The 141,759-nt window shown below is 37.2% G+C and overlaps 4 protein-coding genes across 5 annotated transcripts; 1 reads left to right on the top strand and 3 right to left on the bottom strand.

Annotated features, from left to right (window-relative positions):
- Positions 1-38,485: 38,485 nt before the first annotated feature.
- On the bottom strand, positions 38,486-46,631 carry LOC311080799 (H-2 class I histocompatibility antigen, Q10 alpha chain-like). Its single transcript, XM_084110937.1, has 6 exons — positions 46,512-46,631; positions 40,702-40,974; positions 40,338-40,613; positions 38,981-39,265; positions 38,765-38,830; positions 38,486-38,665 (listed from the first exon to the last, which is right to left on the bottom strand). The coding sequence occupies exons 1-6, from the start codon at positions 46,603-46,605 to the stop codon at positions 38,574-38,576; spliced, it is 1,086 nt and encodes a 361-aa protein (XP_083967063.1). The 5' UTR covers positions 46,606-46,631; the 3' UTR covers positions 38,486-38,573.
- Positions 46,632-51,635: 5,004 nt separating this feature from the next.
- LOC311077416 (GTPase IMAP family member 8-like) lies at positions 51,636-71,358 on the top strand. 2 transcript variants are annotated; one of them, XM_084105871.1, is made up of 6 exons: positions 51,636-51,779; positions 52,242-52,283; positions 52,588-53,322; positions 55,122-55,163; positions 55,276-55,950; positions 68,390-71,358. In XM_084105871.1, exons 1-6 carry the CDS (start codon positions 51,776-51,778, stop codon positions 70,336-70,338), a joined length of 3,447 nt encoding a protein of 1,148 aa, XP_083961997.1. In that variant the 5' UTR covers positions 51,636-51,775; the 3' UTR covers positions 70,339-71,358. The 2 variants fall into 2 exon arrangements, with proteins under 2 accessions (XP_083961997.1, XP_083961998.1); XM_084105872.1 differs by lacking the exon at positions 52,242-52,283 and having other exon boundaries at positions 51,735-51,779.
- Positions 71,359-80,597: 9,239 nt separating this feature from the next.
- LOC311081467 (uncharacterized protein) lies at positions 80,598-103,915 on the bottom strand (the record flags this gene model as incomplete). Its single annotated transcript, XM_084112004.1, has 6 exons — positions 103,861-103,915; positions 97,744-98,169; positions 96,806-96,847; positions 93,849-94,571; positions 83,692-84,345; positions 80,598-81,070 (listed from the first exon to the last, which is right to left on the bottom strand). The coding sequence occupies exons 2-6, from the start codon at positions 97,973-97,975 to the stop codon at positions 80,598-80,600; spliced, it is 2,124 nt and encodes a 707-aa protein (XP_083968130.1). The 5' UTR covers positions 97,976-98,169; positions 103,861-103,915.
- A 22,468-nt stretch (positions 103,916-126,383) lies between these two features.
- Positions 126,384-140,932, bottom strand: LOC311078499 (GTPase IMAP family member 8-like). The gene is made up of 7 exons (XM_084107319.1): positions 140,908-140,932; positions 140,386-140,415; positions 138,581-138,598; positions 135,851-136,585; positions 135,209-135,250; positions 134,411-135,079; positions 126,384-128,063 (listed from the first exon to the last, which is right to left on the bottom strand). Exons 1-7 carry the CDS (start codon positions 140,915-140,917, stop codon positions 127,105-127,107), a joined length of 2,463 nt encoding a protein of 820 aa, XP_083963445.1. The 5' UTR covers positions 140,918-140,932; the 3' UTR covers positions 126,384-127,104.
- Between the last annotated feature and the right edge of the window lie 827 nt (positions 140,933-141,759).

Raw genomic sequence — 141,759 nt, 5'->3', positions numbered from 1 at the left:
ACGTATATATGCCTTTACAGCAAAAACATTTGCTGTACCATTATTATAAAAATAACATTACTTTTAGTTTGTATGTACTTTAAATGAAAGTACAAAACTAGTATGACTTTAATAGTGTCAGGAGACATTTTTATCTTTAAAATAATAATTTAAAGGGGGGGTACAATGGTGTTTCATGTATTCAGAGTTGTTTACAGTGTTAAAGAGATGGATTCTCATGCTTAACATGGCTAAAGTTTAAAAAAAATATTTTGGACGAATAACGGAGAATTTCTGTGCCGAAAATCTTACTTCCGGGTTGGTACAAGTTTTGGCTGATTTTTTTCGATCGTGGATCTGATGACGTAGACCAGAGTGGAACTCCTTATATAAGCATTTCTGTGCGTTCACACCGCCGGCGGCAAGAGCGTCAAAGTGGCCGGAAGCCATTCATTTTCAATGAGAGCCGGCGGCGAGCTCCGGCGAGGGCGGCGCGGCGCGTCTTGGACGGCGAGAGGAGTTGAAATCAAGTCAACTTTATGGTAATAAGCTATGACGCGGTTCGGCGGCAACCAGCGGCAACCAATCGGAATGTAGGAGAGAAGCCAAGATGGCGACCGAGTAAGTCTGTTACTGCTGAGCTCCTGGTTTTTGAAGAAAAACTGCATTCATCTATAATCGGACTATCTCTTATGACTTTGAGATCGATCTAATGTCACCGCCTGAGAAGAAAAGAATGCACAAGAACAAGAAGAACCTCATACCTGATACACAGCCAAATAACACTCTGATAGCATCGTGTCACGATTATGATAGAACTATGTCGACAGTTGAGGTATCCATGTCGGAGGATCACTTTCCCGGGCTACCTGTGACTCCATGTGATTCCCCAGCGGCAAAGAAGGCTCTCTATAGTGCAAAACACGAGCCCACATCCCAAGACAACGTCGTCATTACCCTTTCCCAGCTTATTAAGGAGCAGGCTGACTCCATAAAAATTCTGGTGAGTGAAAACTCCAAAAAAATTGATGGAAACGCACTGAAAATTGAAGGGCTGAAGAAAAAAGTGGACTTTATTTGCAGTGAAGTTAAAGAAGCCCAGCAGAGAGTTAAAAATGTTGATGGCCGCCTAAAAGAGGAAGAAAAAAAAGTGGCGGCGCTTTTAACTCGCGTGTCTGAAATGGAGACTTACTCAAGAAGGTGGAACTTGAAGGTCTATGGAGTGGCCGAAAACTCTGGAGAAAACGTGAAGGAAAAGGTTACAGAGCTTTGTCGGAGTATTCTGCCAGATGACAAATTGACGCCAGCGATCGACGTTGCCCATCGCATTGGGAAACTTACACCAGCCAGCTCTCGGCCGAGAGCCATCATCATCAGATTCTCCCAGAGATCCTACAGAGATGCTCTATGGAAAGCGGCAAAAAATCACCCCGTCATACGTGATAACAAACTCCGTTTTGTTGAAGATCTCCCGCAACCTGTCAAGGAGGCTAGGCTGAAGTTGTGGCCTTTGGTGAATAAGGCGCGTAGTGAAGGTAAATCGGCTTATTTTGTGGGAGCACGGGCTTTTATCGATGGTAAGGAAATCACTTGAAGATCTGTGCTGACATTTGCCCGAAATCTCCGGAATAATGCTCTTGTTTTTTCTTTTTTACTACCTTGTTCTGAAGCCTGATCCTTAGGTTTAATTTTTGAGGATCGTTTGGTATGCAGCTTATATGTTCCCTGAAAGATCACACTTACTGACCAGCAACGTAAAAGATTTTTTTTTTACCTTTTTTTCTATATAAACTTGTTGGTCTTCTTTCTATTGATGGGACGCAAAAATATGGTCTTAAATATCCACCATATAACTTTTTTTTATTTTTGTATGTGCAACTGGTGCTCAGTATAACATTGTTTGTTATTTGTTCCGTTGTAATTAAACCATAAGCCTTTTCTGTTCGTAAAATTTCATTGTCTATAGTGTCTTTAAACGCCAGGGGATTAAGAAATATAACTAAACGTAAAGCGTTATTTTTATTTGTTAAACAGTTGAACACAGATCTCTCATTTTGTCAGGAATCTCACTCAAACTCAAATGACGAACATTTTTGGAGATCTCAGTGGGGGAACGAGTTATGGTTTTCTCACTGTTCAGAAAGATCAGCTGGAGTTTTAACATTGAAGCATAAGTATAATGGTGACATTTTGCACACAGATACTGATCCAAAAGGGCATTTTATCTGCCAAGTGGTTGATTATAACAAGATTGTTTTAATCACTTTCAACATTTACGGGTATAATTCTAATTTAGAAAACATCCAATTATTTGCTAATATAGAAAATATACTCAAGTATTGGCTAACAAAATTTCCAAACGCTCACATTTTACCTGGAGGAGACTTTAATGTTTCTCTAAACTCTGAGATTGACAGATGGCCACCTGCACGTGATAATAATAGAAATGCATACTTTAAGCTTTTTATGGACAGGTTTGATTTAGTTGACATATGGAGAGTTAAATTCCCAGATGATATTTCGTTTACCTGGAGTAACAAAGACAACACTAGACTTTCTCGCATAGACTTCTGGTTAGTAAAAAGTATTAAAGAGCAGGATATCTCTGTTAACATTCTTCCCTGTCCATTAAGTGATCATAAAGCAGTATTAATTTCTTAAAAAAAAAAATCAGATAATGTTTACAAAGCCAATTACTGGAAAATAAATAATTCTCTTCTTAAAGTGGAGGAGGCTAAACAGAAAATCCCACAGTTGATTAAACTTTTTTTCAACAAGGCTGTGGTGGAAAATTCTTTCAGTCTTAATTGGGAGTTATTTAAATATGAATCAGCAAAATACTTTAGGAAGCATGGTAGTAATCTTGCTAAAAGTAGAAAATTGGAAGAACAGAGATTTATCACAGGCATTTCGGTAATGTCTCAAATTTCACCAGACGTCTTAACAGAGGAAGATAAATTAGAAATTCTTAATTTACAAGAGAGCCTGGATAATATATATAAAAAGAAGGCAGAAGGAGCTTTTATAAGGTCTCGGCAACGGTGGTTAGAAGAAGGGGAACGAAATTCTGCATACTTTTTTCAAATTGGAAAAGTATCGCGCAAAAAGTAATACTATTAATGAATTAAAAATTGGCAACTCTATAAGTGATGATCAACATGTAATATCTGATTTTTGTTCCTCGTTTTATAAAAAGCTATATACATCAGAATATGCTGACGTTGATTCTTCGATATTCCTTAATTCTCTTCATAATACTCCTAAGCTCGACAACTCAGAAAGGGATTTTTGTGACCTCCCTTTATCCCTGGCAGAAGTCACTCAGTGTTTAGAACTGTTAAAAGACAACAAATCACCTGGGACAGATGGCCTATCATCTGAGTTCTATAAATTGTTTTCCCAGCAGATGGCGCCCTTCTTACTGCAGGTGTTTAATGAAAGTATATTAGCCAAAACCTTACCATGGAGCATGACTCAAGGTTTGATTACTTTACTCCCTAAACCACGCAAAGATTTACTTTACATTGATAATTGGCGTCCAATCAGCCTTTTGAACAATGATTACAAAATTTTGGCCTTTATATTTGCTAGAAGAATAAAAAAAGTATTAGATTCTATAATTGATGGAACACAATCAGGTTTTATGCCTAAGAGGCATATCTCCAACAACATTAGATTAGTTTTAGATGTAATTGACTATTCGTATTTAATTTCAGATGACAGCTTCATTTTTTTCCTAGACTTTTTTAAGGCCTTTGATACTGTCGAACATCATTTTCTTTTTCATTCACTCAAGAAGTTTGGCTTTGGGGATTTCTTTTGTGATGCAATCAAAACTTTATATAGTAATGCAAATGGCTCAATTAAGCTTAAAAATGGGTCTTCTCACAGATTTGAAATCAGACGTGGAATTCGTCAGGGACGCCCCATTTCTCCCTATCTTTTTTTACTTGCAGCCCAACTTTTGTGTGATCATATTAAAAATAGTAAATTGCAGGGCATTTCCATTGCTGAGAAAACAATTATTATTAGTCAGCTGGCAGATGACACAACACTGTTTTTAAAAGACAGCTCCCAGGTTTCTCTTGCTATTGACATAATAGAAGCCTTCAGTAAAGCCTCTGGTCTCCGCCTAAACCTTAAAAAATGTGAATTACTGCCTCTTAAAGACTGTGATGTTGAGTTAATTGCTAATATTCCTGTGAAAAACTCTATTAATTACTTAGGTATTGTGATTGATAAAAATGAATCCCAAAGAAGCAAGAATAATCTCGCTCCCATTGTTGAAAAAATGAAGAAGAAATTTAACATGTGGCTATTACGTGATTTATCTTTGAAAGGCAGGATTTTACTCTCAAGGCAGAAGGAATATCAAGGGTAACATACGCTGCTCTTTCTTTATGCATAGATCAACCAATGTGTAAAACCATAGATAAAATCCTTTATGACTTTGTTTGGAAGAATCGTAATCATTATCTGAAAAAGTCTGTTTTAATGAATGAGTACAGTAAAGGTGGCCTTAGTTTTCTTGACTTTACTACGTTAAATTACACTTTCAAAATTAAATGGATTAAGCGGTACTTAGAGTGAATTTTATTCCCCATTATATCTTCTCTTCAGTTGGTGGACTTCAGTTCCTGTTGGTATGCACTTATAATATTGAAAAAATTCCTCTTAAACTTTCTTCGTTTCATAAACAAATGCTACTGTCTTGGTCAATAATTTACAAGCACAACTTCACTCCTCATAGGTTTTATATTTGGAACAACAGACATATTTTGTATAAAAACAAATACTTGTTCTTTCAAAGGTGGTATGACAATAATATTTTGCTTGTAAATCAATTATTCAATCAGCATGGTCAACTCTTTAACTACAGTGAATTTCTTCATCACTTTGGAATACCTATTTCACCTAAGGACTTCTCTATCGTTTTCGATGCAATACCTTCAGCTGTCATATCACTTTTTAAAGGTGTTAATGGACTTGTTGTTCCCCCTAAACTGGTGAATGTAAAGGAAACAGCTGTTGGAAATATCTGTTTTTCACTGCCACCTAAAAGTATGAATAAGGCAGTTCGTCAACTTTTTCTACAGGATTTTAGGAGTGCACCCGCTGCTGTACCTTATTGGTCATCATTTGTTGGAGAGATTTGTTGGGAAAAAGTTTGGCTTTTGCCTCACAAGTTTTTTTTTAACCAACAAAGTTAAAGAGATCTCATTCAAAATGCTTCACAGGTTTTACCCCACTAACTTTTACCTGAAAAAATGAAAAAAGACTTGGATATCAGCTGTACTTTCTGTGAAGAACTAAACGAAACACTGGTCCATTTATTTTGGTCTTGACCACATACCAAAAAACTTTGGAGCAAAGTGGTTCAATTTATTGTTGTCCATATTTACCCTCAATTTGCACTGAGGTGGGAAAATTTTTTGTTTGGTTTCACTAAACATGATAAAAATTTATGTTCAGAGTATTATGTGATAAATTTGCTTATTATTTTAACCAAATTTTATTTGCACAAGTCAAAATTCTTAAAAAAGAAACCAAGCTTTCTGGAGCTTGCTGCTAATATTAAGAACTATGTTCTCTCAATATCTGAGTGTACAAACAAAAAAGCTGTTAGATCTTATGACCTCTGTAAGCTTTACAAGATATTTATTTAATAATTAATTATTATTATTTTTTTCTTTCTTTGCTTTCTTTACGTTATACTTTGTTTTTGATAACCCCCTGGCCTAATTGTGATTTGTCTATAGACTTTTTTTGATGTACAGAAGATGTTGTTTCCTCCTGTATGTCCTATTTTTGAATATAAATAAATAAATATAAAAAAAAAATATATAAAAAAAAAACAAAACAATCGGAATGTAGAAGTCATCCGCCTGAGAGGAAAAAAATCACGCATTCTAATCTACGTCAGAGCGTCCCCGAATCTTTCTACGGCGTCGGTGGCAGGGCGGCGAGAGCGGTGTGAACGTACAGTTTCTCACGGAAAAGCTCGCCCGCGCACACGTCGACCAGAGGAGAGCGAGACCGCGGTGCGCACATCAACAGGAAATCATCAGCAGCGCAGCATAGGATTTGTTCAAGAATGTCTCTTCAAAGTGTGTTTTTGGATGTGAGGAAAAGCTTACCGTGTTCAGCTTCCCAAAGAACCCAGCGTTACAGGAACAGTGGATGCAGTTTGTTTTTCCGGGGCAAAAACGGAGTTGTGTAGCCTAAGACTGTTTGTTCCCTGCATTTCGACGATGATTGTTTTATAAACAAAGCCCAGATCGACGTATTTGCAGATCGTCTAATGCTTAAGGATCGAGCAGTCACAATGATAAAGGTTCGCGGTCGCAGGCGGTGAGTAAAACTGCTTCAAATGTCTCTGTGTGTTGTTGTTAGCTATCAGCACGTCTTCGCCCACACGGCACGCCTCCAGACGCTCGTTTTTTTTCCGGAAAGACTCGGTACAGCCTATCTTTCTTTTATAAATATAATAAAACTAAAGACTTTTTGGAGATATGAAGGATGCAATACTATTCTATAGGTACTCAAGATTAACAGGAGATTGAGTGAAAATGAGCATTTCACTCCCCCTTTAATTTGTTTTTTAATGATTTTTAAAAAGTCGCGGTGGTGATGACGTCATGTAACCCGCGCCATACAGAAGGTTTCGAAGGTAACGTACTTTTGAATGTATTCTCAATATCATTATTGCTATTTTTACAGTGAAAGAAATGTATTTGGTCTTGTATATTTGTTTGTTGGCCAAAAGTGATTAGGTTTATGGCTCGCTTTTATGCGGATCAGGAAGCTTTCGCGTCCAATTGTAAAGACCTTATGGCACGCCCCATTCCTTTCCGACCTTATGGCACGCCCATTGCTCCAGCCTGCAGTTACCTCTACTTGTCTAACACAGGCTTCTAGCTGCTTTATTCTAAATAAGCACAAGATGGCGCTGTTCTCGACACTCTCGAAGCTTTGAATCTTTTCCCGGAACAGTTAGGGGAAAGCTTCAGTGATTCATGAGGCTTCATTTCCCCATCCCTGAAAGCAATATTCATTAGGGAAGTCATCCCTGATTGGTCTGATGACCTACCCCAACCCCACCCCTAAACCTACCCGCCATTGGGGGTCTGATGACCTACCCCTAACCCCGCCCTAAACCTACCCGTCACTGGGGTTAAGACCAATCAGGGATGACTTCCCTAATGAATATTCATGAGTCTTCCCCTACCTGGGAAAAAAAATATCGCGCCCTGAAATGGACCGTCTGCTCTCTGCCTGTATGAATCAAGCGTGTAGTTTACAGCATCGATTCATTCAAAAAACCCTGCCCATAAACGCGCTCTCGCTGGTGGACAGAAGCTAGAAATGCACTATTGTATGGGACTCTGTAATGTGGAAGTATACTGGACATTCTTGCTAAAATAAGCTTGTGTAAATAATCTCCCCCCAACATGTTTTAGATATTTTTCAGAAGTTGTTAAATCCACGTGTCGTGTTAAATTTGACAGACATCTCAAGCAGTTAAAGCTGTCAAACAAAGCAGTCAAATCTTATTTTATATTGATATTATAATTTATAGCTTTGCATGATCATAAATTTGCATAACAGTTTTTTTACATCACTGTGACTGACACTTTAACAATTCACTTTACAGTGATTGTACATGTATATTAAAACACTTTTTAAGCCAGTGTCAACTGGCAATTTTTAATTGCAATACAACTTTTGTTGAATTTACATTATTTGGTTTCTGATTATAACAGTGCAGATATTTTATCTAATAAACTTTTTTTATTTCTGGGGGCCCTTTGCACAGTTAAAACAAGGTGTGAAAAATAACAGCAAATATGTTCATAGAATATTCATGCTGAAAATCATGAATATTTTGATTTACACTCATGCAAGCTCTACCACAGGTGATGAATGACGTGTGCTAAAAACAGTCAAATTAATTTAAATTAAATTTATTTAAAACAAAATTAATGGTAAAGCAATGAGTAAATGAAAAAATAATTTTTATTTTACCAGAGCGGTCACACAAATTGCCCACATAGGTAATTCTCATATAGTGCCATGTGCTGTTCCTTTTTTTCTGCTCTTTAGGACAGCCTTCAGCTTCACTCAGCCTGTTCTGTGATGTCTCGTTCCATCCCATCCAATCACATGTTAATCATTTTCTTTGAACACTGATGAAAATGCATGAGATGATGGTGATGAGTGTGTTGTAGATCTGGAATAATTGCTCTTTGAAGTCTTTGAGTACGATGTTGCCACATATACGAAACACTGCCTCTAGCAGCTATTCACCGATTCCAGGTGTCTGGCCTATATGTCTCCATCATTTGAAAAGGAAGCCTTATAGCCGCTTTAAGGTCATGTGAGTGTGGTTGTATAGCCCTTGTAAGCCCGTTTGACTGAGCCATGAACATCACGTTATAGTTTAATAATGAGATCTTAGGCGGTCTGAGAAGGTTTTCATTGTGGAAGAACTCATTTATAAACATCTGGTTTAAACCTGTGCAGTGAATTGGGGTAAATTATGCTAAAGATGTTAGAATACTATTACAACTGATTAAGCCAAATAGATAATCAGCAAAACTGACCTCAATAAAAGTCCATTTGCTTACAAATTAACTATCACACATTTTACAAATACCTGGATGAATGCAAACCCTCACAAATCTGTTGTCGTTATTGAATGCCATAAAAAAAAATTCAGGAACGGAAAAGACATTTTGTGGACTGCCGAAGCATCAAGTGCTGAAAACATGGTCTACAGTCCATATCTCCGATCTGATTTAAAAGCCAACAGTTTAACAGAGACTATTATTAACATGTTAATGACAGCTCTCATATCTAATCACTCTGCAGCTGTAGAGCGGTGATTGTAAAGTGGACGCGTCTCGCTCATTCTATTTCCTAGGTGTTTTGATCTCAGTCGTATGTGTAGACAGATAACAAGTGAAACAGAAAAAACAAGTAATAAAAACTCAGTGAGTGTTTTAGCGCAATTTTCTGACGTCATGGGATCACAACACTAAGAGATAGTAAATCTTTTTATGTTTTTTTTTTTTTTTTTGTGTGCGTTCCCGAGATTAGACCTTCCTTAACATAATGCCGAAAACCCGAAGTCTCTAGGTGGTCTGGTTGAGGAGGAGATAGAAGTGCAAGATTGGTGCGCACAGACAGAACAGAAATCATGAGTTAACAATCGCAATTTTGTCCGTTGGAAAATTGCGCTAAAAACAATAGATTGAAAACATGGAAATAGTCCCAATATAAATATGGGACAAACTAACCTGCATAGAGGCAAAAGAGTGTCAACTGATCACTCCCTAACATAAGAGTAAAGGGAACGTGCATTTTTAACTGGATGAATTGAGCTTTTCATTTTAATAATGTACCAAAACCAACTTGTTACTTAAAACAGAATATCTTTTTTTTTTTTTTTTTTTTTTTTTTTGGAAATAGTGTACACTCTAGAGACATGCCATAATGTGTAATGCTGTCATCTTGTGGTCACATAGTGTTATGGTCAAAACGATGCATGCCCTTGGACTGACCATCACAAAATATAGAGAAAATGTACAGTTTTACTATTAAAAGCCTACTCTGCAAAAAAAAAAAAAAAAAAAATGTTATATAACTTAAAATGTGCTTGTATTTAAATGAAATGATTTTGTTATATTTATAGGTGAATAAATATCTTAAATATATATGTTTTTTTTAACATTAAAATACTTTCTCCAATCCCAGTTTGATGTGTAGACTTAAGTAAGCCATTTGTAGCTTCTTGAAATTAGAAATTGTGGTGGTTTTAAATTAAACATGTTCTGCAAGAAAGCTTGTTTTATTGGCACAATCTAATGGGTGAATTTGAGTGATTTTGAATATTGTGATATACTTATTTTTGATGGGAGAGAGAAAGAAAAAGTTATGTGAAATATCCTTATATCCAACAGATTTTTACCATTATCTGTCTTTATTCATGATCCCTTCAGAATTACACAAAACAATAAATGCATGTCATGTCGTCTGTTGTTCATATTTTCTTTTGATATTATGTTTGATGTTGATGACACATTTGACATATCTGAGAATTTATGTTAAACACATCATCAACATTCGCATACCCCCAAAGCCATATTAAAATATATATTATCCAAGACAGATATTACACCCAATATTTGGGAAAAAAATCACATTAAAAGAGTAATTTTTATTTAGTCTTACTGCTTTAGGTAATTTTTTAATACATCAGCAATGTTTGAACAGATTTTTCAGAGAAACCACAACAAAATATAATAATAATAATAATAATAATAATAATAAACTTTATTTTATATAGCGCCTTTAAAAAGCATCTCAAAGCGCTTCACAAAACATAAAACCTACAATAGAACAAACAATGCAAAAATAAAACAATGAAATATATAATAAATAACAATAATATAGCAATTTTAAACAGTTATATAAAAGCTACCCTAAACAAATAAGTTTTCAGGGAAGATTTAAAAACACTAAGAGATTCAGCTTGCCTAATCTCCACAGGCAAGGAATTCCAAAGTTTTGGAGCATTCACGGAAAAGGCCCTATCACCCATGGATTTAAGTCTAGTATTCGGGACAATTAAAAGGCCAGTTTCCGAGGAGCGAAGCTCACGTACTGGTGTGTATGGGGTTAGAAGTTCAGTAATATAAAGAGGTGTCAGACCATGCAAGGCCTTATAAGTAAGCATCAGAATTTTAAAATCAACACGGAATCTGATAGGCAGCCAGTGTAAGGATTCCAGTACAGGAGTAATGTGATCCCCAGTTCTGTTACCCGATAGAATTCGAGCAGCTGCATTCTGTACTAACTGTAATTTGTTAAGGGTAGCTTTTGAGACCCCGGCCAGCAAGGCATTACAGTAATCAATTCTAGAGAATACAAAGATGTTAATTAGCTTTTCTGCCACAGGAAGTGATAACATGGGACGCAATTTGGCTATATTTTTTAGATGAAAAAATGATGTCTTAACAGTACTCTGGACATGAGGAACAAATGTTAGGTTACTATCAAATATTACTCCCAAGTTTTTTAATTTTGTTTGAAATTGAAGTGTAGAACCTTCTACACTTAAAGCTGGAGACTCAGCCTTACGTAGCTGGTGGGGCGAGCCAGCAAGCATTACTTCCGTCTTGTCACTGTTCAGACATAAAAAATTACTAGACATCCATTCTTTTATCTCAGAAATACATAGAGAAAGATAGGACACAGCCACATTAACGTCAGGTTTTGAATGTATATAAACCTGTGTGTCATCTGCATAAAAGTGAAAACTGAGACCAAGTGATCTTAAAAGTTGACCCAGAGGATAAAGGTATATGTTAAAAAGTATAGGACCCAAGATAGAACCTTGAGGAACACCAGATTGCACTACACCAATAACAGACCTACAACCACCCATAGCAACAAACTGCTTTCTATCAGAAAAATAGGACTTAAACCAGCTTAGTGCAGTATCAGAAACACCAAAAACAGACTCTAACCGAGCGAGTAAAACATTATGATCAACAGTGTCGAAAGCGGCACTAAGATCAAGAAGAATTAAAATAGAGAGACAGCCAGAATCCGAAGCAATTAGCAAGTCATTAGTGACCCTAACTAATGCGGTTTCAGTGCTGTGGAGTCTCCGGAATCCTGATTGGAGGGGCTCAAAAAGATTATTTGCAGTTAGATGAGAATGCAATTGAGTAGCGACAATTCGCTCTAAAATTTTGGCAAGAAAGGGGAGATTCGAAATTGGACGAAAATTATGTAAATTATCAATGTTTGTGTCTTTTTTTTTAGGTACAGGGGTCAAAGCAGCAATTTTAAAAGGTGCCGGCACCACACCAGTGCACAGAGAATCATTCATAATATTCAGTACAACAGGACATAAGGTAGCAAAACATGATTGGAACAGACAAGTTGGCACAGGATCAATTATGGAAGTGGCAGCTTTCATTTTTGAAACCTCATTACAAAGTGATTGAGAGTCCAATGTTGAAAAATGTGTAAGAAGGGTGCCGGAAAATTCAGTAATGATCTTGTGAGGAAGAGATGAAGGCAGAGCAGAGATAATACATTTACGGAGGTTATCAATCTTGGAGCTGAAAAAAGCAAGAAACTTATTACAGAGATGAGTCGAAGCTGGAGCAGTTGAATAACTGTTACATTTGAGTAGATTGTTAATAGAATTAAACAACTGTCTTGGGTTATTCTGATTGTTGTCAATTATCTGTGCAAAATAAGCAGACTTGGCCGATGAAATTTGGAGCTTATATTCAAGTAAATGATCCTTCCAGGCCTGATAAAAGACAGTCAGGCCAGACAAACGCCACCTGCGCTCCATTGAACGACAAGATGCCTTCATAGCACGCAGATTCTCATTATACCAGGGAGAGGAACGACCAAAAGAAACCAGTCGTGATTTCAAAGGAGCAAATAAGTCCAGGCCAGATGAGAGAACAGAATTTAACATGAGAACTTTGTCCTCCAATGCATCAGATGACGAAAACACACTCAAGGAGGAACCAATAAAGTCAGAGAAATCAGAGGGTTCAATCGATCTCCATTTACGATAGTTAAGGATGCGAGAGGAGATAGTGTTTATGTCAGGCAGTTCCATATTAAAAACAATAGACAGATGATCAGACAGCCCTAAGTCAGAGGTGTACAGCTGTGAGACAAATGAGCCGTTTGAAATCACCAAGTCAAGAGTATGGCCTTTATTGTGCGTAGGACAGTCCACGAGCTGGTTCAAATCAAAGCACTCCAATAACAATATAAACTCTTTTGTTGTTGTAGAATATTTTTTGTCCATATGGATGTTAAAGTCCCCCAAAATTAAAGTTCTCTCAAATTTGAGGCATAGCAAGGACAACAAATCTGCAAATTCAGATAAAAAGTCTTTATTGTTCTTAGGAGGCCTGTAGACTGTAGCTATGGCAGTGGAAGTGGCTCAAAACAAGACATTCAAATGAGTTAAACTGTGGGACAGCCACAGGACTCATATTGATTTGGTTATTATATAGTACAATAATACCCCCACCTCTGCCAGAGGAACGCGGGAGATCAAATAAACCATATCCAGCAGGAGTAAGTTCATTAAAAAGAAAACCATCAGACTCTTTGTGCCAGGTTTCCGTTAAACACACAAGATCCAGTTTCCGTTCTGTAATAATGTCAGATAGTATCAACGCCTTGTTGTTGACAGATCGTGTATTGAAGAGCGCCGAATTCAACAGACGGGGAGTCGATGAAGCCAGGGAAGCCACCTCGCGCTTAGGAAACGACAAGTTGTTGAAATTAATCCCTCTAGGCCTACACAACAGCATTTGAGATTTGCGGAGAAATGCAGGATAAATAACAGATGATGAGGAAAAACTACGCCTTGAAGAGCGATGTACATAGCGCGTCGGTCGCAATATTCCAACATGACTGCATAGCGCGTGCGTGTCATTCGCCAAATAAAAGTTACCCTTAAGGTTCGACAGTTGGCGAGCAGGGTACCTTAGGGCCATGTTGGGGAAGTCCACACCAGCCGGGACCTCACAGTTGTGCAAATCCTGAGAGGGACAGCAGAAGAGGCGATTCCAGCGAAGAACAGTCGACAATAAAAACAGTAATCCAAGGACTGAAGCGTGATTCCACATCATAAAGTCGTAATCCAACGGGTGAAGCGTAATTGCTCTTTACGATTTAATAGGCTTTCTTCGTATACTCCAAAACTCTTAGTAAATGCTCATCAATAACAATAAAATAATAAAAACAAACAAACGGGAGAAAGGAGCGGCAGCCAAGACGCGCCAGCGTACCCTCAAAAATATGAGTAATAAAGGCTAAGAAAACAAAGGTGCACCAATGCCCAACATTTAAAATGATCCAGTGTGTTATTTACTTGTAAATATGATTTCTTTACATCCTTTGAGTGCAACAAAACTTCTTCCTTCTAAAACACTAAAGCCTGCTTATGGCATATTCTAATCATAAAACAGATTTGTCAGAAGAAAGAGCCTGCTCTTGAAAAGCTTGTTTAGAGGACACAATGAGCAGCACAAATGCTTGTTCAAACATCATTGTTTTCAGTGCATGAAAGTAAAAAAAAAAAAAGTACTGAATTATGAATTGCAGTATTTCTCACATAGTTATAAAGTTATTAAATGTCTCATGTAATCATCCAGTTAATTATGAATAAAATAAAGTTTTCATATATCAAGGTAAACACAAATGCAGCCCTCTGAAACATGTCAGTTAATGTAAAATGAATTCTGCACTTAGAAAGCAGAACAAACGTAACTAAGCTTTGGATAGTGACATGCTGTAAATGTGGTACAGTACATGTGGTTGGTTATTATGTGGTCCAGTTGTTGCAGATATAGATGCATCAGATGGATTAAGGCTTGGCTGTTGTCTTGCCTGGTTCCTTCCAGCCACCAAAAGCTTTCTCCAGGTAGAGGGCGGTGGCCAAAGAGAGACGGTCCTGTAATTTACCTGTCACAATCTGTACGCTCCGGGAAGGCGGCCCATTAATGCCACGACACACCAAGCCGACGATCGGCTGAGCATCTCTTAGCTCAGTTTTTGCAGTATGTCAACACTGTTGGCAGCTTTTTTAGTCTGCAGCTAAATATAATGAACTGAATAACAGGCTAGTATAGGTAAAAGTCACATTTTATACTAAAATAAATTTTCTGAAGTAGCGACTTAAGAACATGGCAGCTGCGCAGATTGATTTTTAAACTGCAATCGCAGTTTACTATTATATTTCTAATTGTGGTATTGTAATTTAAGGGAAGAAATTAAATAATACAGACATAATTGAAATGCGGGACACTGATTACGTCTTGCTGGATGCGGGACAAAGCTCCCAATTTCGGCTGCTCTAATTTTACATCATCTTACCAAAGAATTCAAATGTGCAAATATTTTCATAACGACATGGCTGTCTGAATGAAGAAAGTGACCATCATTACTCATATTCAAAATAGTAAGAAAGTGCTGCTTTGTTCACGGTTTTTAGATCCACAGTTCTAGTTAAGGTTTCTCATTTTGAATTATGAAAATAGACACCTGTCACCTACTGATATAGAGTGTAATTTCCTCTCACACAGGCATAGAACGTTCCTACTACTTGGCCAAGCACAGCTTTAAACCTGGACACATGCGAGGTGATGCCACAGTTAGCTTCCGTTGTGGCTAGTTCTTTGATGTTGGTTTGGTGTGTCGCGGCCTTAATAAGTAGATTAAAACCAACAACACTTACCGGTGTAAGAGAAGTTGAAGGACGTAAAAACTGGGTGGTGGTGTTTTGGGGCAATCTGTGGATGAGAGGGGTACAGCAGCACTCCATCTGTGCCTAGTAACTTCTCCAGCTCCTGCTGCAGACTTTCCTTCTGCTGTATAATGAATGAAGATGGATGGGAACTCTGGAATAGTTCAACTAATGCCAGACCTGAGAAAGAGAGACAGAAAGGGACACCATTATCATATGCATTCATCTTCAGATACACTAAATAGTCTCAAAAGCACACGTCTTTGGATACTTTTGGGAACACTCATCACAAGAAGACTTGCTAGCACTGATTTGCATCAGAATTTGTGAGACATGGAGCGAAAGAGGAATTCAAAGTTAAAAGTGCACAAGCTTATTTGCTGTCACACACCTATTGCTGCTATAGTGTGAGAAGAAAACCCCAGAAACCACTTGAACAGCTCCCAGACTGGCCAGACCTTCTTCCCGCCTTTACTCATTAGCTCCGAAAATGAGGTGGGAGGCTGAGATGGAAAAAATTGACAAAACCATCTGATAAAAACTACGTTGACAACTAGAACATCATTCATGTTATGCAGTAACGCAAATACAGTATAAAAGTTAATATGCTTGTATTGTAAGAAAGCATGTGAGTGATTCTATAATTGCAGGTACATTTGGTGTCCAAAGTCATTAATCATTAGTTACTCATTGTCATGGATCACAAGCTGAAAATCACAATTTCTTGTCTGAATTAGTCAGTGTATTTATTTTCATCAAGTATCATTGTGTAATCAAAACATTTTATTTTACTTTTCTTTTTGGTAATATTTAATTTATAAACGCCCTAAATAGTAATTTTCCTAATTCTACAACATTAAATTGTTTAAAAACAACTTTTATCTTATAAAAATGCATGTCCATAAATCTTGCGTCAATTCTGTTACTGTACTATACTTTGCCTTTCAATTGGTGGAATTATCTCCCAAGATACAGGAATGATGTCACTTTCCCTCACTGATAAGGTCTGAAGCACTGAAAGGTATGTGTGTTCTCTCTGAGAAAATATTTTAATCTAAAAAGTTCTTACACCAAGAGTTATTTTGTAAAACATCAAAATTGTTACCACAATATCAAAAGGAAACCAGAATATATCACTGATCACACTCCCAGCCAGCACAGCCATGTGGGGCCCAAATGGGTTTGACCTGGGCTATCTAACTGGGGCCCAGCCAGTTTTGCCCCCAGTTTCCATGTAGGCCCCACATGGGTTTGCCCAGATGAAATGAACACTGCTTAGTGTGCACACTACAGGCTGTTTAATGTAACACTTAATCAGTGTTGGAGGTAATGAGATAGTTAATTGATTGAATAATGATTGTGTATTAGTGAAGAACACCTGCTGTTAACAAGCAGAATCACTGAAGGAAAGAGAAACACAAGAACTACTTCCAGCCACAGCCTTGGATGAAATCAACTGAAGATAAAATACATCAAATCTCTCAAGATCTGATTAAACAACTCCACAAACAGCATTACCAGCTTCACTTATTAGTAACCAGACTGACTTTATTTCTGTCAGACGTCTTCAGAAATTCTTATTGAGAATTAACAGAGGTTAAGATGTTGATTATTTATTTGAAAGTAATAGTTTGGTTTGATGTTACCATTATGGCGATCCGTGTGTGCTTTAGTCAGGCTCTTGACTTTTTAACGTTAGTTTTCTCTGGCAGCTGTGTCTGTTTGTTATGGTGAGAACAGCAAGAGAAAATGTAGTCAGATGCTTTAAGCTGATTGATGATAAGAATATAATCATCATCATGTAGTGGCTTAACTCACTGATATTATGTGTGAGGTTTATACAGGTAGTATGTTACTCACTTTTATTGTTATGATTCTGCAGCAAGAGATCCAGCACAGTTTAATCAGAACATCAAATTATTTTTAAAACACCATTTACACATGTTGGACTCCAGCAAGTTCTACTTGCACACAGACATCAAGAATCAGCATATGAATCTCAACAATGGTGACATGCTTCATGGTGCAATGCATTCTGAGTGCATCATACGAAACTTATCCATGCCTCCCAGAATGCATTGCAGATAAGTGATAAGTCAGTGAAAAACACTGCTGATTCGCATCAGTCAGCTGCCGTGCGCTCAACAGAAGAATGAGCCGCTGCCCGCTGCTCCTCTCAGCCATTCACTGAACAGGGTAGACGCAACTAGAGAGAGTGACGGCAGTGAGAACGCAAGAGCTCGCGCTCGCAGGACAGTACTGGCAACATTTGAAGGTTACTGAGGTTTGTCCAAAAAGTAGCTAGATTTGTCGCTAGTCGCTTTTTTGAAAAAATGTCGCCAAAGGGGTCTGAAAAGTCGCTAAAAATAGCTAAGTTGGCAACACTGATCGATCCTTAAGTATCGATACTGACGTGGTATCAAAAAGGATCGAGCCTCACATAAAAATATCGATCCAAATGTGTGTGTTTTTCTACCAGTAATTTTTTATTAATTTAGCACGCAATTCAGTGCGTAAAATAAGCTTCTAAGTAGAAAAATAAGCGAATGTTAGCGGATAATTGTGTAGGATAGAACTTTTTCTCCTAGTCATCTGGATACAAGACGAAACCAATCAATCACAGAGAGCGTTCGATGCTGGTGCTTCACTGAGCTCACAGGCCCAGTGCGTTTGGGAAACGAAGCCTTGCTTAGATGACAGAGAAACAATCGGGAGTTATTTCGCAATAAACAAACCAAAAGTGTACATAACGTTTTTTTTTTTAATGAAATTAATATTTTTATTCAACAAGGATCGATGCATTAAATTGATCAAAAGTGACAGTCAAGGGTTTTACACTGTTAAAAAAAAAATCTACTTCATATAAATTGTTCTTTCAACTTTGTTCATCAAATAATTCTGCATAAAATGTATCATGGTTTCCACAAAAATATGAAACTGTTTTCAACATTGATAATAATAAGAAATGTTTCCTGAGGAGCAAATCAGCATATTAAAATGAAATATCATCATGACTGGAGTAATGATGCCGAAAATTCAGCTTTGATCACATGAATAAATTACAGTTTACTATGGCATAGAAAACAGATAGCCTGTTTTAAACTGTAATATTACAGTTTTTACTGTATTTTTGATCAAATAAATGCAGAAGAGAATTAAAAATCTTACAGACCCCAAACTTTTGAACAGTAGGCTAGTACTATAATTAAGGTAGTTTTGTAAAAGTCACTGACTAATTACAGGCGAGTTGAGAGCACAAATCACAAAATATTTAGGCCTAGTAGTCATGAAAACATATTCAGATTTAGCATATTAATGATGCATTCATCTCATAAATCATGACACACTGCTCTAGCACAGGAAAGTGCATACAAGTTAAAATGCATGCTTTTAAAATGAAAAGTATCGGATCGGTACCGAAATTTGCAGTATCGCCCATCACTACTCACCACTTCAATGTCGTGACTCGTGGCGGGGGAAATTCCATGAGCCTGGTAGAACTCCTTTGCGCATGCTCAGACGATTGACGCTGTTCCCTCTTGCTCTTGCAACATAATATTTTTTGTGCAACGTTAAAAGTTCTGTGAACGCGATTATTTATTTTCTCTTGATGAACATTTTGTAGTACAGTCATGGAAATAATGCAATCATTGACCAAACATATTTTTCTTTTTTGACACAACCATGTTGAGCCAACATGCATTTCCTCATTTGTACAACTTTTTGCATCAATAATTTTTTACAGTGTAGCGTATGACCAGCAGCGTGTGACGCACTCTGCACGGTACCAGTCGTGCCTGACAACAGGACGCTTCAGGTGCTCTAGAAAGAAACCTGAATTTACGCCAGGTGTGGAGAGCATGACATGCGTCCTACTGTAGGTTCGACAGGATCCCCTGCCCAGTGGCCATTGTCGTGTTGTAGAGTGCATTTTTGTAAAACTCTGTGATATCCATAAAAGTCCAAAAAAAACAGGGTAAATATGCACTGACTAGATGGACTCTAATTCTCAGAGACTACAGCGAGATCAGACAGCTAGTCTGGGTAATGGTGCAGTCATGCAGAGCTCATATTCTGCAGTAAGGAGTAAGGACACGACTGAAAGTAATCTGACAGATGGCAGTAGTGCAACCCCTTTGCTGCTGTTAAATCACAGAGAAGGAGAAACTTGCTTTCGTGCCCGGTGAGTGCGCGCGCGAGTGTGTGAGTGCTGCTGACGATCGGTTCGAGGAAGGTTCCGGAAGTTGGGAAGCAGTTTGTTTGATACGATTTCTAATTAATTTGGTGGTTGTGCATAATCTTAATTGTGACTAGTTCTGAATATAGATTGAGAGGATGGAGGAGGGGAGTGAGGATGAAGATGGGATGAGTGGGATTGAGTCAGGGAATTATTTTTCTCAAAGCCAGGGACGTGGTAGAGGCATAGACATAAACTGGACACAGCGACCCCATAGGTTTCAACGGAGACAAGTGAAGTCAATTAGAAGCACTCACTTCCTGATGGTCGAGCGTACTGCGCAGACTCAAACTGAGCTTGACGACGTAGATGTGACGTGAGCAACCCGACTGTCTTCTAGTAGCTGTGCCAAGAGAAATCTGAATAATTCCCTTCCGAAACTTGCAGAGACGGAGAGTGTGATTAGGAGCTGTCCATGAGATAGTAGCAGGAGAAACTTTTGCTAAGTATTCTGATTAATTACTTTGTCATTTTGCCTCCACGTCCTCCCGATTGCCCGCGAGCTTCTCCTCCTGTCCATACGGTAATCTCTCTACTGTGCGACAGAGAGTCGCGTGGTTATGATACAATCATTAGCCTATTTTTACAAAAACTGCATCTACGGGGCCATAGCGTAAGCTACAAGGTAATGGAGCCTTTTATACATTGTCGTGTTTCTTTAGAAATAAATAATGGACAAATGGAGTCTTTAAACGCCTCAGATGTAAAGTTATTCGCAGTCAAAGTAACGCCAAAATGAATGGGAGTCAATGGGATGCTAACAGCAGGTGATGGTCCGCTAGCCAATGGCGGCACCCGGGGAACCTTCAATATTTTATGAAACCCTTCCCCCCTGGGTAGAGGCAGAGGGAGATCTAAGAGAGCACTTGATGAGGAAGAGGTAAGGGATTCAAGAGTTATAAGAAGGAAAATGACAAGAGGACAGATATAAGGTTGTGATTAAATTTAAGGAAGGAAATGAGTTAAATGATGCAAGTCTCTGCGTTAACAAGTGGATTAAAAAAGTCAGTGGGAGAAATAGAGATGGCGAAAATATGAAGTGATGGCAGGTTGTTGATTAAATGTAAGGATTTAGGACAACGAGACAAGGCTATGCGGGTACAATCAATTTGTAAATTGGAAGTGAGTGAAGCGAGACCATTTGGAGAGCATCAGGGAGCGAGGGGTGTAATGTCAGGAATATGCCTCTACCCACCTAATAAATCTAATGCAATATAAATCACTATATTTACTAAAGCCGCACTAAATAATAAAGAGTTATGACTTGAAATGTTTGCTGTATACCACAATCAAAAACAGCTTGAAGTGAATGAAGTCAAAATGTAACTTTTTGTGACTGGCATTGCACATATTGCAGGGCAGTTAACAGATCGGTTTACACAGCATATTGATGTGAAAACTAAACAATACAGAAAGCAGCTCTCATACAAAAAATACTAAATAGGTAACAATGAAATTGCCAATTTTCCATACGTTAGCTTTTAACGAAGAGGGTGGCGTTCGAATTTGGCGCTCAGCCATCATGCGTCTGTTATGTGCGCGACTCTGTTATGTGCGCCCCACAGACTGTCCGCGCACTGCACGTCTGCTTTAGAGTTCCGCCTTTTGCGTTCCGTCAATATTACGTTATTAGGAAAAAACGTCTTTTTTTAGAAAATCGATTTTTGACATTTGTGAATCGATTCAGAATCGTCCACGTCCGCATCGTGATGCATCTAAGAATCGATTTTTCCCCCCACCCCTAGGAATGGGGGCCAATCAGGGGCCAATCAGATTTCAGCAGGGGCCAGGGCCCCTGTGGCCCCGCCTCTAGAACCGCCCCTGCCCCTACTGGAGGTAGAACTAAACCCAAACAATGTTTTTCCTCATGTTTTTCCTATAAGGTCTCCCATATATGAAATGGATTATTGGCTCAAAATATTTTACTGCTAAGATTGTTAAATTAACAGATATTGTTATACACCCAAAAATGTGCTTTGATGGACTTGAAATTGTGACTTTGTTTTCTGTAAATTTTCCAAGGACAGGCAGGGGAGTCTGGGAAGCATATGCAAATTTTCACATTCGTTTTACTTAGGACAGGTGGATCACACAGAATCTTGAATATTTTTTTAATTTTTTTCATCTAGAATGTTGACACTTGCTCATGTATTGATCATTGCTCTGATTTGTCTGCCTCAGAATTAAATTTCTGTTTGAGTTAACTTTTTTTTTACATCTGAAATTGTGTAGAGATGAGGCTCTTGTAGGCAGATGTAACAGCTGGCTCAGCTTGAACCAAGTGAAGCTGTTGTTTGCTTTTAGCGCCACCCTGTGGCTTTGAACAGCAACATTTAGCAAAATTGTCCATGCTTTTTTTTTTTTTTGCAACAGGACGTTGGGATAGGCTACTGAAACCATCAGCAAAGTTCAGTCCATCAGATTTTAAGAGACACAAGGTCTGCAAACAGTTTTACACATTAGATAATAAGGAGAAAATGGAAAGGAAAATAATTTTGCAATATTTTTTTTTTTTTTTTTTTTTTTTTTTTATAGTTCAGTACAGTATGTGTCAAAATAATCAAATAACACTATTGTGTGCAGTTTATTTAGTGCTAAAATCAGGCTGTTGGAAAGAGTTTTTATAATGCTTTGACCTTTTTCCATTTTCCCAGAGAGACAATTTCCAATGAAATAGCATCCCATTAAACAGAAACTAAAGTACAAAAAGCTTCATGTAAATAAATACAGAAAAAAGTATTATATTGCTATTTTAGTTTTGATTTTAGACTTACAGAAATATCACAGAATGACACAGCCTGATTTATTCTTCAATTTTTCCGTTTGCTGAAGTTCTTTTATTTTCCTTTTCTTCCTTTTTTATGTATGCAGTGTCTTATGTTGCCGACGCTCTTTAAGCATCTCTGTGAGCTCCAGAACATGCTTCAGTTTTCTTTCTGTCGACTCATGAAATTCCTCTGCTTGTTTTCTGGCTTCTTCTTGATGTTTCTTCATCATGTCTTTTGTTTCCCTCTCATATTTGGCTTGTAACTCTTTTTTCTGATTCTGAATTTCTCTTTCTTTCTCTTTCAGTATTTCCTTAAATCTCTTTTTAATTGACATATCTGCCTCCTCAAACATGCTGTTAGTGAAGTATCGACCCGCATTAGTTTTCTTCACTTCATCTATCATGTTTAACAGCTGAATCACTTGAGTTTTGTCTCGTTTTTCTATGTTGTTGAAAACCAGGAGTCTGTCTCCACAATCTCTGATCAGTTTCTTCAGTTCTGCAGAGTTACTTCTCTTCATATAATCTCGTATGGACTCATTCCCAAGTTCGTCTCCTCTAGTGAACAGAACGATGCTGAACTGAGCAGCTTTTGGGCCAAATATCTTCTTTATCAGATCCATAGTGTCCATCTTCTCTTTGGTGAATCTTCCCAAACTCAACACAATGACAAACACATGAGGTCCAGGTGCTGACAGAGAAACACATTGCATTATTTCTGCCACCAGTTGATCAGTTTGCAGCGTCGTGTCAAAGAGTCCTGGAGTATCAACAACAGCTACTGATCGACCATCAACTTCACCAACTCCTTTCTTACAAACTGTAGTCACTGAATCTGTGTTTAATTGGCTCTGAAACTCATATTTTCCCAGAATAGTGTTTCCTGTTGCACTCTTTCCACTTCCTGTCATCCCGATCAGCACAATCCTCAGACACTCCTGACCATCTGATTCACATTCAGCACCTGAAAATAGTTGATAGAATACTTGTATTAATATCATGCAGGAGTTTACTGAAAAATTCTCAAATTAATAAAACATCAGTCTCTTGTTGTTTCTGAACCCAAAACATAGAAATCATCACTGATTGTCTTTCAAGTTTTAGCAGTTTTGTCTACATTTGTTATGAAAGCAGATGAATGATTTACTAGTATTTTTGATAATCTAAGAGGCTTCTGGTTCTGGTCTGAATACAGACTCAATAAAGTGATCATTTAAAAATTGTTCATTTATGCTGGTGTCTATTTATTGTATTTGCTGCTATAAACTTAATTTACATGATATTTCAAAAACAGATGTATCCATAGCCACAGAGTGTGTGGGTTTCAAAAACAGCTATAGATATGACAAGGGACTGACAAAACTGAAAGCTATATACAGAGGACACTTGTATTGAATGAATGTACTGCCACAAGGTTGCAAGTGTTGAGATAAGATGGAGCGAGGTCACAAAATCCATGCCAATGTGGAACCAATGACATTGAGTAATAAGGAAAGGATGAAGCTTGACAGAAGGGAGATAACGTTGAACTTTGAAGACCTCCAAACTCAGTGCAAGATGCACATGTTGGACCACATCTTTGGCCATGTTAGACCACCAGTATTTCTGACAAGCAAACTCTAGGGTGTGTGTGCTCCCAGGTTGACCAGTGCCTGGTGTGCAGAACAGCTTCCGATTACTAATATCATAGTTCTGCTGCACTGTAAAATGTAATACGTTGACTTTACTTAGAAAAAGTGAGGAAACCGATTGCCTTAAAATGTCCAAGTAAAGTAGTGTATTAATGTTTAGTTGGCACAACTTAATAACATTTGTATAGAAAACTTGTTAAAGGAGTTGTTCACTTTTAAAATGAAAATTCTGTCATCATATACTCACCCTCATGTTGTTTCAAACCTGTATGAATTTCTTTCTTCTGCTGAACAGAAAAGAAGATATTTAGAAGATTATCAGTAACCAGACAGTTTTTGGGTCCCATTGACTTCCATAGTATATTTTTTTCCTACTATGGAAGTCAATGGGACCCAAAAACTGTCTGGTTACTGATAATCTTCTAAATATCTTCTTTTCTGTTCAGCAGAAGAAAGAAATTCATACAGGTTTGAAACAACATGAGGGTGAGTATATGATGACAGAATTTTCATTTTAAAAGTGAACAACTCCTTTAATCAAGTATACTCAAGCACTCTTGAATCAAAATCATTAGTTGTGTTAACTTCTCATTAGAGTTCACATTACTAGGCAAATATCAGGAAACCGATTGCACTAAAAAAAGCAAGTAAAGTGAAATAGGAATAGTATGTGGTACTGACAAATGCTTAGTTAGTATAGTTCACTTACACAAGAGTTCTAGTAACTAAAAAATAACTGTAGAGAGTACTTGATAATTTACTTTAAATGAAATGTATTTGTCACCATGGTTGTGTTTTGCATGCTGAATGATGAAGTCTGTGTGAGTCAAGCATGATCAATTACAAGATTTTCACAAATATAGAGGGATTATATAAACCCAATTAACTGTTTCAGAAGGTGAGGCATAAATAGTAGCAACAAAATTATAAAAGATCACTAATTGACACAAGTTACATTATACACCATTCATATTTTCTCTCTCACACACAAATATATATATATATATATATATATATATATATATATATATATATATATATATATATATATATATATATATGAGTGTGTGTGTATAGTATTACACAGCAAAATCCCCAGTGTTAAATTAACACTGAAAAGTGTGAATTATATAAACTCTGAGCAGTGTTAAATGAACACTGAAGCAGTGTTAAAGGTAATGAGATAATTAAGTGATTAATTTAGTGATGATTGAGCATTATTGAAGACACCTGATGTTAACAAACAGAATCACTGAAGGAGAAAATCACAAATTGTAAGCCACCATTATGGTGATGGGTGTTTGCTTTAGTTGGGCTCTTGACCATTATATGTTTACTTTAGATTTTGCTTGTCTGCTGTTAGTGAATTATAACAGCCAGATGAACAAAGAAAAAAAAGTGATCTGATGATTATGTTATGGCAATCATCATCATTTGAACTTGATTAGCTTCACTGAACTCATTGAGACCCTTATTTCTGACTTAGATTTATGTTGTTGATCACAGAATAACCGAGATTCTACATATCTAGAATTTTAGATATAGTACAAAGGATTACTGTTTGAAAAAAAAAAAAAAAAAATCTTTCTTTTAGGCACACACAGACATCAAGATCCAGTCTATGCACCTCAACAATGGTGACGAGCAGAATATTCAATTAGGAAAAGGAAATTACTAAGATAATTCAGTTCATAATTTATTCATACTGCAATGCATGATGGGAGCCATTAATGAGTTGTGATTGGTGGAAGCCACTGCAACATGCTTTATTATTGTCACCATTGTTGAGATTCACAGGCTGATTATTGATGTCTGTGTTTCTAAATAAATTTATTTAAAAGTCTTTTGATTAGAACAATGTTTATTAATTATTTTGGATTATATTAAAAATACTGAAAATCATATGTAGAATCACATAGCTGCTGTAATTATCAAGTTAAACCACATTTCTCAATAAGTTTGATTTTTCAGATCACAACATGATTATGTCCAAACATAACCAACACCATCAGATCACATTAGTTTTTTGTTCATCTGACTGTTATAAATCAATAACAGCAGACGAACAAAATCTAAAGTAAACATATAATGGTCTAGAGCCCAACTAAAGCAAACACCCATCACCACAATGGTAACTTACAATTTGTGATTTTCTCCTTCAGTGATTCTGCTTGTTAACATCAGGTGTCTTCAATAATGGTCAATCATAACTCAATGAATCACTTAATTATCTCATTATCTTTAACACTGCTTCAGTGTTCATTTAACACTCTGCTCAGAGTTTATATAATTCACATATGTTTATATATGTTAATTTAACACTGGGGATTTTGCTGTGTACTTCTCTTTCTTTGACACTAAACAACTGATTTATTGTTGCATCACTGCATCAACAGAAAGAGAATCATAATAAAGAAAATATAGTTCCAAGTGCCCAACCAAAGGGATCACTAATCGCCATAAATATAAATATTTTAGGAAAATCAAAATCAATTTATGAAGTCAACTTATGTTATGTTCTCACAAATTTTTCAGTTGTATTGACAATTCAACATTCAAGATTACTTTGGGAAATGAGTGAATGCAAACAAAGACAAATAACTGCAGAAGTGGAGGAAATGAGTGAAAGGTCCATTAAGAATTTCCCTGCCTCAAAAACCACTCTCAAACCAATCAATTAATCTTAACTTGGGTTTTCTGAGTAAATAAAACATAGTATGTGAATAGTACAGATTACTAGATTTTTACAATTAAGTTAAGACATTAAGTAAAATTAACTAAAAAAGTTTTAGTAAGAACCAATGTTGGATTTTACAGTGTGGCTGGAATAAAGTTTCTTGGAGAAGGTGGCACAGGAGTTTTTGGGGACTGCAATAATGCTTGGACAATCCCTATAGTGGAGGCATCCACTCTGGCTTTGTATGGCTTTGCATCCACTTTGGCACACATGGCTTTGTGGGATCTGGGTGTTTGAGGATAGGTGTGTTGATGAAGGAATTTTTGAACTGGCAGAAGGTCTTGGTGGATTATGATGACCAGGAGAGTTCCTTGGGTTTGCTTTTGAGAAGAGAGTTGACAGGAACAAGTCACCTCACTGAAGTAATGTATAAAGTGATGATTTTAAAAAGAAATGAACCATTGAAGCTCTTTTACTATCATAGTTTGTGGTCAAGATAATATCCTCAACCATTGTCATATCCCTCTCTACTCCATCCCACATAGCAACATTGTGCCGGCCCAGATCTGGCCCACATCTGGCACTTCTGGAATGCGGATCTGGCCCACATGCAGCAGAGAATGACGGCCCTTGGGTGGCCCACTCCTGTTTGCCAGATCTGGGCCACAAGCAGGCCATAGCAATGCCACATGTCAGCCAAGGGCAAAGAAATAAACCAGAACTGGACCTTATCTGAGCCACAAAGTCTGTGTATATTAAATATGGAGTCATTTCAGCCTTAATAAGCCTGTTAACAAGCAGAATCACTGAAGGAAAGAAGAGAACAGAAAAAGAGACGAGCAGAAACACAAGAACTACAACTGACTTCAGACACAGCTTTAGATGAAATCCACTGAAGATAAAAGAAGACATTAAATCTGTGAAGATCTCAGCAGAGGAGGATTAAACAACTCCACAAACAGCATTACCAGCTTCACTTATTACTAACCAGACTGACTTTATTTCTGTCAGACGTCTACAAAAGTTTTTATTGAGAATTAACAGAGGTTTAACTCTGTGTTTCATTTGAAGTCACCATAACAGTGATGAGTGCTTCCATTAGTTGGGCTCTTAACTCTTGTTATATCTTTTGTCTTTTTTGGCCGCTGTGACGGTGTGTTTGTCAAGCACATTTGCAGCAGCAAAGAAAGCTAAAGTGAAACAAGATCAGGTGATGATGATTATCTGTTGATGGTTTTATAATCGTCATGAAGTAACCTGTTTGACTGCTGTCTTTGGAATCTAACAATTGTGTTGATCCATTAATATTTTCACATCACAAACCCTGTGTTCCTACAGCATGAGATCTATAATCAATATTATAACAGTCAGTTTAAAGCTTTTAACAAACATGAGATCAAAAAATTAGTTTATGCTGACACACACAGATATCAACAATCAGCGTATGAATCTCAACAATGGTGACAATCACAAATATTTGATAAACCGATCAATTCAGAACATCACTGAAAAAAAATCACAACAAAACAACAGCAAAAAATAAAAGCAAATATTTAGAATTAAACCAAATAATAGGACAATTCAGCTGCATAATTTATTCATGTTGCAATGCATGCTGGGAGTTTTGTACTATGCTGGTACCCAGCATGCATTGCAGTAAGGTACTTTTGATTGTCACCATTGTTGAGATTCATACACTGATTGTTGATGTCTGTGTGTTTCATACGAAACTGGCTTTTTCGTGCTCATGTTTGATAAAATCTTCTAACTGATTGTTATAATATTTCTGGATCTCATGCTGCAGTAACACAGGGTTTGTGATGTGAAAATATTAATGATCAACACAAGTTAAATTCCAAAGACAGCAGTCAAACAGGTTACTTCATGACGATTATAAAACCATCAATCTCGTTTCACTTTAGCTTTCTTTGCTGCTGCAAATGTGTTTAACAAACACACTGCCATAGCAGCCAAAAAAAGACAAGAGATATAACAAGAGTTAAGAGCCCAACTAATGGAAGCACTAACCACTGATATGGTGACTTCAAATGAAACACATTAGAGTTAATCCTCTGTTAATTCTCAATAAAACTTTTGTAGACGTCTGACAGAAATAAAGTCAGTCTGGTTAGTAATAAGTGAAGCTGGTAATGCTGTTTGTGGAGTTGTTTAATCCTCCTCTGCTGAGATCTTCACAGATTTAATGTCTTCTTTTATCTTCAGTGGATTTCATCTAAGGCTGTGTCTGAAGTCAGTTGTAGTTCTTGTGTTTCTGCTCGTCTCTTTTTCTGTTCTCTTCTTTCCTTCAGTGATTCTGCTTGTTAACAGACTTATTAAGGCTGAAATGACTCCATATTTAATATTCACAGACTTTGTGGCTCAGATAAGGTCCAGTTCTGGTTTATTTCTTTGCCCTTGGCTGACATGTGGCATTGCTATGGCCTGCTTGTGGCCCAGATCTGGCAAACAGGACTGGGCCACCCAAGGGCCGTCATTCTCTGCTGCATGTGGGCCAGATCCGCATTCCACAAGTGCCAGATGTGGGCCAGATCTGGGCCGGCACAATGTTGCTATGTGGGATGTGGACTGATCAGGTAGTTGAGATAGGGGAAAGAGGCCCAGTGGAAGGTGCACTTATCTGCCTTGAGAAAGAGGTTGCACTGTTGCAGATAATGCAGGGCATTTTGACATGCTGTAAATGCTCATCAATGGAGGTGGAGTAGGTAAGGAGATTGTCAATGTAAAATACACCAAAATGATGAAGGAATTCCCACAGTAACTTGTACATGTACGCCTGGAAGAAAGAAAGAGAATTTACCAGGCTGCACGTCATCACACGATGTTCAGATATGCCTTTGAGGAAGGGGAGCCCCTGGGAGGAGAGCTGTGGCACAGCACCAAGGCTGATGAGGGGGCAACTAGGAAGCTTTAAAAAAAAAAAAAAAAAAAAAAAAAATTCCTTGAGTAAGGAATGATATTTAGAGGGAATTTCAATGCACTTGTCACTGGAGGAACTCTCAATTGTTGTGCCTTGACAGGGCATGGAGAGGCAGCACCGGTCCATGACAGAAATGGAGACGTTCAACCACTTGAATCACTAGTCAAATCTCCTCCTCCAGACATATGTTGTCATCTGTTCCAACCACCTGGAGCTGGATCTCAGTCTGCAATCTCAGACAAAAGAAGTAGTGGGATGAGCAGGTTTGTTCCACTCCCTTGTAACTACATGGATCTGAAATCACAGGGCCACAGAATGATCACCCTGGTGGAGCCGAGACATCTGCTCACAAGCTTGATCCCTGGTATGATGGAGTCGAATATCTCCCAGAAATAATTCATAAAGGACTCCAGACTTGAGTTGAGGGCTGGTCCATTCAGATATAGGTCACTTTTGTTCATGCTGCACCCCTTGCTTACGGCTGCTATTAATTAATTCACGAGTTCACACTTACAAATAAGTTATATAGAATATAGAATAAATGGTATGCAAATTTGGCGTGCTGTCCAGGGAGAGGGCTCCGAGCTCGGATATTGGGCCCGAACCCAGAGTACACCCCCTCCCCCCGTATTGCTGGCTTAGGAAGCAACCAGGCTAGTGTGAGGAGACGGGGTGGTGGAGGGATGCTGAAAACTGTTGAACCACATTGGTGAGTCAAAAGAGCATACCCTCTATATAATCCAGAAGATCTGGGATCTGTCTTGAGTTATTAGGTTCATATATATAGGTTCTATATATATAGGTCTCCACTCATGCTGATTGGATAGACATGTTGATTACTGATTGCTGACAGCTGGTTGGAATGATGTGATAATTGGATCAATTATTTGAACGTGCTCCTCCTGAACTTTGTTAATAAAACATCATTTCTTATTAAGATGTGTTATTCACAACACAAAAAAATCCACTCACCTTCCGGCTGAACCTTCCCTTGTAGTTCTTTGATTTTATTCTCCATTTCACTAATTTCTCTCTTATGTTGTTCCTCCAGTTCATGTTTGACTCTGTTCTCTTGAGCTTTCATATACGTCTGAGGTGAATATGGTTCAATCTTCATACCCTCTATATAATCCAGAAGATCTGGGATCTGTCTTGAGTTATTAGGTTCATTTAGCCCAATCACTCTGTACTGGCCTCCACAGAGACCGATTAACCTCTGACAATCTGGGCTGGATTTGACAAAATTGGTCACTCTTTTAATAACAACAAGCTCTGTCGTGAAAAGCACCATGAAATGGTCTCTGGAATAAAATATCTTGTGGATCTTCTCTATTTCTGCTCTCTCATCATTATTAAGTGGAGCATCAGGAACAATGAGGAGGAAAACATGAACTCCAGGATCACAGAGAGATACACAGCGGAGAGTCTGACGCATCACTTCCTCCTCTGAGAGCTGATTGACAGCTGGAAGCTCCACCAGACTGATCACACGTCCATGTATCCTCTCCTCTCTCTTCACAAACTCTTCATTGCTCGCTCTCTGATTTATCTTTTTCCCTCGTAAAAGTTTGGACACTGAGACCTTTAACATGCTATCACATCCACACAGCACGATATTCAGCTTCAGTTTTCCATAGAAATTCAGTGACACTGAAAAACATATTAAGAGACATAAGACAAGTCAAGTCAAGTCAAGTCAAGTCATCCTTTCATCCATTTGTATAGTGCTTTTAACAATGTAGATTGTTTCAAAGCAGCTTTACAGAGATAAATGTATAATTTATGGTAACAGATATTGTTTTGGCTTTATAGCGGTTCTTTAATGAAGTTATTGTTCAACTAAAGTTAAATAAGACACAGTTTAAAGGGTTAGTTCACCCAAAAATGAAAATTCTGTCAGTAATTACTCGCCCTCATGTTGTTCCAACCCTGTAAGACTTTTGTTCATCTTCGGAGCACAAATTAAGATATTTTTGTTGAAATCTGAGAGCTGTCTCACTCCTTCCCCAGATAGCAACATTGTTTCAGCCCAGATCCGGCCCACATCTGGCACTTGTGGAATGATGATCTGGCCCACATGCAGCGTGGAATGACGGCACTTGGGTGGCCCGCTCCTGTTTGCCAGATCTGGGCCACAAGCAGGCCATAGCAATGCCACATGTCAGCCAAGAGCAAAGAAATAAACCAGAACTGGACCTTATCTGAGCCACAAACTCTGTGCATATTAAATATGGAGTCATTTCAGCCTTAATAAGTTAACAAGCAGAATCACTGAAGGAAAGAAGAGAACAGAAAAAGAGACGAGCAGAAACACAAGAACTACAACTGACTTCAGACACAGCCTTAGAGGAAATCAACTGAAGAGAAAAGAAGACATTAAATCTGTGAAGATCTCAGCAGAGGAGGATTAAACAACTCCACAAACAGCATTACCAGCTTCACTTATTACTAACCAGACTGACTTTATTTCTGTCAGACGTCTACACAAGTTTTTATTGAGAATTAACAGAGGTTTAACTCTAATGTGTTTCATGTTAAGTCACCATAACAGTGAATAGTGTTTCCATTAGTTGGGCTCTTAACTCTTATTATATCTTTTGTCTTTTTTTGGCGGCTGTGACAGCGTGTTTGTCAAACACATTTGCAGCAGCAAAGAAAGCTAAAGTGAAATGAGATCAGGTGATGATGGTTTCCTGTTGATGGATTTATAATCATCATGAAATAACCTGTTTCACTGATGTCTTTGGAATCTAACAATTATATTGATCCATTAATTTTTTTTCACATCACAAACCCTGTGTTACTGTTTAAAATAGTCCAAGTGACTACAGTGGCTCAACCATAAGTTTATCAAGCAACGAGAATACTTTTTGTGCGAAAAAATAATGACTTTATTCAACTATTCATTTTCTTCAATGTGGGCCCAGAGTGAATTCACGTAGTGTAACAGCGCAGCATCAGAACTTAGGCTCACTATTGGCTGACACTGGTCATGTTCTCAGATTTCATCAAAAATATCTAAATTTGTGTTCTGAAGATGAACAAAAGTCATACGGGGTTAGAGCAACATGAGGGTGAGTAATTACTCACAGAATTTTCATTTTTGGGTGAATTAACCCTTTAAGTTCCTTTAAGTTAAGATTTAGTTCAATCACTTTCAAACAACATATACATATATGTGAATGTGCGTCCTGGTAATCCTTATGCTATGGGGACCAAATAGTGGCAGTAACAGTAATTATTTTTTATTTTTATATATATATTTATTTTTTGTGTGTGTGTGTTGGTTTTTGTTATGTTATCATAAACATATGGGGGGGAGTGTTAAAGTGCAAAAAAAAGTGCAAGATATAAACATACAATTCTTAGAAAACAAGTCAGAATTGACGATTTATTTCTCGCATTTCTGACTTTATAGCAAGTAATTGCAACTTTATATAACGCAATTCTGACTTTATAACACACAATTGTGCCTTTATATCAAGAAATTATGACTTTATAACACAATTGGGACTCTATATGACACAATTCTCACTTTATAACACACAATTACTAGATAAATTAACAATTAACTTTTTATTTTTTTTATTCTGTGGCGGAAACAAGCTTCCATAGAATAATTAGAAAATAATAATAATAATAATAATTTGCATTGCTAAAATGATTCCTTTCATGCTCACTTTGTGATGGGTTCATCCTACGAGTCCACTTACGAAAACTGGAACGTAGACCTTCAGAGGGGAAATATGGATATTATCCATAAGCCACTTGCTACTGTATTGTACTGTATTTTTTTTCTTTTTTCTTTTTTTACAAATTAAACATTAATTATTAATTATTCTTAACTGGAAGCCAATGTTTACCCAGAGGTGGATTGTTTGTTGTGTGGCAAACAGGCCTTAATTCTTCAGGAGTCCTCAGGTTAGGATTTCTGTTTTCCTCCACTGTTGTCTCAATGCCCTCCAGAATTGACTGGTCTCCTTTCCTCTGTAGATGATGGTGTGGTCTTCTGCAGGTCTGCAGTGGATGCTCCAGTGAATCTACAGCATCGGAGTCTTTAATGCTCATGTACTCCTTCTGCACTATTCTCGACTCTTGCTTGGCCACAGAATCTGGAATTGCAGAAACAACATTTCTAGCAGGTGCAATGTATTAACTACTCACAGTGGCATTTGTGATCACCCTCTGTCTGAATTCTCAGTTTTAGTTTTGGATTTATTTTTAGAAAGAAAGAAAGAAAGAAAGAAAGAAGGTCACCTGGCCCCAGTCTGTCATGATTGGTCTACCATGAGCATGTGTCATAAATGTAAAACCCCTTACAATATGTGCTGTGGAGGCTTCCTGCTGTTGGCCTCAAATGAAAGAGAAACTATAAATGCAATATGCAAATCAAATACTCTAATCAATAATTACATATTTCTGGAGACTCAAGTCTTGTTCATATGGTGTTTTATTCAATTCTGAAAGTCATAAACAATCAGGTTATCATTATACACTGCCTAGCCAAAGAAAAAAAAAAAGGTTGCTGTTTGGATTTAAATAAGAAAATACTTGTATTTTTATATACTTTTAAGATTTTATGATTGAATAATTATTGCAGAGATGATCATGTTGCCACATGTTCTTCATGATCTCTGATCCACACTTTAACAATTTTGAGCCAAAGAAAACTTTTTTTTTTCAGGCAGTATATTTCAAAACAGTTAATAAATTCCCCCAAAAATATTAATTACATGTAAAATTAAAATTAAAATGACTGTTTCAAATAAGAAACAATAATAGATCTTATACAGCAAATTTTACTTAAATATAAAACTCCCTGTTCAGAGGTTGGTTTGCTTTCTCTTTCCTGCTGAACTTTCCTGATTGTCATCTATGGAAAAAAATCATTTAAAAAAGAATGTAGCTAACTGAAGACTCAAATCTCATCATTTAATATTGTTTTTAGTATTATTATTAATTTTTATTAATATTCATAATCAGTAGTATTATGTATCTGTTTTATACTTTTTATATACATTTATAATCATTTGTAATCATTGTATTTTGTGAATCATGAAGGAGAGACTTTGAGTGAGTGTGTGTGTGTTGAAGACTGAAATGTATGTGCAGTGTGTTCCACTGAGCATAGCATAAGGTGATACATTCATATGTTAATGGGAACCACATGTTTCTCTGGTAATGCACTGTTTAGTCACATTATAATGGGCATCATGTGTTTCTCTGCATAATGCAGTTTTTCTGGTCAGCATATACAATAACTGATAGTCTTTGTCTATGACAGAGAGATGAAATATTGGTCAGTAGTATAAAACCAAGCCCTTTTGTCCGAAAGGCAGAGAAGATGACTGAGAAGCTGAATCAAGACCTTCGTTTGGTCCATTTTCTCTACCTCCTATGTCTTATATAAAATAAATAAATAAGAGATCCCTTGGCAAAATCACTGGTGTCTGCTTCCATGAAAACAACCAACAGGGTAAAGCAAGATTTTTTAAATCTACATAGCTAAATATTAGCACAAATATCTTGCTACCTTAATAAGAGCCAAGAGTAGGTTAAGCAAGTGTAGCATGGTGCTTTATTTCCCCCATTTTTGAATCCACAGTCCGTATATGTGCACTTAGTATGTGAAAGAACTTATGAAAAGATTCTGTATGAACAGACTCACCAGATTGTCTGGATGATCTGCCCAAGTCATCCATCTTCACCCAAGTCACCAGTCACCTTCCACGGTAAAGTACATCAGGTAGTAAAAGACTTTGTTCCAGCAGTTTTTGTATTACTGTAGGTGTGAGTAACATGAAAAGCATGTCTTCATTTTACAGTAAAACTCAGAAACCAGTTGCACTTGATTTGACATACATTCCATACATCTTCCTGCATTATGATCACCAGAGCTGTTTGATCTGTCAGAGGACTGCCTGACACAAAAATACTGTGGCTATAAAACCGCATTCCACAGATAACATGGCAGTGAGGAATGGGTTGTGTGAACAGAAATGAAGTGTTCTCTCAACTCCCTGTTCGATTGACTCCCGGTGCCAATGCATTGATGAACTCAACATTTGGATGTGCCAAAACTTTCTTCAGTTAAACAAAGACAAAACTGAAGTCATTGCATTTGGAAATAAAGATGAAGTTCTCAAGGTGAACGCATACCTTCACTCTAGGGGTCAAACAACTAAACATCAAGTCAGGAATCTTGGTGTGACACTAGAGTCAGACCTTAGTTTCAGTAGTCATGTCAAAGCAATAACTAAATCAGCATACTATCATCTGAAAAATATTGCAAGAATTAGATGCTTTGTTTCCAGACAAGACTTAGAGAAACTTGTGCATGCTTTCATCACCAGCAGGGTGGATTATTGTAATGGACTCCTCACTGGCCTTCCCAAAAAGACCATAAGACAGTTGCAGCTCATACAGAACGCTGCCGCCAGGATTCTGAGCAGAACCAGAAAATATGAACATATCACACCAGTCCTCAGGTCTTTACACTGGCTCCCAGTTAAATTTAGGATTGATTTTAAAGTATTATTACTGGTATATAAATCATTCAATGGCCTAGGACCTCAATACATTGCAGATATGCTCACTGAATATAAACCCAACAGATCACTCAGGTCACTAGGATCATATCAGCTAGAAATACCAAGGTTTCACTCTAAGCATGGCGAGTCCGCTTTTAGCTATTATGCCAGCCGCAGCTGGAACCAGCTTCCAGAGGAGATCAGACAGCACTGTGCCGCTGTTCGTCCGACTGTTTGTACTGTACTGTATTTTATTTTTCTAAACTGTTTTAATTATTCTTTTTTTTTTTTTTTTTTTTTTTCTTCTATGTAAGGCACTTTGAATTGCCATTGTGTATGAAATGTGCTATATAAATAAACTTGCCTTGCCTTGCCTTGCCTTGCCTCTTCCAAACAATTAGATAAAGATCTGAGCGATTCTCTAGTGGCCATTGCGTTTTCACAACGTTTGTTACCCACATACTGTGCACACATGTGTATACCCAACGCTATCTCACTACCAATTCATACGAACTCGTACGATTTGTCCAAACCACTGATCTATATAGAATGACTGGATAGCTCATGACGTCATAAACAGTGAAGCCATATTGGTATTCCCTAGTGAGCTCACGCGTTCTATTGAATCAATAGGAAATTTTATGATTTGACTGAAAAAACATTGCCTAACGAGACACAGTTTTTAAATCTAAAGTCTCCCTGTACACTCTCACATCGCAAACATCCTAAGCATTTAAATGGGTATTTGTTTAAAGTCGGAAATTGTTCGTGCTTATTAAAAAACGGCAATTTCTTTGCAAAAGGAATAAAAAGCTGTACGAGAACACTACCGGCCTTCACTGAAAAGCGATCTTCACAGGTAAGAAAAACAGTTTGATACTATTAATTAAATAGTGAATGCTAAAAACCTATATTTTTGTGAATTGGTGAATATTCAGGTGAATATATTGTTTCGTAGCCACGAATTAATAATACCTCAGCCCGTTATAATTTGTTCCCTCGTTTTATTATATTGTAGCCACGTTGTAATTCGTTAAATCAAAATGAGGGAGGGAATTAGTTCGTCGTTCAAGTCGTCGTAACAACAAATTATTTAGATCAGTGGACAGGGCGCATAAGAACAAGCAGAGAGAGCCCCGGCCGCGCGCGCGCACTCTCACCGCCTTCACATTACACATTAGTATTTTGCGGTGTTAAGGTGAATGTTTTTCTTCATTGAAATTCACTGAATATTGTTTACTCATCATTCCGTTACACTGTTGCACCTCTAAGCGGCGCTCCACGTTAATGTCAACGCACAAAAGCCTGCATAAACTGAGCATGTGCAGCATTCCTCCTGTCTGAGATCAGTTATAACAGCTGCTGCTGTGTCAGTGATCAACTGGTTTAAATATCGTCTTTACACAAAATATTGTTAACATCTGATTAATGTTGTTGAGCTAAAACATTTCATCACTGCGGATCTGACAAGGCATTTTTTCCTGGTGTTTCTGATGGAGTCACAGCGCCTCCTTCAGGAGACAAAACAGCGGCACACGATTCAAAGTGAAAGTGAAAGCAGTTCTGATATTTTGTAAGTTCTCTTATGATGTTAGACATTTCACCTCGACTCTCTAGTGTGTTTCTCACCAAGTTGTACTTCCTACTTTTTGTATATGCAAATGGACTTCATCCAATATACTTATGTGTGACGTGTCTATTAATTTCACCTTCAGCGTGGATTATTTATTTATTTATTTTATTTCTTTATTTAATTTTTCTTTGGGGGGGGGGGGGGGGGGGCATGATTGTGTGATATTCTAACGTCTTCTATTGTGACATTCAGCACACTTTATTTTAAGGAAAAAACACTTTCCTGTGTGTTCATACCAATGGAGGAGTTTGTAAAGGACTCTAGTGCAGTCCCTGCAGGTGTGTGTGTGTGTGTGTGTGTGTGTGTGTGCATGCTGTTTAAACAACAAAAGGAGACTGGATTGTTTGAATCTCCCTCCTCTTCACCCAAACCCGCTTTTGTGAAATATGCTTTTCGCAATAATAACTTCTTAAAAATAGACATGTTCCAAAACAACACTCTTACACCACCAGATGTTATTATTATACACTGCAGTCAATTTGTGAATGATGTCACTGGAAGAAAAAATTACTGTTGTCTAATCATTATTTCATAAGAAATGAGGTTAGAGAAGTATTTTTTAGACTTATTCATAGAATATAACCTGCTAAACACTATCTTCTTCAATTTAAAAAGATATAGATGTCAAATTTTGCTTTTGCAATGTTTGTCAAGACACAGTTATTCATATGTTACTGTGCATTAATGTCTGGCAAAATGTACTTGATTTTATTGTTCAAAATATTGATGGAAATTCTATTTTACAGTGGAAACACAGAGGTTTCTAGCAAGTCAGAAAGACAAACTCACACGTTTGATTAATTACATTTTTTAATGACAAAATTTCATTCATAACATTCAGTTTGAGTCTGGAAAATCGTGTCACTTTCTCGAGGAAAGTGCTTCAAAATACCCAGATCAAATGAAATATGAGAGAGAGATAAAATATGGAAGCAGTTGTGCTGCTGTGTGAGGTTTTAGCAGAACTCACGTGTCCTGTTGGAGAAACAATGAAACGTCAAATCTACAGTGCTAATCTATTGGAAATTTGCCTGATAAATAACAAAGCTTTTAAAAAAAGTAGTGAAGACATACCATCAGACTCTTGCTCAGGCAAAGGTTCTTCAGCATTCGCTGTATAGGCATTCAGTGATTCGGCAGCTAGAAAACCATGATAAAAGGAAGTGTGTAGTGGCAGTGCAGTGCTACATGAATAAAGCTGAAACAATATCTGAATATTTGAATTCTAAATAATATCTGAAAAAGGCATTGCAATGTATAATAATAATTGAATGCTTGCAGTTTGCCTACCTAGTTTTTCAATAATTGGTTCTTTGAGGGTACGGTGAGAGACAAAACAATCATATTGATCTTTGTCCTCCTCCTTGATCTCCACACTCTTCCTCAGCTGATAGGATCCATCATGGTTTGGTCTGATTTCTGAGGATTCAATCTGATCGTCAGGCAGAGATGTGTTATCTTTCCTAATGGTCATCATCACGTCTTTGGGGTGGAAGCCGGTGGCCAGACAGGTCAGTTTTAGCTTGGATCTGTCCGTAATATACCTTATTACAAACAAATGCACATCTGGAGGAGCTGGAAACACAGGAACCAGTGGATTAATCAGTTTCATCTCTATATGAAACCTGCAGATAATAAACAAATCTCATCCTCATTCAGACTGTCAGTTCAAATATGATTGTTGTGCATATCCGATTGGAATCCGAACACATTTAGCATGTGTGAACGGCAAAAATAAATAAATCACATTGAAACGTCAGACGTGTTATAAGAAACATGCTTAAAGTTGCTGCAGAAACAAGGTTGTTGCAGTTAAAGGTGCATTGTGTAATATTAAGGAGGATCTGTTGACATAAATGCAATATCATATACATAACTATGTTTTCAGTAAAGACCTTGAACCGTTATGTTTTTATTACCTTAGAATGAGCCATTTCTATCTACACACACCGCAGGTCCCCTTACATCGACATGTTTCTACAGGAGCCCTAAACGGACAAACTCGTTTCATTACTATGTTGTTCAGCGAATAAAACACCAACATGAATAAAGTTACAATAATATTCGCAATAACATATCGTTTTACTGAATAATTAAGTAAACCTAATTTCCTAATTTATCTTTGTGAAGAAACCTCATTGCTGGACTGGCTACTCTCTTCTGTCTCAGACGACGACATCACTTCCTGTCGGCCACCATAACTTCTGTTGGTTGCAATCCGCAACCTCACCACTAGATGCTGCTAAAATTACACTCTGCACCTTTAAGCGCAGGCGCGAGCAAAACATTACAGTATAACGGTGATATGATTGAGTCTGGCCTCCTTCTACCGCTGCCTCAGAAGACGCAGTAGTCCTGCACGCCAGCTCACATCGTGTCATGTTTTAAATAAGACAACATCTGTGCTGCAAGTGCAAACCCCTCTGTGTTGCTGCTGTTGCTGATGTTTTTTTTGTATACCCACCAACACAATGTCATTTCCATAGAGCGCAATGCAGATATTCCGGAAAACGAAAGAGCGGCATGGACACACAAATCAAATCTGAAGAGATACTCCTTGTGGACAGTGAATAATTTAAGCTCAGATTACATTCGGATGCACGGATAATCAGATTTGGACTGACAATGTGAACACATCCAAACTCACATCCATTTCTGAGCTCCTCGTCTGCATATTCTCTGAATTTGTTGAGCCAGTCCACACACTCTTTCTCCAGGTAGCCTTTGGTGTATTGGTTTAGGATCGGCACATAGTCCCACTTTCTCTTGGTTGGTAGAGCTTCGTCAACTGGGGCGACCCATTGAGACTCTTTATCATCAAAAGACAAGAAGTTTTCTCCATCATAGCCGTACTCAGAAACACCTTTGAGATCTCCCTGCTGCTCAACTTCACATCCATGTCTCCACTGAAGAACATGAAGATCTGGAATGGAGATGAAGCAAAATGTTTGCAACAATAATAAAAACAAATAATATTAATAATAATTTAGGTTAGCATGAATGTTCCTCACCTGATGTATTGTGTCTCATGCGGTCCATCAGAATCTTGACATTGACATTAAACCACTGTTCTTTGCTCTTTCTGGACTGAGTACCTTTTTCCCAGTAATCCTCCTGCATTTTCTCTTTCATCCAGGGCTGTTTGGGAATCTTTCTCTTTTCTTCACTATTGTAATAGTCGATCTGTCTGTCGTCTAGCAGACCCATAGCACTGAATTCATAGATGCCCGGCAGATCCACAGGTTTGGACAAACCAGTGTAAATGTAATACAGCGAGTGTTTCTCTGTGATGAAGAGGAATAACATACCCATAACAAGGCATAAAAGAACTGCACTCTTAAAAATTATTTTTATGAAATTATTATTTTTATTATTTTAGATTCAGCTTGTTGGATAATTTTATTTGATTTATTTTTATTACTTTTACCCAGGGGCTGGGTAGTTTTTGTGTAACTGTGTACATTTTACTGACAACTGATCCTGAAAGAAAGTTTGTATTACATTATTATGACATACTAAATTATTACTCTAAATTATTAATAAATGTCATAATTATAAGATAAAAAGTCAAGTCTAAAGTCAATAGTCTTTTTTATTTACAATATTCTCAAAACAAGTGCTGTAGTCCTGGTAGGACATTTTGTAAATGTTTATGATGTTCTTTGGATTAATACACATACAAAAATGCTGGGTTAAAACAACCCAAGCTGGGTTAAATATGGACAAACCCAGGTACCCAACCTGGGATGCGTTTCCCAAAAGCATTGTTAGCCAAATATGTTTGCAAGTTCCGTCGTTATCAGCATAGTTTTTCCCGAGTCAGTGTTTCCCGAAACCATCGTTCTAACGAACATTCGCAAAAAGCATCGCAAAGTTGTGTGGTTGGAACGACAGCTCTTGGCCTGTGGTTAGAAGCAGAGTTCCTAGTTTGCATGACATGTGAAGTTAGTAAATCCTTATCTTGAGCAAAATAAGCAAGCTGACATTCAGTACAACCTGTGTCTTTTATTTATAAGACATACAAATGTAATTTACGTCTTTTAGTTTGTCAAGAGATTTAAAGCACTGTTTTTGAAGAGTGCTCATGTGCAAACGTGCTCTACTAAGAACAAGCCTACACTGTTAACCCTTGCTGTAAAAAAAGGCCAAATTCTGACAATATTATACCATTTTCCATTAAAACAGTAATATACCGTAGAAAACAAAACTAGCCTACAGGAATATACTGTGAATTAACAATGCTCAAAGTCGACACTCAGAGGCTGTTTTCCCAATCGTACCCTATACCCTCATACACTATTCCCTAGTTCACTAATATAGTCCACTTGAATGAAAAGAAGTGAGTGAATTGAGACACTGATGAACACCTGAAAAGCAGAATCACTGAAGGAGAGAGACAAACAAGAACAGAAAAAAGAGAAACACAAAAACTACAACTGCCTTCCAGCAAAACTGAGTGTGAAACCAGTTTACAAACCAGTTTACGATTATTTCTTTCATACATGTACAAAAGTTCTTGTTGAGAATTAACAGAGATTTAGTTATTAATAAAATTTGTTGTCACCATGATTGAGATCAGTATTTGCTTTAGTTGGTCTCTTGTCCCTTGATTTCTAACCATTCATCTCTCTCTGACTGCTGTAACAGTGAGCTTAAAAAACACATTTGTTATAGCAAGAAAAAGTCAAGAGGTAGTTGATCAGGTGTTTTTATTCTTTTGTGATCATGTCACAATCATCCTGGACATGCCTGATTTTCAGATTTTTCCTGTATATACTCATTGAAATTATGGGTATTTCATATTTAGCATATATCTGTGAATCTACAAAATGAAATCAATATTTCTGTAATCAGGTCTTCTGAAAAATATCGTAATCATAATATAGTGCATTCAATTTTATTTTACTCCTGCTTGGCTCAGACACACAGATATCAACAATCAGCACATGAATCTCAACAATGGTGAAAAGTTTCATGTCGCAATGCATGCTGGGTTCCAGGATAATATAAAACTCCCAGCATGCACTGCTGCATGAATAATAATAAAAAAGAAATATTGCCACCATTGTTGAGATTAATGTGCTAAATTGTGATATCTCTGTGTTTCTAAAACACACCGTAGCTCTGTTTTTTTGGTTTATGCATGATGTGTTAAAAAAAAAGAATCATAGTAATTTATTGCTGTAGTTTCACAGGAGTGCTAATGTAACACTTTTTCAGATAATGAAAACTCTGAATGAGTAAGAATTAAGTCCTTAGTGAATGAACAGGCAATATGATGATTTTGTCATCATAAGCATTACAACCGCAATCATTCATAAACTGTGTGCGCACAAGTGTGACTTGCAAAAAACAGCTCAAGCAGCAAAAGAAAAACAAATGTTTTAGCGTCAGCATCCCAACTAAAGCAAGCACTGATCACTATAATGGTAACACAAAAACATTTGTGTTGTAAAACAAACATTTTCAATTAAACATCTCAATAACAACTTCTGTATGACAGAAATAAAGTCATAGTGGTTAATAATAAGTGCAATAATGTGTAATGGCTGGAAGTCAGTTGTAGTTATTGTTTTTCTCTATTTTCTGTTCTTGTGTTTCTCTTTCCTTCAGTGATTCTGCTTGTTACCAGCAGGTGTTCATCGCTAATGCTCAACAATCACTTATATTCACTTAATTATCTCACTGCAACACTGTCTCTGTAGTTTGTAGTGTCGATTTTCCTGTGGGGTTGAAAGGGTTAACAGTGTAAGATAAAAAGACACACCCACAAAATGTATTTTAACAGTAATAAACTGTAAGTTATGAAACAGGTTTATACTGGCAACACTGTTGCCAGTAGTTTACTGTAAAATTTCGTTTTTGGGTCACCATTGTGCAGAAGAGTAGAGCCTGTGCTTCAGTGCAGGAGAAGATCTACAAACATTGATGATATGCTGCATGTTGCTTTATTTAACAGGTGGTGACTGTGTAGTTGCTGGTTCAGTGGAAATCTTTTTAAGTACAATAGTTTTTTAGTGGTCTCAAATGAAAGAAGTTCACAGTAATACTTTGATCACATTATTAATGCATTATAAATTTTAGTTAATACATTTAAATGAGTTGGTCAATTTAAGGCAGTCAGTTTCTGCAAGTGTAATTAGTTAACTTGAATTAGAATTTAGTGCATTTTTACAGAAACAAACTAGATTACAGTAAAGAACTCTACAATTAACAGTATTTTACTGGCAACAGTGTTGCCAGTATTTTACTGTAAAAAAACCCGGTAAGGTCTAACAGTGTATGACTGAATCTGGAAATAAAGCAAAATAACTGAGAAAAATGAGAAATAGTCCTCAGATGTCATGTCTGTAATTTATAGCAAAACATCTAGCGTTAATTCAATCTCAAACAGATTCATTAAAAGAAGTTATTACTCCACGTGCATGACGTCATAAACCAACATGGTTGAACGACCACTTTGAGACAATATGGTTTCGGGAAGCAATCGTGACTAGCTAGTTGATTTCTTCAACGATGCCTTGTACTATGGTAGTTAAGCAGCGAGTTACATCGTTGTTCGGGAAACGCACCCCTGCTGGGTGACTCAACTATTGTTTAAAAATAACTATTGCTTGCTTAAAATGAACCCAAAATTGGTTCAAAAATAACATTTATTAATTTAGTATGATAGATTAAAAATAGATAACGTTTATTAATAAATTTAATAAATAATGATTAAACAGTAAACATTTATTACATTTCTTATTAATAATCACAGGAATAATCAATATCTACATGAAATCTCTCTAACACGCTGTCAGCTGGATAAACATTTTGAATGCAACCTCTTTTACTTTATAATTTAAACAATCATAAACGTGCATGTCTTTTATGAATGTTTAACTGCTGGCCTTAACAAATTGAGAAAATGTATTCATTCTAAGTTGTTGCAACATTTTGAAAATGGAGAACTTAGCAAAAAAATTAGTATGAATTTCTTAAAGTTAATTTTCTGATCACTCCTGTTAAATATACACTGCCAAAGTTCAAAAAGGTGTGGATAGTAGCCTATTTTGAAGGGGGTTGACGTATTGTGAGTGTCATTGGTCTCATTGAGAATATTGCTTTTACTTTTATTTTTATTTTATTACTTCTTTTGTGGACTTTTTAATAAATCATTTGCACCTTGCCATCTTATGTAAGAGATTCTTTATTGAATCACTATATGCTGTTGATGATGTTCTTCTCGCCATGTTTGATGTTCAGAGTTTATAGACCCACTAATATCCCCCATACAGATGGCTTATGGGCGATGGAACAGTTTTTAAAACAAATAACGGTTGATGCGAAACCTAGTAATGGATCTAACAAGCATTGTCCATTTTCGTTTCCAGAATGATTTCTTCTTAATAGTGAAAGGAACAGCTATGGGACGTAAAATGGCACCGAATTATGCCTGCTTGTAGCTATATGGGAGTTTTTGAAAATAATTTTATTCGAAATGGATTGAATCCTTTGTTTTCTCCAAGATTTTGCTTTATAAACAGTACATTGATGATGTTTTTATGATAACGAAATCTACACCTGCTGAATTGTTTGTGTATTTTGAATTAGCTCAATTCTAGGACTGAACATTTAAAGTTTACTATGAAACGTGACACAGCAAGTATCAGTTTTGTTGATGTAAAAGTATATTTCCGAGAGTAAACGTTGAGTGGTGAGTTTTTATCCTAAACCTCTTGTTAAGAGTTTTCATATTAGCCAGTTTGTGGCACAGAAAAATCATACTCGCAATGGTCTATGGTTTAACTCTAAGATTTATGAATCGTGGTTATCGCAGAGAAATGATAAATGATGTTAAAAATAAATTTGGAGATACATCTCAAAATACAAGGTTAATAATAAAAACAATCATGTAATGGTCCTGTTTGCATTGTAAAGGATTCGGCATTGGATGTGGAGTTTTGCAGAGTCTTATATAGAGATCCAAAAATTGCAGTATATTTAAAGAAGGTCCTCGATTGGTTTTTAAATGTCAAAATCGGGCTTGCCTCCTTGTTAAATTGGGTTTAGGCTATTCCGACTCTTCCCTCTGTCGGGGTGTGGAAACTGTGCCCAGGGTGCTTTTACATATGAGTGTAAGGCTTTTACTGCTCCTAATATTTTGATACGTGGCATCATCACTTGTTCTTCTACACATGTGATTTATCTTATCCGTGTCCATGTGGTCTCGCTTAAAACTTCAAGATCATTTCACATTCACAGTAAAATCAGGACGGGAGATTATCGCAGTCCGATACACAGTGTTGTTTCTACCCAAATTTGGGTATAATATAAAAATGTAATTAAAAAAATAAATAAACCAATGTTTGGGTTGGTCCATATCTTACCCAAAGTTGAGTTGAAACAACCAAGATTTTTTTTTTTTTTTTGGAGTGTAGCGTCACACTTCAGACATGCGGTTCATATTGTTAGTGCCTTACAATACATTGGCATAAAGAAGGCATAGAAAAGATTTTGAGAGGAACTGTTACACTGTAAAAAATTTGTAACCCTCCCAAATCAAAAATTTCAATTGACCGATAACATCAAAATTTTTCAATTGGCCCAAGTGAAATTCTGTAAATTCTAAAATTAAATGTACAGATTTTTACTTGGGCCAATTGAAAAATTTAGATGTTATCGGTCAATTGAAATTTTTGATTTGGGAGGGTTACAAATTTTTTACAGTGTACACCAATAAAGATTTGTATTCTGTTTCACAAAGTTTGTGCCTAATGAAGACACTGATGTTCGAAACGTACAAGTTAATAATAATAATAATAAAAATAATAATTACCTGCTTGAATTGAAGGCAAAGTCCCATAAAGAAGAAAGGCACAAAGCAGAGCAAAGATCTTCATCGTCACGCTCGTGATCATGACTGAAAGCATTACGTTTACTTTTTCATGGCTATAGATACCCAGAAATATAGCCTATTTGAAATGTGTTTAAGCAAGAAGCGCAATTCCTGAAATCTGGTCTGAGAGAAACGTGCACACTGAAGTGTAAATCTTGTGGTGAAAAATAAAGACCACAGCCAGTGAGAAAAAAAAAAAGACTGAGGTTTGCAAATGCCGTGTGAAAGTACACTTAAATATCACAGGACAGATTAAAAAAAAATACTTCACACTGCAGTTGTTTACTGCGATAAAGAAAGGTTGTACCAGACAGCTATTGGGGCCTAAACATAATTTCACTGAAAATGTTTGAGTTTTCTGATGGCATGAAATAATGTAAAACTGTGTCTGCGTGGCTTTTCTCCTCCAACAGTTTTGTGCCAATTTACACATCTCTTGGTTACATCATTTTTTTTTTAATGTGTGCTTGGTATTTAATCAAACAAAACTTGACGAAACACACAAAAAAAACCATCACAATAAAAAGCAGATTTATCAAAGTTTTATCAAACAACAGTGATTTCTGTTAGGCTACTGACAGACAGGATGTGGTACACTGTCCCCCCATATATATACGTATATATGTTTTTTTTTTGTTTTTTTTTACGATATGTGTGGGCAACTGACATATATTTACCGAAATCAGTTTCACTTTTAGGAAATATAAAGAGTTAATGTATAACTTTACATCTGCTTTGTATGTTATTCTTTATAGAGTGGCATGTGTCCCCCAGTCTAACCCTCTAAACTTCACTTAGAAAATAAACAGCTAAATATATTTTTAATATTTTTTTAAAAAAAACACCTCATCCTAATGTGCCTTGATAAGTTCTTATTTGCATCAAAGATACATCCTAGGATGCGCTGGGATAAATCTTCAGTGATGTTCCTGAGGTCATTGGGTGTTTTGGCTCTTTCAGCATCATACACCCTCACCCAGGTGACCCGGCCAGGGGCGATCGAGACGCTTTGGCTTCACTTTTCAGGACTTGTGCTGCACGCTTGGTCTGGACTGATGAAATATTTGGCCACACCCCAAACCATGTGACCAGGAAGAAAAAAGTTGTGTAGTCTCCTCATTTACTGATAGCATTTACTACAGTATGTTAAGTGGTCTAAATATACATTTTTATTAATGTATATCGTCTGTGGAAGGTGTAGGATCATAAAATGTGTTCAGTCATTTCATTCGATCTGAATGAAATAATACCATGTGTTCCCTGCCAGTCAACGTGTGTTTGCAGACCTAACTGCACAGCCTGTTCACCCTGTTCAAATTTTCTTCACATTTTCTTTCTAAAAGTGACCAAAAAGCCATTTAAAGCAGTTAATTAAATAATAATAATCATCAACATCCTCAGCAGGGGATCCCCAGACATTACAATTAAGTGCCTCAACTAATGGAAACAGTGACTTCAAATGAAACACATTAGAGTTAAACCTCCGTTTAATCCTCCTCTGCTGAGATCTTCACAGATTTAATGTGTTCTTTTCTCTTCAGTTGATTTCATCTAAGGCTGTGTCTGAAGTCAGTTGTAGTTCTTGTGTTTCTGCTCGTCTCTTTTTCTGTTCTCTTCTTTCCTTCAGTGATTCTGCTTGTTAACAGGCTTATTAAGGCTGAGATGACTTCATATTTAATATACACAGACTTTGTGGCTCAGATAAGATCCAGTTCTGGTTTATTTCTTTGCTCTTGGCTGACATGTGGCATTGCTATGGCCTGCTTGTGGCCCACATCTGGCAAACAGGAGCGGTCCGCGTGCCATCATTCCACGCTGCATGTGGGCCAGATCATCATTCCACAAGTGCCAGATGTGGGCCGGATCTGGCCTGAAACAATGTTGCTATCTGGGTACTGCTATTCCTAAATCACAAGTATAAAGTTGGGAAGGCTGAGGTCCTTGTTCCGTTTTCTTCTACTTTAGTTTTCTGTTCCTCTTTCTGTCCAAAGTGTTAACAACAGTTCCCTGTTCCTCTATTAATAGTGTCTTAGTCCGATCCGCGTGACTGAACTCATATAGTGGTTAAACCATGGTTAATTTTTGTAAGGGTTAACATGGCTATCAAGACCGTTAAGAAAACGAATTCAGTAAATGTACTTGATGATACAGGAAAGCACATGAGACTAGAATATGAACACAACATGATACATTGCATATTCTGGCTGCATCTGCTTGCCAACACGTAGGCCAGTGCATGCCGGTTAGAAATTGTGTGCGACTTGATAAATTACATGACCATATATTCTGTCATATAAGCAGTATAAGTGTAAAAAAAAAAAAAAAAAATAGACCACCAATTGCTTATTATTATTACATTGTATTTATAGCAACACTTTAATATGTGAATTTTATTATCAGAAAACTAAACACATTAAGCATTGTCAAGCTTTTATTTGTGCTTAATGAATAAAACAGCAGAAATGCGCTCTCAGGTTTATGGCTATTTGACCTGCCACAAGATGATACTGTTTTTTGACACTCCTGACGCTTATAATCTTTCCCACAAAACAATCAGACGAAGCTTTCAAAGAATTAAGAGGTCCAGTTCTGGTTTATTTCTTTGCTCTTGGCTGACATGTGGCATTGCTATGCAGAGGTGTAAAGTCCAGGTTCAGAAAGTAAAAGTCCTCCTCAGTATTTTGTTCCAATCACCTGGATTTGCTAATTCAGCAGGAGAGAGAACTAATTAGTGAAATCAGCTGACTGAGTTCATGGGTGGAATAAACATATGGCAAGACTTTTACTCTTTGACCCCTAGACTATACAACTCTGCTGCTTGTTATATTTAAAAGGCAGTAACTGTATTGCAATGATGTTTGTTAACTTCTTTGTAAAATTGATGTTTTTTTATTTTTTTTATTTATTCGGTTAAGTTTCAGACATGCACAAAGTATTTGGAGTTTAGTAAATGCAAATAAATGCACAGTCTGTCATTGTCCCAGCACTCTTTTGTGAGTTTTGTGACTCTTTTTTTTCTTTCGTGTGACTTTATATAAGCAACTTTGAGTAAATTATTGAGAAGGACACAGTGGCCAGGTCAGGCCTCCTCATGAAGCAGACTCAGATTCAATGTAAATGTAAAAAGAGAAGTGCGAATATGTCCCGTTACAACATTGGTGAAGCTACAGTTTCTGTTTCACTTGAAAAGATCTGTAATTTATTTGCGTCTTTTGCTTCTTTCAAACTAATCCATGTTTATACACAGCAAAATCCCCAGTGTTAAATTAACACTCCTCAGTGTACATATGTGTCCACACTACAGGGTGTTAATTAACACTGAAGCAGTGTTGAAGTTAATGAGATAATTAAGTGATTAATTAAGTGATGATTGGCCATTAGTGGTGACACCTGATGATAACAAGTAGACTCACTGAAGGAAAGAGAAAAAACAATAACAGAAAAAAGAGAAACACAAGAACTACTGACTTTGAACCATTATTGCACTTATTATTTTACCAGTTTGACTTTATTTCTGTCATACATCTACACACGGTCTTATTTAGATTTAACAGAAGTTTAGATGGTAATGTTTTATGGAATATTTCGTTTCATGTCACCATTATGGTGACCAGTGTTTGCTTTAGTTGGGCTCTTGACCCTTTACTATTTAACATTAGTATTTCTCTGGCTGCTCCAACTCTGTGCTTATAGAGTATATGTGTTGTGGCAAGAGAAACTATTATTTGGGCTGTGTTTCCTGAAAGCATCGCACATCTAATTTGATCGAATAGACCATTTGTTGCAGTTGGTCTGTGATCAAGTTAGGCTTAAGATGCTTTTGGAACTGCAGCCCTGATTATGTTTTGATGATGAAATTACTAGTGATCTGATTTACTGATGGCACCCGTCATTATAAACTGATTATCTAAATGTTTTATTAATTTTTCACTACAGTAGTTACTTCCAACAATGTTTTAGGAATCTGAAGGTTTTAAATTCACACACAGACATCAAGAATCTACATATGAATCTCAACAATGGTGACAATCAAACAAATGCTTAATGTTGCAGTGCATGATGGGAGCCACCAATCAGAACGCATCAATGGCTCACATCATGCATTGCAGCATGAATAAATTATGCAGCTGAATTGTCCTGTAATTTTCATTGTTTTTTTTTTCTGTTTGCTTTTATTTTGCTATTGTTTTGTTCTGACTTTAGTAGCTTGTTTTGTGATGTTCAGAGTTGATCTGTTTGTCACTAGTTTGTTTTTTGTCACCATTGTTGAGATTCATATGCTGATTCTTGATGTCTGTGCGTTTAAACACAATAACTTCTTTGCACAAAGTATTTTCAAAATTTTTCATATTGCTGTTGGATCTCAAACTGTAGAATCTCAGAACTACAATTACCAATTCTAAAACAAGACATCAAGCATATAGTCAAAAATTTAGACTCTGAATGGCATCAGTGAATCAGGACACTATATGATAATGTTTTTATCACCAAAACATATTGTGAGCAGGTCATGTTTTCTCTTGCAGTAACAAATGTGCTTTATAAACACAGAGTTGTAGCAACCAGAGAAAAACTAATATTTAAAAAATGAAAAGGGTCAAGAGCCCAACTAAAGCAAACGCTGACCACCAAAATGGTAACTTGAAAAGAAAAATTCCATAAAACATTACCGTCTAAACTTCTGTTAAATCTCAAGAACTTTTGTCGATGTATGACAGAAATAAAGTCAAACTGGTAATAAGTGCAACAATGTGTAATGACTCGAAGTCAGTTGTAGTTCTTGTGTTTCTCTTTTTTCTGTTATTGTTTTTTCTCTTTCCTTCAGTGAGTCTGCTTGTTATCATCAGGTGTCACCACTAATGGCCAATCATCACTTAATTAATCACTTAATTATCTCATTAACTTCAACACTGCTTCAGTGTTAATTTTTAACACCCTGTAGTGTGGACACATATGTACACTGAGGAGTGTTAATTTAACACTGGGGATTTTGCTATTTTCTACAACAGTTTCTTGACTGTCTTTTGTTAGCATTGAGGAAAAGACTGAACTGAAAATCTCCTCAGAGTAAAACAGTCTAGCCACAGACTGCCCACAGTCAAAGGTGTGGCTGTGTGAGACTCATGTGAATGTAAACGAAAGTAGGAGCAGTTTGCTGAGGAATCAGATTTTAGCACGATGCTTGAGGTGAAATAACATCCAGAATGGGTAGGCAACAAATTAAATTACAATAAATAGAAGATAGGTTGAAATGTGTATATTCTGTGGCAATGGAGTAAATAAAGATAACCGGTGAATAAGTCCTTTTTTTTTTTTTCTAAAGTGGATGCAATTCATAAATTGTTTTTATGAAATATGAAGAGTATTTGCCACTTTGTCACTGATAGTATTTTTAGCTTGATTTTGTCTAGATTCAGTCACATATGCAGAAAGACTTCCACCTATTTTCAAAGAGTTAAAAAAAAATATATATGTACACACACTCTGTCATTTTGTTAGTTTTTAAATGTTTTTCTTGATACATTTTTTTCAAAATGTATGAGTTTGAACCGAATCCCAACGTTCTGTCGTTGACCGGTTCTGTCACTAATTAATTCTGTCATGATCATTGACGCTTCAATTACATTATATTCTTTACATATGTTACTATTTGGATGATTTTATTTTCAGAGGGGCAAAGGCGGGACAGTCTAAATTCTGACACTCCTAACAGTAAGTCAGTTCAATTATAGATTATATAGTTACCATGTAAATATGGCTGCACATGTTGTTGTTATATTCAGTGACAGTCAGTTGTTTTTTTGAGGTTTCTATATGGGAAATCTGGTTGTGAATAATTTACATAGGAACCACAACCAAACATTTTTTTTCATTTAATATTCAGTAATGTAAATCTCAAGCCAAAATACTCACAATTGTTTAAATTTTTTGTTACTATGGTAGCTATTTCTACACTTTTCAGGTGATTATTTTTCAAGTTTCTTTTTTCTTTACAGTATTTTGTTTTGTTTTCCAGTGTGTGATTTGAGGATTGTTCTTCTGGGGAAGAATGTATCAGAAAACTGCAAAGTTAGAAACTTGATCCTGGGAACAGATATGCGTGAGAATGAAGAGCCGGCAGATTTAGAGCAGAACAATGTAATCCCAGTCAGTGGAATACTGAAGGACAGACACATCACTGTCATTAACACTCTTCATCTGCTGAATCCAAACATGTCACATCATCAGATCACACTGACTGTGAGAGAGTGTGTTTATCAGTCTGATCCAGGACCTCACGCCTTCATACTCGTACTGCAGCATGAAGACTTCACTGAGGAGGACGTGAGAAGAGTGAAATATGTGCTGAAACAGTTCAGTGAAGAAGCGATTAAACGCACCATCGTGCTCACGACTGATAAAGAAATACACTCATTAATTAGTTCTGTAATCAGCCATACTGCACAACTGATTGGAGGCAGCACTATGGTGCAACCGCACACTATTCACCAGTTGATTAAGGACTGTGGAGGTCGACATCTGAAGCTGGATGAAACAAACACAGGATTGCACTCAGATATATTTACATGGGTTGATCAGATGCGCAAAGGAAACCAGGAAGACTATCTCACATGTGACATATTTCATGATTTTAAAGGAATGTCTGTGGATGAAGAGCCAATCGAGGACAAAAGCACGAGTTCTCACCACTATGATTATGGAAAATCCAGAGAGAGACAAAAAAGGAGAAGTGATGAAGAAAGTCCCTTTTGTAAGTTTCCAGACTTGCTATTTTAAGATTGTGATTCATTAACTATAGTTTCAACAAAATACATTTGAGAAAGTCATAAACAACTTGTCAAACAGGTTTTAAAATTTAAATTTGACTCTCAGAGATACTAGACCTGACTATATGTTTAAATTGTGCCTATGCGACTTCAAACTTTATTATTTTACTAAAGCTCTGTTAATTCTCAATAAGAACTTCTGTAGACGTGTGAAAAAAAAAAAAAAGTATTTCTGGTTAGTAATAAGTGAAGCTGGTAATGCTGTTTGTGGAGTTGTTTAATCCTCCTCTGCTGAGATCTTCACAGATCTTTTAGATCTAACTTTTTGTTAGTGTTTAATGTTCTGTTGGGATTTAAAGTGTTTCTATATTGTCCCATTGCAGTGATATCTGTCAACTTCTTTAAATTTATGTTTTTTGTATTTATTCAGTTTCCAAATATCTGGAAATATATTTTCGTTTCATAAGGGAATACATGTGTAAATTGTATATTTTTAAACAGTCTGAGCAGTACTTGTTGAACATTTAACTTGCTGAAAAAAATTATTTGTTACTAAAGTTTACTGTAAGTTTAAGCCAAAGTGACATCTTTAATATATATTAAACTCAAACTCATAGAATTCAAAGCAACCATGTGACAAGGGACTAAGATACAAGTATTAAGCAGATGGGAAGTAACGAAGTACAAAGTAGATTTTTCAGATATTTTTACTTTACTATTTATTTTTGTGCCTAATTTTCACTTTTACTCCTTACATTTTTAACACGATTATCGGTACTTTCTACTCGTTACATTTTACAAAATTTTCTCAAATAAGTTTCAAATAATTTCAGTGGAGTTACCATTATTATTATTTTTCGCGTCATCAATACCGAATTCAATCTAATTGAATGAGAATATACGTTGAACTTGACGCACCACTACAAGACGACTCGACAGATTCGGCGGCATTCATTCTCGGCAAATAATTGTGGCTTGATGGCGGTAACATTAGCACATAGTAGTATGGACGGCGACATTATTGAAAATGAAGAAAACGTAAATCCCAGGGATTCGGCAGACAAGCAGCAAGACATGTTTAGTAATTCATATTTTATCCTTTTATTTTCTTTAGCCATATTTGAGCACACACACATATGTGTAGATTCATTTAAATGTTAAGGGGAAGATTAAAAAAGAGAAACTGGATCTGTGAATTCTCACAGAATCACAAATGAATTCATATCTTGCTACTCAGTCAGAATCGTATTAACCTGAGTCCAAGTCTCTGTCACAATAATCATATATGTGATGATGTTTTAGGCCTGTTGGCAGACAGGCAATGTAGGCAATGGCATATAAAGAACCTTTTTTCCATATCCACTTACATTTCTCAGTTTGCACTCTAGTAACATTTGTGTGGTCTTGGTAGCTTTGCATAAAAAAATGGTTGTCATCCGCAGGGCTACTTTTACTTGTAAATTTCCAAACCTGGACTTTGTTACTTTTACTTGAGTAAAGAAGTTAAACCAGTACTTCTACTTTTACCACAAGGGTTTTTTTTAACACAAGTATCTGTACTTCTACAGTACTTCTACGGGAAGTGAGTACTTTTTCCATCTCTGGTATTAAGAGAGGAACAGGGACACTTTGAAAGAGGAACAGAAAACTAAATTAGAAGAAAACGGAACAAGGACCCCAGCCTTCCCAACTTTATACTTGTGATTTAGAAATAGCAGTATGTATTGTAAACATATTATTTGTACATTGTTTTTTATTTATACGTTTTTTTTTTCTTTTAAAGATGATACTAGAAAGCATAGCCCAAAATGGAATCGTCCCAATAGTAAGTAATAAATTAAGTCTCAGCAAGAAATAATGTTGTTTTAAACTGATTGGAGTTAAAAAAAAAGTTTTCTGTGAAAGTGTGACTATGTATATGTTTTTTTTTTATTTAGTGTCAGCTAATTTCTCTGGAAAACAGAAGTTGAACCTGGTGCTGTGTGGAAGCAATGGATCACTTAAGGTCGCTGTGTCAAAACTTTTAAGAGGGAAAAAGATAAAACCTTCATGTCGAATTGCAAGCAGTGAAGAGTGTGTGAAGAAAGAAGAGAAGATTCATGGACGTCTGATCAGTCTGGTGGAGCTTCCAGCTCTCAATCGACTCTCAGAGGAGGACTTGAAGAGTGCAACTCTTAACTGTGTGTCTCTCTGTGATCCTGGAGTTCATGTTTTCCTCCTCATTGTTCCTGTTGGTCCACTGACTGATGAAGACAAAGCAGAAATAGAAAAGATTAAAAGAATATTTGACTCTTATGAGTATTTCATTCTGCTCTTCACCTCAGATCTTGTTTTTGGAGCAGCAGTGATAGACTTTATAAATGACAGCCCAGATTCTCAGAGGTTAATCAGTCTCTGTGGAGGTCAGTTCAGAGTGATGGGGTTAAAGGAGCTCGAAAACTCAAGACAAATCCCAGAACTACTGTATTATATAGAGAAGATGAAGACTGAACCATATTCACTTCAGATGTATGTGAAAGCTCAAGAGAACAGAGTCAGACGTGAACTGCAAGAAAAACTGAGTGAAATGGAAAGTAAGATTAATGACTTGCAGCAGAAGATTCAGTCAGAAGGTGAGTGGATGTTTGTATTGTGCATGTGCATGATAATTTTCTTTATATAATGAGAAAGACCATTAAAGAAATAGTCAATAATCAACCTCTTGGGTTGTCCAAGGGTAGTCCTGAGCCGGGATTGATTCAGAAATAGTTCCACTAGTGTCGCTTGCACGGTGTCTGGGGGCCTCGGTAGCCCTTCCCAGCGCGTCTCGCTGGCTCATTCAGATGATCAGACTTGGCTATTCAATTCAGTTTGCCCCTGCATCCTGCATCTGCATCAAGTTATTTATTTTTTTGAGAATTAACAGAGGTGTAGTAGTTGATGTTTGGTCACCATTGTTGTGATCAGTGTTTGCTTTAGTTGGACAGTTTGACTCTTGGCTTTTATGCGTGATTCTGGTCTTTGCAGCAGTTCTTACCAAAACATAATTTGTTGCTAAGAAAGCCAGAAACAAGAATAAGCAAGTGAAACAATTTTCAGCATAATTAGAAGTAAAATAGTTTTCTAATTTACCACTTCAACATAACTGGATATTGCTTTCTTGCAACAGATCAATGTTCAGAATTTAAATTTTTAAATACATTGTAGGAATGATCGTTTTTAGACACACAGACATCAAGAATCAGCATACTAATCTCAACAATGGTGACATGCTTCATGCTGCAATGCATGCTTGTTTTATACTATGGTGGCTCCCAACATGCATTTCGGCATGAAGCATGTCACGATTGTTGAGATTCATATGCTGACTCTTGTTGTCTGGATGTGTATCTAAAAATATTTTTCCATTAATGTATTTAAAAAAATTCAGAATGTCTGATCTGTGGCAAGAAAGTATTGTTTGTGAATACAACTTTATAATGAGAAATTACCTTTTGGTCAGTGGTAAAATTAGTGAATTATGAAGCTGAAAAATATTTCAACTGACTTTCTTTGTTTCTGGCTTTCTTTGCAATAAATTATGTGTTTCAGCACACACTGTTGCAAAGATCACGAGTAGTCAGGGTTGTCAGATTGGCCGGTTTTGCAATCTATTTTGCGGCCAAAAATGGGTTTGGGTGGGTGGAAAAAAGTTGGGCTGGTTTCGGATCAGTTCGGCGGGTTTTTGTTGCCGAAACACCGGCACTTCAGATCCTTATTCCTGCAACCCAATGTTCAGCAGGCAGCAGTCTCTCACACACGCACACACACACACACTACAACTCTGGGGTGCGTTTCCCGAAAGCATCGTTAGCCAACTATGGTCGCAAGTTCCCTCGTTACCAATAGAGTTCAATGGACATTGCGATGAACTTGCGACCATAGTTGGCCAACGATGCTTTCGGGAAACGTACCCCTGGCTGACGTGCCCCCTAACCTCACAACACTCCCTCCCACTACCTTAAAGTGACGCACGCACGCCAACACAGATTTTAATGTTGCGATATGATTTTGTCAAAGGTTTAATAGACAGATGAAATGGAAGAAGAACGCGTGGGTGTCTGAATCGAGACCACAGACTTTTAAAGAATGGTGCAGCTCTGTAACGACACATTTCATCCTCTGTTGAAACGAAAGTGGCTAACTTCGGTCAACCTCATCTATAAGCAAGGGCAAAAAAAATCAATTTGATTTGAATTAATATCTGTAATAAAAAAAAATCAATTTTAAAATCACAAAAAAAAATCGTTTTTTTTTCTCCAAGCCCTAATATGCATGTTTTATGTTGCCATTTGAAATAACTGAAATGTTAAAGTGGGTTATTTTTTCTTGTATCCACTGTTTTTATGTTACTGAATGCTTTTGTTCCAAGTGACTTTTATTGACAATAAAGAGACTCATCGATAAGTTGATCGCATTATTTTCCGTAACATAAGCTTATTAGTAGAATATATTCGATGTTGATTCAATGACTTATTGTTGAAAAAGGAATGTTGATTTAACATAGTTTCAATGACTGTTTGCTATCTGGGTAGTCTGATTGAGGTCAGTAGCCTACTTTTACGTTCATTTGATTGAATATTGTTTCTAAAATTGGATAGGCTAAGTCGGAAAATGGGTCATTTTAAAGCGTGTTAATGATTTTAATGTGTTTAAACGAGAAACAAGCCACACACAAAATTGGGCGGTTTTTGACAAGGTTTTGGGCTGGAAAACCTTGCTGGCACCTGGCAACCCTGCGAGTAGTATGAAGCTACTCCTGCACCCAGAGTCCCGCATTCTCAGACCCCTCGTTTTTCGAGACAGCGCCTCCTATCAAATTATATCGGATAAACATGTGAAGAATGTGAGTATCTTCAATTTTATTTAGCGAATCATACTCATTCGGTTTCTTTTTTAATCAAACTACTTTATAGCTCATCGATACACCAACATATGAATAGTCCATTTAATATTTGTAAAGTAGTTTGTAACAAAATTTGAGCCGTTAATGTATGTTTTTTCGCCTTTTTCCCCCGAAAATATTTTGATAGCTAACGTTAGCCTTTAACCTTGGACTTGTTGTAGACACGCCATTGTAAAAATTTGATTAAAATTAGTTGACATTAAAGTAGAGCCAATTAAATACATTAAGTGTGTTAATATCAAAGAATGTCATCACTAATTATTTAATCAGATTTACCATTTGACCATTTTTTTAATTACCAGACCTTTTTTCCTAAAACTATAAGTTGAATTAATTAATGCCGGAGTAATTATTTTACTTTATATAATTTATGTAGACTACTTAAATTAGTTCATATAAAATGTAAGTATTAAAATGAATCAATATTAATTTAACTGATATGAAGTTGTTGCCAGCCATTTCCTCCGTGGCCCTACTTATGCTTGTAATTTGCATTTGCAAAAAAATATTATTTATTATTACACAATATTTTTGACAATGGCATTCATCTTTTATTTCGATGAATTGATGAATTAAGTCGATGAATTTGACAGAGCGATTGCAAAAAGAATGAAAAAAGAAGGAACATTCGCCTACCAGAAATTATTTTACCTTATGCATTTACATTACATTTTACATTTATTCATTTAGCAGACAATTTTATCCAAAGCGACTTATAAATGAGGAGGGTTTTTTTAATGCAATTGAAGACGAAAAGTAAGTCATTAACACAATTCTTTCCTTTTTTCTTTACTTTGTCCTGTTTACAGCAAGATGATGTTTAGGTGATCATTAAATAAAGTACAGAATTGTTTATTATTGGTGTTTTGTTCTTATTTGAGTTTTGCTTCGCATTCAAAATATCAAAAAACAGGTTTTGTCATGTTAGCATGGTATAATGGTAATTAGACCATTATAGGTTGAACTGAAAGAAAAATTGGGATTTGAATAAAAAAAAAAACATTGTAGCAATATAATATCACATAATATTTTTCAGAAGATAGTTCAATCTGCAATTGCGACTTTATTTCTCAGAATTGCGACTTCATATCTCACAATTGCGACTTTATTTCTCAGAATTGCGACTTTATTTTTCGCAATTCTGACATCAAAAAAAGTCACAACTCTGACTTGATATATCGCAATTGTGAGAAAAAAAAAAGGTCAGAATTGTGAGATAAAAAGTCACAATAATTATTATTTATTTATTATTCATTGGCGGAATCAAGCTTCCATAGTAATTGTATCCCTTGCATCAGTAATTTTCTTTCAATTACACCCACGCTCAAAAAATAACTGGGTAATTTGTTAGTCAGAGAACACAATAAGTTTTTTTGGCACATGCATTAAGCAGGGAACGCAAATATTTATTTGGATAACTTTAAATAAAACGAGACCGTAATATTGCATCCTATTGTTTTCAATGGCATTTGGATAAGGGTGTTATACGATTTTCCGAACAGCAGGAGGTGCTGTCTCAAAAAACGAGGAGTCTGAGAATGGGGGACCCGGGTGCAGGACTGTGGCTGCAGGCTCAGAGACTGCAGCTTCATAATATTGAAGATCACACACTCTCATAAAAGCCAAGAGTCAAACTGTCCAACTAAAGGACACACTGATCACAATAATGGTGACCTAACATTTTCAATAAAACATAAACATCTAAACCTCTGTTAATTGTCAAAAAGACCTTCTGCTGAGATTTATTGTCTTCTTTTATTTGCAGTTGATTTCAGGCTGTGTGGCTTTTAAGTTGTTGTGTTTCATTTTCTGAGAGTGCAAACATGATGTTGAAATTCTGTTTTTAATGTGATGCAAAGTGATGTTGAGTCAAAAATGTACACATTAAGATTGATTTAACATTGTTTTGATGGTTGCTATCTATCTGAGCCCTAATCAAACACACCTGAACCAGCTAATCAATGCCTTCTGAGGGTTGTTCCATAAAACAAGATTACACTGTTAACCCTTGCTGTAAAATTCTGACAATATTATACCATTTTTCATTAAAACAGTAATATACCGTAGAAAATAAAAGTAGCCTACAGGAATATACTGTGAATTGACAGTGCTCAAAGTCGACACTCAGAGGCTGTTTTCACAATCACACCCTATACCCTCATTCACTATTCCCTACATTAGTTCACTAATATAGTCCCCTTGAATGAAAAGAAGTGAGTGAACTGAGACACTGATGAACACCTGATAAGCAGAATCACTGAAGGACAGAGAAACAAGAACAGAAAAAAGAGAAACACAAAAACTACAACTGACTTCCAGCAACACTGAGTGTGAAACCAGTTTACAAACCAGTTTACGATTATTTCTTTCATACATGTACAAAAGTTCTTGTTGAGAATTAACAGAGATTTAGTTATTAATAAAATTTGTTGTCACCATGATGGAGATCAGTATTTGCTTTAGTTGGGCTCTTGTCCCTGGACTTCTTACCTTTCATCTCTCCCTCTGACTGCTGTAACGGTGAGTTTATAAAACACATTTGTTATGGAAAGAAAAAGTCAAGAGGAAGATGACCAGGTGTTTTTATTCTTTTGTGATGATGTCACAATCATCCTGGACATGCCTGATTTTCAGTTTTTTCCTGTATATAGTCATTGAAATTATAGTTGTCTCATATTTAGCATATATCTGTGAATCTACAAAATGAAATCAATATTTCTGTAATCAGGTCTTCTGAAGAATATTGTAATCATATAGTGCATTCAATTTTATTTTACTCCTGCTTTACTGAGACACACACAGATATCAACAATCAGCATATGAATCTCAACAATGGTGAAAAGTTTCATGTCGCAATGCATGCTGGGTTCCAGGATAATATAAAACTCCCAGCATGCACTGCTGCATGAATAATAATAATAATAAAGAAATATTGCCACCATTGTTGAGATTAATGTGCTAAATTGTGATATCTCAGTGTTTCTAAAACACAGTGTAGCTCTACTGTTTCTCTGGCTATGCATCATGTGTTAAAAAAAAAAAGAGTCATTGTATCTTATTGCTGCGTTTTCACAGTGGCGGTAATGTAACACTTTTGATTAAGGATTAAACTTTGAATAAGTGAGAATGAATTCCTTAGTGAATGAACAGGCAATATGATGATTTTGTCATCATAATCATTATAACTGCAGTCATTCATAAACTGTGTGTGCACAAGTGTGACTTGCAAAAACACAGCTCAAGCAGCAAAAGAAAAATTAATGTTTTAGCATCAGCATCCCAACTAAAGCAAGCACTGATCTCTATAACGGTAACTTCAAACCAAACATTTTCAATTAAACATCTCAATAACAACTTCTGTATGACAGAAATAAAGTCATACTGGTTAATAATAATTGTAATAATGTGTAATGGCTGGAAGTCAGTCGTAGTTATTGTGTTTCTCTATTTTCTGTTCTTGTGTTTCTCTTTTCTTCAGTGATTCTGCTTACAATCACTTACATATTCCCTTAATTATCTCACTGCATCGCTACTTTTTACTCGTAGTGTGGATTTCCCTGAGGGGTTGAAAGGGTTAACTGTGTAAGATAAAAAAGACACACCGACAAAATGTATTTTAACAGTAATAAACTGTAAGTTATAAAACAGGTTTATACTGGCAACACTGTTGCCAGTAGTTTACTGTAAAATTATTTTTTTGGGTCACCATTGTGCAGAAGAGTAGAGCCTGTGCTTCAGTCCAGGAGAAGATCTACAAACATTGATGATTTGCTGCATGTTGCTTTATTTAACAGGTGGTGACTGTGTGGTTGTTGGTCCAGTGGAAATCTCTTTATGTACAATAGTTTTTTAGTGGTCTCAAATGAAAGAAGTTCACAGTAATACTTTGTTCACATTATTAATGCATTATAAATTTTAGTTAATACATTTAAATGACAGTTGGTCAATTTAAGGCAGTCGGTTTCTGCAAGTGTAATTAGTTAACTATAATTTATTGAATTTTTACAGAAACAAACTAGATTACAGTAAAGAACTGTACAATTAACAGTATTTTACTGGCAACAGTGTTGCCAGTATTTTACTGTAAAAAAACCCGGTAAGGTCTAACAGTGTAGAATACAAGCCAGGCTTATTTTGGTTAGTCAGACTTATTGTCGGTTGATTCTGTTTCATAAAGCAAACTTAAAATAGCCTGAACTCAGTTGCTTGGAAAATGAATAGGCTATGCGATATTTTATAACACCAGAAATATCTTCTAATTATAATAATTTATTAAATCTTTAAAACTATCGAATTAAATCTTGGGAACAAAATAAAAATAAAACCAGTTAAAAAAAAAACACAAAAAAAACAAAAAAGAATATATATATATATATATATATATATATATATATATATATATATATATATATATATATAGGCTACAATGATAAATGAGACACTATAGACCTACAGACATGTAAAATTATATTGTATACTATCAATTGTTTATGTAAAAATATATATATATATATATATATATATTAGGGCTGTGCGATATATATCGTGAGATTGTTATGCGCATCTCGTCAGTAAAGCCGGTTCCTTGATTAGTAGTAAATCACCATCACCTGCTTTCAGATGAAGCGGCATTTAGGGCTGAGGAGATAATTAAGTGATTAATTTAGTGATGATTGAGCATTATTGAAGACACCTGATGTTAACAAGCAGAATCACTGAAGAAGAAAATCACAGATTGTAAGTTACCGTTAAGGTGATGGGTGTTTGCTTTAGTTGGGCTCTAGACCATTATATGTTTACTTTAATATTTACTGTTGTTTGTCTGCTGTTATTGATTTATAACAGTTAAATGAACAAAGTAAAATGTTATCTTATAGTGTTGGTTATGTTTTGACATAATCATGCTGTGATCTCAAAAAGGAAACTTATTGAGATAGTTTGGTTTAACTTGTTAGCAGCAGTTTAGTGATTCTTCAGCCTATTATTATCGGTACTTTACTTATAATTCAAAAAATTTAATAAACATTGTTCTGATCAAAAGACATTCAGACATCAATAATCAGCCTGTGAATCTCAACAATGGTGACAATAATAAAGCATGTTGCAGTGGCTGCCACCAGTCACAACTCATTAATGGCTCCCATCATGCATTGCGGTATGAATAAATTATGATCTGAATTGTCTATGTAATTTACTTTTCCTAATTGAATATTCTGCTCGTCACCATTGTTGAGATGCATAGACTGAATCTTGACATCTGTGTGTGCCTAAAAGAATGATTTTTTTTTTTAAACAACTTTTAAGAAATCCTTTATATTATATCAAAAATTCTGGGCATTTATGCAGATTCACAGTTATGTTGTAACTAACAACATAAATCGAAGTCAGAAAGAAGGATTTTAATGAGTTCAGTGATCAAGTTCAAATGATGATGGTCATAATATAACCAACACCATCAGATAACTTTTTTCTTTGTTCAACTGGTGATTATAATTCAGAAACAACAGACAAACAAAATCTAAAGTTAACAATATATGGGTCAAGAGTCCAACTAAAGCAACCATTGATCGTCATAACGGTGGCTTACAATTTGTGATTTTCTCCTTCAGTGATTCCGCTTGCTAACATCAGGTGTCTTCAATAACGTTCAATCATCACTAAATTAATCACTTAATTATATCATTAACTTAAACACTCTTGAGTGTGGATTCATACACTCCCAGGAGTGTTAATTTAACACTGGAGTTTTTTGCTGTGTACAAAGAGCCGTAGTTAACTGACAAGCTGAGCCATATCGCATTAATTATTGCTGGCGATACGTCCGCGATATTAATGCGATATGGCTCAGCTTGTCAGTTAACTACGGCTCTTTGTAGTAAATGCCGCTCCATCTGAAAGCAGGTGAAGGCGAATTACTACTAATCAAGGAACCGGCTTTACTGACGAGATGCGCATAACAATCTCACGATATATATCGCACAGCCCTAATATATATATATATATGTATATATATATATATTTTTTAACAACGTTAAACATTTCATATACAATTTAACACGTTTGTAGGTCTATATTGTCTCATTTATCATTGTAGCCTTATTTAACCCTCTGGGGTCCTTCGTTTAACAGTCACACTCAGGACCTTCGGGTCCAAATGGACCCGGAGGGCGGGATTAATATATATAAAAAAAAAATCATATATTTTTTTTTTTACTTGTTTTTTATAATATTTTTTCTTTTCTTTTTTGGTGTTTTGAGATAATTTTTTGATTTTAATTAATATTTATACAATAATTATGACCCATTTTTTCCCATTGAATATAATAGACATTTTTTATATACATATTTTTTATTTTATTTTTATTAAAAAAAATGTGTGTGTGGTTTTTTTTTGCACTCTTGATGTTTTAGAGATTCACCCCTTCACTGTTGAGTCATTTTTTTCTGCATCCTGGCTGATTTGTAGCTTGTGTGCACAAAAAAATTCTGTGTTTTCATATTTTTGACAATTTCCCATTCATTTCCTATGGGGGTCATTTTTGACCAAAGAGCAGAAGTGTGACATGCTTGGATCATGACCCAAATATTTTTTGTGTGTTCACATACCTAATACCATAAAAGTCACCAAGTTTCGGAACATTCCGATGAAGCTGTGATTTTTAAAAATTCAAAACAGATTTTTGTAATCTGAATTTATTAGTGTGTATGTGTATAAAAGTGTGTTTGTGTGTGTGTGTGTGTGTGTGTGGATGTGTCTGTTTTGCACTCTTGATGTTTTATAGATTAACCCCTTCACTGTTGTGTGCTTTTTTTCTGGATCGTGGCTGATTTGTAGATTGTACGCACAAAAAAACTCTGCATTTTCACATTTTTGCCAATTTCCCATTCATTTCCTATGGCGGGTCCATTTGGACCCGAAGGTCCTGAGTGTGACTATTTTTTTTACAACCACTTAGACTATTCAAATCCTGTCCCCAATTTTTTTGGGTGTTCATATACCAAGTACCAACAAAGTCACCAAATCTCGGACCATTCCGATGAAGCTATGATTTTTAACTTTTTTTTTTTTAAACGCTTCGGGTCCATTTGGACCCGAAGGACCCCAGAGGGTTAAGGTGATTTTCTTTACTGTATATTTATTTATCTGTGTAACAACTGAGGCTTAGCCTGACAGTTAGCCAGCCCTGGATCAGGCTAGTTTCCCAGCATAAGTTGGCACACAGCAAAAAGTCCAGTGTTAAATTAACTCTCCTGGGAGTTTATATGGCTCCAGAGTCAGTGTTAAAATATGAGTGTTAAATTAACACTCAAGAGTGTTAAAGTTAATGAGCTCATTAAGTGATTAATTGAGTGATGATTGAGCATTATTGAAGACACCTGATGTTAGCAAGCAGAATCACCAAAGGAGAAAATCTCATTTTTTAAGACACCGTTATGGTGATCAGTGTTTGTTTTAGTTGGGCTCTTGACCCATAAAACATTAACTTTAGATTTTGTTTGGCTGTTGTATCTGAGTTATAACTCTCAGATGAACAAAGAGAAAATGTGATCAGGTGGTGTTGGTTATGATTTGATAATCATAATTTGACCTGAATATCAACTCTCATTTAGAGAGTCAGATTTACCTTGTTGATTACAGCAGCCTGTGATTCTACAGCAAATGATTTTTATCATTATCAATATAATCCAAAATATTTCTTAAAAATTGTTCTGATAAAAATACTTAGAAAATGACTTTATTTAGACACACTGACATCAATAATCAGCCTGTGAATCTCAACAATGGTGACAGTAATAAAGCATGGTGCAGTGCATTCTGGATGCCACCAATCAAAACTCATTCATGGCTCCCATCATGCATTGCGGTATGAATAAATTATGATCTGAATTGTCTTACTAATTTCCTTTTCCTAATTGAATATTCTGTTTGTCACCATTGTTGAGATTCATACACTGATTCTTGATGTCTGTGTGTGCCTAAAAGAAAGATTTTGTTTTATCAGAACAACTTTTAAGAAATCCTTTAGACTAGTTAAAAAAGATCTTATGCTGTAGAATCACAGTGATGATGTAATCAACAATATACATTTAAGTCAGAGATTAGACTCTAAATGAGGTCAGTGATTCAGGTGAAATTATGATTATGTCAAAACATAACCAACAAAACCTGATCAACTTTCTCTTCGTTCATCTGGCAGTTATAACTCAGATACAACAGCCAAAGATAATCTAATGTTTACAGTTTATGGGTCAAGAGCCCAACTAAAACAAACACTGATCTCCATAACGGTGTCTTAAAAAAATAGATTTTCTCCTTTGGTGATTCTGCTTGCTAACATCAGGTGTCTTCAATAATGCTCAATCATCACTCAATGAATCACTTAATGAGCTCATTAACTTTAACACTCTTGAGTGTTAATTTAACACTCATATTTTAACACTGACTCTGGAGCAATATAAACTCCCAGGAGAGTTAATTTAACACTGGACTTTTTGCTGTGTATGATGGTGACACACACAACTCTAAAATAATGCTAGGTAACATTTATTTTTGATGGTCCATTTTAGACATTTTACTAACTATAAGTAACTTTGCAGCTACATGTCAACTAACTGTCATTAGAGTAGACTATAGTCGACTGTAGTAGACTGTTAGGGTTAGGGTTCAGGTAATAAGTTGACATATAGTTGCAAAGTTATTTATAGTTAGTAAAATGTCTAAAGTGGACCATCAAAAATAAATGTTACCTAGCATTATTTTAGAGTTGTGTGTGTCACCATCATACACAGCAAAAAGTCCAGTGTTAAATTAACTCTCCTGGGAGTTTATATTGCTCCAGAGTCAGTGTTAAAATATGAGTGTTAAATTAACACTCAAGAGTACAAAGGTACTTATTGTTTCTAAAGTGGACCATCAAAATGCCATAAACATTCATTAAACAACGTATGATTTATCATATATTATTTTAATCACAGAGTTAATATAATCAATAATGTGAAATTTATTAAACAGTCCTCATATAATCAAAGATAAGACTCTTTATGAGATCAGTGAATCAGGCTACATGATGATTATGTCAATATCAATAAATACACAGCAAAATCCACAGTGTTAAATTAACACTCCCCGGTGTACTTATGTAGCTAAGTTTCCATCCACTTGTCAATCGAATTATTTGAAGTTCGGTAAAAAAAACTCATGCGAATAAAGCTGGTGAAAGTGTGTTTCCATCCAATGGCTTTAAAGCCAATAAAAACCTGTACATAATCACAGGCTGATTCTCGATGTCTTTGTGTGCCTAAAAGGAATTTTTTTTTTCTTTTATACTTTTTATACCGCTAAACTTCACATTGAACGAGCATGCGCGCCAAATAGGAGCGCAATTGTATTTGTGTGTATGACACACATTCTTTATATTAACGCGCTTCAGCTTGTAGAAGAATAATTGTGGTGAACTTTGAATCGTCATGTGTTTTTTGTTTTTTTTTACTACTGGAATTATTTTGGTGGTTATAAGTATATAACAATTGTTCAAAGCTTAGTAAAATGTAATGTTAATGAAATATAAGGATTGTCCCATAATAACTAAATAACTAACTACTGTATTTTTTATGGTAAAATATGGGAACCATAGCTAATGCTTTTTGTTTTCCACAAAATTAAGTCCTGCTGATTGTTTTTTTGTTTTTTTTTTGCCATAAATTTAAGTCCCAAGTAAGGTTGCTACTGTATTTATTTTTACGGTAAAATACTGTCAACCAAGGTGATGTATTGGACAATTGTATGTTCTAGGAATGTTACAAATCAACATTTTTAATGTTGAGTTGATAGTAAAAAATGAGGTTGAAAGAATGTTTCAGGAATATCACATTCTTTAATGGATTTTGGCTTTTGAACGGCCAGAACAAGTCCCCAGCTAACAATTATTATTTTTTATTTTTTTATTTTTTTCAGTTTTGGTGATGGAAACGTTAAAATGTTTTCTTGATGTTAGTGTAACTTTTTTTTTTTAAAGTTAGTCTGTGACATTGTTCTATGCTTTGTGTTCAGTTTTATTTGATTGAAAAACACCAAACCTAAATCTGCCTGATAGTAATAAATTAATTCTACCAACATTATTTTTCAGGTGCTGAAAGTAAATCGGATGATCAGGAGTGTCTGAGGATTGTGCTGATCGGGAAGACAGGAAGTGGAAAGAGTGCAACAGGAAACACTATTCTGGGAAGAAATGAGTTCCACAGCCAAATAAGACCAGATTCAGTGACGACAGTTTGTGAAAAGGGAGTTGGTGAAGTTGATGGTCGATCAGTAGCTGTTGTTGATACTCCAGGACTCTTTGACACGACTCTGCAAACTGATCAAGTGGTGGAAGAAATTGTGAAATGTATTTCACTGTCGTCACCTGGACCTCATGTGTTTGTCATTGTGTTGAGTTTAGGAAGATTCACCAAGGAGGCAATGGACACTATGGATCTGATAAAGAAGATCTTTGGTCATAAAGCTGCTCAGTTCAGCATCGTTCTGTTCACTAGAGGAGACGAACTTGAGGATGAGTCCATCGAAGATTATGTGTGCAAATATAACTGTGCTGAACTGAAGAAACTGATCAGGGATTGTGGAAACAGATTCTTGGTTTTCAACAACAAAGAAAAACGAGACAAAACTCAAGTGATTCAACTGTTAAACATGATAGAAGAAGTAAAAAATACTAATGATGGTCGGTACTTCACTAACAGCATGTTTGAGGAGGCAGAGATGTCCATTAAAAAGAGAATGGAGGAAATAATGAAAGAGAGAGAAAGAGAGATTCAGGCTCAGAATGAAAAATTAAAAGCTAAATATGAGATGGAAAAGGAAAATATGATGAAGAGACTCGAGGAAGAGAAACAAAGAGCAGACGAAGAGAGAATGAAAATGGAGAATCAATTCAGAAAAAAAGAGGAAAAACTCAGAAAGGAGTTTGAAGTAAAAGAGAAAACGGAACAGAAGAAACGAGAGACTGAAAATCAGAAACGATCAGAAGAGGAAGAGCAGCAAAAAACTGAATATCATCGAAAAATAGAAAGAATGAAGAGAGAGATTAAATATCAGAGATCACAGTATGAAAAACAGAAAAAAGTAAGAGAAGAAGAAGATAGAAAGAGAGAAGAGAAATACAGACAAGATCAAGAAAAGATGAAAAATGAACAAGAATGTATTATAATGGAGTTACGAAAGAAACAAAAAGAGGAAATAAAGAAGAGACAATCTGAGGAGCAAATGAGGATTGAACAAGAAGAGGAAGAGAGACAGAGATGGAAAAGAAAATTAAAAGAGGCTGAAAATGACAGAAAAGAGATTCAAGAGGAAATTAAACGACAGCAGAGAGAATGGGAGGATGAAAAGAAGCGACAGATGAGAGAACGAGAGGAAAATGAAAGAAAGAGAAAGGATAAACATGACGAACAACTGAGAGAAAAACAAGAAGAACTCGAGAAAATGAGAAAGAGATTTGAAAGAGAGAGAGAAGAAGAAAGACAGAAGATAGAGGAGGAGAGACAGAAACAGAGAAGAGAAAGAGAAGACAAAGAGAGAGAATATGAAGAAAAGAAAACTGAAATGGAAAGACATTATGAAAGGCTGGAGCGAGAGAGAAAAGAGGAGTGGGAGAGAATAAAACAAGAGGATGATGTAAGACGAGAAGAAGAGAGAAAGAGATGGAAGAAAATGGTTGAAGATCTTAAACAAGAGCAAGATGAAGAGAAAAAGAGAAGAGAAAAAGAGGATAAGGAGAGAAAAGAAAAAGAAGAGAAAGAGAGAAATGAAATGAAAAAGGGATATGAAGAGAAAATAAAAATCATAAAGAAGAAACATGAAGATGAAGCCAGAAAAAAAGCAGAAGAACTGAATGATTTCAGAGAGAGAAATGAGCAGCACGTTCAGGAGCTCAAACTGATGCTGGAAGAACGTCAGAAACAACATGAACTACTGGAAAAGCTCTATCAACATCTGCAGATCCAGAAAGGAGAAGAGATAAAAGAGCTACTAAAAGAAGTTGAAAAACAGAAGAATAAAACCAGCTGTGCCATTCTGTGATTTTCAAAGCCTAAAGATGAGTGTCAACTAACAATATTTATGTTTTTTTAGTTACTTACATAAAGCTTTTATCTTATCATTGGACCCATCCGGGTCATGCACCAACTGAAACCAGTATTACTCGACCCGCTCCGAGCGGGATTCGAACCAGGGTCTTAGACATGGGAGGGGAGCCATTACCGTAGACATTACCATTGGTCGCTAGCGCATTTCTTGAGGCCAGGGGAGTGAGGTTTACATGCACAGATCTTACTGGCCTATGTTCGTTACACATGTAAATCTGTTGTGAAAAATTAAAATGCAATGCGCTCTCACTGAGAGCCAGTGGGACAGAAATGAGTCTGCACCACCTGTTATCATGCGGACTGGGGATCTGGAGCAGTTTTTCCTGGTGGACAGCTGGACAATGTGGCCCTGTCTATGTAAATTAATTAAGAATGAGTTAATTAAATTTGTCGGCAGAGACAAATGGTTGTTGTTAGTGCTCGTCAATGTAAAAATGTTTGAGACAGCCAAACATATCAAATAAGGTGTGTTGATTGTTCACAGAAGTTTCAGCATGGCACTTTTTAACGCTCAAAGAATGCGAGTTAAAATTTAAGCAACTGAACATGACAAGGCAATACAGCAATATTTGACAACCTTTACTGTTTTATTTTCGACTGCCAGTATTTTCCAGGATACTCACCTTTTTTGCTCACCTTTTGCGAAGTTCTAATATAATGAATGAACTTTGTGTAATGTGTGTTGTGCTTTCAGATCTAGTCCTCATAACTAATTAAGGGGACTGTTTGGGGAATGAGGAACACCATGTATGGAAGTAAAATAATGCCAAATGTTTTTGGAAAAAAAAGCTTCTTGAACTGGACGTTGTATTAACTGTGCTTGCATTTTTATGTATTGTATTTTTAGGGCTTGCATTTTTATGGGCTGAAATTCAACATGGTTGTATATTTAAGCTGCAAATAGTTTAATTCAAAACATTTCACGCACATTTTCATTAAAAATGATCCATACTCACCTTTCAGATTTCACTTCCAAAATATTAATTCTGTTTAAAAATGCATTCTATAATATTTAACAGGCAAATTTCGGTCCATTTTATTTAGCTTCCACAAATTCAGTGTTTCAAATTCAGTAGAAAATACAACATTTCACATCCGAGCACTGCAGGAATATCAATAGATTATCGATTCATAATCTCCATCTGCTGTTAGTCGATCGCACCAGCAGGGCTGTTGATGAAGACTAGAGCAACGGGTAGAGTCATTCATTCAGATTTACAGAAATGGAGCAAGCGGTAAGTATATGTGATGTTTATCAGGGCCAGTAGTACCCAGCCAGCACAGCCATGTGGGGCCCAAATGGGTTTGACCTGGGCTATCTAACTGGGACCCAGCCAGTTTTGTCCTCGGTTTCCATGTTGGCCCCACATGGGTTTGCCCAGATGAAATGAACACTGCTTAGTGTGCACAGTACAGGCTGTTTAATGTAACACTTAATCAGTGTTGGAGGTAATGAGATAATTAAGTGATTGAATAATGATAGTGCATTAATGATGAACACCTGCTGTTAACAAGCATAATCACTGAAGGAAAGAGAAACACAAGAACTACTTCCAGCCACTGCCTTGGATGAAATCAACTGAAGATAAAATACATTACATCTCTCAAGATCGGATTAAACAACTCCACAAACAGCATTACCAGCTTCACTTATTAGTAACCAGACTGACTTTATTTCTGTCAGACATCTACAGAAAAGAATTAAGAAGAGGCTTAGATGTTGATTACTTATTTGAAAGTAATAGTTTGATTTGATGTTACCATTGTGGCGATCAGTGTGTGCTTTAGTCAGGCTCTTGACTTTTTAACATTAGTTTTTCTCTGGCAGCTGTGTCTGTTTGTTATGGCGAGAACAGCAAGAGAAAATATAATCAGATGCTGTAAGCTGATTGATGATATGAATATGATCGTCATATAGTGGCTTAACTCATTGATTATTTTTGAGGTAGTATGTTATTCATTTTGTTTTATTGTTGTGATTCTACAGCAAGAGATCCAGCACAGTTTAATCAGAACATCAAATGATTTTTAAAACACTATTTACACATGTTGGACTACTGAAAGTTGTACTTGCACAGAGACATCAAGAATCAGCATATGAATCTCAACAATGGTGACATGCTTCATGCTGCAATGCATTCTGAGTGCATCATACAAAACTTATCCATGGCTCCCAGAATGCATTGCAGCATGAAGCATGTCACCATTGTTGAGATTCATATGTTGATTCTTGATGTCTGTGTGTGAGTAAGATTAGGAGGAGCCCAAAATATGTAAATGGAGTTTTAAAAATAATTTGACGTTCTGATTAAATTCTGTTATTCTCTTGTTGTAGAATCACAACAATAAAACAAAATGAATAACATACTACCGTATGAACCTCACAAATAATCAATGAGTTAAGCCACTATATGACGATCATATTCATATCATCAATCAGCTTACAGCATCTGATCATATTTTCACTTGCTGTTCTCACCATAACAAACAGACACAGCTGCCTGAGAACAACTAATGTTAAAAAGTCAAGAGCCTGACTAAAGCACACACGGATCGCCACAATGGTAACATCAAATCAAACTATTACTTTCAAATAAGTAATCAACATCTAAACCTCTTCTTAATTCTTTTCTGTAGGCGTCTGACAGAAATAAAGTCAGTCTGGTTACTAATAAGTGAAGCTGGTAATGCTGTTTGTGGAGTTGTTTAATCAGATCTTGAGAGATTTAATGTATTTTATCTTCAGTTGATTTCATCCAAGGCTGTGGCTGGAAGTAGTTCTTGTGTTTCTCTTTCCTTCAGTGATTCTGCTTGTTAACAGCAGGTGTTCATCATTAATGCACAATCATTATTCAATCACTTAATTATCTCATTACCTCCAACACTGATTCAGTGTTACATTAAACAGCCTGTACTGTGCATACTAAGCAGTGTTCATTTCATCTGGGCAAACCCATGTGGGGCCAACATGGAAACCGAGGACAAAACTGGCTGGGTCCCAGTTAGATAGCCCAGGTCAAACCCATTTGGGCCCCACATGGCTGTGCTGGCTGGGTAGCTATATATGGAAAAGTTGATAAAGACACAAAAGCTGTGTTTATATTAAATTCTTCACGGTTACTTTTGTTAAAATAAGCAGCTTTCTCTACCATAAATGATATTAATGTTATTACCTGATGCTGGACGTACAGACCAAATGTTAAATCTGAGGTAGACATACCCTTTTCATCAGCGCATGGCTCGCCAGAGCGTCATTCATTTACAGTGTTCAATGACCTTCTTTTGTCAGTGCCTCAACCTTTAAAGTTGTAACAAATACGACTTTGGGTTAATGTGAATTAGCTCAAGAATATAGGGAATTTTGGAAATATTAATAATCATAACTCATGGTCATAATTCATAAGTCGCCTGTACATTTATTTTATCAATTATCGAGATTACCTTGTTCTGTAACTGGTCTGGTCATCAGTCATTCGTCCAGCGAATAAATGTAAGATCATCACAGTTAAGAAGGGGTATTTACAAACTCCAAGAAAGTTTTATCTTCTGGCCACGAACATCAAACTTTCTGAGTTTATTAATTAAAACTACTCAATGTAGTCTATATATCGAGCTTGTAGCTAGATCTTTTAGTTTCATTGACTTATAAGGTGGAATTTCAAACACAGAGACAGTGAAAAGTATTAATGAATTTTAATAAATGTAAGACTAGAGATTATATGGGCTACGAATATAAACGTACGTAAAAATGCAAACAATAAACACAAACAAACATTTAACCGAACAAGAACATAAAACAATAACGTGGTCAGAATACATGAAAGAAAGAAAGAAATAGAGAGAAGGGAAAAGCTAGTAATTATTACATACAGAAACCTAGGTTCACGAGACACCTGGAAACAGCTTTTATCAGATAATGTACTTGCGAGTTTCTGTGCTCTTTCTGGTGAGGCTGAGGCTGAGGCAGGACAGCGTGGACGGTGTCGATCCTGTTTCTGCTGCGTCTTCCGGTGCCGCGGGAAGCTTGAAAGGCTCACTGAATGTAACGTTACCGAAAAAGTTCAGATTCGTCTCCCGGGACGGGAGAGGTTGCAAATCTTGGTTGCAAAGGACGCAGCTACGACTCGAACATGTGTTCGTTCGATAGAGAAGGCCAGGGCCTTCTTCAGATGTTCCTTGGAGAAGCGCTGCGCCGGGGAGGAGAGGAGGAAGGGCGACAGCAGGAGATGAGAGAAGAAGAGAGGGATCCGAGAAGAGAATAAAGGGGTTTCTGCCTTTTAACAGACATCTGTTTACGCCCTCTTTTGAAACAACAGCAAATCAGATCTTCCGATCAGAAGCAGGAAGAAGTTTCTTTGGGTGTTAATGCAGCCCGACCCTCGTGTGGAATCACGAGGGGGCAAAATATGGTATTATGCTCGGGGAATTAAAAACGCGTGGAACCATAACGTTTATCACAGTCTCTTATCAAAAATCTCCTTCGTCGTGCACAGGGGATTACAACAATACCAAGAACGAATAGTGACACAGACAGACACATAGGGATACATTCTTTTGTTGAACAAAGGCATTTAAAGATTACATTACTGTAATTCCAAAACACAACTACTCTAGTATCACACTGGGGAACATGCAAATCACCCGAAACACTCTTTATAAATTTGTAATGAATGAATTTGTAACGTGGAAGTCCATATATGGCAATGTGCGTGTGTGTGTGTGTTAGATTGTCTCCTAAGTTGCCTCTCGTGGTGCCGTACCACGTGAGGGGTTGGGGGTTCGATTGGAAAATGGCATTCAGCAAAGACAAAGGTAGTTCTGTGGCAAGTTACTTACAGCCTGAGGCGTCATAGAATTGATGCTGAGGGAAGCAGATAGTTCTGGAGAACTGAAAGGAGTCAGTCTTTTAATTTGCCTTCAGTACACAAAGGACAAACGTTAGACACAGTAAAAGGGGTGTTGTCGCACCACGTGATAGTTTGAGAAACAATATGGACCTGTTCGTTTATTTCATTAAGTCGTGGTAAACATTAACCAGCGAGATCTGCTTGCACGCCTGGAGACATGCTACCAGGCCACATTATTCAACGCGTTCTGAATATGAACATGTACATGCTCATATGTGTTTTAGCATGAGAGAAACAATCAGGATTCGCTAATTCAGACCATCTGGCTGTCATTGTCATTGTTGCTACAAAGTTTAATGAGTGTGTAAATGACACAAAGTTATCTGCATTTGAAACAGATGGGCGCTCATAGAATGAGTTCATATGGAGACCGGAACAGGACAGCATTCAATAGAAGTTAGAATTTGGGTAACACTTTATTTTGATAGTCTGTTTGTTGAGACTTTACTAGTTATTAGTAGCTATTCAGTAGCTTGTCAACAGTGCATCATTTGACATTCAACAACACTGTTTCAACTGACAAGTAACATACGTTCAACTGACTGCCTATAGACTATAAGATACAATTCAAGTGTTAATCTACAGATTTTATGAAAAAGTGCCTGTTGACTGTCAATGTTATTTTGCAACAGGTTATTAACCAATTGGCGACTAACTTTCAATTGTCAACTAACTTTCTGTAGATTGAGTACCAACAACTCAAGATCAATCTGTCAGTTAAATGTCAACAGTCATGTCAGCATATGAAGTATATGATACTGTATATCCTACTCAAGGGGTCTTATATGCATCAAATTAATAATTATTTTAGCTGATTTAAAACTGTTTTTAAAAATGTTTTAACCATTTGTAGATAATCTGTTGATAGTCAACTAAAGATTACATGTAGTTGCTTATTTGTTGCTTGTCAACAAAGAAATTGTTTATGATCAGTAGACTATTAATAGACATTCTCAACTAAGCGTTAGTAGATATATTTTAGGACTATCTAATTAAAGTGAAAAAGAGTTTATATCAGTAGAAAGTCTATAACCTATCAACAGATTAATATAATGTTTATGATCAGTTGACTATTAATAGACATTCTCAACTAAGTGTTAGTAGATATCTTTTAGGACTATCTAATTAAAGTGAAAGACAGTTGATATCAGTAGAAAGTCTATAACCTATCAACAGATTGCATACCTAACCTGACTGAAGTAGAACAAACACTATGGCCAGCACATCAAAGAAAAAAAAAAAAAAATCACTTTTATTAAATAAAAATAATAATAATAATAATACAACCCATTATTTACTAGGATATCACGATCACATCTGAACCATCTTATTATGTGAAAAAAAATTATATTGAGCATTCCAAATGAGAAAACTCTCAATAGTCTACATCATTTCAAATGTCCGAGGCCAAGATCAAAAGTTATAAACAAATAACAATAATTATTAATTAATACATTTAGCCTTTCATGACAGCCTTTCAAGTTTTACAGAAAATCGCATTTATTAAATGCAGTTTAACGTTATAACAGTTAACGTTACTCATTTAAGAAATAATCTCTGTTCCTGCTGCAAACTCGCTTCGGAGGATTAACAGACAAGACTATAGTTTAAACCCTTAACAATTCCTTCTTTAATCGTTTAACCATTTTGTAACATTTTGTAACATTTAGTTTATTATGGTGGGCAAAAGGCGTTTTCTCCTATAGAACCATAATACACCAAAACACAATATAAATGAACAAAATACATAATTTTTATTAGCTAACGTAACGTTAGATGTAATCCAAATCTTTATAATCCATACGCAAGCAAGAAACAGATCCAAATTCAGCCCTTCATCCACATCCAGCGATCTCCATCTCCATTCTCAGCAGCGAGCCAGCGACCGTAAAGGTCAAATCCCGCGCTCGTGATGAATTTAAATTCAAAAATTGCGCCCTCAAGAAGCGTTATGACATGTTTTACGGCAGTGATATCAAACGCTCATTGGCTCTCGCCTGCTTCGTCACAGATTGCAGCATGCCGTGTTTCAGTTGAAACAACATTGAAATGCAGAAGCGCGCGCGCGCGCGCCGTCTTCACGCAGAGGGAAGCTGGGTTAACATTTTCATGGATTAATAACTTAAATTCTGCTCTGTCCCTTATACAAAACTATTATATACTGCCAGAGAGGACTGCAACACATCGTCATTTGAGCGACTTTTGGTACCGATTTACATTTTCGCAATAAATTATTATGATTACACATCTGTTGTTTTTCTTCATAATTTTAGCCTGCATAGTTTTAAGAAATGGTTATGGGTAGGTTTAGGGGCAGGAGTAGGATTAATGTTAGTGGCTCAAAATATATTTGAATGCTATTAATAAAACTGGCATTTCCCTACACATCTCTGTCCATAAAGTGTTTTATTCTTTTTATATTCTGTATAAAATGAGTAATTTATATTTAGGTTTGGGAGTAGGGTTAAGGGAACTTACATTTATCTATAAAACAGTATAAGGGAAATGATACAGATATCTTTATGATTCGTAAAAGTTTTGTAGCTGTGAATTCGTAATAATTCTACGTTGCAGACATGTCTGTATCATACATTGCAGCATCTATCCAAACATACAAAAAAAGTATGTTTTCAATCTGTTGATAGGTTATAGACTTTCTACTGATATAAACTGTTTTTCACTTTAATTAGATAGTCCTAAAATGTATCTACTAACACTTAGTGGATAATGTCTATTAATAGTCTACTGATCATAAACAATTTATTTGTTGACAAGCAACATATCTAATCTTTTGACTATCAACAGATTATCTACAAATGGTTAACAATTTTTTAAAAACAGTTTTAAATCAGCTAAAATAATTATTAATTTGATGCACATGAGACCCCTTGAGTAGGATATACAGTATCATATACTTCATATGCTGACATGACTGTTGACTTTTAACTGACAGATTGATCTTGAGTTGTTGGTACTCAATCTACAGAAAGTTAGTTGACAATTGAAAGTTAGTCGCCAATTGGTTAATAACCTGTTGCAAAATAATATTGACAGTCAACAGGCAATTTTTTCATAAAATCTGTAGATTAACACTTGAATTGTACCTTAGTCTATAGGCAGTCAGTTAAATGTATGTTACTTGTCAGTTGAAACAGTGTTGTTGAATGTCAACTGATGCACTGTTGACAAGCTACTGAATGGCTACTAATAACTAGTAAAGGCTCAACAAACAGACTATCAAAATAAAGTGTTACCGAATTTGTAATGGTGGTGCCATCATTTACTCATGAAAAATGTCTATATAAGAATAATCCTTGTAATCATTTATAAGTCATCTGGGAGTCACAGCCCCTCCTGCCGGAGAGAAACAGTGTCACATGATTCAAAAGTGAAAGTTAAAGTACAATTGTGACATTTTGCTCAAGCTCATTTCTGATGGGAATACATTTTACCTTGAGTGTGTTGGATGTGTCTCAGTAGCTCGTCCACCACAAAGTCGACAAGACCAAAAATAAAGTCTTATTGCACATTTAATACACCCATTTCCCCCCATAACTCTGCATTTAAATTAGTAGCACAAACAAGAAAAAAAAAAACAGGTTAAAGAATAATAAAGATTAAGTAAACTGGTGTTGCTTAGAGGAAGCAGATGCAATACAGTGTTTTTTTTGTTTTTGTTTTTTGTTTTTTTAACACTGAGTGTTGTCAAATGAACCTTAAGCCATTTAAGTCCTTAATATTTAACGTGCATTTGAAGAATTTTGTTCAAAGAAGTTTTCTGATAAAATTATGAGAACATTCATCAATAATTAATGACAATATATGGAGATTTCATGAAAAAAAATTTTTTTTGAAAGTGTTTAATAAACACTTGCATATTCTTTACATGAATTTAAATGAAAAGTCAGGAACATAACTATGGGACAGGCTACAAAACAATCCCTCGTTCCATGGATGTTCTTTAGGGGTGTTGATTATGATTTCACTTTTTTTTTTTACTTTAGTTAGTGTGTAATGTTGCTGTTTGAGCATAAACAACATCTGTTACAATGCTCAAAGTTCAAAGCAAAGGAAGATATTTTATTTTAAAGAAATCACTTTTAAAGGACTACAACAAATGGCTGGTAAGGACTACAATGAGCTTATTTGTTATAACATCACTGACCCTCAAATTTACATAAACCCTTTGTTGCGGAACACGCAAGCAACAAAGCGGGTGAGGCAGTGTTGTGAAGAGGAAGAGTTGTTGTAGTAGAGCACATTTATGAGTCTGTTCAAACTGTCGCATTCATCTTTTTAAATTTATTGTAATACAGTACATAACACAAATGCAATAGCATGCCATAAAAGCAATATGACAACATAGTTTATAACCGTAATTAAACTAAACTATACCTGTTCTATCTTCATGATCGCATATATTCTCTGGCTCATATCTTACAACAGTTCCCACACGATTATCATGACAGAATATAGATTATCATGACAGAATATGCTAATCAAAGACTTGAAGATAGTTAACTCCACATCACATAAATTCATCAACTAACCATTCAGAAACATCCTGTTGCATTCTACATGTTCTCATGCTTCTTGAGTCTCTCCATCTTTGTCCGACTCCGGTTTGAACATAAAAGGCAGAACAGTTTCTGACATTTTCAGTGTGTGTCTGCGTTGGAGCTGCTAATACACAAGCTGTTGTAGCTCCGCCCTCTGTTCCGGCAGCAGCAGCTCATTTGCATTTAAAGGGACAGACACAAAAACTAAAACTTCACAAAATCACTCAGGGGACATCAGAGACTTATTTTACATCTTGTAAAAAGGGGCATTATACCACCCCCTTTAAAACAGCACACACAACCCTATTGACTTAAAGTTATTTGTCATTCTAAATGTTTTAAGGATGTTCCAAGTTGTTGTTTTAAGAACGTTTACTCCCAACACTGAGGACATAAAAACTTCTACAACTCGAAACTTCCACAAAATTTACAAATAATGTTTTTCTGCTAACCTTATGAGAACATGATTATAGGCCTGATAACATTGAACAAAACTTGTATTAACGTTACTGAAAGAACATTTGTTTATAACTTTGATAGAACCTTAGAATCAGAATTTTAGCCAAATTTATGAGAACGTTCCCTCTTAGCTGGGTCCTTCCCTCCCCAAAATGCAAGCCATTTCAATCAAATAACATTAATATATATATATATATTAAGCTTGTAATATGTTGTTTAAAATTGCCATTAATTTGTATGACATATCATATTTGTGCTTTTACAAAGTATCACATAACAACACAACTTTTTTTATTTTTCAGTTTTTCAATTTCTTGTAGTAGCTCTTGTCTTTCTTTTTCTTTCTTGTTTTTTTGTTCTCTTATTTCTTTGACTTTCTCTTCTTTCAGGTGTTGATAGAGTTTTTCCATTATTTCCTGTTGTTTCTGACGATCGTCCAGCATCTCTTTGAGTTGCTCTTTTCTCTCTCTGAAATCATTCAGTTCTTCTGCTTGTTTTCTGGCTTCATCTTCATGTTTCTTCTTAATGTCTTTTATTTCCTCTTCATGTTGCTGTTTTATTTCATCTCGCTCTCTCTCTTCTCTTTCTTGTCTGTTCTTCTCCTCTGTTTCTCTTCTCTTTTTTTCTTCTTCTTGTTCTCGTTTCAGATCTTCAATCATTTTCTCCCATCTCTTTCTCTCTTCTTCTCGTCTTACATCATCTGCTTGTTTTCTTCTCTCCCACTCCTCTTTTCTCTCTCGTTCTAGTTGTTCATTATGTATTTTCATTTCATGTATTTTTTCCTCATATTCTCTCTCTTTGTCTTCTCTTTCTCTTCTCTGTTTCTGTCTCTCCTCTTCTATCTTCTGTCTTTCTATTTCTGTCTCTATTTTAATTTTCTTTATCATTTTCTCCAGTTCTTCCCGTTTTTCTCTCAGTTGCTCCTCATGTCTCTCTTTTCTCTTTCTTTCTTCTTCCTCTCGTTCTCTCATCTGTTGTTTCTTGTTTTCCTCCCATTTTCTCTGCTGTCGTTTAATTTCCTCTTGAATCTCTTTTTTGTCATTTTCAGCCTCTTTTATTTCTCTCTCCCATCTCTGTCTCTCCTCTTCTTCTTCTTTATTCCTCATTTTCTCCTCAGATTCTCTATTTTTTGTTTCTTCTTCTTGTTTAATCTGTAATTCTGCAATAATGCGCTCTTGTTCATTTCTCATCTTCTCTTGATCTTGTCTGTATTTCTCTTCTCTCTTTTTATCTTCTTCTTGTTTTTCTTTTTGCTGTTTTTCATACTGTGATCTCTGAATTTCAATCTCTCTCTTCATCTCTTCTATTTTTTGATGATATTCAGTTCTTCGCTGTTTTTCCTCTTCTGATTGTTTCTGGTTTTCAATCTCTCGGATCTTTTGTTCTTTTTTCTCTCTTTCTTCAAACTCTTTTCTGAGTTTTTCCTCTTTTTCTTTCAACTGATTCTCCATTTTCATTTTCGCTTCGTCTGCTCTTTGTTTCTCTTCCTCGAGTCTCTTCATCATGTTTTTCATTTCTATCTCATATTCGGTTTGTAATTCTTCTCTCTGATTCTGCATTTCTCTTTCTCTCTCTTTCAGAATTTCCTCCATTCTCTTTTTAATGGACATCCCCAGCCAGCACAGCCATGTGGGGCCCAAATGGGTTTGACCTGGGCTATCTAACTGGGACCCAGCCAGTTTTGTCCTCGGTTTCCATGTTGGCCCCACATGGGTTTGCCCAGATGAAATGAACACTGCTTAGTGTGCACAGTACAGGCTGTTTAATGTAACACTTAATCAGTGTTGGAGGTAATGAGATAATTAAGTGATTGAATAATGATAGTGCATTAATGATGAACACCTGCTGTTAACAAGCATAATCACTGAAGGAAAGAGAAACACAAGAACTACTTCCAGCCACTGCCTTGGATGAAATCAACTGAAGATAAAATACATTACATCTCTCAAGATCGGATTAAACAACTCCACAAACAGCATTACCAGCTTCACTTATTAGTAACCAGACTGACTTTATTTCTGTCAGACATCTACAGAAAAGAATTAAGAAGAGGCTTAGATGTTGATTACTTATTTGAAAGTAATAGTTTGATTTGATGTTACCATTGTGGCGATCAGTGTGTGCTTTAGTCAGGCTCTTGACTTTTTAACATTAGTTTTTCTCTGGCAGCTGTGTCTGTTTGTTATGGCGAGAACAGCAAGAGAAAATATAATCAGATGCTGTAAGCTGATTGATGATATGAATATGATCGTCATATAGTGGCTTAACTCATTGATTATTTTTGAGGTAGTATGTTATTCATTTTGTTTTATTGTTGTGATTCTACAGCAAGAGATCCAGCACAGTTTAATCAGAACATCAAATGATTTTTAAAACACTATTTACACATGTTGGACTACTGAAAGTTGTACTTGCACAGAGACATCAAGAATCAGCATATGAATCTCAACAATGGTGACATGCTTCATGCTGCAATGCATTCTGAGTGCATCATACAAAACTTATCCATGGCTCCCAGAATGCATTGCAGCATGAAGCATGTCACCATTGTTGAGATTCATATGTTGATTCTTGATGTCTGTGTGTGAGTAAGATTAGGAGGAGCCCAAAATATGTAAATGGAGTTTTAAAAATAATTTGACGTTCTGATTAAATTCTGTTATTCTCTTGTTGTAGAATCACAACAATAAAACAAAATGAATAACATACTACCGTATGAACCTCACAAATAATCAATGAGTTAAGCCACTATATGACGATCATATTCATATCATCAATCAGCTTACAGCATCTGATCATATTTTCACTTGCTGTTCTCACCATAACAAACAGACACAGCTGCCTGAGAACAACTAATGTTAAAAAGTCAAGAGCCTGACTAAAGCACACACGGATCGCCACAATGGTAACATCAAATCAAACTATTACTTTCAAATAAGTAATCAACATCTAAACCTCTTCTTAATTCTTTTCTGTAGGCGTCTGACAGAAATAAAGTCAGTCTGGTTACTAATAAGTGAAGCTGGTAATGCTGTTTGTGGAGTTGTTTAATCAGATCTTGAGAGATTTAATGTATTTTATCTTCAGTTGATTTCATCCAAGGCTGTGGCTGGAAGTAGTTCTTGTGTTTCTCTTTCCTTCAGTGATTCTGCTTGTTAACAGCAGGTGTTCATCATTAATGCACAATCATTATTCAATCACTTAATTATCTCATTACCTCCAACACTGATTCAGTGTTACATTAAACAGCCTGTACTGTGCATACTAAGCAGTGTTCATTTCATCTGGGCAAACCCATGTGGGGCCAACATGGAAACCGAGGACAAAACTGGCTGGGTCCCAGTTAGATAGCCCAGGTCAAACCCATTTGGGCCCCACATGGCTGTGCTGGCTGGGTCTCTGCCTCCTCAAACATGCTGTTAGTGAAGTATCGACCCTGATTACTATTTTTCACTTCTTCTATCATGTTTAACAGTTGAATCACTTGAGTTTTGTCTTGTTTCTCTCTGTTATTGAAAGCCAAGAATCTGTTTCCACAATCTCTGATCAGTTTCTTCAGTTCAGCAGAGCTACTTCCCTTCACATAATTTTCCATGGACACATTGTCTAGATCGTCTCCTCTAGTGAACAGAACGATGCTGAACTGAGCAGATTTTGGGCCAAAGATATTCTTTATCAGATCTACAGTGTCTGATTCCTCCTTGGTGAATCTTCCCAAACTCAACACAATGACAAACACATGAGGTCCAGGTGAAGACATTGAAACACATTTCATTATTTCTGCCACCAGTTTTTCATTTGACAGTGTCGTGTCAAAGAGTCCTGGACTATCAACAACAGCTACTGATCGACCATCAACCTCACCAACTCCCTTCTGACAAACAGTTGTCACTGAATCTGAGCTTGATTGGCTCTGAAACTCATTTCTTCCCAGAATAGTGTTTCCTGTTGCACTCTTTCCACTTCCTGTTCTCCCGATCAGCACAATCCTCAGACCCTCTGGATCATCTGATTGATCTGAAGAACATGAAACATATTTGACATCACCGCTGAATTTAAATACGTTTTCAAAGTAGAATGATGCTCTTCTTTGTTTATTTATATTATAGGAAAGGAAGAAAGTGTAATAAAACAGTAACAAAAGTGGCACAATTATGACAGGACACGCAGCATATAGGTTTAACGTTTGTGAACCTTTTAGAATTTTCTATATTTCTGCATAAATATGATCCAAAACATCATCAGATGTTCACAGAAGTCCTAAAAGTAAACAAAGAAAAAAAAAGTTTTATATATCTGTGTGGCAAGTGAACTCTTGCTTTCAGTATCTGTTGAGACCCCCTTGAACAGAAATAATGGCAACTAAATGTTTTGAGTTACTGCTGATCAGTCCTGCACGACTTTGAGGAATTTTAGCCAATTCCTCGGTACAGAACAGCTTCAACTCTGAGTTGTTGGTGGGTTTCATCAAATTAACTGCTTGCTTCAGGTCCTTCCTTACAACATTTCAGTTGGATTAAGGTCTGGACTTTGACTCAGCCATTCCAGAACATTAACTTTGTTCTTCTTTAACAATTTTTTTTAGAACGACTTGTGTGCTTGGGGTCGTTGTCTTGCTGCATAACCACTTTTTCTGGAAATTCAGTTCACAGACAGAATTCGCTGGTATAATAGCTATTGCTATTATTGCTATTATTTGAGTCACAAAATTTTTACAAATAAATAAATGCGTACATTGTGAGTTCTGCACAAGAGGAATAAAAGACAAAATCAAGATTCTGTTTAATTAAGTTAATGTTATCCTTTCATGGGTAACAATTATTATTATTATGCATATTTACTTTATGTTACTGTTTTTATTTTATACAAGACCACACAACACAACCACAAACACAACCAGTAAGGCAAGAGTTGAGATGGATGATTGACACAGAATGCTGCGACAGATCCTTCAAGCTCCTGGTACATCCCGCATCAACATCCCGCGGGGGGGGGAGTTGTGGTTGGGGTCCGATGACGTGCCAGTGGTGGTAAATCACAACTTAAAACATGTTTTCATAAAAATATTAAGATTGAACATGGGCATTATAAAAATTCTACAGTAGCCTATTGAAGGATGCAATCATTTAAATTAGTTAAGTTGTTTATTTGCTTCACATAGGCACTATATTTCTATTATTAATTATATATCTCTTATTAAAATAATGCTTATGTGTCTGACTGTACACATTAACTGTAATAATCAAATCGGTAACACTTTACAATAAGGTTCATTAGTTAACTACATTAATTAACATTAACTAAGAATGAACTGCACTTATACAGCATGTGTTCATCTTTGTTAATGTTAATTTCCACATTTACTAATACTTTATTAAAATCTTGTTAATATTAGTTAATGCACTGTGAACTAACATGAACAAACAATGAACAGCTTTATTTCTATTAACTAACATTAACAAAGATGAATAAATACTGTAACAAATGTATTACTCATTGTTAGTTCATGTTAGTTAATAATACATTAACTAATGTTTAATAAATGAACCTTATTGTAAAGAGTTACCAACCAATCATACCATAACATGAATCATTTACATTTTTAACATTATTTCTTCCCCTCCTTGAACTGCCACCTTAACGTGGTGGAGGGGTTTGAGTACCCGAATGACCCTAGGAGCTATGTTGTCCGGGGCTATATGCCCCTTGTAGGGTCTCCCAAGGGAAACAGTTCCTAGGTGACGGGTCAGACTAAGAGCGGTTCAAAAGCCCTTTATGAGAAAAATTATATCGAGGACCGTGACGTCGCCCAATATGGCGCAGCCGGGGCCCCACCCTGGAGCCAGGCCTGGGGTTGGGGCTCGTATGCGAGCGCCTGGTGGCCGGGCCTCCCCCCACGGGGTCCGGCCGGGCTCAGCCCGAAGGAGCGACGTGGGGCCGCCTTCCCGTGGGCTCACCACCTGCAGGAGGAACCGTAAGGGGCCGGTGCTGAGAGGATCGGGCGGCAGTCGAAGGCAGGGACCTCGGCAACCTGATCCCTGGACACGGAAGCTAGCTCTAGGGACGTGGAACGTCACCTCGCTGGCGGGGAAGGAGCCTGAGATTGTGCGTGAGGTTGAGAGGTTCCGACTAGAGATAGTTGGGATCACCTCTACGCACGGCTTGGGCTCTGGAATCACACTCCTCGAGAGAGGATGGACTCTTCACTACTCTGGAGTTGCCCATGGTGAGAGGCGGCGGGCTGGTGTGGGTTTGCTTATAGCCCCCCAGCTCAGCCGCCATGTGTTGGAGTTCACCCCGGTGAATGAGAGGGTCGTTTCCCTGCGCCTACGGGTCGGGGATAGGTCTCTCACTGTCGTGTGTGCCTACGGGCCAAACGGCAGTGCAGAGTACCCGGCCTTCTTGGGGTCTCTGGGAGGGGTGCTGGAAAGTGCTCCAACTGGGGACTCCGTCGTTCTACTGGGGGACTTCAATGCCCACGTGGGCAATGACAGCGACACCTGGAGGGGCGTGACTGGGAGGAACAGCCCCCCTGATCTGAACCCGAGTGGTGTTCAGTTATTGGACTTCTGTGCTAGTTACAGTTTGTCCATAACGAACACCATGTTCAAGCATAAGGGTGTCCATCAGTGCACGTGGCACCAGGACACCCTAGGCCGTAGGTCGATGATCGACTTTGTGGTCGTTTCATCTGACCTGCGGCCGTATGTCTTGGAAACTCGGGTAAAGAGAGGGGCGGAGCTGTCAACTGATCACCACCTGGTGGTGAGTTGGATCGATGGCAGGGGAGGAAGCTGGAAAGACTCGGCAGACCCAAGCGTACTGTGAGGGTCTGCTGGGAACGTTTGGCCGAGTCTCCTGTCAGAGAGATCTTCAACTCCCACCTCCGGCGGAGCTTCGACCAGATCCCGAGGGAGGCTGGAGATATTGAGTCCGAGTGGACCATGTTCTCCACCTCCATTGTCGAAGCGGCCGCTCGGAGCTGTGGCCGTAAGGTCTCTGGTGCCTGTCGAGGCGGCAATCCCCGAACCCGGTGATGGACACCGGAAGTAAGGGATGCCGTCAAGCTGAAGAAGGAGTCCTATCAGGCCTGGTTGCAGCTGACTCCTGAGGCAGCTGACGGGTACCGGCAGGCCAAGCGAACTGCAGCCTGGTGGTTGTGGAGGCAAAAACTCGGGCCTGGGAGGAGTTCGGTGAGGCCATGGAGAAGGACTATCGGCTGGCCTCGAAGAGATTCTGGCAAACCGACCGGCGCCTCAGGAGAGGGAAGCAGTGCCCTACCAACGCTGTTTACAGTAGAGGTGGGGAGCTGTTGACCTCAACTGGGGATGTCGTTAGACGCTGGAAGGAATACTTCGAGGATCTCCTCAATCCCGCCGTCACGTCTTCCATTGAGGAAGCAGAGGCTGAGGGCTCAGAGGTGGACTCGTCCATCACCCGGGCTGAAGTCACCGAGGTAGTCAAGAAACTCCTCGGTGACAAGGCACCGGGGGTGGATGAGATCCGCCCTGAGTACCTCAAGTCTCTGGATGTTGTGGGGCTGTCTTGGCTGACACGTCTTTGCAGCATCGCGTGGCGGTCGGGGACAGTACCTCTGGGATGGCAGACCGGGGTGGTGGTCCCTCTTTTTAAGAAGGGGGACCGGAGGGTGTGTTCCAACTACAGGGGGATCACACTTCTCAGCCTCCCTGGGAAAGTCTATGCCAGGGTACTGGAGAGGCCGATAGTAGAACCTCGGATTCAGGAGGAACAGTGTGGTTTTCGTCCGGGCCGTGGAACACTGGACCAGCTCTATACCCTCTACAGGGTGCTGGAGGGTTCATGGGAGTTTGCCCAACCAGTCCACATGTGCTTTGTGGATTTGGAGAAGGCATTCGACTGTGTCCCTCGCGGCGGCCTGTGGAGGGTTCTCCGGGAGTATGGGGTCCGGGGTCCTTTGCTAAGGGCTGTCCGGTCCCTGTACGACCGAAGCAGGAGCTTGGTTCGCATTGCCGGCAGTAACTCAGACTTCTTCCTGGTGCATGAATGTTTATATATTCATGTCCAACATAATTTTTATGGACAGAATTTCTAGGCGCAGCCAGGGGCCGGAGGGTGTCAGGTTTGGTGACAACACGATTTCATCTCTGCTCTTTGCGGATGATGTTGTCGTGTTGGCCCTATTAAATCAGGACCTTCAGCATACACTGGGACGGTTTGCAGCCGAGTGTGAAGCGGCTGGGATGAGAATCAGCACCTCCAAATCCGAGGCCATGGTCCTCAGTCAGAAAAGGGTGGCTTGCTCACTTCAGGTTGGTGAAGAGTTCCTGCCTCAAGTGGAGGAGTTTAAGTATCTTGGGGTTTTGTTCACGAGTGAGGGAAGGATGGAACGGGAGATTGACAGACGGATCGGTGCAGCTTCTGCAGTAATGCGGTCAATGTACCGGTCTGTCATGGTGAAGAAAGAGCTGAGCCGCAAGGCGAGGCTCTCGATTTACCAGTCAATCTACGTTCCTACTCTCATCTATGGTCATGAGCTTTGGGTCATGATCGAAAGGACAAGATCCCGGATACAGGCGGCCGAAATGAGCTTTCTCCGCAGGGTGGCTGGGCGATCCCTTAGAGATTAGGGAGGAAGCTCGGAGGAAGAGATTAGGGAGGAAGTTCACCTTAGGGTGAGAAGCTCGGTCACTCGGGAGGAGCTCAGAGTAGAGCCGCTGCTCCTCCACATCGAGAGGGGTCAGCTGAGGTGGCTCGGGCATCTGTTTCGGATGCCTCCTGGACGTCTTCCCGGGAAGGTGTTCCGGGCGCGTCCCACTGGGAGGAGACCCCGGGGAAGACCTAGGTCACGCTGGAGAGACTATGTCTCCCGGCTGGCCTGGGAACGCCTCAGTGTCCCCCAGGAAGAGCTGGAGGAAGTGTCCAGGGAGAGGGAAGTCTGGGCATCTCTGCTTAGACTGCTGCCCCCGCGACCCGGCCCCGGATAAGCGGCGGAAGATGGATGGATGGATGGACATTATTTCTTAACAAATAGGCAGCCTATGAAATCTAATGTAATCAATCAGAAAATTATTGAGGTGATTAAAAAACTGTCATTACACTGTAAAAAAAATCTGTAGAAATTACAGTATTACTGGCAGCTGCTTGCCAGTAACTTACTGTAGATTTAAATTGATGCTATGAACATTTTACATTAACAAGTCTTTATCTTTACAGAATAAAACTAAAATAACAGCCTCATGCAAAGCATTCTGGGAACCAAAATCTGAAGGAAAAAAAAACTGAAAAAGGTTGATGAAGATTTCTGGTTCCCAGAATGCTTTGCATTAGATTGTTATTTTATAGTTTTATTCTGTAAAGATAAAGACTTGTTAATGTTTAATGTTCATTTAACTTTGAACAAACTGTTGCCAGTAAATAACATCAATTTAAATCTACAGTAAGTTACTGGCAAGCAGCTGCATAACTACAGCAATTTTTTTACAGTGTACACTATCTGCGTGTAGGGGGTGGGGGAGGGTGGGGAATCTGGAGCAGCCAGATTCTGTATTTTAAGGGACGGGTGGCAACCCTAGGACTGACTCGACCACTTTCTATACATTGTTACAATCGGACCCTTGCCGATTCATGGTATTTGCTGGGACTCGGGTAGCAGAGATACAAGAACTCACAGAGCAACACTGCTGGCGACATGTACCCTTCACAAGTAATCCAGCAGATGACATCACTCGGGGAAGCAGTCTTTGTGATGTTCGGCCCTGTAAGCCGTAGGTGCAAAGGATAATTTTTCCTGAAAGATCCACCCAATCTGTGGCCTGAATGCCCCAGTCCAAAGGAACTAGACAACAGCTAACTTTGTGAGACTGGTTCCGGTACTATGGTCTACTTCACATCCTCCAATTTCAGTTGTTCTAAGTTTGATGGAAATCATTCTTGCTGTGCTTGCGCCAAAAACTATTCTCAGCACTTCTGTATTCACTTGCTGTGGGCTTACCATCGGCCGCCCCTTGAAGAGCCGTGGACTCGATTAGCTCCTCAAGAGTCTTAAAGGATATGTAAACCGCTTGCCAGCAAGAGTCGAGCACTGGCCCCAGAACGCGATGGAGAAACTAAATTAATCAGAGTTGGCTGATGTTTACAACATAGTCCTTATCTTGAACCTGACAGCATTCAGAATATAGTACTGGATATAATAAACTTATCCAAAGTTATGATTCTAAACTTTGTCATCCAGGTCCTGAGGGTATTCGCTGAACTCTGCCATAAATACTGGGTTCTATATGGTAGAAAGGCCATCAAACATCTGCAGTAAAGGTGTGGAGGAAAAAAGAGGTACCGAAAATGGTAGAACTCCCTCCAGCAAGACTACATATTTTCAAGCCTGCCTTTTACTCCACTGGTGTGGACTGCTTTGGTCCCTACACTGTCAAAGCTGGTCGACATAATGAGAAAAAATGGGGAATAATGTTCAAATGCTTGCCCACCAGAGCAATATACATCAACATCCTCCATAGTATGGAAGCCGACTACTTCCTTATGGCTCTCAGACGGTTCACGGTTGGACAAGGGAAACCCCATGAGCTCTTGTCAGATCAAGGCACAAACTTCAGAGGAGGTGAGAGAGAGCTAAAGAAAGCTTTTGCAGCTCTTGTTCCAGATGTGCAGAGACAATTGGCTAAACAGCAGATTGAATTCCATTTCAACCCTCCTACCTCACCACACTTTGGAGGTAGCTGGGAGCGAGAAATTTGCTCTTTGAAACACACACTGATGGTTACTGAATCAGTGACTTAAGAGGTCATTCAAACTGTGCTGGTGGAGATTGAAGGAATCTTGAACTCCATGTTTCTGAACCCATTGCTCCAAATTGTCTCCAAATAGGACAGCCAGATACTTCACTCCCCCTGACAGTATACCCCCAGTCAGAGCTGGTCAGCCGATGTAGATGGCACGAAGAGGATATATCCTTGCGGACCAATTCTGGAGACATTACCTCAAATTCTACCTCCCTGGTCTTCAAAGCCGTCAAACATGGTAAAATGATACCCCAAACATCCAGGTTGGCACTACAGATATGATCATTGATTCTCAGCTACCCAGAGCTCTCTGGTCCGTGGGAAAGGAGGCAGAAGTATTCCCAGAAGCCGACACTATAGTATCTATCAAAAATATAAACTTAACACATCATATAAACTAGATTCTGGATGAAATCAGTGAATATGGCCTCTCGTTGCTGATTATGTCACTGTCAATACATAACGAACATCACCTAACTGTATTTTCTCTTGGCTTTTCTTGACAAATGTGCTTCAAAAACAGACAACCAGAGCCCAACAAAAGCAAACACTGTTCACCAAAATGGTGACTTCAAACAAATCCATTATTTTCAATAAAACGTCAACATCTAAACCTCTGATAATTCTCAATGAGAACTTCTTTAGACATATGACAGAAATAAAGTAAAACTAATTAGTTATACATTAAGCTGTTTGTGGAGTTTTTTAATCCTCCTCTGCTGAGATCTTGAGAGATTTGATGCTGTTTATCTTCAGTCAGATTTAGTACTTGTGTTTATCTTTTTTCTGTTCTTGTTGTTTTTCTTTCCTTCAGTGATTCTGCTTGTTAACAACAGGTGTTCATCAGTGTCTAGATTGACTCTGTCAAGTGGACTATATCAGTAAACTAGTGTAGAGAATAGTGAATGAGGGTATAGGGTGTGATTTGGAACGGCTGCTAAGTGTCGTTTATAAAAAGGTTTTCTAAACTTTTCCAGTCTGATGACTGCAACAATAGCTCTTTTTCTGAGGTCCTCGGAAATCTGCTTTGTCCGCGCCATTATACACTTCCACAAACGTGTTGTGAAGTTCAGACTTTGCTAGATCCCTGTTCTTTAAATAAAACAGAGCACAAACTGATCTGAATGTCATCCCATTAACTGAAAACATTTCAACTCCAAACCTTTGCCTCATTTAGTATATACGTGGTTCTATGGATATGCACATTAGACCCACCTCCACTCACTCACACCAGTTCAGAGATCCACTCTTTGATGTGTCTTCTTTTGAAGGTCGTTTGTGACGTCAGATACACCAGCGATTTCGAACCGGGTTTTTTAAGGGTACGTTTACATGAAAACGAAGAAGTTTATCCTTTGAGTTTTCAACGTATTGACAACACCATTGTCTAAAAGATCCCCATTCACACGGATAAAAATGGTGTACTCTTCTACCAGGCCATTCGATGGCAAAGAAACAATATCGACTGAACACATTATATGCATGAATACCGTCATCATCTTCAGCGATTCACTTTTTTGTTATTTACACAGAGACCATTTAAAAAAAATGTAAAACCCGTTTTCAAAACTTTTCATTTTCAGACACCCAAAACCCCATTGCTGTGTACACGAATGGCCAAAATGCATGAAAAGTTTTACATTTTTAGTTGAAAACAGTGTCATGTAAACATCCCCTGAGACTGAGGGCCCTATCTTGCACCCAGCGCAATTTACTTTGTACACAGACGCATGTATCTTTCCTATTTTGCACCCGACGCACAGCAGACTTTTCCTTCCACAGACGCACGTCGGTAAATTAGGAAATGAACTTGCACTCACAGGGGCCGTTCAGCAAAAAGAGAAGGCGTGTTCCGGCGCAAACGTTCTCTGGTGCTATTTTGCAGTTTCAGAAAACAATTCCCCCACAGACCAGGAAAAACCTAGTCTAAAGTCAGTGGCGCGTTATTAAGATGCTATTTTAAGGGCGTATGCTTGGCCATAATGTAATGTGTGCACAACGCGCATACACTTTGCTTCTCTCATCTACACAGACGCAGCAGTTGCCATTTTTGCAAACCATACATAATTACAAGGAAAAATATTCCACATGAGGGAAATCATTGTGGTGTTCATGAAGATGTGAAAAAATAGGCATAAATCTAGCTTACACATTTACCCAAAATATACACCTGTTTAACCGAAGCTAATTTGGGTGGGTTTCTCCCATCCCCAATGTCACTTCTCTGTCTTTTACAGCCCTGACGAGAACGTCGGTCTCCTCGTATGTGAACCGCTCCTGGCGTGCGCCTGGCAAATCCACCCTTATAATAGCAATCTGCTATGGAACAAGCACGCCTGCTCTTAAAGGGAATGTGAGATGTCGCTCTGATTGGTTTTTTTCACGTTATGCCCAAACCACACCTATGAGTAATGTAGCTACTTCAGACCAACCCATTTTAGATTTGCGAGATCCACCCACAAAGTTACTTGCGTTTCGCGTTTGGTACTTTGATACTACGTTTCAGATCGTTAAAATAGGGCCCTGAGTCTTTGGTTCACTGCCGTTTTAAGGACAAAATACTCAGCAATGGTCCTTGACTTTTTCTGCACATGGTTTGTCTCAAAGTATATTAGAAACACCACATATACATATAAACAATATTAAAACCCTGATTTTCACCTCAGGGGGACTTTGACACTGGGGGTTTTGCAGAGAAAATCATAATGGGTCCTATCAGAGATTTTGAGAGTAAAATACACTCACCATGTGATGGTATCTTCTGTTTTAACTCTTTATTTTCATTCTCCAGTCTCTTCAGTTCTTCTTTATATTTCTCTTCTGTTTCACGCCTGGCTCTGTCCTCTTGTTTTAAGTCTTTATTTTCATTCTCCAGTCTCTTCAGTTCTTCTTTATATTTATCTTCTGTTTCATACCTGGCTCTGTTCTCTTGAGCTTTCACATACATCTGAAGTGAATATGGTTTAGTCTTCAAGTTCTCTATATAATCCAGTAGTTCTGGTATCTGTCTTGAGTTTTCAGGTTCCTTTAACCCAATCACTCTGTACTGATCACCATATAGTCTGATTGATCTCAGAGTTTCTGATTTGACTAAATCTGTCACTAAGTCTCCAACAGAAAGGTCTGAGGTGAAGATCAGCATTAAATGCTCTCTGGAGTCAAATATCTTCTGGATCTTCTCCATTTCTGCTTTGTCTTCATTATTGAATGGAGCATCAGGAATGATGATGAGGAAAACATGAACTCCAGGATCACAAAGAGACACACAGCGGAGAGTTTGACGCATCACTTCCTGCTCTGAGAGCCGACTGAGTTGTGGAATCTTCACCAGACTGATCAGACGACCATGACGTTTCACGTCTCTCCTCACACACTTTGATCTTATATCTGTTTTCTGCAGGATCAGCTCTGATATGGAGGATTTTAATTTCTCGTCGATCCCGCACACAACCAGATTCAGCTTTGACACTGGAAAACGTACAAAAATAAATAATGGACTTTTATATTAAGTACACTGTTAACCCTTGCTGTAAAATTCTGACAATATTATACCATTTTCCATTAAAACAGTAATATACCGTAGAAAACAAAACTAGCCTACAGGAATATACTGTGAATTAACAATGCTCAAAGTCGACACTCAGAGGCTGTTTTCCCAATCGTACCCTATATCCTCATACACTATTCCCTAGTTCACTAATAAAGTCCACTTGAATGAAAAGAAGTGAGTGAATTGAGACACTGATGAACACCTGATAAGCAGAATCACTGAAGGAGAGAGACAAACAAGAACAGAAAAAAGAGAAACACAAAAACTACAACTGCCTTCCAGCAACACTGAGTGTGAAACCAGTTTACGATTATTTCTTTCATACATGTACAAAAGTTCTTGTTGAGAATTAACAGAGATTTAGTTAATAATAAAATTTGTTGTCACCATGATTGAGATCAGTATTTGCTTTAGTTGGTCTCTTGTCCTTGGACTTTTTACCTTTCCATCTCTCTCTGACTGCTATAACAGTGAGTTTATAAAACACATTTGATATAGCAAGAAAAAGTCAAGAGGAAGATGATCAGGTGTTTTTATTCTTTTGTGATGATGTCACAATCATCCTGGACCTGTCTGATTTTCAGATTTTTCCTGTATATATTCATTGAAATTATAGGTATTTCATATTTAACATATATCTGTTAATCTACAAAATGAAGTCAATATTTCTGTAATCAGGTCTTCTGAAAAATATCGTAATCATATAGTGCATTCAATTTTATTTTACTCCTGCTTGGCTGAGACCCACACAGATATCAACAATCAGCGTATGAATCTCAACAATGGTGAAAAGTTTCATGTCGCAGTGCATGCTGGGTTCCAGGATAATATAAAACTCCCAGCATGCACTGCTGCATGAATAATAATAAAAAAGAAATATCGCCACCATTGTTGAGATTAATGTGCTAAATTGTGATATCTCTGTGTTTCTTAAACACACCGTAGCTCTGTTTTTTTGGTTTATGCATGATGTGTTAAAAAAAAAATGAGTCATAGTAATTTATTGCTGTAGTTTCACAGGAGTGCTAATGTAACACGCTTTCAGATAATGAAAACTCTGAATGAGTAAGAATTAAGCCATTAGTGAACGAACAGGCAATATGATGATTTTGTCATCATAAGCATTACAACCGCAGTCATTCATAAACTGTGTGCGCACAAGTATGACTTGCAAAAACACAGCTCAAGCAGCAAAAGAAAAACAAACATTTTAGCATCAGCATCCCAACTAAAGCAAGCACTGATCTCTATAATGGTAACACAAAAAACATTTGTGTTGTAAAACAAACATTTTCAATTAAACATCTCAATAACAACTTCTGTATGACAGAAATAAAGTCATACTGGTTAATAATAAGTGCAATAATGTGTAATGGCTGGAAGTCAGTCGTAGTTATTGTGTTTCTCTATTTTCTGTTCTTGTGTTTCTCTTTCCTTCAGTGATTCTGCTTATTAACATCAGGTGTTCATCACTAATGCTCAACAATCACTTATATTCACTTAATTATCTCACTGCAACACTGTCTCAGTGTTACTTTTACTCGTTGTAGTGTGGATTTCCCTGTGGGGTTGAAAGGGTTAACAGTGTACGATAAAAAGGCACACCCACAAAATGTATTTTAACAGTAATAAACTGTAAGTTATAAAACAGGTTTATACTGGCAACACTGTTGCCAGTAGTTTACTGTAAAATTTATTTTTTGGGTCACCATTGTGCAGAAGAGTAGAGCCTGTGCTTCAGTCCAAGAGAAGATCTACAAACATTGATGATACGCTGCATGTTGCTTTATTTAACAGGCGGTGACTGTGTAGTTGCTGGTCTAGTGGAAATCTTTTTAAGTACAATAGTTTTTAGTGGTCTCAAATGAAAGAAGTTCACAGTAATACTTTGCTCACATTATTAATGCATTATACATTTTAGTTAATACATTTAAATGACAGTTGGTCAATTTAAGGCAGTCGGTTTCTGCAAGTGTAATTAGTTAACTTGAATTAGAATTTAGTGCATTTTTACAGAAACAAACTAGATTACAGTAAAGAACTGTACAATTAACAGTATTTTACTGGCAACAGTGTTGCCAGTATTTTACTGTAAAAAAACCCGGTAAGGTCTAACAGTGTAGAATACACTGAGACTTACACATTGACTTACTGTTAGGGAGACTGGCATCTGGACTTCTCTCTCTTTTGCTCCCTGCAATCAAAATAAAACACACACATATATATTAGTTATGCTATTAATTGTAAGTTGCTTTGCAAAGAAACATCTGCTAAATTAATAATTAACACTTTTCCAGGATCCAGGCCGTATCCAGATCTGATGAAGGACCTGCGCCTGGACCCGATGACAACGCAGTGCTGAAGTACCAACTAGTCTCTCCCTATGGAGGATCCCTTTACTACTCTACAGATAAAGCGTCGTCGGGAAACTGGTTCGTCGGGAAATTACAAACCTGCGCACATATATTCAAACGCACATACTGTAACTATAGAACCAATTCTTAATGCGCATGTGAACGCCATCAGCGTTTCTCACAGGTTCGCATTTAAAGTCTGTGTAGAGAGAATGGTGTCGTCTTAGCGGCCCCTAATTTATTAACAAATGATTGTTGTGACGGAAGCGAATCAATCAAAACTAACTTTAGCTGGAAAATAACTTTATTAAAGAACCGCTATAAAGCCAAAACAATCTCTGTTACCTTAAATTATACGTTTATCTCTGTGAAGCTGCTTTGAAACAATCTACATTGTTAAAAACGCTATATAAATGAAGATGACTTGACTTGACTTGACTTTTAACTATATTGTGACACCATAGTGTGATGTCACAATGATGTAAATTGTTAATAATGAAATATTTTGGTCATGAATGAAAGTGCCTGGTAAATTAATAAGAGTAAATATGTATTCATCAGATATAAATCCATATTCATCAGATCAAGTGTCTGTATATGTGTCAACATGTCCCTCTCTGTGCTATATATAGCATTTGATTTTGTATGTTGTCATTAAATGCAATTACATTCATTTGTACATAATAATGCAAGTTTATTTAAGTATCTAAAATGCAGCACAATCTTGAATACTTACAAGGTGCTGGGATACCCAGGAAACTGGATATACTTCTTTTTTCTTCATTTTTCTCTTTATGGCTGTCATCATATGCTTTAACCTCTTTGAAAGAATGCACAGGTCTGCTGTTGTCTTCGTCCAGTGATGAGCCGGGTTCAGTTGTCTCTTTAGCATCATGTGTGCTTTCATTAGTTGTGCGGTTAATAGCCTCTTCACCAAATACTTTCAGCATTTGTTTCACCCTGCTCATCTTTTCCAAAGTGAAGTTTTTATAGTATTAACACTATTGTGTTCTAGTATTAACACACTCTGAGATGTTTGTCTGGAGCAGCTGAGGACGGTTGACTCCGACTCTCTCTACAACATCTGGAGGAGCTTCACTGTCAAACGCTGCTCGTCCCAAAAGGTAGTTTCATTGTCTTCTGACACATTCTTCAACACTCTCTAAAACACACACACACACACACACACACACACAATTTTTAACAGCATTTCATTGTTTTTCACAGGAGAAAAATATTACTGCATATGATACATGTACTGTACCTGATCATTTCAAATTACATTGGTGCTAGAAGTGACAAACACATATATACATGTACATACTTATGACTTTGTTTTATTGGATGTTCATTGGATAAATTTAAAGTACTAAGAAAATAAAGATGTTAAAACAATATACAATTAAAACACAATCTCAGTTTAAAATGTAGTGGTGCTTAAACTCATGAGTGCCACTTAAAAACAAAGTTGAATATGTAATGTGGCTTTATTTCTTAATCAAACCATTTTTACATAAAGCAAATACATAAAGTAACCAGCATAGCCATGTGGGGCCCAATGTGTTTAACCAGGGTGTCACGGTTCAGGGGCGTATTCCTGGGGGGTATTCCAGAAAGCAGGTTATGTGACATAGTACATGTTTAGTATATGTTTAAGGGTAAGTAAGCGGGTAAACTCAACTACTTTCAGTTCCAAAAACGGAGGTATGACTTTCAGGGTATATAAGTAGCCATAGCAAGCCACTCTTTGAACACAACCTGTTCCGTTGCAGCTCATGATCCAGGGTTAGTTTACTTAGTGTTCACTTAGGTGTTCAGTGGGTATGACAGATTGTGCATAATATTATATATCTATTTATATCGATATATAAAATGCTTTTTAAACAAGGTAATGTTAATTTTATTATAATATATAGCTAATTCTCGTCTCACACATCAGTGATATGCATTAAAAAGTTTTTTTTTTTTTTTTTTTTTGCAACAGGACATTTTCTATGCTACACAGCAAAATCCCCAGTGTTAAATTAACACTGAAAAGTGTTATTCACATTAGTTCTTTGTTCATCTGACTGTTATAAATCAACAACAGCAGACAAACAAAATCTAAAGTAAACATATAAGGGTCAAGTGCCCAACTAAAGCAAACACCCATCACCATAATGGTAACTTACAATGTGTGATTTTCTCCTTCAGTGATTCTGCTTGTAAACATCTGGTGTCTTCAATAATGCTCAATCATCACTCAAATATTCACTTAATTAGCTCATTAACTTTAACACTGCTTCAGTGTTCATTTAACACTCTGCTAAGAGTTTATATAATTCAAACTTTTCCGTGTTAATTTAACACTGGGGATTTTGCTGTGTATAAAGTATTTCTATAATAAAAGACATACATGATATGATATGATATGATATGATATGATATGATATGATATGATATGATATGATATATTTCCAGCAATGTGGAAGCAAAATGACTAAACAAAAAGTCAACTTTATACAACCATGTTATCTTTGCAAGCACAGGCTATATTTCGCTTAATCAGTCTTTCTTTTTATTATATAATTAGCATCAAACAAACAATATAGTTCTTATTCACAGTGATTAAAGATTATTAATGTTTTGTCTGCCCTCTAGTGGTTGGAAATGTGTATTACATGTCTTATTATGAGCAGATTCTCTACACCTGTGGACCGTGTAAGAGGAGCGTGGATATAAGGAGCCCCGTTGTTACATCTGGGAGGCGGGATTGGTGCGGCGGTCATTTTCGGTTTCCCTTATTCCTTTTCTCCCAAACGTTATGTTATGATTATTGTTTGTTAATAAAAAACCTATTGGACTGAGCCTTCTGTGTTGACCCTCTTTTGTGTTATGGCAAGGGCCGTAACAGTAGCTGATGAAAAGGAGGGATTTAGAGAGATTGATTCATCCATGGAGTCGTTTGAGAATCATTGAAAAATGTGGTGATGTGCAATGTTTATTATGAGAAAATTAAACCATTTTTTTTTACCTTTGATGCATGTAAAACCTGTTGTAGGAGACCTCCAAAACAAAATCTTGAGACTTTAGGGGCATTATAGGGGCACTTTAAACAAAAAGATTGAAAAATGATTGCACAACAACCAAATATGTGGCGCTCCCTTTCAGTCGGTCACTCTTGACGTACACGGAGGTGGGCCGACAAAAACGGGATCTCGCTTGAGAGACCAATCCACTTTGAGTGTAAACTAAACAAGCTAATGCACATTTAGCATCGCCTCGCAGCACAGGTATATAACAAGCAGTAGGTGCATCGCATATTTGCCTTTCGCTTCAGAGCCAAGCTGTGTATGTTAAGCTCTACTGGTTCACAGAGTGTTCAACGAGCCTTTTGTTGTTTCTGGGAAGAAGTCTCTCATGGAGTTGGTGTGACGGTGCTTTTCAGCGGTGATCACGACTGAAAAAAAAAATAAGCTTTTTTTACAGCTCTGGGCATTGCGCCTTCCTTAGTTTGCTGTCACTCAGCAACAGTGAGACTTTAGTTTTGGTTTTTGAGTGCCACAATGGGCTGCACTATTTCCTGCTGTTGGCCGCGGCCGTCCCCTGCGCGCTTCAGCACTAGAGAGAACGGTTTCCCTAAAAGAGCAGGCACGAGCGTTCCAGCTCCCGATCTAACTCCTCTTCTGGTGGGAATCAGAAGAGGGCTACTTCAGCTAATAGCACTGGGGATCTGAGGGTTAGAGTGTTGGCTTCCTCGACGAGACCACCTCCACAGGCCCAACACTCCTTTATCACACCAAAAACCATGGAGCTTCCGAGAGAGCTTGCTGGGCCCTCCTGGCGGAGCCAGTCATTTCTTTCGGGGATCTGCCGGATGATCAAATGTCGATCGCTGCATCAGAGGGTGAGCACGAGTTCTCTGGGGATGATAATTCAGCTGTGTTACCGTAGCATTGCCCAAATCAGACCCGGAGCTAACTGCTATGTTTTCCCGCGCCGCCGCGAGCGTCGGGCTTGAGTGGAATCCTCCATCATGTCCCGAACCCTCAAGGCTGGATGACAAGTTTCTCGGGGCGGCCTGTGACTTTCGCCTCGCGTCTTTATGAAGGTCGCGGCGGCAGCCATTGTTCCACTGAGAGAACACAGAGTTCGCATTCTCAAGTATCTCAACGAGTGGCTCATAGTGGCCCAGTCGCGAGAGCAGTTATGCGAACACAGGGACATGGTGCTCAGTCACCTCAGCCTGTTGGAGCTTCAAGTCAACTGGGACAAGAGCAAACTCTCCCCCGTGCAGAGGATCTCTTATCTCACTATGAAGCTGAACGCGGTCAACAGACCCGCCTCAAAGAGAAGCACGTCTAGTCAGTGTTGAACTGCTTGAATTTGTTCAGAGGCAGGGCAGCAGCCTTTTTCAGAGGCTCCAGGGGCATATGGCGCATTAACGCCACTCCAGTTGCTTCATATGAGACCGCTTCAGCACTGGGTTCACTGCAGAGTTCCAAGATGGGTGTGGCAAAGCGGCCCGTACCGGGTTTCCATCACCACGCACTGTCACCAATCTTTCAGCCCGTGGTCGGACCCTTCATTTCTATGGGCAGGAGTTCCCCTAGAACAAGTGTCCAGGCATGCTATGGTCTTCACGGATGCCTCTGCCATCGGTTGGGGGGCCACGTACAATGGGCATACAGTCTCGGGCATGTGGACAGGTCCCCAACTGCATTGTCACATCAACTGCCTCGAGTTGCTAGCAGTATGTCTTGGGCTGAGCCGCTTCAAGGTGCCGCTATACGTACTGGTCCATACAGACAGCACTGCGACTGTTGCGTACATCAGCCAACAAGGTGGTCTACGCCCCCGTCGCATGTTGCAACTCGCCGGCCATCTCATCCTTTGGAGTCAGAAGCATCTGAGGTCGCTTCATGCCATTCACATCCCAGACGTGTTTAATGGTCAGTTGTTGTTCTTGTTTGGCACCCGTTTGGCACCCTGTGCTTCCATGCATTTTACCATTTTCAAATTTATTTATTTTTCCGACAGTGTGATTCTGATTGTGGACAGCAGGTGTCATCATGAATGGTATAAAAAAAAAAAACACCATGAAACGTTTTTTAACAGTATTAAACTGTAAAATGTTTACGACAAGCACAGCTCTCACTAGCTGGCCTGCTAATGGTTAGCTTGAGGTATTAAAGTTAAGTTGATGTTTATATGGTTATATTTGTGTATGGTTTTCTAGCTTAAATTTATATTAAGCAATATTCTTTATTAGTGGACTCAAATGAAATACATTCACTGTATTACTACAGTAACATACTGTTAAAGGAATTACAATAAGACAACTGGGCTGCCAATATTTCAATGTTAATTTGATGTAGTTTATGGTTGGCTTGCCTTTTTGTCTGTTGCAGTCTAAACATGTTACTTCAGTTGATAGTCTTTGACTGTTTTTTCCATTAATAGCAAACGTTTGGCACCCTGTGCTGCCATGCGGTTCACCGTTTTTTTTTCTACATATTTATTTTTACAGTGTAGGATATTCTACATTCAGACTGCAGGACCAAAAAAAACTGTCACAAATTTGACTTTTTTACTCATACTGTATGTTCCCAGCAAGCATGTTGTTATGTTGTCTTAAAATGTTATGTTGGCTTAATTTGCTATGGCTGCTAGGGGACAGTAGAAAAAAAAAAAAAAAAGTGAGCACGAGTAGAGTATGGTGCAATTTTTTTTATTAGTTTAACTAAGATACAACAGACATGGACTCCTACATCGGACAGACATCAAATTTTGATTAATAATTAACAAATTAACTGGGTTGATGTCTGATCCCAATGTTTGTTTGACATAAAGCTCAAACCCAGCTTGCACTGAGCGTCAGTTTAACAGCAGCAAATTCTGGAAAGATGTCAAATGTTGGTTGAAAATGAATCATGTTGATGTCTAAAACCAGCATTTGTTTGATATCAAACTGCAATGGCAGACAGAGATCAAATTTTGGTTGAAAAGAAAGATCATGCTGACTAATTTGCCAGTGATTCCCTCAAGATTTTCCTCTGGATTTTTATAATGGGGTTTTTCAGTTTATGAGTAAAATAGAGCCTGTGAAAAACATAACTTGACAACAACAGCAAATCAGCACATTAGAATGATGGAGTAATCCATTGAATTTATGGGAATAATTTAAAAAAAAATGTTGATATTCCCGTAGAAAACTGTTATTTTAAATAGTAAAAATATTTCACAATATCACTCTTTTTGCTGTGCTTTGGATCAAATAATTACAGCCTTGAGCAGAAGAGACCGGTAGTGTATGTATTAAAAACAGATCCACCCATGTAATGGAGGAAGCTTTGTTACTTACTTCATATGCATAGTTTAAAAGCCAAACATACTGGATATGTTCTTGTACATTTTATCTTAAAAGGTAATATTGATGGGGATACATCACACTGTGCAAAATATATATATATATTTTTTATAATTATTTTATGCAAACAACTCACAAATCAGCTTTCAAAAGATGCGTCAGATGTGCTGCTATTATTGTTTTTTACACTAAGAGACACTAAAACTATGGACACATTTTGCAGGCAAATTTCAATTTGAATTGTATAATGTGCAAAATTCAACGTGGAATTGAAAATACATGTTAATATATAAGATGATTATATATACATTTAAAAAAAAAAAAAAAAAAAAAAAAAAAAGTAATTTATTGATTGTTATTTTTACACTCATGTTTTCCTTTCTCTTAGTACCAGAAACATGCATTTAAAGTCAGAAAAACAAAGCAGCAAATACACTAATTAATGCCAACATACACAAACAGTAACAGACCTTAAAAGAGAGTTTTAAAGAGAGATCAACATACCTTCACTGCGCTCCATTTTATCATAAACTTCTGACATTTGATAAAACTTGTGCATAAAACTCACATGCGTCCCCCTGTGGAGGCTTTAAAACACATCCGCATAATTTCCATTTCACTGTCTTCGTGGCTTTTCTACACCACAGTTCACGTAACAACAGTTTTGTGCTAATAAACACATCTTGGTTACATCTTTTTTTTTTTTTTAAATGTGTGCTTGGTATTTTATCAAACAAAACTTGACAAAAAAATAAATAAAACGTCACCAAAAAAAAAGCAGATTTATCAAAGTTTTATCAAACAAGTTTGTATTTGTGAGCTGAAGTACTTTCCTCAAGATTTTGCAGCAAAAGTAATTTCCGTTACAGACAGACAGGATGTGGTACACTTTCTGTTGCCTCTCAAAGAAGACTATAATTAATAGCAGTTATCTAGCTGAGACATTACATGTCATGACATTGTTTACTTTTTCGTGATATGTTGCACCAGGATTTTCACAGTTTAATTTCACAGAGTTTTCTACACCTTTTGTCAGCGTGCTGCTCACATGCATTGCTGATGTAGTTAAGTAAGTGAACAAATTCACAAACAAATTAAAATTCACCAGATTACCAGAACAATAGCTATGAAAACCAAGAAAAGCATGTCAATATATTAAACTCAATGCTTATATTCAACTAAAGTAATGCACTTTGTATTTGGCATTTAACGTGTAGATATAATGATACATTTGTGCCATTCTACAGAAGCGGTGCAAAATGCTGTCCCCCCGTATAGGTTTTTTTTTTTTAAAGACATGTAGACAACTGACATAGATTTACAGAAATCAGGTTAGTTTGATTTAATCAGGTTAAAGGCAATATAAACAGTTAATGTAATAACTTTACATCTCTTTAAATAAAGTGGTTTGTATGTTATTCTTTATTGAGTGGCATGTGTCCCCCAGTCTAACCCTCTAAACATCACTTATAAAACAAACAGCTAAACATATTTTTCATATTTTTCATATACCTCATCCTTAAAAAAAAGGGCATTTTGTTTTTTTTTGTTTTTTTTGGTAATACCAAAACACACACAAAAAGTCTCTCTGAACTGATGAACTATTTGGCCACACCCCAAACCATGTGACCAGGAAGACAAAATGTGTGTTCGACTTAAAGGTGCAATAGGTGATTCTCTACAGAAACATTTTTTGTTATGCTGGTAATAGCAATCACTATGTTATGTTAATCACTATGTCTGTGGAAGGCATAGGACCATAGAATGTTCATTCCGAATGAAATGATGCCATGTGTTCCCAGTCAGTCAACGTGTGTTTGCAGACCACTGCGCAGGATGTTCACGTAAGCAAACTTCATACATCATCCTCACTTTTCACGTATGCTGTGCAGACAGAGTGAGAATGGCAGGCAAACAACCTAACTTTACTTCTGAACCGACAACAGTTATGTACCGCTGACTTTGCCCTATGCAGATAATTCAGTGAAATTCGACTGCGTTGCCGCTTTGTCCTGAAATCGCAAATGAATAAAGCTGAAAAACAGTGCAATCTTTCCTTTATGTCAACAGCTCGACTTCTGAACCCGAGTCATTCCACAATCACATACGTATGTATGCAAGTAAGCACTTCTGTTTCTCCCCTCACTATACTGTAAAGTTTTCTAACCAGTGAATGTAATCCAATAACGTTGTCTCTGGTCATCTCACTTCTGGTCTGTGCCGAATTTCGACCCCCGCCAAATGATTACCCCCCCTAGCATTGGTAAGGCAAGGCAAGGCAAGGTAAGTTTATTTATATAGCACATTTCATACACAATGGCAATTCAAAGTGCCTTACATAGAAGAAATTAAAATAATAACAAGAAATAAGAATAATTAAAACAGTTAAGAAGAATAAAAAATAAAATACAGTACAGTACAAACAGTCGGACGAACATTGGCACAGTGCTCATTCAGTAAATGCATAGTTAAACAGAAGTGTTTTGAGTCTGGATTTGAAAGTGACTATTGTAGGAGCACGTCTGATCTCCTCTGGAAGCTGGTTCCAGCTGCGGCTTGCATAATAGCTAAAAGCGGACTCGCCATGCTTTGAGTGAACCCTTGGTATTTCTAGCTGATATGATCCTAGTGATCTGAGTGATCTGTTGGGTTTATATTCAGTGAGCATATCTGCAATGTATTGAGGTCCTAGGCCATTGAATGATTTATATACCAGTAATAATACTTTAAAATCAATCCTAAATTTAACTGGGAGCCAGTGTAAAGACCTGAGGACTGGTGTGATATGTTCATATTTTCTGGTTCTGCTCAGAATCCTGGTGGCAGCGTTCTGTATGAGCTGCAACTGTCTTATGGTCTTTTTGGGAAGGCCAGTGAGGAGTCCATTACAGTAATCCACCCTGCTGGTGATGAAAGCATGCACAAGTTTCTCTAAGTCTTGTCTGGAAACAAAGCATCTAATTCTTGCAATATTTTTCAGATGATAGTATGCTGATTTTGTTATTGCTTTGACATGACTACTGAAACTAAGATCTGACTCTAGTGTCACACCAAGATTCCTGACTTGATTTTTAGTTGTTTGACCCCTAGAGTGAAGGTATGCATTCACCTTGAGAACTTCATCTTTGTTTCCAAACGCAATGACTTCAGTTTTGTCTTTGTTTAACTGAAGAAAGTTTTGACACATCCAACTGTTGAGTTCATCGATGCATTGGCACAGGGAGTCAATGGGGCTGTAATCGTTAGGCGATAGGGCTAAGTAGATCTGTGTGTCGTCTGCATAGCTGTGGTAAGCAATTTGGTTCTTTCTCATTATTTGGCTCATTGGGAGCATATACAGGTTGAACAGGAGTGGCGCAAGAATTGAGCCTTGAGGGACTCCGCATGTCATGGATGTCCACTCAGACTTATGATCTCCTATACTCACATAATAACCTCTCCCATCTAAGTATGACCTGAACCATTTTAGGACTATCCCAGAAAGCCCCACCCAGTTTTCCAGCCTGTCAAGAAGTATGTTCAAATGCAGCACTGAGGTCGAGTAGTACGAGCACTGATAATTTGCCTGAATCAGTATTTAAGCGAATATCGTTTATTATCTTTATGAGCGCTGTCTCTGTGCTGTGGTGCGGTTGGAAACCAGATTGAAAATTGTCAAAGGATCCATTCGAGCATAAGAATTTGTTCAGCTGATTGAAGACAACTTTTTCAACGATCTTGCCTATGAAAGGAAGATTTGAGATCGGTCTATAGTTGCTTAATATGGTCTTATCCAGATTGTTCTTTTTCAGGAGGGGCTTGACAACAGCAGTTTTCAGGGAGTTTGGAAAACTCCCAGAGAGAAGTGAGGCATTTACCACTTCTAGAAGATCTGCTTCTAAACTGATTAACACAGTTTTGAAAAATGATGTGGGAAGTGTGTCAAGAGCGCAGGTTGATGTTTTAAGGTGCTGTACGGTTTCTTCCAAAATTTTGCCATCAATTTATTTGAAATCAGACATAGTAACTACTTTCTCAGGTGGTTTGATCTGTCTAACCCCAGGGCAACTCAAGGATGTGCTGATCACCTTTCTGATATTATTGATTTTCTCAGAGAAGAAAGAAGCAAACTCACTGCACTTGTTGTCTGAGAGCATTTCACTGGGAATCTGGCTTGGGGGGTTTGTCAGTCTCTCTACAGTAGCAAAAAGAGTGCGTGTGTTGTTTAAATTACTGTTTATAATATTTGAGAAGAAAGTCTGTCTAGCTTTGCCTAGTTCCATATTGAAAGCATGAAGGCTGTCTTTGTAGATGTTATAATGGACTACAAGTTTTGTCTTCCGCCACATGCGCTCTACTTTTCTGCATTGTCTTTTCATATTTTGCACTGCTGTTGAGTTTCTCCAAGGTGCTTTTTGTCTGCCACTCTTCTTCCTGACTTTAACAGGAGCAATATCATCAATTACACTTTTAACTTTTGAGTTAAAGGAATCAAGGAGAAAATCAACAGAGTCAGCAGATATACTTGGTAAATAGTACAGATAGCCTTCATAAATAGAACACTAGTGTTCTCATTTAAGCATCTCTTCTTGACAGACACAGATCTAGCTTCAGTGGCAGGAGAGATCAATATATCAAAGAAAATACAGAAATGATCAGACAGTGCTACAATAACAATCGATGAAATGTTTAGACCCTTACTGATAAGTAAATCTAGAGTGTGTCCACGATTGTGTGTGGGTCCATGTACATGCTGAGTCAGATCAAAAGTTTTTAAAACAGTTTTGATTTCTTTCGCCATATTATTCTCTGCATTATCTATGTGGATGTTACAATCTCCAGCAATGGCAAAACAGTCAAACTCTGATGTAATTGTTGATAACAGTTCTGTAAAGTCCTCAGCAAAGGCTGGAGAGTATTTTGGAGGCCTGTAAATAATGATAAGTAAAATGCGTGGAGCACCTTTTAACACAATACCCAGATATTCGAAAGAAGGGTAATTCCCAAATGATATTTGCTTACATTGATATATATCTTTAAAAAGAGCAGCTAGACCCCCACCTCTCTTAACAGCTCTGCAGACACTCATAAAAGTAAAGTTAGGAGGGGCTGCTTCATTGAGGACTGTTGCACTGCAGCTTTCTTCTAGCCAGGTTTCATTTAGAAGCATAAAATCCAGATTGTTTGTGGTTATTAAGTCGTTGACTAGAAGTGATTTATTTTTAAGTGAGCGGATGTTAAAGAGTGCTAACTTAACAGACTTACTTTTCCCCACAGCAATATTAGTTTGACGTGTAATAGGCACCAGATTAGTTAGGTTTGCTGTACGGCTATTGAAGGCCTTAGACTTTCTATCTTGTAATAGAACAGCAATAGAGAAAGATACAGGCACACTGGGTTCCCGTTTGTTCTGTAAACAATTGAGAGAGTTACTGTTATCAAAACGGGGACCCGACACATATCACTGAGAGCTGGTATCAGTTGTTTTTGGTTCACCTCGAGCAGATGGAGGAGGGTGTGGGCCCTGGCGTTGTGGCAGAGGCCGAAGAGCTCTCACATGAGGAGGGGGAGGGCGAGCTGGGCCCGCAGGCTTTGGTGCAGGCTTTGCTGCAGGCTTTGATGCGGGTGGTAATGGCGCCTGTCTTTTTTTGGTTGGTATCTGGGGGCTCGCAGCAAAAGAGTGGGATAGTCTGGTTCCAGCATACACCAGTTCTTCCATTTTCTGTGAGAAGCACAGAAGTGGAGTTGCTGGAGAGAGTGATAACGTGTCTGGTGAAAGGGGCTGTTGCTCTGGTGTTATCGGAGGCTGTGATATGCTGTCCTGGCTTCCCTGGCTGTTTTCCAGGAAGTCGTCCTTGGGTGCTGAATCTTCAAGCAGTTCTGATATGTCTGTCTGTGGTGAGCTCTGTGGGCAGGGCTCAGCTGAGATTGTGTCCGTGAGCAGAGGTTGTTGTGGCGGAGTGGTGTTATCATGTCCATTTTGCTGTAGTGAAGTCCCGTGGTCATTCATACTGTGTCCAGGTGTGTGTGTGCCGTTCAGATTGAGTTGATTGGCACACACTGCAGAAGGATGATTGAGGGAGAAGTAGATATTGTCCTTTAACACTCTTGAACCAAGTTTGTTTGGGTGATGGCCATCCCGATGAAAAAGTTGTCTCTGACTCCAGAAAAGATTGAAATTGTCAATAAAGTTCACTCCTTTTATATTGCAGGTTTTTTGCAGCCACGTATTAAGCCCAAGTAACCGTGAAAACCTGTTTGTTCCTCTTACTGGGAGAGGTCCACTGATGAATGTTTGAACTTTCAGTCTTTCAAGTGTTTCAAAAAGTTCATGGAAATCCTTCTTAAGGTGTTCTGACTGCTCTTTATGAATATCATTCTTCCCCACATGAATGATGAGTCTATTTGCAGTCTTATGTTTCATCAGAATGTTCTGAAGTTCCCTGTTTACATCAGAAGTTGTTGCTTGTGGAAGGCAGCACGTAGTTGTGTCCCTGCTGCTAATGTTTCTGATTATGGAGTCCCCCACTATCAGAGTCCTGGGCTCGGCTGCGCTCTGAGCTGAGTGCCGCTGTCTGCTCGACCTTGAGCGCCAGTTAGCACCAGTGTTAGCTACTGGCCCATTCAGTCTGTGTTCGATCACATTCATCACGTTTGGGGATTCCTCATTTACATTCATTAGCACTTCAAATCTGTTCTCAAGATGTATAGGCGGTGGTTGGAGACCAGTGTTTGCAATCCTTGTCAGAGCTGTATCTGGGGTAGAGGATGCTACTGCGCCAATATGTGATGCTCGTGACAATCTGATGTCTCGAGTGCCTTTGGGTCTCGCTCCCTGTGTGTGCCATCGATTAGTAAGTCGATCGGCTTGCTTCTCTACCTGTCGAGGAGCACTAGTTTCATGGGACTCACCGGTATGCTGAGGGTGTCCATGACGAAGCTCTGTTGTGTGCTCCGTCTGGTTTGGTGGTCCCGTAAGTAACTTTGTTTCAAGAACTGCAATCCTTTGTAAAAGTCTGTGGCAGTTGGTGCAGCAAGAAGATTCCAGAAGAGGCATTTTCTCTTATCCTTTAGGCAGTTGTGTTTTCCTTTCCCGGAATGTAAGCTGGTCGGGTAAAAGAATTCTCAGTTTTTGTAGTAATCCAAACTTTGTCGTATGAGCACTGTGCTGATTTGCTGAAGTTAAAATTAGGTGTTAAAAGGAAATAAAATAAAGGAAATAAAATAGGAGATAAAATGTAAAAGCGATAGAGCAAAGCGCGGAGCAGTAGGCAAGAGCGTCCGAACAGTAGCTAAGCAGGAAGTATGGTAGGTTTAGGATTAGTTGTGGGGGAGGGGTTAGGATTAGGGCTGGGTTTAGGATTAGGCAATCAGGTATTGACTTCAATGAGGGGGTAAAAATTTGGCAGGGGCTTGAAATTCGGCACAACACAGGTTCATGTGTTTTGGAGAAGGTGTGGCTTTGGACGGCGATTTGCAGGGAGGGTGGGATCGTATGCTTCAAATGCTAGTGTGAGAGCGTTTGGAGAGCAACAGGTGTTGTGCCACCGGCTGACTCAGATGGCGCAGTTTCTCCAGCTCTGATGATGACGACACAGCTGTTCCACGATTGGCCGGATACACCGCATGATAACAATCACGTGTAATTTGTGTTTATTCTCACACCTTCAGTTCCACTTATGCTCACAAATCTGCATTTGTATAACTGTTAAAGCTGAATTAAGCAGTACAACTGGTCAGTGTTTCCCTGTAGCTGCAAGATAACTGTTCAACTTTAAATTACAGCAACACAGTTTCAATTTCTGCTATTGTAGGCTCATTTAAATGTAAGCATCGAATTTAGACACATGCAAACTGGGTGCCGATGTGGTGAGACGTACATGTTCGGCCAGATTAGCCTCGAATGCATCCTTGTAATCGGAGCTGCGCAGAAAGTTAAATAAATGCCGTGCACACCGCCATGCGAAATGGGGTCTCGTGCACTCAATGTGCACGACCACCCACACAGCAATGATATCATTTTTGCCACTCGCACCTTTGCACCCATGCAGATGCGGCAAGAATAAACCAAGCTTAAAGTGCTCGCCATTGTATTATTCTTTGAAACGGCAAGGGGGCGACTCGGAGTAATTGTCCTCTAAACCATCAGGAATCAGCAATGAGAAGAAGTAAGGTACACACGTGACAATGTTTATTTGAGTATACACCACCAATTCCATACTACAAAAGAATCGTGTTAAGCAGTAAACCTTGAGATTATTACTTGGGACATTAGAACAAAATATGTACAGTATGTATACAAATCAACAATCTCTTAAATATTTTCTAATTTCACTTAACATTTCATTAAGGCAAGGCAAGTTTATTTATTTAGCACATTTCATACACTATGGCAATTCAAAGTGCTTTACAGAAAGGAATTAAAACAATCACAAAATAAAAGCAAGGAAAATGAAGCACACGCTGTTACAAAAAGTCCCGTGCACACCGTCAAGGGAAATGGGGCCTTGCACACCCAACGCACACGACCGCCCACACCACGATGATGTCATTTTTAAAATACACAAAACTACTTGTAGTTGTTTTAAATGATGCTTTTGTTTGTATTTATAAATAGCAGATACCTTTATAATCTGAATAACTTTAAACTCATTTAATAATTGTAATATCTACAGCTAATTTAACCTAGAGAACAAAAAAAATGCAAAGCTATAAAATACACCACAATGTCAATTCAGTTTTGTTAAATGTTGCATGTTGCAATGTATTTTTTTTTAGTCCATAGAACAGAACACTTTCAGATTGAATATTGTTTTCAAAGCTCTCGTATCCAGTGTACTCTGTTAGTTCTCCATGTAGATGAGTACAGATTCTTGCTGATATGATAGAAACTCATTTTTGATGTGATCTGAGGAAAATATAATAGGAGAAGTAATATTCCTATTAGCCGCGTTTACACTGTCGGGCCAAAAGCAGGCATGATGTGCGTGCCAGGGGCTGTTGCGTTTCCACTGTCACTTCCAGGGCTTGATCGGGCCTAGTCAGGGCTTCCTCGGGGCCAACGCACCAGCAGGAGTGTTTGAAATAACTTCTGTTTATGATCCGATGTGGATTCTGTCAGTACGTCTCGTCTTTTTATACCGGACTAATTTCAGCTCTGCATTTGTCATCAAAATAAAGCAACGCCGGTATTTTGAGAGCTTCCTCTGTTTCTCTGACTGAAAATATAACTGTATTGGGACTGTCACTGGAGAGAGTGCTAAAGCTCCTCAGGTTGTATTTTTGGTGGCATATTTGTAGAAATTACCATTCTTTCTAAATGTAATGTAAAATCAATAACGAGTGACATAACATTGAGTCTTCCTGGCAGAACTTTACGCTAAAGCTTTTATTTCTGGCAGGTCACGTTAGTCAAGCTCGCATCAGCTGATCCATGTAGGTATATGACGCCTATCTCTGTATTCATATATAGGCTCCTTCAGTATTATCAACAGCTATCGCATTTCTCAGTGAATTACTTTCCTCCATCCCCAGCTCCTCCTCTCTTCCAGTCAGTATGGCATTCTGATTCCCCTTTGAATCAGACTAAATTCTCTAATTATGTTTTACATTAAAATATTGACATTAATGATATCTGCAATTCATTTATGTTGGTTCTGTTAATAGGGGTTATTGCTGCTCTCCCTACTCTTATCCATGCTAGGCTGCATGGATGTGCAGGGAGCCCTTGCCCAGAACAGAACCATACCGCAAATCCTAACTGTATGCTAATTGTCAATCGTATTTGACGATAGTGGTCCTGACAGAAATGGTTTATGTTGTAAATTGTAAATGGTGTCCCGTGACTACATATAAACAGAAATAGACACGACCGAAAAAGTACTTTGTGTGTCTTCTTTATTTTGTGAAATAATGGTAAATACCACTTTATTGAATGCGGAGGCGGGGCTCATTTGCATATGCATAGAACCGCTTATACTAAATGAGGCAAGGGTGGCGAGTTATTAAGAAAAAATGTTCAAGGAAAAAACTTTTAAATATGTCATTTTGGTGATCAAAGATGAGTTTTAAGGGATGCAATTATTGACTACAGGGGGACTTCATGTAGGTTAACAACAAAAATGGCAACAAAAGGCAGGTTTTATTATGTTCGTTTTGGGATCGCTTGTTTCCAGTGATTTCTTTCTGATTAGTTTTCTGAAAAACTTCCATTTGTTGGTGAAATTATGGGTTTGTGTGACATTGTTCCAGAGAGTCTTGTTGGGTTAAAGTGAAGCACCAGAGCCCGGCCCGGCCTGTTGAAAGCCCTGGCTCGCACTATCCTGGCTATTCACTCTCTGCTCCATTAGATGCATTGACCCAAACACTCAATAGCATTCTGTTTTGAGTATTTTCTCCATTCATCTGATATCTTAAAACTCCCCTCAGATGTTTTACTGTAGTGTTTTTCCAGATCTTTTTGGAATCGGCACACAAACCACTCCCAGTAGGGCAGTTCAGAGAGATCAGGGGTGATGCTCAAGTCTTCATAAACTCCTCCTGCTCTTTTGTATTCTCGACAAGGGAACTTTCCATTTGGTGCATCACTTGCCACTAATTTTTTGCAAACAACAGCACAGAGATACTGTGCTTGAGGGAAATGCCTTGCATTAATTCCTCTCTCTCTGTGGAAAGCAAAACTGTGATCTCCATGATGGTTTTCTATGGTGTTGGTGCTGAAGTCTTTACGAAATGGGCACTGACCCCAACAGCACTGACAGAAGTGATCAATCAGAAGCTCATCTGGTCTGAACTTCTGTGCTTAAAGTTCTTGCCCCTTTCAGGTGTACAACATAACAACTTTATTACTAAGTATTATTAAGTATTAATTAACAACTTTGAGTAAAACATGCTTGAGAAATGTAAGGCAATCAGTTTTCTTAGGTTGTCTGAGTATACTCAATTACATTTTACAGTGAATATAGTAAATATATTTTTCACATATTTTTCAATATGAAAAGTGGCAATTACTTTTGTATTATTCAATATATTTTAATATATTAACGCAGCATATTAACACAATATATTGTTTTATAAATTTTCAATATGTGACCCTGGATCACAAAACAGGTCACATGTTGCACGGGTATATTTACATTGTATGGGTCAAAATTATTGATTTTTCTTTTATGCCAAAAATAAAAGAGGATTTTAAGTAAAGATCATATTCCATGAAGATATTTAGTACATTTTCTACCATAAATATATAATACATTTATTTTTGTGTGTGTTTGCAGCACAATCGTGAACAGAAATGGACAACTTTAAAGGCGATTTTCTCAATGTTTAGATTTTTTTGCACCCTCAGATTCCAAATTTTCAAATTGTAACTCGGCCAAATATTGTCCTACACTGTTAACCCTTGCTGTAGAAAAAGGCCAAATTCTGACAATATCATACCATTTTCCATTAAAACAGTAATATACCGTAGAAAACAAAACTAGCCTACAGGAATATACTGTGAATTAACAGTGCTCAAAATTGACACTCAGAGGCTGTTCTCCCAATCACACTGTTGTAAAGTTTTCTTTGTTTGAAGCAGAGACCAGTGAGACAGTCGGGATCACGTTGAACAGAAGTTATTCTTTATTGAAAACTCCGCTGTACGCGGCTGTAGAAACTTCCAACATGATCTAACTCAAACATTATACATTTACAGTTATATACCTTCCAAGGGGGAGGGACTTTTGGAGGTGGAGACAAATTCAAACAAAGCATGTAAATGATTATACAGGTTAAGGTAACACCCTAGACTGTGAGGGTCTGGCCAATCCTAATTCAATCAGCATAAGGCTCCAAGAGCCATTTGGGTCCGAAAGCCATTTGCAGAACAAAAGGTGAGATTCTCAGTGAAAGTCATTCAACCTAACTATTCAACGTCTGGGCTCCGAAAGGTGAGAATCAAGTGATCTGACTCATTTAAAACACAATAGAGAAAACAGGTCTGGCAGGAATGGAGACTCTTGCTGGAGACTCAATAATCACCTGAAATCAGTCTACTAAATTTTATCAGTTTAGATACTATTGCAGTGGAAAAACTAAATTAAACATTTAATAAAAATGTAATCCAACACTTCCCCCTTTGAGAGTTCTAATAACTCTCACAAAAATACAAATTTATGCACTTAAAAGTTAATTCTTATAACTTGTGTAAGTTACAGGCACGTATAACTTATTCTGTGTTGTGTCCTTGATTTACATGAGTGTCATAGTTCTTCTCAAAACCATAACTGTTGACACCTGCGACGCAGGGTGTAAAATGTCATATAAACTACATGATTACACAGAAAACCATGTAGCATAAGAGTGGAAGTCCATTTGTCACGTAGAGTCGCTCTGATGACTCGTCCCTCATGAGGTTTGTTCATGGAAATCTGAGGTGATGTTTTATACCAGGATGCCGCTTGTGAAGACATCATGGCATACACACATACCTGTAACACAATAAAACAAAAAAACGGCAGACCTGCAGTATTCATGCATGGACTTCACTCTTCCATAAGTTGCACATGTTCTGTGTTGATTTTCTGTAATTGCATGTTGACACAGAAACGAACATGCGATTAGGGTCCGTGAATTCTCTGCGTTGTGTATTTTTCATTTTCTCTTGTGATAGTTCGTTCAGCAGTGGGTCTGGTTGTCTTCTTGAGGTTGGGGCTTCATACGCAGATGAGACGGTCGTTGCATATGGATCTCGAAAAAAACATCAAGTTTTATCTGCACACTGTAAGACAGAAAACAGAAAAACAGAGAGCAGTATTTCTTCAAAACACTACGGTTGTAGCAGTTTAAACACTATGGTTCTATCGTTTTCAGAGTCTACTGTTGTCGTTTCATTCTTTCCCTATTTCTTAATTGATTTGACACCTATGGACCAGTGAGGTAAGGATGGACTAAATGGGGAAAGGCCTATGAGGTAGTGTCTTCACCCTGGGTTCACCCCCGAACGCCTGTTGCATCAGTTCTTTCCAGGGCCCTCACTGAACCGTGTCCTATTCTGTCCCTGTGTTGTGTACACACTGTACAGTGTGTGAGAAAATTGGCACATTTTCATTCTCCAGTGAAACATCAGTCCTACTAGACATCATTAACAGAGGATGGTTGTCTGACTGCAATATTCTATGGCATACCATTTAAGGCTGTGAGTCTTACTTAACCAGGGTCCCCTAAAAGAAGGCTGAAACAGTCACTTTCCTTTTGTTCTATTAAACAAAAATAAGTCTTTCATCTTTGTTGTTGTTTCTGGGGAAATTAAGCACTCACAGCCCAAATGGTTAACACCTTATCAAGTTGCCCCACGAGTCTAACGAGGAGGGGAGGGGCTGCTTCAGAGTATCAAGCAGGCTAAGCAGAAGCTGAGTAACCTTATTTACATCTTTAAAGTTCTTTTTGCTTTTCCTACACTCATTTCCAAAATGTCCGTGCTTGCCACAGTAAGAACAACTGGCTTCTCTAGGACTTTTGCGTTTCTTTGGCTTCTCTGAGTTGACCTTAACAGAAACTGCTGCAATTCTTACTCTCTCTTTGACATCAGAATCTCTTTCCCAAATAGCTAAACTGTCCAAGTTGTCTTCCAGGGTTCTCGTACACCATGTGATGTTTAAGTAAGGCAACGCCTTTCTGTGTTCTGGCAAAAGACAATGAAACCATGTGCGAACCAAAGGGCCATTATCACCTAACACCTTCTCTGGCGTGTCAGCAATTCCGCTGTAAGCGGCAGCGGTCTGGCAAAATCTTTCTGTGTAATCACAAACAGTTTCCCCCTTCTTCTGTACCAAACTAGTGATCTTTGACCAGTCCACGTTCGGTCCAACAATGTTCGTTAACACTCTCAAAACTCCATCTCTCAATTCATCTTTTCTGGCATTTTGAAACTCAGAATTGTTTACAGCACTTTCAAAATCATTGAATTCTGACTCAGTCAAGATCTGTGATATTAGCTGAGTGACTTCAGCTAGAGACATATCGTAGAGCCGCATCTTTTTGGACAACTCTCTCCTAAACTCAGAAAAATTTCTTTGCACTGATGGCAAACTTTCAGCAATTCTCTCAATATCTTTAGGACATAAAGATGTTTTGACTGCTTGTGGCTGCAATATGGGGGTTGCAAATGAAACTGTATCAACACCTTTTCCCTGAGGCTTTTGTCTAGCTACGCACACTTCAACTGCATTTACATCTGCATTGACATTGTCCTCTATACTATCAAAAGACTGTAAATCAGGATAGCTTTCATCTGACTGTTGGTTTTCCGAGTCACATTTGGTTGAGGCCTTGAGGCCCACCGTTTTCGTGAAACAGGACACTTGAGTAAGCAATTTTTTGTTCTGTTCTTTCAAATTATCTATACAACGAGCTTGTTCTTGTACAATGGATAAGCTGAATTCTCTGTGACAGAAGATAATGCCTTTGACACTTTCTCTTTCTCATACTTTCTCCTAGTACCTTCTTACAATCTTCGATTGACCAAAACTTTGCCTGGATTAATGCAAAATTTCTTTGTTAAATTCAATCTGACTTCCTCAGTCACGATGGAGTCCATGTGCTCTGATAACAAAGACTTGAATTCACTATCTGTCCAAAAAGGTGTAATCTGTCTAGTACTTGTCCTAAACATTTTGTGAATTTTTGTTACCACAAACAAACACTAAAAAAACTTCTCTCTACTGTCTTGCAAACAGAGGGTACAATCTTATTAGCACATGAGGCTAAATCTAATTCTAAAGCTAATTCTCTAGCTCACAGATAGGTCTTCTCTAGCAAGAGCATACACACAATATTAACATGTAACTGTTAATCTTCCCTGCCAACAACAGGGGGTAAATTTCATCTCTAAAAGAAAAACTTTTTTAGAGGCTCATCTTTAGTTAACCAAACTCTACAGCTGTTTGTTAACTACTTCTCTGAACGGCGCAGAGGAAAACATTTGTACTGGTCTGCATTGGTTCTTTGAATGGAGTGTAAACTCACCGAATCGTTGGTTGTACAGAAAAATTTCGTCTGGAACTCAGTCAGCTTTGTTGAGATCTTTGAGCTTGAAGTTTCAAGATTCAGTCTGGGACTCAGTCAGCTTTGTTGAGATCTTTGAACTTGAAGTTTTCAATCTGGAGGAAGCTGGAAAGCTTGAAGTTTCAAGATTCAGTTCTTTGAGTTTCCTTTTTTCTCCATCCGGCTCACGGCACCATCTGTTGTAAAGTTTTCTTTGTTCGAAGCAGAGACCAGTGAGACAGTCGGGATCGCGTTCAACAGAAGTTATTCTTTATTGAGAACTCCACTGTACGCGGCTGTAGAAACTTCCAACATGATCTAACTCAAACATTATACATTTACAGTTATATACCTTCCAAGGGGGAGGGACTTTTGGAGGTGGAGACAAATTCAAACAAAGCATGTAAATGATTATACAGGTTAAGGTAACACCCTCGACTGTGAGGGTCTGGCCAATCCTAATTCAATCAGCATAAGGCTCCAAGAGCCATTTGGGTCCGAAAGCCATTTGCAGAACAAAAGGTGAGATTCTCAGTGAAAGTAATTCAACCTAACTATTCAACGTCTGGGCTCCGAAAGGTGAGAATCAAGTGATCTGACTCATTTAAAACACAATAGAGAAAACAGGTCTGGCAGGAATGGAGACTCTTGCTGGAGACTCAATAATCACCTGAAATCAGTCTACTAAATTTTATCAGTTTAGATACTATTGCAGTGGAAAAACTAAATTAAACATTTAATAAAAATGTAATCCAACAACACCCTATACCCTCATTCACTATTCCCTACATTAGTTCACTAATATAGTCCACTTGACAGAGTGAATGAAAAGAAGTGAGTGAATTGAGACACTGATGAACACCTGATAAGCAGAATCACTGAAGGACAGAGAAACAAGACCTGAAAAAAGAGAAACACAAGAACTACAACTGACTTCCAGCCACACTGAGTGTGAAACCAGTTTACAAACCAGTTTAACATTATTTATTTCGTACAAAAGTTATTGTTGAGAATTAACAGATATTTAGTTGTTGATGTTTTATTGAAAATAATAAAGTTTGTAGTCACCATGATGGAGATCAGTATTTGCTTTAGTTGGGCTCTTGACCCTTGACTTTAAAATGTTTTTTTTTTTTTTTCTGGCTGCTTTAACTGTGTGTTTTTAAAACACATTTGTTATGGCATGAAAAAAATTTGATCAGGTGAATTTGGCTGTTGTGATGATGCCATTATCATCTTGGATATTCCTGACTCTCCGATCAAATCCTGTATATAACCATTGAATTTATGGGAATTTTACAATATATCTGTTAGTCAACAACATGAAAAACAATGTTTCTGTAATCAGTTATATGGAAGGATATTGTAATCATAGAGTGCATTAACAAATTGTAAACTCCTGCTTGATTCAGACACACACAGACATCAACAATCAGCACATGAATCTCAATAATGGTGACAATCAAAAGTTTCATGTCGCAATGCATGCTGGGTTCCAGGATAGTAGAAAACTCCCAGCATGCACTGCTGCATGAATAAAAAAAATATTGCCACCATTGTTGAGAGACATGTGCTGATTTTTGATATTTCTGATATTTCTTTGCATCTCTGTTTTTTTGGTTACGCATAATGTGTTAAAAAAAAATAATCATTGTAATTTTGCTGTAGTTTCACAGTGGTGGTAATGTATCACTTTTGACACATGAACTCTGAATGAGATTAGTGAACTAACAGGCAAAATTATGATTTTGTCATCATAATCAATATAACCGCATTCGCTCACTAACCATGTATGTACACAAGTGTAGTCTGCAAAAACTCAGTTCAAGCAGCAAGAGAAAAACTAATGTTAAATAGTCAAGGGTCAGCATCCCAACTAAAGCAAACACTGATCTCTATAATGGTAACTTCAAACCCAACATTTTCAATTAAACATCTGGTAACGCTTTAGATTACAGCCCGGAAAGTACTGCGTAATTAAAACGAAATTACAGTGTAACTTTCGGTAATTACAGTGTACCTATAAAGTACTTACGTGTAAGTATAGGGGAACAATACGTAAAGTCTTGGGAATAAAGGGGTTACAACCAGGAAAATACTGCGTAATTAAAACGAAATTACAGTGTAACTTTCGGTAATTACAGTGTACCTATAAAGTACTTACGTGTAAGTATAGGGGAATAATATGTAAAGTCTTGGGAATAAAGGGGTTACAACCAGGAAAATAACAAATTATTTAGGCAAATTATTTAGACTGTAAGTATTCCATGTACACTCAAAAAAAAAATTGTGTCTAAACATAAGATTTATGTATTTGAATTGCATAACAAATTCCCATGCATTTGGTTTACATAGTTTTAACATAAACCAATCAATACTCCTGAATGTGATTCATATGTTTAAGTCATACATAAATGAAACAGATAAGATTTATGTAATTGTATTAATAAACTGAATGTGATTTATATTTGTCAGTCGTATGTAAATGAAACAGGTAAGATTTATGTAATAGTACACAGAAAAACACCCATGTTAAATAAACACTGCTCAGTGTTCATATGTGTGCACACTACAGAGTTAAAGCGGTGTTGAAGTTAATGAGATAATTAAGTGATGATTTAGCATTAATTATGAACACCTGCTGTTAACAAGCAGAATCACTGAAGGAAAGAGAAACACAAGAACTACAACTGACTTCAGACACAGCCTCAGATGAAATCAACTGAAGAGAAAAGAAGACATTAAATCTGTGAAGATCTCAGCAGAGGAGGATTAAACAACTCCACAAACAGCATTACCAGCTTCACTTATTACTAACCAGACTGACTTTATTTCATTTCCGTTTTAATGAAATCAATAGTTGTATTTTAAAGTCACCATGATGGTGGTTAGCGTTTGCTTTAGTTGGGCTCTTGACCATTGACTCTTTAATATAACATTTTCTCTGGCTGCTATAATTATGTGTTTATAAAACACGTTTGTTGCAGCAAAAAAGCCAAGAGAAAAAGAGATCAAGTGATATTGGCTGTTTATTGATGATGATGACGACAAAGTCATCATCATGTAATTGCCTCATTCGCTGATCTTGTTCAGTGTCTAATGCATTTTAATATTGTTTTATTCATAACAGAAGCCATTTGATTTTACAGCAGGAAATCTAACAGTGTTGATTATCAAACAATATATATATATTTTTTTATAGTTAGTGCACAAAAACCTTTCATCTATGGCATTACTAGACTCACACAGACATCAAGAAACAGCATATGAATCTCAACAATGGTGATAAAAGATACAAAAAATCCTGATGCATATTAATGCCGCAATGCATGCTGGGAGATATGGGTGAGTTTTGATTGGTGGTACCCAGCATGCACTGCAGCATGAAGCATTTCATTGATTGTCACCATTGTTGAGAGTCATACACTGATTCTTGATGTCTAAGTAATAATGTAGAAGAGAAAGTTTAATGCACTAAATGTTTTTAAAATTCTTTATATTATTTGATTAACTGTTGGATCTAATGTTGTCAGGTCACACAGCTACTATAACAAATAAAACAAAATCACATAAGCCCAATAATCAAAGCATTAGACACTGAAAAAGATAAGTGATTCAGGCCACAATATGATGATTATACCTTCATCAATAAACAGCCAATATCACTTGATCTCTTTTTCTCTTGGCTTTTTCGCTGCAACAAATGTGTTTTACAAACACATAATTATAGCAGCCAGAGAAAATGTTATATTAAAGAGTCAATGGTCAAGAGCCCAACTAAAGCAAACGCTAACCACCATCATGGTGACTTTAAAATACAACTATTGATTTCATTAAAACGGAAATGAAATAAAGTCAGTCTGGTTAGTAATAAGTGAAGCTGGTAATGCTGTTTGTGGAGTTGTTTAATCCTCCTCTGCTGAGATCTTCACAGATTTAATGTCTTCTTTTCTCTTCAGTTGATTTCATCTAAGGCTGTGGCTGAAGTCAGTTGTAGTTCTTGTGTTTCTCTTTCCTTCAGTGATTCTGCTTGTTAACAGCAGGTGTTCATAATTAATGCTCAATCATCACTTAATTATCTCATTAACTTCAACACAGCTTTAACTCTGTAGTGTGCACACATATGAACACTGAGCAGTGTTAATTTAACATGGGTGTTTTTCTGTGTACTATTACATAAATCTTACCTGTTTCATTTACATACGACTGACAAATATAAATCACATTCAGTTTATTAATACAATTACATAAATCTTATCTGTTTCATTTAGATATGACTTAAAAATATGAATCACATTCAGATTATTGATTGGTTTATGTTAAAACTATGTAATCCAAATGCATGGGAATTTGTTATGCAATTCAAATACATAAATCTTATTTTTAGACACAATTTTTTTTTTGAGTGTAGTTACAGTGTAAGTATGGCATTGTGGGCTGTAAATTAAAGTGGTGCTTCTTACCCTCTTGTTTCATGTAGTTACAGGGTAAGTATGACATTGCGGGCTGTAAATTAAAGTGGTGCTTCTTACCCTCTTGTTTCATGTAGTTACAGGGTAAGTATGACATTGCGGGCTGTAAATTAAAGTGGTGCTTCTTACCCTCTTGTTTCATGTAGTTACAGGGTAAGTACAATAAAAACACATGTACACACACACAATCTGACATCACTTGGAAAACCTTTATTTGAAAAACAACTTATTTCAAAACAGATTTACAACATATTACACTTCTTTTTTTTTTTTTTTTTTTTTTTTAAATCAACTTTTCATTTCAAATACTAAAGTCCTGACAGAAAGTAGCATGTTTTGTCCTTTTTTGTTTCTCTTGCATGGCTTCCTCCTCCTCTTGGTCCTCCTCTTCTTTTTCTATCGTTCCACTGATTAGCCTAATCTTAAGGAGGAGTCTTTTTCTATTCTGTATTATGTATTAAAAGAAAATACAGTACACCCAGAAATGTTTTTATAATTTACTCATCTTTTCGCTACCGACCAACTGTCACCAGCGAGTGCATGAGAGTCGGCTTCACAGGGTCGGCTTGAATGGCTTCGCGTTTGGTGAAGCTTTAAGCGTTCATTGCATTCTCGCGGGAGGTTGATGTGAAACTCGCGCGAGAACTGGTGTCTGTTCTTCTGCATGGTTTGTTTTTCATTATTAATATCTGTTATCGTTTGTATTTTGTTGTGAGCAATAATAAAAACGTTAAAAAATAATAATAATTCGACATTCGGTTTTCCGGTGCGCTTACGTCACGCTTTACTCAACCCTCTTATGAACGCGCAGGTGACAGTTGGTAGGAAGCAATAGTCTACAGTTTAAAAAAATAATAAAAAATTGGTATTTTTATCTTATCGTTTCACTTCAGAAGACATTGATTCATCCATTGGGGTCGTATGGATTACTGTAGTTATTGTTGTATGTGCTGTTGTCAACTTTTAGGAACACATGAGCTTGCATTATATATATAATGCATTCACAGAGAAGATTATTTATTTTTCTAAAAACGTTTGTTTGTGTTAATCTGAAGAAGGAAATTCGTATACATCTCGGATGACATGAGGGTAAAAGATGAGTAAATGGTGAGAACATTATTTTCTTTTAACTCATAATACAGAATAGCAAGAGACATGGGATTCCTTCATTCATCAGTGGAAAGAAAGAAAAAGAAGAAGAGGAACAAGAGGAGGAGGAAACCAAGCAAGAGAAACAAAGTGCTGTAAATCCGTTTTGAAATAAGTTGTTTTTTAAATAAAGTTTTCCGAGTGATGTCAGATTGTGTGTGTGTACATGTGTTTTTATTGTACTTACCCTGTAACTACATGAAACAAGAGGGTAAGAAGCACCACTTTAATTTACAGCCCGCAATGTCATACTTACCCTGTAACTACATGAAACAAGAGGGTAAGAAGCACCACTTTAATTTACAGCCCGCAATGTCATACTTACCCTGTAACTACATGAAACAAGAGGGTAATAAGCACCACTTTAATTTACAGCCCGCAATGCCATACTTGTAACTACATGGAACAAGAGTATATTTTCCCAGCATTTAAAAAAAAAAAAGTTGCAGTAGTTTTACTTGCCTTGAAACTTAATCAGTGCACCTTTGCAATAATAACAAATTAGCCTACTTTATAAATGCACTGATATGTACCCAGTAATTTTAAAAAAGCCTTTATGTATTTTTATACTATTATTACAAAAAGGTGCAGTGTATGTACTCGCTAAATTGCTCCCAAAGATTCTAAAATACTTAGTCTAAATAATTTGCCTAAATAATTTGTTATTATCCTGGTTGTAACCCCTTTATTCCCAAAACTATACATATTATTCCCATACTTACACGTACGCACTTTATAGGTAGCCTACACTGTAATTACCGAAAGTTACACTGTAATTTCGTTTTAATTACGCAGTATTTTCCTGGTTGTAACCCCTTTATTCCCAAGACTTTACTTGTTCCCCTATACTTACACGTAAGTACTTTATAGGTACACTGTAATTACCGAAAGTTACACTGTAATTTCATTTTAATTACGCAGTACTTTCCGGGCTGTAATCTAAAGCGTTACCAAACATCTCAATAACAACTTCTGTAGATGGTTGAAATAAAGTCATACTGGTTAATAATAAGTGTAATAATATGTAATGGCTGGAAGTTAGTTGTAGGTCTTGTGTTTCTCTATTTTCTGTTCTAACAGCAGGTGTTCATCACTAATGCTCAACAATCACTTACATATTCACTTAATTATCTCACAGCAACTGTCAATGGTACTTTTTACTCGTTGTAGTGTGGATTTTCCTGTGGGGATGAAAGGGTTAACAGTGTAAAATAAAAAGACACACCCGTGAAATGTATTTTAACAGTAATTAACTGTAAGATTTGAAACGGGTATGGCAACACTGTTGCCAGTAGTTTACTGAAAAATCTAGTTTTTTGGGTCACCATTGTGCAGAAGAGTAGAGCCTGTGCTTCAGTCCAGGAGAAGATCTAGAAATATTGATGATACGCTGCATGTTGCTTAATTTAACAGGCGGCGACTGTGTAGTTGCTGGTCCAGTGGAAATCTTTTTATGTACAATAGTTTTTTAGTGGTCTCAAATGAATTAAGTTCAATGTAATACTTTGCTCACATTATTAATGCATTAGCCTATAAAGTTTATTTAATACATTTAAATGACAGTTGGTCTATTTAAGGCAGTCGGTTTCTGTAAGTGAAATTAGTTAACTCGAGTTTTAATTTAGTGCATTTTTACAGTTCTGTACAATTAACAGTAAATTACTGGCAACAGTGTTACATATATTTTAACTATTTAATATATTGAAAATGTAAATGCATGGAAATATGTTTTTGTTCCGTAACTAGTTAACCATTAGTCATTCTAAACCCGGGTAAATGGAATTCTGGGTTCCCTTTCTGTCGGTCATGTTCGATATGGTGTCGAACCAACACAAAGGGGGTCGTCCTTGAGAGGCCCAATCACCTCTAAGAGTATCAGAAAAGGTATTCGGCTATATAAAAAAAAACAAGGCAACCTATCGCATTCAACTTTTTAAGTTAACTCAACTAATCCACTCCAGTTAAAATCAACTTTTGTTCATACTTTTGCTTATGTTCTTCTCATTGAAGCTTTTGCAATTTATTTGCCCGGGTGTGGCTCTAGTTTTAAGAGGCAAATGATGTTCATGTCATGTAGTTAACTTTGAAAATCAAACACGGAGTTGAAAAAAACGAGGATTGTAGCTGCTTGCATTGCTACACATTCTTTGGTTGAGCTAACTTAAAAGGTTGAATGCGATAGGTTGACTTATTTTTTAAAGTTGAACTTGACCACATAAATATGAATTGAATTGAATTAATGGAGGAACACATGATTTTGACATGGTTGTTTGATACATATTGTTTTAGATATAATATTAGAATAAACTTAACATGCATTGTGTGTACCACATATAGCACATTTAGAGAAAGTAACAGCACTTAGTTAGAAATGTGTCAAAACAATAAAAAGTCCTAACTTCTTTACAGTCAAATCTGAATATCGTAGCAAAAAAAGAAAATGAAAATGATGGACAATTAATATACCCAATTCTGGTGTTGGACTCAGACACGAAATATGAAGAGACTTATTATTGCGATATTAAAATGCTACTGTGGTTCTCAGTGTTTGAAGTTCTACTGGAATTATCAAAGTCATCTGTAACGATACTGCTGAAAAGTTATGATCCACACGCAGGTTTATTTGAAAGAATAAAAGGGAGTAATCTACAATCCAAATGGCAGTGTGCAAAGTCCAAAAACATGCATGAAAACCGAAGAATGAAACCAAGCAAAGCGAACAAATTCAATACTGAATGTGAGATGAAGTAGTTACACTAATATCACAACCATCACAACACAAAAATGTTTTTGGAAAATGAAAAAATGAATGTGCTCAAGATGATTTCTCCCAATTTACCTGAACTCACCCTTCAGTTTGAATTTGAGCTTGAGCTTTAAAACTTAATCTGACAATCCAACACACAATGTCCTCATAAGAACCAATAAAACTTCCGGCAGCTGCTCCTAAAAAACCTCCATACCGACTCCAGTCACGAGCTCGTTTTGCACTACGTGGAAGTTGTTCTTCAGCCTCTTTTAAAGCCTTAGCCACTTCTCTCTCAAGCTTTATAAGATATTCACGCTCTGCTTGTTCTCTAGTTTCACGTTGAATTTTCTCCTGGAGTTTTTGTTTTTCTTTCTAGTGCTTTTCTTCCAAGTATTTTATGAAGTTCTCTTGCTGTTCTCCTAAAACCTTTTCTTTTCTTTTATTCTCTTCTTCAAACAGTTTCTGCTGCTCCTCCAGTTTTTTCTGCAGCTCTTTTTGTAGGTTTTCATCTTTTTCTTTCTTGATCTCCTCTTCTTTCTTTTTGAATTCTTCTTCACTTTTTCTCAGTTCATTGTGCATCTCTTGTCTTTCTCTCTCATTTTCTTTCTTCATTTGTTCTATTTCAACTTCATATTTGGTTTTCAGCTCTTCTTCTTTTCTCTTGTTCTCTTCTTCTTTCTCTTTCAGTATTCTCTCTTGTTCCTCTTTGATGTTCTTCTCCACCAGCTGGAACATCTCGTTGGTGTAGTAACTCCCACCATTTGCTTTTACCAAACAATCAATCTTATCCAGCAGCTCAGAAACCTGCTTTCGATCTTTAGTCTCAATGTTATTAATCACATGGTATCTCTTACCACACTGCTGGATGAGGCTCTTTAAACTATCATCATCTTCAATAAATTCTTCAACCCTTGTTCCTCTAAGATCATCTCCTCTGGTGAACAGCACCATGGTGTACATTCTGGATTTGTCTCCAAAACTCTCCTGGATCATCTTCACTGCATCTTTCTCCTCTTGAGTGAATCGTCCCAGTTGAATCACCAGCAGAAACACATGTGGACCAGGTGCCGCCATTGAGACGCACTTCACAATCTCCTTTCTGGTCTCAACATTATCAACTCCAGTATCATACAGGCCTGGAGTGTCGATCACAGTGATCCGTCTTCTGTTGAACTCAGCTGTTTCTTTCTGACACTCTCGGGTCACTGAGCGTGAAGTCAGTTTTGATTTAAAAGCTGTCTTTCTCAGTATGGTGTTTCCCGTTGCACTCTTCCCAACACCCGTCTTTCCCAGCAAAACAATCCTCACACCAATATCACCGTGTGTTAAACCTGCAAACAACAAGAGAAGAACAGTTATTACAGTGAAACACACTTGCTAATATCACATTTGCTGAAGCAACCATGCCATAGTTTCTACAACACAGCTCTATATCATTGAGATCTGTGCTTACCAGTTGAGGTAATGGGCAAATTCATTACATCAGAAAAACCATATACTAGCTATATATGGAGCTTATAATATGTCAAAATGATTTGAATTTGAATTGTGTAAATTTGAATATGACAAAATAATTTGAATTTGAATTGTGTAAATTTGAATATGACAAAATGATTTGAATTTGAATTGTGTAAATTTGAATATGACAAAATGATTTGAATTTGAATTGTGTAAATTTGAATTATTTGCAAGTGTAAAAATAGTTCTGAATTTGATTTTTTTTTAAACGAATATTGAACATTTGAAATTTAACAAATTGAAATGTTTTTATGGCTGAATTTTATAGACATGTATTTTCAAACAGCTAGTTTTTTTGTTCTGAATTCTTATACTGCAAATATTCAGTTTAAAAAAATACAGATTCAAGTTTTCAAGATGAAGAAATTCGGATCTTCAAATTCAGTTTTCTAAAATTCAATCTCAAAAATTCAATCTCAAAAATTCAGGTCTTACAGAAAGTAGGTCACAGGTCATCCACAGGGAAGAATAAATGATCTCAGATAAGTCGAACAGAGCATTTTGGCTGCACTGCAGTAGTTTTCTGACGCAAATGCGGTGGTGGTTCAAGATAATCCGTGTATCTTTCGCTCAGTCATTTTTTATTTAATATTAAGAGTAGAAAAATGAGAAAACAGCTTGAGTATTAGATTTCTAATATTCTAATGATAGTCTGCTGCAGCAGTTGCATGGATAAAGCGGTTGCTAATAAAATGCTAAATCAGATATATGTACAATAACATTACGATGACCTTCAATCGATTTAAATAGTAGGCTACATGGGGTTTAATTTGTCTTTAATGAGATGTAACCTGATATATGTTATCAGGCATAAATACATAGATCCACCACTTACTAATGTATAACTTAATGGTCCAGTGGTAGAATTTTCGCCTATTGTGTCAGAGGTTCTGGGTTCTACTCCGTTGTCGCATAGTTTTTTTTTTTTTTTTTCTCTATAATTATTTTTTTCCCTCATCAAAACCGATTATGTTCATCAGTGATTCTATATCAGGGGTGGGCAAACTTTTTGGCTCAAGGGCCACACTGGGTTTTAAAATTTGACAGAGGGCCGGTGTTGTGTCGAATTTCGACCCCCTGCCAAATTATTACCCCCCTAGTATTGGTAGGTTTAGGATTAGTTGTGGGGGAGGGGTAGGATTAGGGGTGGGGTTAGGATTAGGCAATCAGGTACTGACTTCAAGGAGGGGGGTAATAATTTGGCAGGGGGTCGAAAATTCGGCACAACACCTGCCCAGTAGCAGATTATGAAACACGATCTCATGAAAGTGCGTATCTATACCACAAATTTTATTTATCGTGCCATTTATATGCCAAAAATGTTTTTTTTTTGCGTGCATATCTACGCACTGTAAACCCCTTGGTTAGGATTAGGGGTGCGGAGTGCGTGCCTATTACACGCCGTAAAGTGCGCATCATATGCACGCGAAAACTGCGTATCATAAGCACTACAAATACAATTTGTGGTATTCGCACTTTCATGAGATCAGGCTGAGCAAACACATTTAGGTTGTGGCAACATCTGCGCGAAATTGACTGCGCGAATGTGAGAGACGACATTCTGACAATACATTTTTTATGCTAACTTAGATATCGCCCATTTAGCATGTTATGTTTTGAGGTTAATTTTTAATTAGTCAGATGTTAGATAATTATAGCCTATACTTTTTAAATATTGTTTATCCTTATTATTATTTAATGGGCCTAACAGTAAATTAGAAACAAAACACCTACAAGTGTACACTTAGAAGAGTAAAAATGACAGAAGGTTACGTTAATTCAACTTTATTAAAACTGCACATGGCAATCAATTTGCACTTCCAAAAGTCATGCATTTGTGGGAAAAAAACGAAATAAACGAATATATAAATTTATTTTAAGTATAATAAAATAAAACATAAAAAGCAAAGGCAGATCAGAACATTTAATGAACAAAACCGGGTTCTGTAACGTTACATGGCAGACAGGGGAGCGTAGCCGAAAGCCGGGCGATAAAGGTCGGTAAACGGAATCAGTCAGGATACATCCACAAATCCAGAGGAGCAAAGAAACTAAATAGCAGACAAGGCAAAGGAAAAACTAAACAGGTGTGCAAGCGGTTACCACACATTTTTTTTCTCTGAGTTTCCAAAAAAGGAAAAAACATTAACGTGCAACAAGTCTATGGCTTAAGTCGCTGTCTGTTTGGTTTCCATGGTGACGCGTCACTGCTTGTTACGTGAGACACCGCAGCCACAACAGCGCTTAATGAATGATGATCTGCTTTTATGTCATTTTTCCTTTTTTACATTTGTTAGCTATGGCATAAAATATCTGATATTCCGATTGTCAAATATATGCAACGCAATATATATAAAACGCAAAGTATTGCAAGAAAAAGGCAAAATGAACGCGATCTTAAGACAATTTTTTAAATACTCGACGGGCCGGATTAAACAGCCTAACGGGCCGTATGTGGCCCGCGGGCCGTAGTTTGCCCACCCCTGTTCTATATCAAGCAGGGGCACGTTTGTGTGCATTATGTTTTGTGATTTCACCAGAACGAATAGAGAGTATCCGCAACGGATTGAAGCGCGCGTCCGAGTGAAGACAGTGCGGCATGTGCTGCGCGAGCCACACGAGAAAACACTGTCCACTGATCGCAGCAGCAACGAGCACTTTGATCACTTGATTTAAAAAACACATTTGAGCGCTTATTTTTCAATGGCATATTTTTTTGACACCGGAAACCAGACAAATTCAATTTACAAATGGCCTCGCCACTCTTACAATAAAAATAAGGTAGATATTTTATTATAAATGTACATTATATCGTATCATAAATACTGTTGTATTTTGTGCACGCACATTAGATAGTGTTACTGTAAATGTAAAAAAAAAGAATAATTGAATGTATATCCCAGTCAACACTATGATCTCACAGTGATGTCACCATGTGGTCACAACGTCAGCAATCTGAGTTCACAGTGTTCTAAAAGTGTAACCTCACAGCACTCTCACTGTGTGCTCAAACTATGACCACAATATGAGCTCATCCCAGCTAGAAATGTTATTGTTCTATGAATGTTTTGAGAGCATTATGTTATGTTCTTGTAATATTTTCTGTAGCTAATTTTATTTTTGTAACCAGAATGTTCTCCTAAAAGGTAGGATAACACTCTCTATAAACATTTCAAACATGTTTAGTGATGACATTGATAGAACATTATCCCCCCTAACATTCTTAGACAGTTATAGCGGGAAGTTTCGATGTTTAGAAATTATGTTTAAGAGGTTTACATGTTGAAGTTTGTTTGAAGAGTTTGGTTTGGTCACCATTGTAGAGGTCAGTGTTTGCTGTAGTTGGGCTCTTTGGTCTTGACTAGGGCTGGGCGATTTAAATCGCGATATTGTTATGCGCATCTCGTCAGTAAAGCCGGTTCCTTGATTAGTAGTAAATCGCCATCACCTGCTTTCAGATGGAGCGGCATTTACTACAAAGAGCCGTAGTTAACTGACAAGCTGAGCCATATCGCATTAATATCGCGGACGTATCGCCAGCGATAATTAATGCGATATGGCTCAGCTTGTCAGTTGACTACAGCTCTTTGTACACAGCAAAAACTCCAGTGTTAAATTAACACTCCTGGGAGTGTATATGAGTCCACACTCAAGAGTGTTTAAGTTAATGAGATAATTAAGTTTTTAATTTAGTGATGATTGAACATTATTGAAGACACCTGATGTTAGCAAGCAGAATCACTGAAGGAGAAAATCACAAATTGTAAGTTACCGTTATGACGATCAATGGTTGCTTTAGTTGGACTCTTGACCCATATATTATTAACTTTAGATTTTGTTTGTCTGTTGTTTCTGATTTATAATCACCAGTTGAACAAAAAAAGTGATCTGATGGTGTTGGTTATGTTATGATCTTGATCACTGAACTCATTAAAATCCTTCTTTCTGACTTCGATTTATGTTGTTGGTTAGTGAATCTGCATAAATGCCCAGAATTTTTGGTATAATATAAAGTATTTCTTAAAAGTTGTTTAAAAAAAAAAATCATTCTTTTAGGCACACACAGATGTCAAGATTCAGTCTATGCATCTCAACAATGGTGAGGAGCAGAATATTCAATTAGGAAAAGTAAATTACATAGACAATTCAGATCATAATTTATTCATACCGCAATGCATGATGGGAGCCATTAATGAGTTGTGATTGGTGGCAGCCACTGCAACATGCTTTATTATTGTCACCATTGTTGAGATTCACAGGCTGATTATTGATGTCTGTGTTTTAAATTAATTTATCTGAATGTCTTTTGATCAGAACAATGTTTATTAAATATTTTGAGTTATAAGTAAAGTATTGATAATCATAGGCTGAAGAATCACTAAACTGCAGCTAACAGTTTAATCCAAACTATCTCAATAAGTTTACTTTCTCAGATCACAGCATGATTATGACAAAACATAACCAACACTATAAGATTACATTTTATTTTGTTCATTTAACTGTTATAAATCAATAACAGCAGACAAACAACAGTAAATATTAAAGTAAACATATAATGGTCAAGAGCCCAACTAAAGCAAACACCCATCACCTTAATGGTAACTTACAATTTGTGATTTTCTTCTTCAGTGATTCTGCTTGTTATCATCAGGTGTCTTCAATAATGCTCAATCATCACTAAATTAATCACTTAATTATCTCCTCAGCCCTAAATGCCACTTCATCTGAAAGCAGGTGATGGTGATTTACTACTAATCAAGGAACTGACAATAACAATATCGCGATTTAAATCGCCCAGCCCTAGTCTTGACACTTTAAATGTTAGTCTTTCTCTGGCTGCTGTAGATGCTTATTATAGCAAGAGAAAATGTGGTCAAGTATGCTGGCTACTTACATCATTAAAATCAAGATCAGTGAACAATAAGATTTAAAACTCTGCATTAAGACAAACACAAACCTCAAGAATCAGCCTGTGAATCTCAATAACGGTGACGTGTTTCATGCCACAATGCATTCTGGGTGCATCATACAAAACTTATCAGTGGCTCCTAGAATGCACTGCGGTATGAAGCATGTCACCGTTATCGAGATTTACATGCTGATTCTTGAGGTTTGAGTGTGTCTAAATTACACAATAATGTTTTTTTTTTTTTCTTACAGATTTTTGTATTATAATAGTTGGATGTCAAACTGAAAAAACATTACTATAAACAATTATATATAATTAATAACAAACATGATTGTCTATAAGAAATTACACGATGATGATCATATCAGCACTACATGATGATTATATCATTATCGTCATCATCAAGTAGCTGACATCATCTGATACATTTTTTTCTTACTGTTGTTGTCATAACAAACAGTTACAGCGGGCCGGGGCAAAACTAACATTAAAACTTTAAGAGTCAAATTGCCTAACTTATCCAAATACTGATCACAATAATGGTGACATTAAACCAAACTATTAATTTCAATAAATCATCCACATCTAAACCTCTGTTAATCTCAATAAGAACTTTTCCACACATATGACAGAAATAAAGTCTGGTTAGTAATAAGTCAAGCTGGTAATGCTGTTTGTGGAGTTGTTTAATGAAGTTGGAGCCTGAGATCCGATGTTTATACGTCAATCCAATTTTCATTTTCAACCAAAATTTGACGTCTGAGTGATGTTGGAGTCCATGTCCAATTACATTTCTAGCTGGGGTGACTCACATTGTGTCCATAATATGAGCACACAGTGAGTGCACAGTGCGGTTACACTTTTAGCTCACTGTGAACTCACATTGTGGTCATATGGAGAGATCACTGTGAGATCAACGTGTTGACTGGGATATATATATATATATATATATGTATATGTATGTATGTATGTATGTGTGTATATATATGTATATATATATACAGTATATATATATATATATATATATATATATATATATATATATATATATATATTAAATTTACAGGATCTACATACATTTTACCCACTGCACATTACATTTTAATCATTTTGTTAAAAAAAATCTTGCTGAACATTTTTTTAGAAAAGGTACATCAACATTTTGCTTTGATCAAAGTGACTTGAATGCACCTGACATCGTAATTATGACTTCCCAACTTCAAACATCAACACACTTTCATGAACTCATACCTGATTGAGTTTTCATCATAGATCTTCTCAGTTCCTCTATTTCAGCTCTGTGTTTGTTTTTCTCCAGTTCTACTCGATCCTGAAGGTACATGAAGGTGGTGTAGAAACGTTCTTTGTTCTCTTGTATCATGTTCTCCACATCCTGAAGTAGAGCTGGAACCTGTGAGCTGTTCTCCAGAACAAAACGATGACCTCCAAATGTTTGAAGAAACGTCTCAGTAGCTGAAGTATTATATAGACTTTTAGAATTAATCCATTTACTAATCATGCTCTTCTCTTGGATTATGAGGATCATGAGGTGGTTTTCGAATATTGACCTGAATATCCTCTGGATCTCCTCTATTTCTGCTTTGTCTTCATCAGTCAGTGGAGCATCAGGAATAATGAGGAGGAAAACATGAACTCCAGGATCACAGAGAGACACACAGCGGAGAGTCTGACGCATCACTTCCTCCTCTGAGAGCCGACTGAGAGCTGGAAGCTCCACCAGACTGATCACACGTCCAAGAAGCTCCAGGTTTCTCCTCACACACTCTTTCTCTTTCAGGTGTAAGGGGGGAAGAATCTTCTTTTTTCCTCTTATAAGTTTTGATACGGAGGCCTTCAGTCTTCCATCACTTCCACATAACACAAAACACAGCTTCTGTTTTCTGCTCACGCATACACTTCCTTAAACCACAACAACAAAACAGGTTACTGCAGCATTTTCAGATATAACATTACTATGATTATTATTATTATTATTTTAATTTAGTATGTTACATCAATTAAAAAACTTGCCTATATTTATAAACTTACTCTTTGCTTGATAATCCTCCAGTCTGGTCTCTGGATTTCTAACTGTAAAAAAAAAGTGTGAATATATATATATATATATATATATATATATATATATATCTCATTGTCTCACTTGTGGGGCTTCCTGCAATTCTTAGTTAAACATTTAATTTCAAATTTGCTCTGCATATATCTAAGATATGATACACATTGCAATAAATATATCACGATTCAATACACAATTATGCATCATGGCTGAAACTTTGTTTAACTGTAGTTTTGTTTACATGAACTGCTTCTTTATCAGTTTAACTGTGATTGATCACATGATGCTTCTGAAACCACTGGTGGGCTTTGAGTATACCTCTGATCTATCAGGAATAACTAAATCAATCAAATGGCTACATAAAAAATAGTTGACAAGTTAGACTTGGCCTGCATTACACTGTAAGAAAGATACTGTAGTCTGTTCTTTGTCATTCAGATGTTAGGTGTGTACAGGGACATAAAACTGTCAATACTACTACCAATAGTATGTCAAAATCACTGTTTGTTGCTATGCACTCTACCCAAGTTAATGGTATACAATGTAAGTCCCTAATATTAAATAAACCAGTGTCTGAATATGGCTGGATATGTTATTTCAAATGTAGGAATACTTACAATATGATATTAGGGGTATATTGCGAAGAAACCCTTTTGCTTCCTTTTTCTCAGTATGAGTTTCTAGGTGTTTTCCATCATCGTCTGCATCAGAATCTTCGTCTTCCTCCTCTGTTCTGAGGGAAGCAAAGGACCTGTTGTGATCTTCATCTACCGATGATCCTTCTGCATAATCGTATAGTTCACATGTGAGAAATTCTTCACTGTTTTCTCTGAGAATCTCCTCTATTCGTTGCGATATTATAGAGCACCATTCCTCTGTTTCATGTTCAAACTGCAGATGTCCTCCTCCACATTCGGCATTAAACTGTTGAATTGATTCATTAGCTTTCACAGGTGCACCTATAGCGTCGTGTGTCTCTTCATCAGTCGTGAGCACAATGGTGCGTTTAATCGCCTCTTCACTGAATTCTCTCAGGATACTTTTCACTCTGTATCTGTCTTCTTCAGTGAAGTCATTGTGTTGCAGCATGAGTATGAAGACATGAGGTCCTGGATCAGACAGATACACACACTCTCTCACTGTGTGTGTGATGTGATGGAGTGACAGATGTCTCTGGAGCAGCTGAGGACTGTTGATGACCATCACATGTCTGTCCTTCAGTCTTCCTCTGACTCTCTCTACAACATCTGGAGGAGCTTCACTGTCAAACGCTGCTCGTCCCAACAGGAAGTTTCCCAATCGACTGTTTTCTGACACACTCTTCCCCAGAAGAACAATCCTCAGATCACTCACTGAAACACACACACACACACACACACACACACACACACACACAAAGACATTTAAACATTCACCACAGGATAACAGCAAATCAAACATCGTTGTAGTGAATTCTACCCTTTAAGAGGCCATTTACACAACACCGTTTTCAACTAAAAACTGAAAACTTTTAATGCGTTTTGACTGATGTTACATGACTATGTGTTTTGGGGGCCTGAAAATGCAAAATTTTGCAGACTAACACAATATACCGTTATATGACGTGTATTTATTTACTGATGTCTACACAGAAACACCCAAGCTGGATCTGCTACCAAGCCAGCACAGCAAAAAGTCCAGTGTTAAATTAACTCTCCTGGGAGTTTATATGGCTCCAGAGTCAGTGTTAAAATATGAGTGTTAAATTAACACTCAAGAGTGTTAAAGTTAATGAGCTCATTAAGTGATTCATTGAGTGATGATTGAGCATTATTGAAGACACCTGATGTTAGCAAGCAGAATCACCAAAGGAGAAAATCACATTTTTTAAGACACCGTTATGGAGATCAGTGTTTGCTTTAGTTGGGCTCTTGACCCATAAACTGTAAACATTAGATTATCTTTGGCTGTTGTATCTGAGTTATAACTGCCAGATGAACAAAGATAACGTTGAGCAGGTTTTGTTGGTTATGTTTTGACATAATCATAATTTCACCTGAATCACTGATCTCATTTAGAGTCTAATCTCTGACTTAAATGTATATTGTTGATTACAGCATCACTGTGATTCTACAGCATAAGATCTTTTTTTCTAACTAGTCTAAAGGATTTCTTAAAAGTTGTTCTGATAAAACAAAATCTTTCTTTTAGGCACACACAGACATCAAGAATCAGTGTATGAATCTCAACTATGGTGACAAACAGAATATTCAATTAGGAAAAGGAAATTAGTAAGACAATTCAGATCATAATTTATTCATACCGCAATGCATGATGGGAGCCATGAATTAGTTTTGATTGGTGGCACCCAGAATGCACTGCAACATGCTTTATTATTGTCACCATTGTTGAGATTCACAGGCTGATTATTGATGTCAGTGTGTCTAAATAAAGTCATTTTCTAAGTATTTTTATCAGAACAATTTTTAAGAAATATTTTGGATTATATTGATAATGATAAAAATCATTTGCTGTAGAATCACAGGCTGCTGTAATCAACAAGGTAAATCTGACTCTCTAAATGAGAGTTGATATTCAGGTCAAATTATAATTATCAAATCATAACCAACACCACCTGATCACCATTTCTCTTTGTTCATCTGAGAGTTATAACTCAGATACAACAGCCAAACAAAATGTAAAGTTGATGCTTTATGGGTCAAGAGCCCAACTAAAACAAACACTGATCACCATAACGGTATCTTAAAAAATGAGTTTTTCTCCTTTGGTGATTCTGCTTGCTAACATCAGGTGTCTTCAATATTGGTCAATTATCACTCAATGAATCACTTAATTATCTCATTAACTTTAACACTCTTGAGTGTTAATTTAACACTCATATTTTAACACTGACACTGGAGCCATATAAACTCCCAGGAGAGTTAATTTAACACTGGACTTTTTGCTGTGAGGGCAACAATAATGCTGCTAACTCTGAGGTAAAGCCACTTGGTGAACAAGAATGCCCACTAGTGGTCACACTCCCAAATACCTTTATACTTTACTACAATTGCATTACTCATCACAGATAGTTAAGAGGTCATATAATTATTAAAAAATGTTGTCAAGTAGAGAGTACAAATTTTTAATATCTCTGATAATCAGTAAGTAGCCAAAAATATACTTAAGTACAGTAATTACATTTTACTCAAATAATTTAAACCAGTGTTTAAATCCAACATCACAGTTGTTAAACAAAAGTGAACAAAATATTTGAGTTTGAATTAATCTCGTCCGTTTTTAAGTGGATAAACTGCCTATTATTTCCACAGAATCTTCATATAATTGTTTATGGTGTTAGAACTTACACCGAGGAGGTCGTTCCACCCAGCCAGCACAGCCATGTGGGGCCCAAATGGGTTTGACCTGGGCTATCTAACTGGGACCCAGCCAGTTTTGTCCTCGGTTTCCATGTTGGCCCCACATGGGTTTGCCCAGATGAAATGAACACTGCTTAGTGTGCACAGTACAGGCTGTTTAATGTAACACTTAATCAGTGTTGGAGGTAATGAGATAATTAAGTGATTGAATAATGATAGTGCATTAATGATGAACACCTGCTGTTAACAAGCATAATCACTGAAGGAAAGAGAAACACAAGAACTACTTCCAGCCACTGCCTTGGATGAAATCAACTGAAGATAAAATACATTACATCTCTCAAGATCGGATTAAACAACTCCACAAACAGCATTACCAGCTTCACTTATTAGTAACCAGACTGACTTTATTTCTGTCAGACATCTACAGAAAAGAATTAAGAAGAGGCTTAGATGTTGATTACTTATTTGAAAGTAATAGTTTGATTTGATGTTACCATTGTGGCGATCAGTGTGTGCTTTAGTCAGGCTCTTGACTTTTTAACATTAGTTTTTCTCTGGCAGCTGTGTCTGTTTGTTATGGCGAGAACAGCAAGAGAAAATATAATCAGATGCTGTAAGCTGATTGATGATATGAATATGATCGTCATATAGTGGCTTAACTCATTGATTATTTTTGAGGTAGTATGTTATTCATTTTGTTTTATTGTTGTGATTCTACAGCAAGAGATCCAGCACAGTTTAATCAGAACATCAAATGATTTTTAAAACACTATTTACACATGTTGGACTACTGAAAGTTGTACTTGCACAGAGACATCAAGAATCAGCATATGAATCTCAACAATGGTGACATGCTTCATGCTGCAATGCATTCTGAGTGCATCATACAAAACTTATCCATGGCTCCCAGAATGCATTGCAGCATGAAGCATGTCACCATTGTTGAGATTCATATGTTGATTCTTGATGTCTGTGTGTGAGTAAGATTAGGAGGAGCCCAAAATATGTAAATGGAGTTTTAAAAATAATTTGACGTTCTGATTAAATTCTGTTATTCTCTTGTTGTAGAATCACAACAATAAAACAAAATGAATAACATACTACCGTATGAACCTCACAAATAATCAATGAGTTAAGCCACTATATGACGATCATATTCATATCATCAATCAGCTTACAGCATCTGATCATATTTTCACTTGCTGTTCTCACCATAACAAACAGACACAGCTGCCTGAGAACAACTAATGTTAAAAAGTCAAGAGCCTGACTAAAGCACACACGGATCGCCACAATGGTAACATCAAATCAAACTATTACTTTCAAATAAGTAATCAACATCTAAACCTCTTCTTAATTCTTTTCTGTAGGCGTCTGACAGAAATAAAGTCAGTCTGGTTACTAATAAGTGAAGCTGGTAATGCTGTTTGTGGAGTTGTTTAATCAGATCTTGAGAGATTTAATGTATTTTATCTTCAGTTGATTTCATCCAAGGCTGTGGCTGGAAGTAGTTCTTGTGTTTCTCTTTCCTTCAGTGATTCTGCTTGTTAACAGCAGGTGTTCATCATTAATGCACAATCATTATTCAATCACTTAATTATCTCATTACCTCCAACACTGATTCAGTGTTACATTAAACAGCCTGTACTGTGCATACTAAGCAGTGTTCATTTCATCTGGGCAAACCCATGTGGGGCCAACATGGAAACCGAGGACAAAACTGGCTGGGTCCCAGTTAGATAGCCCAGGTCAAACCCATTTGGGCCCCACATGGCTGTGCTGGCTGGGCATGCTTGATCTGCTGCAAACATGATCAATCACTGAAACAAAAGTCTTGCATCACAACTGACTGTCACCACAATAACACAACTGAAAACAAACATTACATTTGAATGATTCTTACAAGCAGCAATACTGGGCAAAGTAAAAGTGTGAATTGCTGAGGTAGGGATCAGATTAGAAAATAAAGCCAGTTTAGAATTCGCTGTGTTATTATGGCATTGTAAAAATCAAAGAACATAAAAACAAAAAGCATAATAGAAAAACAACAATAAAAAAGTAATCTGTCAGTTAACTTTGTTGTGGCTCGTCTTGACACGAACTCGCTGTAGCAAGAAACATTAGTGTAAAGTCGGTGTTAGTGTCATTAAACAACACAGGCCTGCACAACAGCACAGTCAACAACTTTACAGAAAAAAAAAAAAAGTTTAGTGGTTAAGTGAGATCATCCGTAGTCAATAAGAGTGGTGGATATGTGAAGAAACATGTTAGTACACATATCTCGGTTAGCTAAAGTCAAAGCTTACACGCACTCTGTGCCATTATATCACCAGCTCCGTTAGGTTTTGTTTCTGAACCGAAAGTGTAAACCGAGAAGACAAACTCACCTGCGCCCTCCTGTGGAGACTTTAAAGCACAAGGACAGATTCTGCACTTCTAACAAACAAGCAAATCAATCTCATTTTGTGGCTGACTTAAGTTTTTACTTTCTGTCTGATCTACTAAACACGAATTATATAAACTGAAATATAAAACATATAGCCTATGATATAAACGGTGAACCCAAATGCTTCACCAAGCCGAGTGCATTATGTTAAAATTCTAGATAACACTTTACAGTCCCATTAATTAACATTATGTTTGAATGCATTAACTAACGTGAACTAACAATGAGCAATACATGTTCCAGTATGTATTAATGTTTGTTAACAGTTCATTGTTAGTTCAGGTCCGTCCATTAATTATAAAAATGTGACTTTTGATTTTAATAACGTATTAATAAATGTTAAAATTAACTTAGATTAATAAATGCTTTAGTGTTGCCAATTTTTACATTTAAATAATCAAATTTGCATATGTTTCTTTTCTTAGGTAGCCTATATTCTTGCCAAAAATGCACCTAAAGGGTTCATGTACAGATGAATGACAATTACCAGTTGTTGAATAAACGAGAAAAAGTCAACAACAACAAAAAAACAACAACAGAGAATAAAAACACTATGGACAATCTCAGCTCAAGTGCAAGTTATATTATGCCTTTATGACCTTTTTGAATTAACGTGAAGTTAATATGGTTGAGATGGTATAAACTCAACTTTCTTCCTTCTCAGACACAAAACTAGAGAAACTGACCTGCACAGATCAAAAAGATTTAACATTCACAC

Source organism: Abramis brama (assembly GCF_963993115.1).
Source record: "Abramis brama genome assembly, chromosome: 1".
Classification (NCBI taxonomy): domain Eukaryota; kingdom Metazoa; phylum Chordata; class Actinopteri; order Cypriniformes; family Leuciscidae; genus Abramis; species Abramis brama.
This window is presented reverse-complemented; position numbering and strand designations above follow the sequence as displayed.

Bases quoted from the DNA above. Each gene is read 5' to 3' on its own strand.
- LOC311080799 (XM_084110937.1), bottom strand. From the start codon at position 46,605: ATGCTTTCAGTCATGATCACGAGCGTGACGATGAAGATCTTTGCTCTG. The intron at 39,266-40,337 runs GTGAGTTTGGAT...CTGTGTTTCCAG, and splicing joins CGAGGAGCTCAGAAATGGAT to CTCCTCCAGATGTGCATTTG. The intron at 38,831-38,980 runs GTAGGCAAACTG...ATGGTTTTCTAG, and splicing joins ACCAATTATTGAAAAACTAG to CTGCCGAATCACTGAATGCC.
- LOC311077416 (XM_084105871.1), top strand. The intron at 52,284-52,587 runs GTAAGTCAGTTC...TTTGTTTTCCAG, and splicing joins AAATTCTGACACTCCTAACA to TGTGTGATTTGAGGATTGTT. The intron at 55,951-68,389 runs GTGAGTGGATGT...ATTATTTTTCAG, and splicing joins GCAGAAGATTCAGTCAGAAG to GTGCTGAAAGTAAATCGGAT.
- LOC311078499 (XM_084107319.1), bottom strand. The intron at 135,080-135,208 runs GTAAGTTTATAA...TTGTGGTTTAAG, and splicing joins GGAGGATTATCAAGCAAAGA to GAAGTGTATGCGTGAGCAGA. The intron at 128,064-134,410 runs GTATGAGTTCAT...TGTTGTTTGCAG, and splicing joins TATGATGAAAACTCAATCAG to GTTTAACACACGGTGATATT.